Genomic DNA, 144,179 nt, shown 5'->3' with positions numbered 1-144,179 from the left:
CTCAGTTCTTGAGTTCTGGCTAAGAGAAGAATTCAGAGCCAAGATTCAAATTATGAAAGAAAGTTTATTTAGAAAGTCACAGACGTAAAAAGAAGTGAGCTGTAGAAAAAGTGGACTGGGAAAACAAGTTATAGCTAAAGAAAGGCTCTTGGAGCTTAGGGGAGAGAGACCTTGAGAGACAAAAGAGGGAGGAGAGGTAGGTGTGCTGGGGAAGGAGAGAGAGAGAGAGAGAGAGAGAGAGAGAGAGAGAGAGAATGAGAGAATATGAATGCCCTAAAGAAAGAAGGCAGTGGAGAAAGGCTTGGGTGTGTTCCATTGAGACAGCTATGATGGGGAGGATCTTAATAGAATATTTATCAGCTTTCTCAGTGTGTCTCCTCAGGGTCATGGTCTGCAATGATTGGTTGGTGCTAGGGCAGGGGCCCTGAGGCAGCCATGGCATGGCTCTGCCTGGTTTTGCTGCTTTTCTGGGCCTGGAGCTGAAACACAGCTGACACTACATGTCATCTCCAGGGGTTAATGCTTAATAGAGTGGTCGTACAAGGGTTTGTAGTTTTGCCCATTGCTAGGCACCTGGGTCTCTCTGCCCAGGAAACCATCTGCACCTGGCCAATCCTTCCTACTCTGCTCTTGCTCATCTAACTTCCTACTACAACTGGATTGGGGGTGAGGGCCAAATGAGCTTCAGGTTTTTGCCTGACTGCCTGTATCCATAGGTGCCACCAGCCAACATTTTGAGGAGAAGAGCAGATTTGAAGAGAGAAGAGATTTAAGTGTTTGAAGGGTGTTGAGGTAGAAACATCTAGAAGGCAATTGACAATGAAGGAGGTGAAAATGGCCACTGAGGGCAAAAATGAGAAAGCCCAGAAGTATGAAGTAGAGTGAGCAGAGGGCTTTGGAGAAAACCATGAAGAATGGCCATTTGAAGAAGGAAACTGAAGGAAGGGGAGCCAGCAAAGAAGAGTGAGAAGGTAGATAAATCAGAGAAATAAAGGCAAAACCAGGGGCCAGCCATGATACCACCACTATCTTAAGGAGAATTTTGCATGACTGGAAATGCAGTTCACTGTCATTTTTATTTGTAAAATTGAATTACAGTTCATGTATTATATTAAGCTAGTTTTATATATACAACATAGTGATTTGATATTTTTATACATTATAAAATTATCACCATGATGAGTCTAGTTACCACCATGTGTCACCATACAAATATTACAATTATTTTGAATTTTATCTTTCAATTACAGTTTACATTCATTTTTTTTTTTAGTTTCAGGAGTACAGCATAACACTTAGACAAAGTGATCTCCCCAATGTTTCAAGTACCCACCTGGCACTACAGTTATTAGAATATTATTGACTATATTCCCTATACTGTATTTTATATCCTGTGATATTTTGTAACTGCCAATGTGTACTTCTTAATCCCTTTAAATATTATAATATTATTGACTGTATTCCCTGTGCTGTATGTATATCATATCCCTGTGGTTATTTTATAACTGGAAGTTTGTATCTCTCCAACTGAATTTTAAAGACATGAAAACACTCAGCCTCACTCATAATGAAAGAAACTGACAATAAAATAATGAAGAGTTGCCATTAAAAAATTTACCAGATTGGCAAGAATGGAAAAGCTTAAGATTGTGTTGCAGAGGATGTGGGGAAATAGGCATTCAAAAATATTAAAGATATACATGCTTGGCCCAATGATTCCATTCCTAGGGATCTATTGGATGGTTATGCTTACACGTGTTCAGAGAGGTTTGAACCAGGATATGTACTGTAGCATTATTTGTTGTAGCCAAGTGTTGGAAATGACCTAAATATCCATTAACAGGGGACTTGCCAAATAAATAATGGCACATCCTCTGGTGAAATATAACAACTATTAAAACAAAAAGGGAGAGCAATAAGGACTGATGACTAAAGATATTTGCAGTGAAAAATGTCAGAAGCATAATAGAACAGGAGGTGCTCTCATTTATGTAAAAATGGATACAGTTGGCTTTGGAGCCAGACTGCATTGGCTTAAATCCCAGCAGTTCAGCTTTCTGGCTATGTAACTGGGAGGAAAGTGACCCGTGCCTCAGTTTCCTCAGCAGTCACCTTCAAAGGGTTACCAAGGGTGTGAAGGAGATTCACTTCCCCCTTTTACTTTTTGATTTACTATAAAGCCATGAGCATGCATTACCATATTTTTTTAAATTAAAAATTTAACAGAAGATATATGAGTAGCAAACAAGCACATGGAAAAGATGCTCCAATTCATCATCATTAGGGAAATGCACTCTAAAATCACAATGAGATACCACCTCCGGCCTATTAATAGGACTAAAATTATAAAGACTAACAGTAGAAAGTGCACCAAGCCTAAATTGTTTTGACAGCTCATTCATGTGAAGGAAAAGGAGACCTTTCTTCCCCCAGCTTTCATAGATCAAACTCACCGGGGGATTCTAATTGGCCCTGTGTGGGTCACATGTCCAGGTTTGAACCAATCACTGTGATGCTGGTGGAGATGTGGGGCAACTGAAACTCTCATTCATTCGGGTGGGAATGTAAAATGGTAGAACCACTTTGTAAAACAAGTCAGCAGTTTCTTATAAAGTGAAACATACATCCCCACAGTGTCCCAGCAATTCCATCCCTAAGAATTTACCCAAGAGAAATTAAAAAACTTAGGTTCACAGAAAGATTTGTACCTGAGTGTTTTTAACAGCTATTTTCAAAATAGCTCAAAACTGAAAACAACCCAAAATTCCATCAACCTGGGAATAGATAAACAAACTGTGGTATAGCCACATACTGGCGTAAAAATGATTGAAATATACTCACAACAACAGTGATGCAGCTTAAAAATCCTTGCATGAAGTGAAAGAATCCAGAAACAAAAACCCAAGTATTATATGATTCCATTTACATGAAATTTGAGGAAAGGCAAAACTATAGTGATAAAAAGCAGATTATTGGTTGCCAGGGAGTGGGGATGGGAAGGGATTGCCTGAAAAGAGGCACAAGGAAACTTTTTGGAGTGATGGAAATACTCTAGATTTTCGTCATGGTGATGATAGTTACATGACTGATTATGTTTGTCAAAACTTGAATTAGATACATGAAATTGTGAATTCTATTTAAAAAGCTGGATAAAAAAACAGGTGCCCTGAGTGGTGTGGCTCAATTGGCCGGTCATCCTCCCTCAAAGCAAAAGATTGCCAGTTCAATTCCTGGTCAGGGCACATGCCTGGATTGTGGGTTTGGTCCCCAGTTGGGGCATTTACAAGAGGCTACCAATTGATGTTTCTCTCTTGCACTGATGTTTCCTTCCCTCTTTTTTTCCCTCGCTTCCCCTCTCTATAAAAATAAACAACCAAATAAATCTTGAAAAAAAACAAGCTTAGTTTAATAACCACAATTTTTAAAAAAATCCTTACCCAAGGATATGTTTTATTGACTTTAGAGAGGAAAGGGAGAGAGAGAGAGAGAGACATTGATCAGTTGCTTCCCTGTATGCACTCTTACCAGGGATTGAACACATAACCTAGGTATGTGTCCTAACCAGGAATTAAACCTGCAACCTTATGGTATATGGGACAATACTCCAACCAACTGAGCAACCTGACCAGGGCCCAACCACAAAAATTTTTAAGAGAATGGCCTGATCTTTAATGTTCAGTGACAAAGGGACATTGAACAGGATGAGGATGGGAAGAGACTGTTTAGCTGCTTATGTGGCAGACTTTGCTGGAGCATCTTGTTGGGGGAGGGATGGAGTTGGGTCCCAGATTGTAAGGAGTTGAAGAGGCAATGAGGAGTCAAGAAGTAGAGGCAGTATCATCTTCTAAGAAATTCATTTGTACATAAATTATGAATAAACTTGACCCAACATTTCTGATTACAAAAGAAATGAAGATTAAAACAATACTGTTGTGGCCCATCTGATAGGTTTAGTCTGTTAGCCTGGGTGGGCTTGGGTATAGGAAAGTTGTGTATAATCTTTGTAGAAAGAAATTTGAAGTCAAAAGACTCCTCTTCCATAAAGTGTCAGCTCTTTGTCTTGGCCACTCCACTAGGAATTTTCCTAAGGAAATAGTTGAGTAACTGGGTAAAGGAAAAGGCATAAGGGTGTTAAATCAAGGTGTCATTTATAATGTAAACCAGTGGGGGAAAAACCCTAAGTATCCAGTAATAAAGGATTGAGGAAAATAATAATTTATTCATCCCAGAATATGATTGTAGCTCTTGTTAAAAAGATTTTATTTACTTTTACTAAGGGGGAAAGAAGGAAGAAAGAAAGGGAGAGCAACATTGATGAAAAAGAGAAACACCTACCAGGCTGCCTCCTGCAGGCCCTCAAATAGGGACCTAGCCTGAAACCCAGGCGCGTGCCCTGACCTGGGAGTTGAACTGGCAACCTCTTGGTTTGTGGGACAATGCTCATCTCATATAGCCATACCAGTCAGGGCCATGCTTGTAGCTTTTCATATGTTTTGATCTACTCATGTATAATAATTTGGAAGAAGGGACTGGGTGAGTGGGAAATGAAGATGGGTGATTTGGGCTAAATATTCTTTCCTACCTTTTGAATTTTAAGCCATGTGAACCTATGACCTATTAAAAATTAAAATAAAATTGTTAATAAAATAAAAATTGTGATCTAGAGTTATAATTACTAAAAATGAAAGGTTATTTATAACAAAGTAGTTGGGACAGTAGATTTAAGGGCAGGGTGAGCATATTTCTATAAAATTTAGACTTATATGGGTAAAGCATTGTAGGAGAAACAACAACCACAGCTAACAGTACAAGCATTGTTAGCTGTGGTTTTGCTGATCAAGGTTTTTTTTTTCTCTTTTTATATTTGTACTTTCTAATTTTTAAAGGAACAATTGATTAATGTAGACCTTGTATAATTAAAAACCACATTTTTAGGGCACTAGTGGAAAAAGTGGTGAAGCTAAAGTTAGCCTGTAGTTTAGTTCATAGTATTGTAGCAATGTCAGTTTCTTAGTTTTGACCAATGTGCTTCATCCCATAAAATGTTAACCTCAGGGAAAGCTGCATAAAGGGGATGTGGGAACTCTGCACCATTTTTGTGACTCACCTGTAAGTCTAAAATGATTTCAAAATAAAAAAGTTTAAAAAATAAGCTGACTTGTTTTTAAAATACCACTTTTTAAATGATGGAATTGTAGACTATAGATAGAAGTGACCAAAAAATAAATAAAAAAACATGGTGGTGAATGGAGGAGGAAGTTGGGGTATGAATCGAGAGGGATTTGGAGGCAGGAGAGTCTTGACAGGCAGAAAAGGAGCGAGGACTGTGGTAGAGGCTGAAAGCAGGCATGAAAGGAGCTATAATTGAACAAGGTGGCTGAGGGAGGTTGTGGGATGGGCCAAGGTGAGGGGGTGCCTCTTTCTCCAAGACTAGATGGGAAAGAGCAAAGACAAGAGGTGATACAATTAAAGTTTGACAGAAGAATTTACACCAACCCACCTGAGATTTCTCTGGTAGGTGAAGGTGAAAGGGATGTGGAGCTTGTGGATGACAGAGGAGACCTGGAAGCCAAATATGAGTCATACAACCTAATCACCATGAGACAGAAGTATTTCCCAATTACTCCAGGAGTTAAGTCACTCAGAATGTGTTAAAATCATGGAGGTTCTGGGCTTCTGACCCATACCTACTCAGTGAGAAATTCAAGAAAGAGACTTGATAATCCTTATACTTAACAAGTGTCACAGATAGTTCCTCTCTGGAGGGAGGCTGGAGCAACACTGAAGTGGAGGATTGCTAAAACTTGGCTGTTCAGCAGCTTTGGCCTCACCTGGTAGTTTGTTAGAACCACATACCTCACTCCAGACCTATGAAATCAGCATCTGTGTTTTGAATTTGATCCCCAAGTGACTCATGTGCACATTAAAGTCTAAGTAGTGTTACACAATGTCACTGCCATTACCATAAACGTGTACAATGGCACAAAACCATGACTGTCCCCACTGCTGAGCCCACTAGCAGGAAGAGAGAAACTCCCATATGGACTGATGAGGGTTTGAAGGTGAAAGATGATGACGGTGGTAAAAGAGTGGTTGAAATGTTTGAACATGAGGTCTAGGATGGAAAGAAAATAAGGGAAAGGGCTGATGTGTTGAGACTTTAGGGAAGACTGAGAGGGTCCTGAGATTTGGGTTGGGTCAAGAAGCAAGGATGGAGGGAGGACAGAGTAGGAAAGGTGGAGGGGTAGGAGGTGTGTCCATATCCAAAAGGTAGCCTTGGGAGTGGGTGCCTATAGAGCAATGGAGACAAAAGCTATTAGAATGGACAAATTCAAGGAATTGTCTCTTGACTGAGTAGGTCATTTGCAATTCAAGTTCAATTTGCTCAAGGTTAGAATCTCTGCTTGTTTGTTTAGCCACCATTGTCTAGAGATTCGTGTGATTTGGGCAGAACTCACTCTTATTAGGGACAAGTGTGTGACATAAACATGGCCAACTAGAGTACTCCATCCTCCAGCCACAGCGAATGGTTCAGAGTTGCACATGTGACCCAAGCAGGACCAATAAGAATCTCCAGGTGAGTTTGATCTATGAAAGCTGAGGGAAGAAGGATCTCTGGGGGAAGACCATCTTCCACTGAATAGAAGAAGTAGTATAAGCATAAAGCCAAGGAAATCAGGGAAATGGGAAGAAGGATGGATGAAACCCCAGTGATTGACTGTACACCTGGGTCCACCCATGCCTAAAGCTAAATATACCTGAACGTTCCATTTAAGTGAGTCATAATATTCTCCCTCATCCCTTTGCCAAAGCCAGAGTGAGTTGGGGTATCTGCCAAAATGGAAAAAAAGCACACATACAAGAAGAAAATAGGGCACTGGCTCTGAGGTCTTCAGGGGATGCAAATGAGGGTCTTGGATGATAGTGGGTGAGGCAGGCAAGCATGAATGGGGATGGTATGTCAGGTGCCAGGAGCTTCAAAGAAAGAGGACTATAAGAAATAACATGGAGCCCTGCCAGGTGGCTAGTCAAGACACATGCAAAAAGCAACCAGTGAGCGCACAAAGAAGTGGAACAACACATAATTGTTTCTCTTCCTCTCTCTTTCTTTCAAATAAATAAATAAATGACATGGAAATGACAGAAAAGGTCAAATGACAGAAGAATGTCAAGTCCAACTTGAGAAACAGCTGCATGCAAGGAAGCAGCCTCCACCAATAGCAAGCAGGGTTATCAGGACCAGGGCCTACTCATGGACTGGACCTGGCCCTGAACTGGATTGAACCCACTTTGCCTGCAGATGAACCCCAATCCTGACCACAGATTGACCCCTGACCCTGACTATGGGCTGGGCCCTCCTCTGGCCATATAGATTGACCCTTGATTCAGGCCCCATGCCAAGCCCTGACTCTGTTCTTTTTCTCTTTTCAGACTCAGTGCAAAGCCTCTGGAGTAAGCTGGCATGCTCAGATCAACCTCAGTGTCAACATAAAAATGTCCAAATCTGTAGAAATTTTTTTGTAGAAATTTATTTGAGCCAGAGGATATGCTGGGAAGCACTATCTTAAGAGACTGAGAAAAATGCTTCCAAGAAATGACACTTTGCAGTTTCTTTTATTCATTTGGAATTAAGGAGCGAACAGAGAGGACGATCACATGAAGGTGGGAGAAAGTAAGGTACAGGACAGCTAACATGGTTACACCCTTGCTCCCTTGAGGGGGGTTAGCCTCTGAGGGGTCTGAAAAGGAGGATGACTCTGGCCTTTCACAGGTGCCCCTGGTGCACAAGAACAATGGACAGGCCTTGATTAAGGCAAAAATAAACCTTTCACTGAAGAAGTTATAGGCCTGGGGACTGACTACCCACTATGACCTGCCCAGTTAGAAATTTATGACCAGATCACCCTAGGAGGTGACTTTCTGTAAAACCCCCTATTTCAGGAGCTACATCCATCTCTTGTTAGGGCCTGGAACATTATTCCAAGATCTTGAGCCTTTTTCAGAAATCCAGACTCACCGTTCCATCTGGAGAACTAGCCAGTAACCCCTCAAATCCTCTTCTCATTCCTGACATCTCTGCCTCCGGGGGTGGGCAGTGATGAGGAGGACCTATGGGCTCCCAAGGTTTTCTGTAAACCTGTCAGTTCCCATAAACTATCTATGAAGGATGTGAGGGGTGGGCTGGTACTTGCCTGTCTACTTCCTAGACCTGTACTAAAATGGGCTCCCCTATTGTCCAGTTTGGCTATTTCTCAGGTGCCCAGCTCCAAGCCAGGAAGTCTGATTCAGCAACAGCAGATCTCAGGACCAGACCTTGAGGACCTTAGGAGTTGCAAAGCCTGAGCTGCCTTTTTACAAAATAAAGCTACAATAGTTTCTGTTTGTTTTTTATCAGTAAGTCCTAGAGAACATTTTTTTTTGGTGGTTCTCATAGTTCTTTGTAGCTGGAATTTGCCTCAAGGTCAGCAAAGAAGGAAAAGTTGTAGTTGGCAGTGCTGGTCCAGTCTTAGCCCATTCAGTAACCTGTAGGCAGCCTGACTAATATTTGATAATAAAAAATACCTAATTTTATCAAAACAACAAAAACCTAATGCTATAAAAGTCTACCAATGATCTTTTTTGAGTCAGGCACTTAGCCAAGCCCTTGGTATCTTCTTTATCATATTTTTAAAATATTTATTTACTTTTTTAAAAAAAGATTTTATTTATTTATTTTTACAGAGAAGGGAAGGGAGGGAGAAAGAGAGGGAGAGAAACATGACATGTGAGACATACATCGACTGGTTGCCAACTGGGGACCTGGCCTGCAATCCAGGTGTGTGCCCTGACCGAATCCAGCCAACATCCTCTTAGTTTGCAGGCTAGCACTCAATTCACTGAGCCACACTAGTCAGGGCTTCCTTATCACATTTTATCCTCAAAACAAATCTTATGCAGTAGAAATTATTATTAGCTCCCCTTTACATATGAGGAAACAGAAACAGATTCATTAAGTAACTTGTCCAAAGTCATAGAGCTGAAAAGTTTTGGGACCTGAATTTAAACCAGGTTCCAGAACTAGGTAGTCTGACTTCAGAGTTTAAAGATAATTATTGGATAGGCAGGTGCTAGGATGAATAGATGGACATGTGAATGGCCACATAAATGGATTAATACATTGATGATGAATGGATGGGTGAGTGGAGGTATTGAAGGAAGCAGAAATTTATCCTGGGGCTGGTTGTAAGCTGGCGATGGACTGGCTATAGTAGGTGAGCATGGATAGCTAGACTCATTGTCTCTCCAAAACTCCCTCTTCTTTTCTTCCCTTTCTCATGTTCTTACTTGAATCACTGTTACATTCTTGGGTTGGGGGATCCTCTGAGCTTGAGTGAGTTCCCTCATCTATGAAAAGATAACCCAGCAGCTTTATCAAAAGGCTCCCTTGGTGGAATAATTGCTGTTTTTATTTTCTCTGTGCTTTCTGAAATTTTCCATAGCAGGTTTCTATGATTTGTGCTGAACCATAGTGGCCCTTTGGCAATCACTCCTTACTGCCCTCTCTTTAAAAGTAGATTTTTGCAGGCAATACCTCAAAAATATCACAGAATGCAGGCCTGGCCAAACATATTATTTCATCGCCTTCATGACTGTGATAAGTTCAAGAAAAGACTCATGGCCCAAGTATGTCTTATGCAAGCCCGTTGGATCATTTTGGTTTTTAGAACAGTTGTGAGAGAGAATCTTGCTTCCTTTTGAGGTGAGAAGAAATGGGGCACATGTCTGGGGCTCGCAATGTGAATTAGGTTTTTGGCATTTTCAGACAAGATTTCTAACACAGTATCTATTACTTTTGTATAAAAATAAATGTGTATTTTTAATAATGTTATTTAAAAAGACAAAAAACAACTGTCAGATTCCTGAGTCCATGTAGTTAGTTACATCATAGAATTTGTCAGACACCTGCAGATCTGGCCAGAGATATTATGCACAGATGTGGCTGTGAAGTTTCCTCCAGGAGGGTTCCTGAGGGAGGGTGAAAGAGGGGTTTAACAATCAGCTCTGTTTCACCTCCTCCTTCTGCTCCTTCCACCTTCCAACTGGGCACAATGAGATGCCTTCATTGTACAGCCTGCAATTAAAGCTTGAGTCTCAGGAATCCGGCTGATCCAGGTCCTTCTCCACCCTGGGCTGGTCCTGCCTCAGGAGAGAAACAGTTGGAACTGTTCCTCAGCTGGCTGGTTGAGCAGTGATGGCTGTGTGGGCCAGAGCTGGGCCTGGCCAGGGACCTTCCCAGGGCATTCATCCTGGGGGATGTCTTGCTGGTCATCTCTGGGGCAGCCTCAGTGAATGGAGGAGGGGACAGAACCATTAAGATATTTGTCTTTCAGGGGCATTCCCTGGACCACCTCATTGCTTTTAGGATGCTATTAACATCTCCACCCTTATCTTACCGACTACTCATCACTTTCTTTTCTGAGTTTTAAATTGTGCAAAACCATGCTCTTTAGAGGAGTACATAAACATATATGTGCAATTTAAAAAGATAGGAAAGCAAACCCCCATGTTTGTGCCCCCACTTAAGATGAGAACTAAACCATTGCCAGCTAGTTTTTCACCAGCCCAGGTGCCTCTGAGCACCTGTCCTCCTGCCCCCAGGGGTTTCCTGGCCTCCATTATCAGTGCAGCTTACTTGTCTTTTTAGTTTTATTTCTCATTTTTCCTCAGGTCAACTCAATCTTTTTATTCAAACAAATTTATTATTTTTTTGATTTTTTTATTGTGGTGAAATTCATATAACATAAAGTTAGCCATTTTAAAGTGTTCAGGTCAGTGGCATTTAGTATGTTCACCTCTATTTAGTGCCAACACATCTTCATTATCCCCACAGGACACCTCTTACCCATTAAGCAGCTATTCCCCCTTCTTCCTGACCCATAGCAGCTACTAATCTACTTTTTGTGTTTATGGATTTACTTATTGGGAGTTTTCATAGCAATAGAATCATTCAATATGTGGCTTCTATCACGTAGCATAATGGTTTTAAGTAGTGATGGGAGGGTCAGAGCTGGGCGACAGGGAGACCCATGAGAAGGAGGGGAGCCCTGTGGGTGCTGCTTCATCTTTTGTCCAGGCTCCTTCTTGTGCTCCAGTTGCTACTTAAGCACAGAGGTCCCAGGGTCTTCATGCTGTCTCCTCCTCTTTGACCTGCTTGTCCTCCACAGTAACCTCATCTACCTCCCTGATGGCTCCTGAATGGCTCTGTCCAGTTCAGAGCTCCCTCTTGAGTTTCAACCTAGGAAAGGTTAGCACATTCATCAGCTATCTCCCTTTGGGGTATGGGCTTGCAGGGGACATGTTGAGTTTGAGGTGTCTCTATTATCAGGAACATGTTGTGTGGGCTGTGGGGACACTTGGCTCTGGGACTCAGGGGTCTGGGAAGGGGGTGAGAGAACCAGCGAGGATGGAGGTTCAGAGAGTTTGAGAAGAACAAGGGTATGTCAAGGACAAACATAACTACAACCTAGGAAGGGAGCCATTGTTCCTTGGAGTCAGTAACTCCTGGCCATGGTGGCTGCTTGTCCAAGGTGTCTGGGAATGAAGAGGTTCTCCCCACCTCCACCTCTGTCCTGGCACAAGAGGACCCTTTGGCTGGGCAAAATGGACCTGAAGCCAAAGAGGAAAGAAGGAGACTTCTTTGGGGGCAGGTGGACTTGGCCTCTCAGGAAAATTTCCATCTGTCCTGCACAGTGGTTAAGCACACAAGTGGTGGGGCCAAGAGGAGAACTCTCTGGGCCTCAATTTCCTTATTTGCAAGAATACTTGCATCATGACAATTCCACAAGCGAATGTATGTGACATGCTTAGCAGAATTCCTGGCAACAGTAAATGCTCAATAAATATTAGCCATTATTATGATTGTTATTATTTTTGTTAGCCCCATAAACTTTTCCTAAATGCCATCACTGTACTCAGTCCTGTCCAGTCTGGGGACAAAAAGATAAGACACAATTCCTGCTCTCAAAGAGTTCACCATTTAGTGTGAGACAGACAAATGGATGAAAAATTGTATCAGGGCATGAAAGTTCCATAATGGAGGGAGCACCACCTTCTTGGGGCCCATGAAGGTATGAGTAGACTTTACAGAGGTAGTGACATTTGTACCTGTCCTGGAAGCATAAGTGAAGGAGGAGAGAGGGCACCATTTAGCACTGCAGAGGCATAAGCCCTGAGGTCAGGTGCCATGCAGGAAGGAGATGGCTGGAGCCATGGAATCTGCATGCACATGTCCTGGGGGACAAATGGGTAGCTGTTGGCTCCAGATGCTCATGGCTTCACCTTAGACAAAGTCAGCAGCAACTCATCCTTGCTGGAAACATTCCTACTGGTGACATGCTGATGCCAGGGATCTTTTGTGGGGCAGGAGGAGGACGCTCCCTTTGGGCAGTGTCCAGGTAGGCATCCACTGCAAGTTCTCTGTCTGCACTGGCTACAGCCACCCCAGCCTGGCATGGATGGCAGCCAGGATGGAACCCTATGTAACCTGAAGCTTGCCTGTATCAGGCCTGGCTTCTGAGCCCGCTCCTCAGGGAGCTCCAGACAGGCTGGGGTCATGGTAACCTCTTCTCCACCGGCTGCCATGTCTCCTTGCAGCACCCCATCCCTTAAGGTTCTATGGAACCAGCACATTGGACAGAAGTGACTGTTGCTGCCACAGGCCTGGGGCCAGTTTGGACTAGGTGCCCCAGGACCAGGCAGGGTCCCACTTCCCCTGCTCTTTCACCAACATTCTTGCCTCCATTAGCAGCCAACCCTGTTTGGAAAGCAGTCCTGAAATGCAGGCCATGGGTGGAGGAGTTCCTTTTGCCCCATAACCAGGTGTCTGGTATTCCCCTCCTCTAACTGGAACTGACTCACGCCTCACCCTTAAAAGGCACAGACACTGATTGGATGCAAAATGATGGAGTGATAACTTGCCCAGGCTCTGGAGTCAGACTGCCTGGAGTCAGTCCCAGCTCTGCAACTTCCTACCTGTGTCACCTTGAGTGAATTAACCTTTTTGTGCCTCAGATTCTTCATCCATAAAATGAGATTGTCATACTTAATGTGCTAATCCAGGGCTGGTAGATTTTTTTTTTTTGTAAAGGGCCAGAGGGTAAATATTTTAGACTTTGAGGGCCATCAGCTCTCTATTATGGCTACTTACCTATGCTTTATAGCACAGATGCAGCTGCAGACATTATGTACATGGAGAAGCATTGCTGTGTTCCAATAAAATGTTATTCATAGACACTGAAATTTGAATTTCATAGAATTGACATGAGTCACAAACGTTCTTCTGATATTTTTTAATCATTGAGAAGTGGAGGGAAAAAAAAAACCATTCTTAGGTCACAAGCCAAAACAGGATCTGGCCCGAGGGTCACAGTTTGCCATCCACAACAATTAACTCTGTAAGAGCTTAGAACAGCACCCAGTACACTGTTCTTGTGCTGACATTGAACACCTCCTCTGTGCTTAATACATTACCTATTGTCATGTTGGAGGGCATGACTATGGGACTAAATGGGCTGTCTTGTGTAGTTGGCTTGTTGGTGGAGGAGTCTGCATTAGAGGAAGAGCAGTTTGTCAGAATATATCCTTTATGCCTTGGGCTACCACTGGAGAGGTGTGTCCAGCAAAGCCCTTTAACTAGCTCCTCTCTGCTTGGGAAAAGGGCCCAAGGCACTGGCTTAGCTACTCAGAACATGGCTCCACCTCCCCTCCCAGAATGAAGGCCTCCTGTCTCATCCCTAGGCCTCCCCTGCAGCACATTTTCTCTCCTATTCACTGTGAGGACCTCAGGCCAGGTCCCAGCCTGAGGGCACAGAGGAGACATTGCCCCTGTGTCAGTGACTAAAAACAGTTCATTCATAAACCTCTCCAGTGGGGTTGGAGCTTCCTCCTATCCTAGCACCAGCCAGCACTGTCAGGCCTTCAACCTAAGGTCCCGTCCTTGGGCCCCAGCCTGACTGGAGGCTTTGGAGACTTTCCCAAGTTCTAGTCAAGAACTCTATCACTCACCACTTCTTGGGCCCCATCTCTCTCTGAGCACATTGGCTAAGGGTTTGCACCACAGGACCTGTCTCATTGGGAAGGCTCTGAGTGTTGGTGGGCAGAGCCCAGCAGGTCTCCTGCACATGCTCGGCCCCATCTTGTTGTTTAAAGCAGACTTATAGTCAATGTCTCTGAAAAGGCAGAGTGGGTACAGAGGGTCACCTCTGTGTGCAGGAGATAGTGTCCAAGTTCTCAGCCCATGGTTGGTGGTCCTGGCTAGATCTCTCTTCCTCATCCTGCCTCAGGACTCAGCTGGCACCTGGGTGTCTGTAAGCTGGTTGGAGAAGGCCCTCTCCAAGCGCAAGGTATTGTATCTGGGGGGTGGTGTGCCAGGCACCTGAACCCCTGGGGCTGGAGGCAAGCGCAAAGCGGAGGTGAAAGTGGGCAGGTCATCGTCTATATCCAGGACTGGGTTGTCCTGGCCCCGAAGGCTTGGGGGAGCCTCAGGGCAGGTGGGTGCCTGCCTATGGGCCCACCACCTCTTGGCTTTCTGCCACTGGTGGCGGGCAATGATAGAGAGAGAGTCAATGAAGAAGACCTCGATAATCTCAATGATGCAGACTACAGAGCAGCTCATCCACAGGCCCAGCTGGCCACCAAAATTGGACAGAAGCATCTCGACCTGTAAGAAAGGCCAAACCACATCATTAAGACAGACCCACCCAAGTTCAGACCCAAGTTGGCCTCATGCAGGGATCCTAATTCCCAAGAGAAAACTGGCTAGCCCTGGCCCTGAAAAGGTTTGAAGAAAGGAGTGGGCAGCCTTCCTGTCCCTCCTTCTCTGCCTGCATTGATCCAAGGCCTGGCTGGCCTATGATGCCCCTACTAGCTCAGCTGGACCCCTGTGATCTGACTCTGCTCCCTGAGGCCTGGCAGATGGGCACCCTCACAGACCCAGGACAAGTCCCAGGGGGGAGCTACTCACACTGTTGGCAGGGCTTTCCATGATGGATCTCTGGTTCAGGTCTTTGTAGAATATCAAGAGCTTGGCCAAGTCTGTCCTACAGAAATTCCAACAGGCAGAGCCAAGGTGAGCTGGGCACCTTTGCATTTTACCAGGTGACCAACTGTTCAGTATGGCTACCTCCTTCCTGCCTAGTCTGCAGCATAACCCAGGCTTTGAGCTCCACAGGAATCTCTGACCCCGGCCCACAGGGCTCCTTCTGCACCCAGAGTATATCTCCAGCCTGGGCCTGGTTGTTTAGACCATTTATTACTCAAAAACCATTTCCCAACCTCCTGACTAAGTCAGTCCACCCAGGTAGACTCTCATAGCACCCTGTTCTTCATGAAGTTTTGACATTTGTGATTATTTGATTGCAATCTCAGGAGATAGGCAGGTAATGTAGATGAGTGAGGTAGGCTGGGTATAAGGTAATAATGATAATAACCATTATAGCAGCTAATATTTATCGGGCACTTCCTGTGTTGCTAAGCACTATTCCAAGAACCTTGTGTGAATTAACTCATTTAATTCTCACAACCTTATGAAGTAGGCTGTTTTAATCATCCCCATTTTATAGATGTGGAAACTAAGACATGAATCGGTAGGCAACTTGGTAAAGATGACAAAGCTTGCCCTGACTGCTATAGCTCAGTTGGTTGGGCATCATCCAATAGAGAGAAATGTTGCCAATTGGATTCCCAGTCAGGGTACATGCCTGGGTTGTGGGTTCAGTACCTGGTCAGGGCCTGTGTGGGAGGAAACTGATAAATATTTCTTTCTCACACTGATTTTCTCTCCATCTCTTTCTTCCTCCCTTCCCTCTAAATAAATAAATAAATAAATAAATACATTTTTTAAAAAGTTAAAACAACACAGCTCATAATTGGCAGAGCCAGTGTTCAAACCTACAGAGATCTGACTTCAAAGTCCATGCTCTTAACTGCTGTACTGAATTGCCTCCTGATAGGACTGTGGCAAGCTGGAAAGTTCAAATGTATTCCAGAAGAGCAGCTATTACTAAGCTCTTTGGTGCTATGCAAGAATGGAGGTTTGCTGTTTCCAGAACTTTTGACTTTTCAAGAAAAGCTGGAAGTAATGGGTTACTTTTATGGAGCTAGATCTAGCCTCAGGAGTCATCAATTTGCAATGCTTGGCCTCAGTCTATCTTTATCACTGGAGTGTAAGCATCTTGGGGGCAGGGGTTGGTCTGTTTATAATAATTGTTCGCAGCACTCACAAAGCTCCTGGCACAAAATATTTAGTACATGTTGGAGGCCAGACTGGCTCCTGCTGGGCTAGGTCTGGTGCTGGGCACTATTGAGATGGAATGGCCCACAGAAATGTGAGTTCACATGCAAACCCCACCATCTAACCTTTGTTTCCACCTGCTGAGGTCCCTGAAAAGTCGCCTGGCTGAGTTTTGCTAAAGTCTCCTTATAAGTGAATTTCAATGTGGAAAATTCAAGTGAAATTAGAAGTGGAGTATTTTTCCAGTTAGGTCAAGATATATCAGGAAGTCATGAAATAAACTTACTGGGTCATGACCCATGCTTTTCACCAAGTGAAATGGAATAGAAAGTATCAGATTGCAACCAAAGAGATATTCAAAATTTTTAGGAACTGATATGAGCACTAATTGTTCTGAACTGTGCTCTAAGCAATTGGAATGAGCATAAGCAATTGGTTTGGCTTTACTAGTAGTCATCATCCAAAAACCTGCTCGAAAGCTGTTTCATGAGCCTTACATCTTGGATACATATTCGATAGGCCACAATGGAAAAGTATTTTCATACTGTGTATCGTGGTCAAAGCATTTGAGAGCCCCAGGCCTAGAGCAGGGCCTGACTCATGATAAAAGCTCAATAAATATCTGTTGGATAAAGGAATGAGTGAACGAAAAGGAGAAGGTCTGGCTGGCAATGACAAAGCAAGTGAGGAGGCAAGTGAGGAAGCCGAGGCAGAGGAAGCAGGGTGGAGGTCAACTTACTTATTGAGCTTTCTCTTTATTTGCTGGCCTTGGTCCCAGGTGAGGACACGCAGCAGCCACTTCTGTGACAGAGAAAGAAAGTGCAGTCTGGGGAACACCCTTACATTTGGCTGGATGCACCCCCAACCTGGGCCTCCCCTCCCTTTTGCCCCCTCCCACCATTACCCACAATGCCAGAGGATACAACCAGGTATCAGGCTCCAGGCTGAAGAGCTCGAGGGGGAAGAGAGGGGAGAAAAACTGACCTCAGAAACCACAGATGGCCACTGCGCCAGGCTGGTGGTCAGTGTCCACTCCTTGAAGCTAAGGGAGGAGGGCACAGAGTGAGTGTGGCTGGCCTAGGCCAGCCTAACCCTGCTCATTTCATTCCCCCAGAGCACTCACCTGCAGGCTTCCCGGCACACGGACTGGCAGCCCAGCTGTTCCCGGACAAAAGCCTGGTGTAGTTCATAGTAGCAGTACACTGAGCAACAAGGGAGAAGATAGCATAAGCATTAGGGCCATAGAGCCCTTCCTAGGGGTCCCCAGTGGTGCCCCCATGGTCTCCTGGTAATTTTTCCTGCTACTCTCTACATACCCTGCTTCCTGGAAACAAATGCTGCTTTGTGATGTTGCAGTGCTTAGGGACATGAGATGAGGGGGTTGGCAGCCCATGATTTGGGCTCTGTTACTCCCTAGCTGTGTGACTTTGGGCATACTGCTTAACCTTTCTGAGTCTCTATGAAAGAATACTATCTACCAATAGTTCTTGTCTCCTGGAGTTGATGGAGGTGCTCAAGCTATTAGAACAAGCTGGGCTGTAGCCTTTGGTCCCTGATTTGAAAGTATCATTCAAGCCAGACTGGATGACAGCAGTAAAACTCTGGGTAACATCTCTCTACCAATACCTCCCTCAGAAAAAAGGCCATTGAAGCAGAGGTCTGGGGGCACCTGAGCACAGACTGGCGCAAGGGCAGGGCTGACCCAGCTGATGGGCTGTGCAAGGTTAGGGTGGGTCTCACTCACTCCAGTTGGGGTGCTGTTGGTAGTTACAGTAATTGGCTGCTGGAGGTAGAGGCTGGCTGTACTGGGCACATCCACACTTTTCCACCATCTTAGTCTGGAAGCATGAGTGGAGGCAGATCTGAAAAAGACCAGTGATTCCCTTAACCCCCTTGCACACGGAGACCAGGGAGCCCCTGCCCACATGCGCCTCATCCAGAGGGCCAGCCTCCCTCTGGCCTTGGAAGACCACATAAATGTGCCCCTCAGGTCACAGTCAATTGGGCCAGGGATGCCCCCTAACTCCAAAGGGACCAAACTAGAAAATGTATTGAGAATTTAAACTAACAGAGAAGTGGAGATCAGGCTCAGCTGAAGCTGGAGCTGGGATGGGCATTTCCCATCATGTGACCACCAAGCCAAGAGATAAACGGAAAATAGGAGCAGATGCTAGGAAGCAGAGGGGAACACAGTCCCAGCTTTCCCATCCTTAGGTCCAAGCCCTGCATGCTGGGTCCTTGGAGGTCAGAAGCTACTACAACATCCATGAAATTTATAACATAAAAGTTAGTGGCAGGGGCTCTGAAGGAAGGCTACTCAAGTTCAAATGCCACCTCCTAGCTGTGTGACCTCAGGCAAGTTATTTAACCTCTCTGGTGCTTTGGCTTCATCTTTGAGTATGGAATGAATTGATACATGTAAAGTATGTGTGCATGGTAGCCTCTCATTAGATAGTATCCAGGAGTGTCTTTCAAATAAGCTGAACTTTTTTACTTTTATTTTTGGTTGTTTCTTTGTTTTTTTGGTCTTGAAATCAGTTTGAATGTATTTCTATTTCTCACAAGGCAGACATTCTCTAACAGTCTCCTTTCACTTAGTGTCTCCACCACTTCATAGCTCAGCTCTGATGTAAGCAAGAGGGCTCAGTGCAGAAAGCTGTCTGGTTCTTTTATACTGCTGGGATAATTTTTGTTGATTCTATGGGTACCCCCATGGGCAGTAAACTGCAGACTCTGAGAATGTGAGACAAAGAATAGGAGATGATCACACTCAAGGGTTGAAAACTCAAACACTGATAGGGCCTTATAATGTAGATCATATACTAGGGGCTCATGCAGACTGTGAGGAACCACAGAACTCATGCCTTATCCATACCCACTATTTATCCTGCAGGAATAGAGGCCCAATCTTGTTTTTCAGGAGAAGCTGGGAATTTTGGTTTTCTTACGAAATTCCCTAACTTTTAAACATCATCCAGACTAGAAAAACCAGGTGTGCAGCCAGGAACAGGTCTTGGGGCTGCCAATTAGCAGCCTCTGATCCAATCCAACCTCTCCTGTGGTTGTTGCAGTTGGCACAACTTGCCCAAGGCCACAAGTGAATGAGGGGCACAAGTGGGCCTGGAAGCCAAGCTCAAGACCCCTCGGCCATTGCCTCTCTCAGATTGTTGTCCCTTACTTGCCAAGACCCTTTATAGGAAGTGGGCCTGACTCAGCTGTATATTGTGTTCCCTGCAAACCTCAATGAATCAATTAAGCTCTGGTTACAGACAGATTGAAGGGAACTAGAACCAGCCGGCATCATTTGTTCTTGAGGTGTTTGGATGAATCCCAAGGATTCTCACATAGTTCCCAGTTCCAGACACACCCCAGCTTATATATAACTTTGTCTTCTGGGTCCAGCCCACAACCCAGGGCTGGGTGTCCCCTCCAGCTCATACCTGGAGGGAGTAGACAGCATTGTAGATATTCTTGATGGGCACATCACTGCCATCCTCTGTGCACTGGCTATAAGGCTCACCCAGCTTGAAGGACTCAGTCTGAAATCACAGTAGCACACATTCAGCCCTGCCTTCCACAGGATCCAGATCAGGGCAGGGGTGGGCATTGCTAACAGCCTCTGGGAACTGAAAAGGTATTCACTTAACAACTGTTTATTGAGCACCTAGTAGGCACTATGGAATCAACAATGATCTAAACAGATAAGTTCCCTGTTCTTATGGAGCTTACATTCTAGTGGGGTAGGCAGATGGTCAAAAAATCAAGTAAATAAGATAATTTTGGATAGTGATCCATGAGGCTGAGTAGAGAGACTTGAGGGATTGGAGTGATTAGGGAAGATGTCTCCAAAAAAGGGACACTGGGCCTGACTAGTGTGGCTCAGTTGGTTGGGCGTCTTCCACAAAGCTAAAGGTCGCTGGTTCAGTTCCTGGGTTGTAGGCTTGATCTGTTTGGGGGTGTGCAAGAGGTGATCCACCAATGTTTCTCTTTCATATCAATGTTTCTCTCCCTCTCTTTCTCCCTCTCTCTTCCTCTTTCTAAAAATAAATAAATAAAAATCTAAAAAAAGGGGGGAACACATGGCTCCATGTGGAATGGAAGAAAGGGCTGGGCATGCCAAGAAATGGAGGAAGAGGATTAGGCAGAGGGAGTAGCAAGGGATAGAGACTGCCAGGGTGGCTGGAACATGATAAAATGGAGAGAAGTTGCTAGAGATGAAGGCAGAGAGGGAGGCCAAGGCCAAATCATGCTGTCTCCCGTGCCATGCTGAGAAACATGGATTGGTTTCAGAATGGTAGTGATCCACTGGGGAATCTTTTGGGAGGATCAAGAGTGGTTAGAAAAACGAGCAGTGACTGCGGGCTGCATGGGGCGTCCCCCAGTAAAAGAACCATTTCCTATCCCCTTGTCTTCTGGCCCCAGAAACTGACTTGGAAAAATTAACTTTCCCAGACAGGGCCAAGGAATGCCCAACAGAGTGGAATGATACCCTGATCAGAGGAGGTTAGAACGTTGTTAGAGTTCCAAAGCCCTATTAAATTATATTTTATTGTGGTTTACTAAATTTGGCTGTAGCTTAATATTTGTCACTGCAAATAAACAATCCAGACAGGCCAACTAAGGGGAAAAAAAGAATAATGTCTCCCAAGGGGGAACAATAGTGTACTATAAATTGTGACCTGCTTATAGCTAGGTTCCAGGGTGTGTGTGCATACAGGTTATTTTTTTTTCTAAGAGTGGGGAGTGGGGGTAAAGAGAAAATGGGTAACAGATTTGTGGGAGGGAAGAAAATCCTTTTTTGTTTGAAGAGTGCCTGTATACAGAGAAAGATAATTGGAGGGGAAAAGGAACCAAGAATTTTGAGGTTAGAATCTCTTTCTGTTTGTACTGTAATTCATCTGCTAGCCCAACCCAGTAGTCTCCCTCAAGTAATAGCACGTACCTCAGGAGCAACCTACAGTGTTCATTTTAAAACATTTTGACAGCAGAAGCAAACCAGGGGCAAAGTAGTCATCTGGCCTCCTCTCTCCCCCAGGGAACCTACTCCAACAGATCAGATCTTGACCTCAGACAGACAGACAGGCAGGCAGGCAGGCAGGCAGGCAGACATTCCCTTTGCCCTGCAGTCTCCCCTTCTCATTAACAATAAAGGGTGAGCGTCTTTCCGGGTCAGTACAGAACAAACACACTTACTTCATTCCTCTAATAGCTGGGGAGCAAACAGTTTCAGGGCCTCTAGTACATGCCAGGGCTGGGCTGGGCACTGGGAACAGAGGTGCCCAGCAGCGAGGGCATCTCAATTCAGTGCCACCTTCCAAGCTTCTCCAAGCATCAGCCTCCTTGGGCAGATGTCCTTGGAGCCTCCAAGGCCTATGGAACCGTGTTAGCTGTCCTGAGAGTCTAGATTGACAGTTATGAGCTCTACCCGCCTGGGGGGCATTGAGGTGATAGGGTCTGTCCACTCAGGTAAGCCATATGCAGCCAGCAAAGGTGGCTGGGGCTCTTTCTACTTGGAGAACCAACTCAGGGACCACTTCTAGGAAACTGATTGCAGTGAGATGCTATCTTTCTATCTTTATGCTTTTTGAGTGTTCGATGTTCCTTTACTCTGTAATGATGTTTATTAAATTCAGAGTGCCTGGGTTATTCAGGTTGCTTCTGAAGCAACAAGGGCAAATGAACTCTTCAGAGTGGCATAGAGGTCTTTAGCGTCTCAAAGCCTCAAGTGGATGAATTTGGACTGAGATTACTTTCCCTCTCACCTTCCCTCCTTCCCTTTCACTTTCCCCCTTCCCCACACCCCACTGTCAGCTGTCTAGAACTGCTGCCCTGTGGTTGGGGGGTAGGGGTACATTGTGGCTTGTGTCTAGGGAGAGACACAGAAATGAGACTGGGTGTGTATGTGTGAAAGTGTGCAAGTTATGTATACATATAGGTGAGTATGCATGAATGTCTGTGCATACTTGTGTATGTGTGTGAGCATGTGTGTAGGTGCACACATGAGTATGTGTAGGTGTTGCTGAATGTGTGCGTGCACATGTGTGTATGTGGGTGTACGTGTGGGAAACAGGGCCTATCTTTATCATATTAGGTCCTATTGCTTCCTCCTGGGAATGCTGGGGGAGGGGGCAGCTACACAGGGGTCCTCAGCTCAGGTCTTTAAAGCTATGGGCTGTGCCGGGGAAAAGCCAGGTGGCAGCAGGATGCCCAAGATGGCATTATGGGTGGTTTGACCCTTTTTTCTTTTGTTCTGTTTTTATATTGCAATAAATTATAAAAGTTATTTGTGTATGATAAAGCTTACACTTTTAATCAATGGAGAAGAAAAGAATTAATATATGAAGTGAGGACTCTTAACTATTTGAAGGAAGTAAATTCTATCACCATTTCACCTCCTGAAGAAAAAAATTCTAGTGGGTCCAAGTAGGAAATGAAATAATAAAATAACTGGAAGGAAATTCAGCTCAGTGTCTGATCTCAAGGAGGGAAAATCCTTCATAACCATGAATATTAATGTAAATGTTTGAATATGTAAACGTTTGATGTTTCTGTATGTGAAAAAGTAGCCTAGAGAAAACTAAAGGGAAAGCACAACTTGGAGAGATATTTGCATCACAAATGGAAAATAATTAGTGCTCTTTCTACATATGAAAAATATCATGTCTCACTCATAAAGGAGGGAGGATCTCAAAGGACAAGCAAAAACTTCCCCAGCCCCTTTTTTTCTCCACATCTCTTTTCTTTACAAAAATGTACAATAATAGTCAATATTTAAGGAGCACATGCCAAGCAATATTCTAAGTACTTCACACAAATCAACTCACTGAATTCTCACCAGCCTATGAAGTAACATTTCCTTCCTATTTTACAGATAAAGTAACTGAGACACAGAGATTTAACAACCAAAGTGCAAAGCTGGTGTTTGAACGTCAGCTCTCTAGCTCTGGACTCTCAGCTCTTAATTCATATTGCACAAGCGCTTGTGAAAAGTGTACACTGGGGTTTACAATGACAGTGAAATATCCCCCCTCCAGGTCTGGCCCCACACCCTCAGGAGAGTTGTCCACCTTTGCCTGCTTCCTCATCTCCTATTCATGATTCAACCCATTGTACTTGGGTTTCTGTTCCACTCCTTCCATGAAAATTTCTCTGGCAAAGGACACTGGTGACTTCTTGGTTGCCAAACCTAAAGAACAATACCTTTTGCCCTTTATCTTGCTTGACCTCTCAACTGCACTTGGCCGTTTGGTTCACACCTTCTTTGAAACTTTGTTTCTATATTTATCTGATGCCAACTCTCGCAGTTTCTAATCCTACTTCTCTGTCCCTATTTTACCATTTTATTTCTACTCATACCTTATACAGTTGCATTCTGTCTCAGGTCCTGAGTTCAAGTATAGAATGATGCTACCTTACCCACCTTCTTTGGCCCCCACTGATTTTCTCCTGAGCTCTAGGTTCATAGTATCTACTTACTGGACATTTAGGAAGTGGTCGTCTTCTCCCCCAAAACTTACCTCTCCTCCTGTATTCCCTAATTCTGAGCCTGGCACCACCATCCACCCCACTGTCCAAGCCAGAACATGACATTCAATCTAACTTTCCCTGACCCTTCCTTGTTGACCTTGGCTGTCAAATTCTGTTGCTTCCATGCTGTAATCTCTCCCAAATCCATTTACTTCAGCTCATCCTCACAGCCATTCCTTCAACTATGTATCATTTCCTTCTAGAATTACTGCAAATGTTCTGCCTCCAATATCTCCTGATTACAGTCAGCCAAGGTGATTTTTCAAAAGGTTTCACCACACAGCTTAAAATCCCTTCTGTGACCACTTTGCAATGGCCATTCCCTTTGTCTGGACTATCCTTCTTTGACAGTGTTTATCTGACACTTGTCCTTCAAGAATCCATCATCTAGAAAGCCTTCACCATCAGCTTCTGTCTGGGCTTCCAGCCATCTATCCATCTAACAGTATTTACTGAGGATCTACTATCTTCTAAGAACTGTGCCTGGGAAGAAGACAGAGAAGGTTTCTGTTCCCACAGAGCAAAGAACTGCATTGTAAGGGTGTATTGTATATCTTTGAAGGTAGATGTTCTTCTGATGTATTCATCTCTGAATAACCAATGCTCTGGGCAAACAGGCCTTCAATGAATGAAGGAAATTTTGTTAACTCACTGCTTAACCAACTACTGAGTCTACCAGCTTAACATTCCCATCAGACAAACAAATAAATGAAACATCAATAAGAAAGGAAGGAAGTCTAGTTTGTTTGGACTTATTCTTAGTGACTGCCTACTGACCTCCTAGTAATCTTTTTTTTGTTATTGTAAATGCTCATAAATCAGAACTAGAGCTGACTGACCCTGCTCTGTAGCTTTGATTTTATATATCTCAAATTAGGCATAGCAGAAAACCCACCCATGTCCTTGTTTACCCACAACTGGTAAAGAGAGTATCTGCTTAACAATATGTTGGGTATTTCTAAGCTCAGAGCAGAAAACCAGAGAGAAGAATTCCTTGGTTCTTGGATTTTTCTAAGCTCTTGTAACTGACCCCATCCCCCAAAGTCTGCAGATTCTGTGAGAGGCAGAAAGCAAGTAGAGGGTGAAAGGATAAGCTAAGAAAATGCTGCAAGTCCAAGGCCCTTCTTCAGCATGCAAATAAAACTGCATGGGAAGGGTTGACTTGAGATGTTCAGTGTTCTGATCTGGGAGTTTGGTGGTTTGCTGGTGAACAGAAGAATCAATGAGTGGTACCACACAAAGTCTTTTCGAGCCACAGTTTGAGCAGGTCAAGACAATCAGCATTCATGCAGCTAAGATGGTATACAATACTTCTCATGTTAGAATAAACTTCCCACATTGGAACACAGCCCCTAAACAACATGCTTCCTTAGAGAAGCTGGGTTCCCAGAACACCATCCTGATGGCATTTCTTGTCCAGGGTTGCCCTTTAATGGGACACCATGAGGCACTTGATACCACGAATTTTCTCTGGAATACCACCATTTCAGTTCATCATCTCTGCTGTCTCAACTTCAATGTCACTTCCTCAGGAAAGCATTTCTGGAACTCCTCAAGCCCTGCCCCGCCCCCCGCCCCCCCCCTTAAAACAAGCCCATGGTCAGGTATCCCCATGGCATGTTCCCATGCATCCTGCCTTTTTCCTTCTTAGCACTTATGATGATAATAATTTACCATCTGTATAATTGTTTGTTGGTTATTGGTTCTCTCTGATGGACCCTACATTCCAACAGGACAGCACAGTGTCTTTGCACTGATGTGATTCCAATGTCTAGCACATAGGAGGGCTCAGAAAATGCTGGTTGAGTGGATAAATAATGGATGGATATATTAGCCCCAATGTCCACCATATCACTTTCTAACCTAGTACGAAGCCATCAGGTATGGCTATGCAAAGGCTTTTGTGTCATTCTAGCTTTACTTTTGTTTTGGGAAATACACTTTCCTTCTCCTCTCATGTGGAACCACTCAAGTTTCTAAAGCTGAGGTTCTTGGGTTGGCTATCTCGGAATAACCACTGGAGTTTGGTAAAAACATGAGTCCTTAGGCTCATCTCTCACAGATTCTGACTCAGCGGATCTGAGGCTGATGATCAACCAGGTTTGGAAATCACTGCTCTGGAGGACAGATTTGTGAGGGGTAAAAGCTAAGAAGTTTAATTGGAACATTTGGTTGGTTATAAACAAAGATATAAACAGACAGTCCACAAGGAGAATTTTCCTCCTACAAAAAGGTAAAAACTAATGCCACTATGGACTGTCAATTAAAATTACAATAGATACCTTTTTTTTTTTTTACACAGATTAGCAAAGATTAAAAGTTGGTTAATACCCATGTTGGTGAGAGTGTGGAAAAACAACTACTTTGATACATTGCTGGGGAGGGTATAGACTGCTTCATAGGCACATACTGTTTGACAAACTTCTAGGAAGCAACCAGATGAAAACACATCATATCACATCACACTATTACTTTCAGTTGTCCCTGCAAAGGACCTAATATCTATCAAGAGGGAATTGCTTAATAACTTATTCACACAATGGAATATTTGGGTCTTTAAGAAGAATGAAGCAGCCCTAACTGGTCTGGCTCAGTGGGTTGAGCATTGTCCCACAAAGCAAAAGGTCACCAGTTTGATTCCCAGTCAGAGCACATGCTGGGGTTGTGGGTTCAGTCCCTGTTTGGGGCAAGTACAAGAGGCAACCAATCAATGTTTCTCTCTCACATCAATGTTTCTTTCCCCCTCTTTCTTCCTCCCTTCTCTTCTTTCTAGAAATAAATAATAATTTTTTTTTAAAACATGAGGCAAGTCTATGTGTATTGATAAGGAACAATTGCCAAGCTATAGTCAAGTGAAAAATGGGGCATGACAGTATTTTTATTTACATAAAAGGAGAAATGCTTATACCTGCACACACATACTATTACATCTTTGCCAAGACACAGAAGCAACAGTGAGAAAAGGAGGGGACCAGAGGTCAGGAATGGAAGGAAGATACATCTGCATAGTGCATTCCTTGCTATGCTTTGGGTTTTATACTTTGTGAATATACTCCCTTTAAATAAATTCTTAAGAGTCAGTCTATATTATCTGACCATTGTGCTATATACTTAAAACTAATATAAAATAATATCGAACATAAACAGTAATAAAAAAGTGAAAAAAAAAGAGTCATTCTATTAGAAAGACCAAGAAAGAGAAAGAATCAGAGTGAGTGAGAGAGTGGGGTACACTAGCATAAAAGACCCAGGCCTGCAAGCAAGAAGGGCACTTCCCATATTGCTGTTCTGCTCCGATTGGGCACAGCTGACTCAGGGATTGGAGTCTGCAGCCTAGATGTGCTTCTGTTGACAAGTATGAGTGTTCTAAGCACCTGTTGAGGTCAGAGAAGGTCAAAGACTTCAGGGAGAAGGGGTTCTTGGTAAATGAGGTGAAATTGATGGAAGTGTGATGGGCTAAATAGACGTTTGATTGTCCAGTGACTTTCCACTAGCCTTTAAATAGTGGCTTACATGCCTCATATGCCTCTACATGGCCCAGAAAGAAAGGTGTTAACCTACTCTGTTTATATTATTGACAGTTATATAGTTAGTGTCTGATGCCTCACATCCAGCAGAGGTTCTATAAATGCTGGTGTCTGTCTTTAGAACAAGGGAGATTCCTTCAATTCTTTCCCTAGATGGCATCCTGTTCTTGTTTATCCAGACACAAGATACAAAGCCAACCTTTAGTGTAAATACTGGAACAACCAGCAGGGTAACTGGAAAATATAAGACCACGCTGCCTTTTAAAATCAATACTCTTTTCCATAAGCTGCACCTCATTGGTTGTCCTTGAAAAAAATCTGTTCTTCTCGCCAAGTCTACAGAAATCAGAATATTGTCTTACCAGGTGCATCCCTATGGAGGTGGCCATCGCTGTCTCAATCTCTGTGCCCACATCCTCAATGAAGGGGTATTCATCCTGTCGATGGACAATCACCTTAGCTCCGGTGGAGGACACCAAGAAGGGGTTATATTCCTCTTCATTTATGTACAAGATGACCTGCAGCCCTGGGAGGATAAAGTGGTTCATTATGGTCAAAAGCTGGGAGAACATACCCTGGGACAGCTTACCTCTCTCACTGCTTTGGGAGCCTCACAACCAAGGCCCAGGCATTCCCACAAGTGAAAGGTAGACCAGGCTAGACTAGAAGCTCCACAAAGGGAGGACTTGTGCCTGACTTACTCAAAATAGAGCCTCAAAAATAGTGTCAGTCCCACAGTTCTGCTGAGAGTAAGGGAACTGCTACTCTGTCCAAGATATGCATCTCCATGTGGTCCTGTGAGGTGGAGAGCTCTGCAGAGCACCCTCCAGTGTTGTGGCTGCTGGAACTTGCAGTGAAGACGTGAAGCACTGATGGTGTATCTGATCACTGGACTAACTCCTTGCCCCTCCTTTGAAAACAGAAGCCCAATCAGGTCACTTCCTTGCCTAAAACTCTCAGTGGCATCCCACTAGGTGAAATGCCATGGAATAAAATCCATTAGCCCCCATTAGCCCAACTGGCTGTCAAGGCTTTGATGTCACCACTTCCCCATCTCTCCTTACTTGGCCCACTCTCCCCTGCCCTCCAGAAGCTCCAAGCACACTGTTCTTTTTGTTTTAAGAACATATCAGGGTCTTATACTTGTTAGTGCCTAGAATAGTCTCCTGTGGACCTTAACATGGATCTTCTCATCCTTAGACAATCCACTTTTCTGCACTTCCTTATCTGAAACCAAACTCTCATCCTGAGTGCCTCTCTCTTCAGCATTGCTGCTTTGTTTCCATCATAGCACTCATCAGGATTTATAATTGAAAAATGTCTAAGTGCTTGTTCACTCATTTGTTATCTGTCTCTCTTTACTAAAATGCAACTTTCCTGAAAGCAGACATGGTATCTCTCTGGTTCACTGCTGCCTTCCTGGCACCTGGAAGAGGGCCTGGCATACAGTGATACTAGATCAATGTTTGGTAAATGAATGAGTGAATGAACAGGGCCTCTGGGGTGAAAGAAGAAAACTTTGAGAGTTATTATGACTTTCTCAATTTGTAGATAAAGGAGCTGAAGCCCAGAGTGGGAAAGTGATGTGTTCAATGTCACACAGCCCACATGGAGCAGACCAGGGCTGTGCAAGTCTTCACTCCCAGTTCCCAGACTACTTCTTCCCACTGAGGTATGTGCCCTGAATTATGGTTTCCTGCAGACCTGGTAAGAACCCAGACTACATAGTAACAAAGGCTAGGGATCTTGTATATCAGTCATATTCAGTTTGCTTAGGACCTGTCAAGAATTACTCTTTGTTGATAAGTCTGGCCAATCTGCTGAGTTCTTGCCTTCCCTACAGACCTAGCTGTGGAGCAGTGGACATAGCAGCATGGGAGGCAGTAATGATACTATTGGTGGTGGTGACAGCATTGGCAGTGGTAGAGAGCTGCCAAACAGTAATGACAGCAACAACTAGCATTTACTGCATCCCTTATGTGTGCTACAAACTGAATTGAGTCTCCTTCTCCCCAAATTTATGTGCTGAAACCCTAACCCCCAATATGACTGTATGTGGAGCTAGGGCCTTTAGGAAGGTAATTAAGGTTAAATGAAATCATGAGGGTAGGCCCTAATCCTGTAGCACTTTGTCCTTATAAGAAGAAGAGACATCAGAGTAAGCTCTCTCTCTGCATCCTACAGAGGAAAGACCATGTGAGGACACAGTGAGAAGGTGGCTGACTTGCAAGCCAGGAAGAGAGGTGTGACATTTTGTCATGGCAGACCTAGAAGACTAAGTCAGTGTGTATCAGGTCTTATTCTAAGTGCCTGACACATTTTCAGTCTTCTCAATGACCTCCTTCAGAGCTATTATTATTGTCCCCATATCTGTAGATGAGGTCAGTAATGTGTATAGGGTCACACTGCAGACTTGGTAAGAACCCAGTGAGTGGCAGAGCTAGGTTTTGGCTCTAGAATCTGTCATCTTAGCCAAGCTCAAGGTACAGTGTTTGCTTCCCTAATCTCTTATTCAGCATATCTGGGTTTAAATCCATCTGGAAGCTGCCAGCCCAGCATTACTCACTCCAGCTACAAGCTTAAACTAGAGTGGATTCCCAGGAGAGGAAATCCCAGTCATGTCGCTACTGCTGTCTCAAAGGTAGAGAGGAGACATCAAGAAGGGGAAAGATACCAATAAAGAAGGAACCAACAGAGATGCTGATGGAAACAATGCAAAAGGGCACATTCTGTCCCCAGTTTCTGGCTAAGTGTAGAGATCCTGCATTTCTGTAAGACTCGAGCCCCCCCCCCCGAATTGTCTTGCTGCCCAGGACCTCCTCAGGGCAGATTTCCTTACCATATTCACTGCCCCCCATGGAGGTGCTGTGGATAGTCTCATTTTCTTTATTGTTGAACGTGTAGCAATTCCCATACATTGGATGGTGGAAAAGTGTGAAGTTCCTGTGGAGGAAGAATATGGGTCAGAAGGGGCTGTACTGCACCTGCCCCCCCCCCCACCGCCCCACTTGTGCTTTGGAGCAGAAGTCAGAATGGGCAGTGCTGACTGCACCAACTCTCTTTTGTGAACACTGGATGATAGAGAGGACTTTCCCAAACTTTTCTCGCATGAATGACAAACAAGGCCTCTCATCCAGGTTGACACATTGATGTAAAACTACTCTATGCTTTCTGTTCTCCCTCTTAATCCGCTCACCTCTTTTTCTCTGTCCTGACTTGGTATTTCTTGTACCATATGTCTGCCCCAGATTCCTGTACTCTTGAAGTTCTCAGCCAACACTTGACATTTTTCCATTCCAATTCTCAGTCCCAGGATATGATCCTCAGAGAAAGAATCACATCTTAGACATTTCTCCCTCCCTTCCTCCCTCCATGCTAGATCAGTGGTTCTCAATCATTGGTACGCATGATGGCAATATACCAGGTTTTATGTACACCATCTACTACTCTGTGTTTATGAGTAATTTAATGGGATCAATGATATTTTGACTCTACACCATCTCTATCCCCTTCACTGACTCTAGAGCTTAGCTCCTCTGTAAACTGTTTTCGAAAGGGCAGGGCTCCTGGGAAGAGCACCATTCCTTTGCAAGACCTACAGCTGAGCTGCAGGTACATGGAAGGGGCCTGGTACTCAAAGCCACTAGTCCTTGGAGCTAAGAGAGCAGCCTTTCTCTCCTGACCTGGCATCACAGGACACCCCATCAAAGAAGCAGGTAACCAGAAGCTCCTCAGCAGAGTAGCTCATGTTGATTTTCTTCTCCAGAGGCACCTGTGCCATGATGTTCATGTAGTGCAGCTTATACCACTCTTGGATAGCATTGACTCCTGAGCTGAAGGTATAGACAGCACAGCTGGACGTGTCATTTGGACACTGCAAATAAGTGGAGACATGAGGCTGAAGCCATTAGCCCTATCAGTGGGCTTCAAAAGGGTTGCAAGGATGAAGAACTGAGACCCAGACCAGATACTCAGAGGAACAGGAGGGGTCCCTGGGCAAGGATGGGCTTCTTCTCATGTCTGGGGGCTGAGGGACATTATCCTTAAGCCTTAAGGACCAAGAAGGAGGTCAGTGAAGGAGTGACTCCCTATCAGGCAAAAAGCAAAATCAACTTCTTCAGGCTTCCCACACATCTGGGCTTCAGCTAATTATTGCTACTGAGTTTTTATAGGACCCTCACCATTTCCTACTGGATCCACAGTTAAATACTCTGAATTGTAGCTCAGACTCTGACACTGCTTCTCTGTGGGAACTCGGGTGAGGCACTGTATATCCATTACTTCACCAGCAAAATGTTGATGAAAATTTCACCCTTTCCCACCTCACACAGTAGTTGGCAAGGGCAGCATTTAAATTATATCATAATGAAGGAGTTCCAGCCAAGATGGAGGCATAGGTAGAAACCCTTTGCTTCCTTGCACAACCAAAAGAAGGATAACAACAAATCTAAAATCAATAAACAATCAGAAGTGCCAGAAAATCAAACTACATGGAACTCCAACAACCAAGGAATTAAAGAAACAGTCAACGAGAACAACCAGACCAATAAGAACCCACGTGGACTGCAAGGGCAGGGCCAGCTGAGAGAAACCACGCAAGGCAGTGGACCTTGAGGGCAGTGGCAGGGCAGCAGACCTTGTGGGCGGGGCTGGCTGAATGGGAAACTGAGACTCAGAGTTGACTGTGGACTATGGCGGTTGCCCCAGTGGGAGAAACCCCTAGTTTCACACCAGAGTTTCTTGGAAAATGGGCTAGAACTGAGCAGGAAAGCTGCATTGTTCCTTCTCTGGCCCCTCTCCAACAGGCAGCTCTACAGCACAGCAAGGAGGGTTGCCCTGCCCTGATGAACACCTAAGGCCCCACCCCCTTACAACTTAACGGGTGTGCCAAGACAAAGAAATATGGCCCAAATGAAAGAACAGAACAAAACTTCAGAAAGAGAGCTAAGTGATGAGGAGATAGCCAACCTATCTGATACAGAATTTAAAGCCCTGGTAATGAAAATGCTCACAGAACTGATTGAGCTTGGACAAAAAAATGAAGAAACAAATGAAAGATACCCAAAATGAAATAAAGCAAAATATTCAGGGAACCAAGTGACAGGAAGGAAATCAGGGCCCAAAGCAATGATTTGGAAAAAAAGGAAGAAATAAACATCCAACTAGAACAGAATGAAGAAATAAGAATTCAAAAAAAAAATGAAGAGAGACTTAGGAACATCTGGGACAATCTGAAACATTCCAATGTCCAAATTATAGGGGTGCCAGAAGGAGAGGGCAGCAACAAGAAATTGAAAATTTATTTGAACAAATAATGAAGGAAAACTTTCCCAATCTGGCAAAGGAAATAGATTTCCAGGAAGTCCAGGAAGCCCAGAGAGTCCCAAAGAAGTTGGACCCAAAGAGGAACACACCAAGGCACATCATCATTAAGTTACCCAAGATTAAAGATAGAGAATCCTAAAAGCAGCAAGAGATAAGGAGACAGTTACCTACAAAGGAGTTCCCATAAGGCTAAGAACTAATTTCTCAAAACAAACCTTACAGGCAAGAAGGGGCTGGAAAGAAGTATTCTAAGTCATGAAAGGCAAGGACCTACATCCAAGATTGCTCTATCCTGCAAAGCTATTGTTTAGAATGGAAGGGCAGATAAAGTGCTTCCCAGATAAGGTCAAATTAAAGGAGTTCATCATCACCAAGCCCATATTATATGAAATGTTAAAGGCACTTATCTAAGAAAAAGAAGATAAAAAATATGAACAGTAAAATCACAAGAAACTCACAACTATCAACAAATGAATGTAGAAGAAAAGAAAAACAACAGAAACAAAAACTAAGCAAACAATTAGAACAGGAACAGAATCAGAGAAATGGACATCACATGGAGGGAGTTCAGTGGGGAGGGGGAAGGGAGGAATGGGGGGAGGTACAGGGAAGCTGAAGCATAATTGGCAGGCATAAAATAGATGGGGAGAGATAAAAAAAACGGTATAGGAAACAGAGGACTCAAAGAACTTATATGTACAACCCATGGACATGAACTAAAGTGGGGAATGCTAGAGGATTGGGGGTGCAGGGTAGAGGGGGTATAAAGGGGAAAATTGGGAAAACTGTAATAGCATAATTGGTAAAATATACTTTAAAATAAATTATATCATAATGAGAGCTTTATGGGGAACTTGTGGTACATCCCAGATGCTCTCATCATGCAGGGCTTAAAAACTCCCATGTGACAGACATCAAAGGGTTGATTTTGGTATCAAGGAGAACCTTATGTATATCTTATGAAAGGACCCAGGAAGAATTTGAAAAGTCTCAGTTATTAAGAGACAGGGCCATTCTTTTCAGGATCTGGGACTGGAGTCATGAGGTCTCATAATCAGCATTCAAGGCTAGACTGTAGAGATGTAGTTCTTCTGCAGTGGTGGCTGGGGCATGGAGAAAAGGATGGTCATTGAGTTTGTCAAGGAAGGTAATGGAACTCATTTTTTGGTGAATGGCTGTTTCTTCTGAATCCCTCAAACTGGACTAAGAAGGAGAGGTGAGAAGTTGGGTGAGAGCCCTTCATTAAGGCAAGCAATGCTGGGAACATTGGGTGTTTTTGCTGATTATTTATTTTCTTCCTTCTGGTGTCTGTTCCCCAATTTTGCTTTGATGGAATTTTATTTTCCTCTGTGGATACAGTCTATTGAGGCTGTCCATTAAGGCCCTCACCCTCTGTGAGCCAACAGGTGACCCAGGCTTGGCCAATAAGCTGTCCCAAGAGGGGATGTAAAACCATCTTTATGGAAGAGTTAACAAGAAGACTAAAATTAATTGAAGCTTATTTAATCCAGCAGCAGTATCTGAAATGAAGTTCCATAATTTCTTGTTACCAAGTTCCTGGATTTTCCCTAACTTTTGTCCTTTGAGAGAGCTCCATGAGCTACCTAACCTTCTAAGACATCTGCTTTCTGCTTATGATGGCCTGCATCCACTTCAGTTGCCTGTATCCCATTCACCCTAACTGGGTGAGTTTTCTCCAATATGGCTAAGGGGCTAAAGGTAAAGGAGAAACCTCCCTGGACCCACTATCTCCAACCTACCCCATGCCCCAAGCCATAAGCATGTTTACTTACCAGCTGGAATCCCACCACCTCCTTCGACTCTTGGACATGCATGACATCTGATGTTTTATGAATGATGTTCCCACTGACTCTACGTTTTTGTCCTGTGAGGAAGTCTGTGGCCTTGCTGGTCTCACCCTCACTGAAGGCCATCAGTGGGATCAGGTTGAGGAATTTTGGTTGGGTGCCCTCCCACGCTGAACTCCAGGGCTCAGCATCTCGGCGTTTCCTATGAGACTCAATCTCTGAGAAACCATACAGGGTCTTCAAGGCTGCTCTGGTCTCCTGTTCCAAGTCAGCTAGAAGGGGTCTAACAGCACTGTACCTGCCAAGGTGGAGAACAGGAGTCAGGGAGAGAGGGAACCCCTCTGGCACAATGCTGGTACTTCTCCATGCTGTTTCCATCCACATGTGTCAGCCCTGAACCCACTGCTCCTGTCCCCTTGGCCAGGGACAACAAGCCTGTTACAATTTGCCCCACCCCATGTGACTGCTAGCTCAAGTGAACAGGGACAGCTCCTGTGTACTCTTGGGTGACTTCTTGTGGCTTTACCTCTGCCACCACTGTCTGCTTGCTCTCGGGATGTGTTGATGAGTTTGCCCCAACTAGCATTTCTGGAGTGGTGACTGTAGGTCCCTCCCATAATGCAGCCACTGCTAAATGGGAGTCTACCCACAGAGCAGGCTCTAACTCCACCCAGCACACTTGCCCTTGCCCTCGCCCTCTGATTCTCCTTGAGTCAGTGCTGGGAGGGAAGAGGTGTGACTTAACCTTGAAAACCCTAAGAACAGAAGAATGATATAGGAGTTGACTGACTGAAGCATAATGACACCATCTTTCACAATACCAAATGATCCTTGCCTTCCTTTTAACTCTCCCCTCTCTCTCTCTCTTCCTTGCTCTGTGCACAGTGACAGAGCTAGTCTACTTGGGTTCTAGTTCCCCATCCTGATTCCATATGTATCATCTTGAACAAGGCATTTAGCCTTTCTATGTGTCATTTCCCCATCTGTAAAGTGGAATAATTGGGAAGAGTCAATGAATTTATGTCTACCTATTTAATTAAATGGTTACTATTATTAATTTTATTAGTGTTCATTGTATTACTATTTCACTCTTCTAGCACAACATCAGATCCATTAGGACAAAGACTGTATTTGGATTCTTCAGTTTTATGCCACAGATCCTAGCACAGTGTATAACAATTTGTAGATGATTAGAGAAGAAATAATGGACAGAAGGGAGAGGGAGGTAGAAAAAAGGAAGAAAGGGGTGGAGTAAGAAAAAAGAAAGACTTTGAGGTGGAGGATGAGTCTTAGACCTCATTTGGATTTTGAGCTTTGCTGTCAACTCATTGATGACTCTGGTCCAGCTAGTTCCCTTTGATAGTCTTCCTCCCTTGTTCTTCCCTTCTCTCCGCCCTACACCTGCTCTGACAAACTCTGCCAGATTCTGATCTGCCTCACAGACCAGTTTTCAATAATTCTGAGAAGGATACCAGTAACCCATTCAAAACAAGTCCTGTGGCAGATGATAGGGCAGTATCAAGGGCTGATTCTGCCCAGAGCCCAATGATTTCAATTAGTGGGGTTGGGTTCACCCAGGTGAGGATTTGGGGCAGTCAAGACATTTCTGGAAGTAACCTGGGTGCCACTTTTGAGTCATCCTTGAGCTTACATCTCAGAAGCATGAAAGTTTGAGCTTGAAGAATTCAGGAGAAATGGCTAAGCTAGGCTGTGTGCATGCATGTACACGTGTGCATGTGTGTGTGTCCAGAGTGGGGGTTGGGGGTGATAGCTAATGGTTTAGCCTCCAATCAAAACTGGTCCTTGCATCTCCCTTCTGCCTTCCCTGAGCTAGTCCATCCTCAGAAGACAGTGATAGACTGAAAACTTGGTACAGATTTAGAAGCCGGAAGAGGGAAATTTACTAATGTTGGCAATGAATTCAAGTTTCTAAAAAGCATGTCTGCAGGCTAGAGTGTGTCACTTTCAAGGAGGACCTTTGGCATCCAGAGAGGGCATGGCCCCACACCAGGCCCCTGCTCCTGCCTCTTACTTGTAAGGGTTGATGTTGCAGATGGTTACTGCAGGAAAATCCAGCTTCTGGAAATGGATTTTGATGGAGACAGAGACAGTGTAGAAGGAGAGAACGAGGAGAGCACATTGCCAGAAAATCAGGGCCACAGCAGTCAACGTGAACAGGATCCAGAGCAGGCGCCGGAGGCGGCCACGGGACACCACAATGCGACGACAGCCGTGGGTGTTGGTGTTAAGACAGTACCACCTCATCAGCTCCTTAATAGTAGGTGCCTGAGGCCCTGTCACAGGCAGATTCTTCTTGATTTTGGCTTTGATCTTCTCTCCAGGAGCCATGGTGAAGATGGCACTTGGAAGGGCAGGCAGGCTGGAGGGGCAGAGAAGAACAACACGTGAGCTCACATACCCCAGGCCTGCTGGCATGCCTCTGCAGGTCCAGTGCCCATGTACCCTCAGAGGCTGCCTTGCTTTTTTCCTTTGTAGGCTGGACAGTCTGTGTTCTGAGGCCTTGGCCCCTTCTCCAGGATATTTGTTTTTTGGCCAAAAAACAGCTGCCAAAGAGCTGCCTCCTCCACTTTTGGCCCCCAGGCCCTGTGTGTGGAGGCTGGAGGTTTAACCTGTGAATCACAGGACAGGTTTGAAGAACCTTTCACCAGGTGCTTCATGCAGGAGCCCTCTGGTCCACTGGGCCAGCCCCTGTACCTTATATCATGTTTTATAGTGATTCTAGTATTATCCCCTGTGCCTTGTCACCTCCAGGAGGGCAGCAGTCCTAGCTCGTCCTGCCCCCTGGTGCCCAGCTTAGGGTCTGGCACAGTGCAAGCATCTTGCAAATTGATTCTGACAGATTAAGTCTGCCAAGAGAATTTCCCAACAGCCACCTTAGATCATGTTCAGTCCCTTCCCACCTTAATTTCCCAGCCCTTCAGCTGTTTTACTGAAAGTGGAGAGTTTCTGTTTCATTTATGCTTCATTTCTTCTCTTTACAGTCAAGCTCTTAGCATTTCTAGGGCATGTAATATAACAACAGCCTACACCTATTGGTCACTTAATATTTGCCAGGGGCTGTGCCATAGTTCCTTGATTCTAAGACAGAATACAGTTTGATTTAATAAGAGCTTTGTTTGGGAGAAAGTGTTGGAAAACAAATTACCACATTCATCAATGTACATGATGCATCTCAATTATGGAAAATTTACAACATGAAGTGACATTCTTTTTAGAAATGAATTTATATATGTGTATGTATCTAGGGTCATCTCATGATTATAATACACATGGTCTCATAAATACACACAGTCTTTCTATATATACATACATAATCTCTATATATTTTATTTCAAGTTTTAACAATCCAACAAGGTAGATTCAGGGATACTATTATTATCTCTGTCATGTACAAGGAAAATGAGCTCAGAGAAGTGGAATAACTTGCATAAGATCATACAGCTTGTTAAGTGAAGGAGCTGGATTAGAACAATGATATATGCCTGTGAGAGCTGAGATTGTGCTGGGTGCTGTGCCCACCCAAGGCAGTGAATTAACAGCTCCTGGGACTAAAGTGGTAAGGAAAGAGAAGAGATTTTGAGCTATTTGATTTCCAAAAGCTGGACAGATAGTGTGATCACTTTCTACTGGTATGAAGGAGGAGGATATATGGAAATTCTGTCCCCTATGCGTGCATTGGTGACGGAAGCAAATGAAGACATACTCTAGGATATACAGGGGGTCCCCATGCTACCCAAGGGCCCACATCTTGGACAAGGACCTTAATTTTCTCCATTAAGTTCTTCAGGGAGGATTCTGGACTTTAGTTATTTTTTCTTCCCCATAAACCCAAGGAATATTGTCCAAAAATGGAAGCTAGGGCAAAGTTGGGAGGCTTTCACACTTATGATGCTAGTGGGTTTCAGGTTTATGATGTAAAGGAATTAGAGTGCCCAGGGTGAAGGTGAAAGGTCCAGAGCAGCTGACCACTCCGAAAATGCCACACATGTACATGATCTTGCTGACAGGAAGAAAACAATCTCTGATCCTCAAAATTATGCTATTAGCCTCTTGGCAAGAGGAATATAATTTATTTTGTCATTTAAAATATTGCCCATCTCCACCTCCTCTCTCATTATAATCCAAAGGCAAAAAAGTTAGTAAGAGTTCATTTTAAAAACCTAGTTACAGGCTCAATGTCCGGCCACATAAAAGGTTTCTCTTCTATGAATGTTCAACAGAAACTGTGATTCTGAAAGCTGTTTCCAACACTCCTTCTTCTCACTGAAGACAACTCCTGGGGTCCCTTCATTAGCCCCCTCTCCAGAACTGACCTTGGGTCCAATGGATTACCTGCCAATATCAGTGAAACCACACAGGAAAGAAGGAAACCCACCTTGTCCATCAAAGAACAGATAGATGTTTGCATAAATAATATCTCAACTTCAAAGCAAAGCAAGTTTGTAGTTACTATTAAGTTGTACTGCTTGATTAAATAGGATGCTTTTGTGGGAGAATTTGTACCTGACACAGCACTCACTCTTCTAAGCATGTTACAGGTATTAACACATTTAATTTCCACAACAGTCTTCTGAGGTAGGTAACATGATTACCCCCATTATACAAATAAAACCAACACTGACAGGTTAAGTAGCTTGCCCAAGGTCACCCTAGAGAGTGGCTGAGCTGGGATTTGAACCCCAGAGGCACTACGATGCCTCTACTAATACTACTACGATGATGACTACTACTACTATTGGAAGCAATAATAGCATTGATCCCTGACTCTTCCTCCAGGTATCCCACTCAGCTTTTTTTACACATTACATTCTTGAATCCTCACTATAATTATATAAGGTACTACTACTATCCCCATTTCACAGAAGAAACTGAGGTGCAGAGAGGTTAGGTAACTTGTCCAAGGTCACATGGGTAGAAAGGATCCTTTAAAATTCCAGGGTCCTGGCTGAGAATGGTGACTCTCGCCCACCCCTTACCTCGACTATCCGCTATACCAGTGAGGGAATTCGACCCTCAGGGGACCCCAGCTCCTCCGGGGGAACTGTGCAACCCCTGCCCAACCACAGAGCCCTCAGGTGTTGTTCTGAGGCCAATGGACAGCCCGGGTTGAAGCGACTGGAGAGAATCCTAACAACCAGCGTCAAGTGTTTGCTTCTTTCTGCAACTACAGTCACCCCAGAGAAAACACTCCAGAGGGTAAAAGGAGCAAACGCGGTCAAGTGCGCACCTCTAACCCGAGCTAGGAAGGGGTTTGCGCAGGTACTGGGCAGGGAGGCAGGTGCAATGCCGGATCCTGGACCCAGTTTCTGAGCAGCTCAGAAACCTCTCTCGCCACCCGTGTTCCTCTGGCCATAGCATGGGCAGAAGCCAGGGAACTGGAACCGAAATGACCTGTGACGGTGCCTCAGCATCCCGGCTACTTGGAGGTATCCCTGAACTGATGCGCTCACAGCTACCCAGTGGCGCAGATGGCGTCCGGGAAGCCGTGGGACCCCGTGGCCGTGACCGCTCTTGCGCTTGAATACCCCGAGCTGGTGCGGCCTGACCCTGCTGGACTCACCGAAGTTGTTTCCGAAGGCTCAGAGGCTAGACGGTGCTCGATCACGTTCTGCTCCGTTCTGCTACGAGCACAGCACGAGCATCTCTGGGCGCCGCTGCCACCGCAGGCTCCTAAGGAGGCTTGCCTGGCCCCGCCCCCAGGCCCCCCCCACCTCCAGCCCCCGGGCCTGCCCCCACCTGCCCAGGTGTATTTCCCAGGCCGCGGAAGCTGTTCTGCTGCCCGGAGCGCAGCATTTCCTGCCACCTTGTGGCCACTCTGCGCCCTTGCTTGTCCTGCGTGCGTCTTTTGGTGGCAAAGTGCAGTGCCTGCTGCCTCCCGGAGGCCACCCTGCACCCTACATTCCTCTGGGTCTGTATGGCACCGTCTTCAAGTTTCTCGCAGTGCCTCCTGCCGCCCTGTTACTTTCCAGAGCAGGTCACTCTGTCCAAATGACTGCCCAGCCTCCCTAGGACCAGGAGAAACCCCAAGCAGTCTGGACCAGGGCTTCCTCCTGACCTGCAGCGAGGCTTCCCCAGTGCTACCTGAGTCCAGCTGCTGGCTGTAGGGGTTGTTCAGCCAGATGGCTTGTACTTTGATCTCGTCAGCTACCTTTTTATAGGTATTCAGCAGATACCTAAGAGAAATGCTTTTAGAAAATTACAACTGTAAGGGACCATAGCGACACTTCTGTCTCAGTCCCTTTGAGTAGACAGAAAACAGGCATGGAGAGAGGAAGGAGTCTGTTCTGTCTCAGAACTTCTCAGACTAACCTGTGCATACCATCAACTGCTGATGATGTTAAAATGCAGATTCTAATTCAGTGGGTATGGGGCTTGGAAATCTGCATTTCTGATTTCCCAGGTGATGCATCTCTTGCTGGTTGAAGGACCACACTTTGAGTAACAAGAGCTACTTGCCCAAGTGAGTGGAAACTATTTCACACTTTTCGAGGGCAATTTTAAAAAAGCCCATAAAAAATCTCAATTGTTTATTTTAGCAATATACTCACATGGTAAATAGCTCAGATAATAAAGAGAAAGTGGTAATTTTTTTTATTACTGCTTCAGTTTTGCTAGTTGCTGTCAGTCTATTCTGGTTTTCTGCTTCTTCCTCATTCAGTTTTGGAAGATTGCATATTTCTAGAATTTACCCATTTCACCCAAGTGCCCAATTTCTTGGCCTATAGCTGTTTATAATAATTTCTTACAATCTTTTGTATTTCTGTGATATCAGTTGTTACTTCTCTTTCATTTCTGATTTTATTTATTGGGCTCTCTTTTTGATGAGTCTGATTAACAGTTTGTCAATTTTATTGATCTTTTCAAAGAACCAGTTCCTGGACTCATTCATCCTTTGAAATGGTTTATTTTTTTTTGGGGGGGGCAGTTCTCTATGCCATTTCATTCTGCTCTGATCTTGATTATTTTCTTCTGCTTGCTTTGGACTTTGTTTGTTGTTGTTCTTCTGGTTCTTGTAGATGTAGGGTTAGGCTGTTTATTTGAGATTTTCTATCTTCTTTAGGCAGGCCTATATCACTACTAACTTTCCTTTCAGGACTGCCTTTGCTATGTCCCATATAGGTTTTGGGTTGTTGTGTGGTCATTTGCATTTGTTTCCAGATACTTTTGATTTTTCCCTTGATCTCATAGTTAACCCATTGATTATTTAATAACATGGTTTTCAGCCTCCATGTATTTGTGTGCTTTTGAGTTTTTTTCATGAGCTTGTTTTCTAGTTTTAAGCCATTGTGATCCAGGAAGATGCTTGATATGATTTCAGTTTTCTTGAATTTGTTAAGGCTTGTTTTGTGTCCTAACATGTGGTCTATCTTTGAGAATGATCCATGAGCATTTGAGAAGAATGCATATTTTGCTTCTTTTGAGTGAAATGTTCTATAAATAGCAGTTAAGTCCATTTGAGAAAGTGGAAGTCTTTCTATAATCTGGTTAACAGTTTTCTTATTATTTTATATATTTATATGTGCAATGGGATTATGAAATATACCCCGTTCTTTAAGTTTGTTTTAGTGACAGTACACTACACAGTTACATTATTTTTTATTGTTATTCAAGTATAATTGTTTCCATTTTCACCCTATATTCTTATTGTAAGTAAATGAAGCCAGCTTTTTTATTCCTTGATATATTATGAGTAACTTTTTCCTAAGCATTCCATTCACACAATTTATTTAATCAATCCATTGATATATTTTAATGTTGCCTCTAATTTTGCATTAATATGGAAGTATTTTTCTAATACTTCCTAACCCTATAATTCCTCCAATGTTGTCTTTCTATATATCAACTCCAATCAAGGTAGGCAGAATGGCTTAACCAACCTCCCAGTGGCACCAATCATGCAACATTGCTGTAGCAATTGATAACTGATACAACTTCACTCAAATAGAAGCCTTGAAAGACCCAAGAATTTCAGGACTATTGGGATCAATGACAGACTCAACAGCAAGCCATGGACAGAAGAATCAGAGCCTAGGAAATGCAAACAGCAAGGGCCACATTCTGAGAACACTAAAGTCACTTACATTTAACATCAACTTCTCCTTTCTCAATGTTACTGGAATCCTGGGACTGGAATTAGTCTTGGTAAAGTCATTTGGCTTCAAATAACAGAATCAGACTCAAGTTAGTATAAGTTAAACCAAGAAATGATTAAGTGGACACAAGCAGAAGTCTTTTACAGAATCCAGAGAAACACAAACAAGGCCTCTGGAGAATGGGAACCAGGAAAGTTCTGGATCCTTTAGGGGAGGATTTTTGGGGCTTTCTTGAGTTTCCAATGCCCCTCTTAGTCTCAGAGGGTCTTTAGATAGAATTTGATTTGCCAGTGGCCTCCCAGTGAGCTGGGTTCATTGGGTCAGTTGTCCTCATCCTTGGTCTGATTGGCTAGCACCATCAGGATAGAAACACAGAATAAAGATGGCATAAGGTCCACCACTATGGATGAATGGAAAACTCTCAGAGAAAGTGGCTATAAACAAAGAAAGAACCTTAAAAGGAAGTGAACCAATAGCTCCCTTTGTTGTCAGTACTGTGGCTTCTAGTACACTTAGGAAAAGGCAATATTAGATAAGACTTATGCTATCCCCTAAATACACAGACTTCATAAATTTGCTTGCTAAAAGCAATGGTGAAGTGGTCATATGTTTTCTTTTTTCTGCCAACATCCATTTCCTTTTATTCTGGAGACATCTATGAATTTCCTTTGGAGAACCATTCATCTCTCTTTCTCAGTCCTTGAACAGCAGTTCAAGTTGGGTTGATTCTGCCTCTGCCTCTAGGTCTAGCCAATCAGCATATCTTATCAGCATAGGGCTTTTTTCAGGAGTGGGCATGGGCTCCAATTCTATTCAATGAGAGTCATGTACATCTAGAACATTTTCTGGAAGATTACAAAGGAGAACTTTTCTTTCTGTTTGGACTGCTAGAAGAAAGGACTGTTTTATTCAAAATCTGGAGGGGAGAGGAGTTATCACACGGGGTTTGAGAGTGAAGTCAACACCAAGAAAAGCAAAGCTGAGAGATGGAGAGAGTTCCAGCTCTGATTATAAAATGCATGTCTTTACACTCAGTACTACCTGAGTCTACCTCCTGGATTTTTTAGTCACACAAGCCAATAAATTTACTATAGTGCTTAAGTTGTGTTGAATTCAGTTTATTTTACTAACCAGAAACCAAAAGAGTTCCAACTAGTAGAAAGAGGACAAAAACACTATCTTCCCACATGGACTGGTGGTGCCATTTTATGTTTCTTGAAGTAAGTGTATTCCATATCCAGTTGCAGATGAAGTATCTACACATTTTCTGAGGAACGTTTTTATTTTTTCTATGCCAGATGACACCAATAAGGACCCTGCACTACTAAAAGGGAAAAGTGGAATTTGAACTATGACAAGAGAATAGACTCTTTGTAATCTGGGACCTATTTAGCTATCTCAGTACAGCCCAAAATTTATCAAATTATCTCTACAGGACCTGTAGTTTGTTGTAAACCTTGGTGTGGGCTCAATGGGGTGCAAATTTCCAGGCTCATATTGATGTTATGTAACAAGATAGTAAGATTCCAAAAGTTATCAACAAGGTCTTTAATCAGACCCAATGACCTGGGTACTATTTCTGTGTATAGTCTTGCCTAATTGCTATTTGGGGCAAATAGCATCAAATTTGGTAACATTATGGAAATGTAAATTTGGTTACATCTATTTTCCAGGACACTTTATGCAATAAAGCACACATAATTCTGACAAAAGTAGCATCATTTTCCTAATGTAAGAAGCATTTTTTAAGACTTTATTTATTTATTTATTTTTAGAGAGGGAAGGGAGGGAGAAAGAGAGAGAGAGAGAGAAACATCAATGTGTGGTTCCTGGGGGCCGTGGCCTGCAACCCAGGCATGTGCCCTGACTGGGAATCGAACCTGGGACACTTTGGTTCCCAGCCCGCGCTCAATCCACTGAGCTACGCCAGCCAGGGCGAAATATTTTTTAATTAATCAGATTATTTAAGGATCAAGAGACATGCACAGATTACCTATGATGATGGGGGTTTATTGAACCCCCACCATTACGACTATCACAAGAGGGTTCCTGATGGAATCTGTTCCTCTTGCCTGCATGAAATCCATTCTCCTTCCTACTGGCAATAGAGTCTATGTTTTCCTTTGAAAGATCATCTTCTCCTACCTTTTGTCCATGTGGTTCTGATAGGAACCCCATTCTTAGCCCCAGTCCTAACATTTCTTTCCAAGGTCATAGTTAATTCCAGAAAGGGCATGCTTCTGAAGCCAGCCAATAAAAAAAAAACCTTCCCCTGGATTGAGTATAACCAGCATTTTTGCTAATAGATTCAAAGTCTTACCAACTTTCCAGCAGTTTCAGAAGGTTTCCACTGCCCTATATGCCACCTACTTGGCCCTTGCCAATTGTACATCTTAGCTTGCATCATTTGAAACACTCCACTTCTAGTACTTATTTATAACTCAGGCAGGACTGTGTATGCTTCAAGTATTAGAAACAAACAACCTGGAACTAGCTTAGGTTTAAGAATGAAAGAAATGCTCTGGCTGGCATAGCTCAGTGGATTGAGTACGGGCTGTGAACCAAAGCATCCCAGGTTCGATTCCCAGTCAGGGCACATGCCTGGGTTGCAGGCCACAGCCCCCAGCAACTGCACATTGATGTTTCTCTCTCTCTCTTTCTCTCTCCCTTCTCTCTCTAAAAATAAATAAATAAAACCTAAAAAAAAAATAAATAAAAAATAAAAAATAGCACAATATTAAAAAAAAAAGAATGAAAGAAATTATTTCCTGTACTGGGAAGTTTGGCCTTAGGCCCATCTTAACCCTTGATTCAAAAGATGTCATTGTCTTTACATCTTGGCTCTACTTCTCAGTGTTCATGCCACTCTTTGTCCAGTGTAGTTATAGGATGACTGCATTAGCTCCAGCCCTCATGTGTACATAACTAAGTCCAGCAGGACTGATAGCTGAAGCATAGATTGGATTGTAGGATTAGCTATGAATCCTGATTGGGCCTTATTACTTTGCCTGAGGTATGTTTCAACTCCTAATAGAACACCATTAGAATAATGGAATGCACTAATTGGCTTTGGTTGGATTACATGCTCTGCCTTTGAGTAGAATCAGCTTCACTCAAAATACATGGGCTGAGAGTAAGGCAGGGGTGGTTCCCCAAAGCAAAGTCAGGGTCAATTTTGGTTTGGAAAACATCTAGTCTATTGTAACTTCTTTCCTTTTGCCTTCTTTGGCACTGGCAATTAATAATTGTTTAGGTGAAACACTCTCTTTTTTGGTTTCTCTGATATATCACTTTTTCTAAAATTTATTTATACTCCTTGGGACTTTGTGTCATTCCTCTGTAGAGTCTCTCAGTTTTAGAGATCAATGTCAGGGTTCATGGACTCAGGAACCCAGTCATATGGTACAGCAGGAAATCTTAAATCTTCTGGAGAGTTGGAGGAGATATCAAGCGGTTTAGCAGACTTAGTTAAACTGATATAAGGACTTATGACTCAGTAGCATGGAATTAACAAAGTGTGGAAACCCAGTGAGTAAGCTTGCTCACAAGTTTGGTTCTTTCCAGGATTCCTGTGGCTTTGGAATGATGTGCTGATGATCCAAGATGATGGTGGAGTAGGTGGGAGTGACACTAACCTCCTTCCAGTACCAAACTGGAATTACAATTAAATTGTAGAACAATCATCCTGAATAACCAACTGAACCACTAGCTGGAGAGAAGCCTTATAACCAAGGACTTAAAGAAGGGGCTATATTGTAATTGGTAGCAACTGCAGAGGAGTGAGAGGGCTGGCTAGGCTCCCACAGGCAGCAGCTAAAGTTTCAGAGGAATACCTCAACTTCATGGACTTCCCCCTGACAAGTGTGGGGGTCTAAACCCCAAGCTGGGCTCCCCAGCCTAGAGCATTAGAACTGGGAAAGGTGCCCACATAACATCTGGCTGTGAAAAACATTGGGGCTCTTGTCCATCAGGGAGAGATGGTTAGAGGCACAGAATTTTGCTCACAGCCACTCAACTGGGCTCCAGCGGGTGGAGGGCAGATTGGACTAGAGCCATATGAGGAGCCCTTGGGAGGGAGCTAAAGTGTCAGCACCAGGATCCCTGTGCTGAGTCATCACCCATACTGCAGAAATCATCTTTCTCAGGCACAGAAGTCCCCTCCAAGTAGCATCAACCTTGGGGGAAGCAATAACCTTACCCACTGAAATCCCTCTCATCCTACCCTGTGGATGTTATGCCCTGTTGAGGAGTATAGCTGGGAGTTCTTTTAGTGACTAAGCCTAACAGGCAGCCTGCAGGCAGAGAAAGATCTCTGGGAGCTTTGAGACTTTAGCTGCCTCCCACATGAGTCTGGTGCTAGTAAAAGACATCCTTCGTATTCAGCTTGTTTCTTTCCACACACACCCAGACCCAGCAGAGGCAGCCACAAACTGTGGATTACTGATAGCTCCAAAAAGGTTGCCCAGGGCCAGTCACAGACAATGTTTGACATATATCTGAACCAGAGGCCCTTCAAAGAGATCCAGAAACAATACACCCAATGGCCAGCTTCAGACAAACAGAGCAGGATCCAATAAGCTGCACAAGCAGCATATACACAGGTAGATCTTGGCAGGTACTTGACCCCACTGAGGCAAATTCCACTTTGTGTGATCAGCACCTGCACAGCAGCTTGTACACTGTGTTGTGGGGCGGGGGGGGGGCGATAAGCCTCACAGTCAGTTGCCTGAGGGTTAATTCCATGTATGAGTGGGCCAATAGCAATCAAGAGTCAATTACAACAGGAGGGCCCATGTAACTGTGCACAAGGGACATTCCTAGAGCACCCAGCTCAGGTAATCAGGGAGAGTGTGCTACTGGGTCCCACAGGACACTTACTGCATAAGGCTACTGTATTAAGACTGGGAGTCATAGAAGATGGATCTAATATATAGAAATGATCATAAAGAGGCAGCCAAAATGGGGAGACAAAGAAATAATGATGTCTTTCCTTTCTCGTGAATGCTACCTTAACCCACGAGCATGAGATCAAGGTTCTCTCTTTGTGCATGCTCATTAATTCAGTCTTAAAAAAAACCCTACTATGCTTGATCACTGGGAACTAGGGGACAGGACTCTTAGATTCATTTACTTGCATATGAGTTTCATGATGATTTTCCTGATGCTTCTTTTACAGGAAGCTAGCTTTCAATGATCAGCACTGTGGACAGCGTCTATAGATGTGTTTGTGAGTTCTTCCTTTATGCAGGAAGTCTCTAATGGGATGCTCCTCTCCTGAAAAATGCCACTTGCAGCTTGGAGATGGATATTCAAAAAGGATAAAGTAGTGAAAGTGACCTCCAACAGCTGAGTTATTCATTTGACACAGAAAAGAGATGTCACAGATTGCCTTTATAACTAGAAATGTACAGCTGATGCTTGACATTTGTGCTTGTTTACATTCTATAAAGTCACTATAAACACTGAGTTAGCAAATACTGAATCATTGCTTCAAGGTGAAATACAGACTTAGGTTTCTGAGAAGCTCTGATCACAACATATTCATCAATTGATCAATGCATAACTTTTAAAAATGTGTTTCTGATTAAAGACACACTAACATATATTATTGATTCATTCATATTGAACTCACAGCCAACAATACCGTAATCAACCTAGACAAAGCTTATCTAACACACATACTTTCTCTGGAAGGCTCATCACTACCTTTCATGATGACCTTATTTAAAATTGTAACGACAAGAGAAATTTTCTGTTTCCCTTTACTGGTTTACTTTTTTCCATAGCACCAATTTTCAACACTGCATATATTATTTCTATCTAATTTTTATTTCCCATTAAAATATAAGTTTCTTGAGAGCAGGCATTTTTACCTACTTAGTTCATTGCTTTATCTGCAGGGTGGATAGAACAGTGCTTATACACAAAGGGGCTCAATGCATATTTTATGAATATATGAATGAGTACAATAACAGAGCCCAGTCCCATTTGGGGTCATGGCTGGCTCCTCTGGCTCTAAAAGGCTATATGCCTGTGCAGAAGCAGGTTTTGTCACAAATGCCCAGATAAATTTCAGTTTGGAGAGTTGAACAAGCTGCAAAGAGACAGTTATATCGGACTTCTGGCAAGATGGAGGCACAGGTGGACGCACTGTACCTCCACACACAACCAAGATTAGAACAACAACAATTTAGAGGCAGAATAACACCCAGAACTGATAGAGAATTTATCTGAATGGAAGTCAGACGGCCAAGAAGTTGAAGTAGACCCATTCATCCAGACCAGTAGGAGTGGTGGAGAGAAGCAGCCAGGAGCGGGTCACAGTGTACAGAGAACAGGGAGAACTGGGCGCCTAAGGCAACTGGGAGTGTGTAAGGTATCTGGGGCACACTAGATCACAGCGGGTGGACCCTGAGTACGCAAGAGGCAGCTGGCAGGCACAGTGAGGCAGCGATTGTGGACCAGGGCAGAGCGCACAATCCAGGATCCCAGGGAGGGGACTGGGGTCCCAGGAGAATGGAGCTACCGCCATTGTTCCCTCCTGCCCCCACCCCCGCTCCCACATACAATGTCACAATCTAGCGACTGGGGTGCCCAGCCCTGGGGAACACCTAAGGCTCCGCCTATCACCATAACAGGAATGACCAGACCAAAAAAAAAAAAAAAAAAAAGAGAGAGAGAGAGAGAGACATGTCTCAAACAGAAGAACAGATCAATGCCCCAGGACTCATCATTTTAAGCCACTGAGAGATAGCCAATCTATCAGAAGCACAGTTCAAAACACTGGTGATCAGGAAGCTCACAGAACTGGTTGATTTTGGGTGTAAATTAGATGAAAAATACAGGTTACCATAAAAGAGATGAAGGAAAATGCATGGAGAACCAATAGTGATGGGAGGGAAACTGGGACTCAAAACAATAGAGTGGACCAGAAGGAAGAAAAAAAAACAACCAAACAGGAAAGAATGGAGAAATAAGAATTCAAAAAAATGAGGAAAAGCTTAGGAATCTCCAGGACATCTTTAAATGTTCCAACATCTGAATTATAGGGGTACCAGAAGGGGAAGAGGAAAAGCAACAGATTGAACACATATTTGAACAAATAATAAAGGAGAACTTCCCCATTCTGGCAAAGCAAATAGACTTCCAGGAAGTCCAGGAAGCTCAGAGAGTCCCAAAGAAGTTGGACCCAAGAAGAAACACACTAAGGCACATCATCATTACATTAGCCAAGGTAAAAATGAAGGAGAGAATCCTAGAAGCAGCAAGAGATAAGGAGACAGTTACCTACAAAGGAGTTCTCATCAGACTGTCAGCTGATTTCTCAAAAGAGACCTTACAGGCAAGGAGAGGCTGGAAAGAAGTATTCCAAGTCAAGAAAGACAAGGACCTATATCCCAGATTACTCTATCCAGCAAAGCTTTCATTTAGAATGGAAGGGCAGATAAAGTGACCTTAGATAAGGTCAAGTTAAAGGAGTTCATAATCACCAAGCCCTTATTTTATGAAATGTTAAAGGGGCTTATCTAAGAAAAGAAGATAAAGAAAAAACATGTATAGTAAAAGGACAGCAAACTCACAATTATTAACAACCTCACCTAAAGCAAAACCAAAAGAAACTAGAACAGGAACAGAACCACAGAAATGGAGATCACATGGAGGGTTATCAACAGGGGAATGGGAGGAGGAGAGGGGGAAAAGGTACAGAAAATAAGTAGCATATATGGTAGGTTGAAAATAGGAGGAGGGTAAGAATAGTATGGGAAATGTAGAAGCTAAAGAACTTATAAGTATGACACATGGACATGACTAAGGGGGGGATGTGGGTGGGAGAGGGTGTACAGGGTGGAGGGGAATGAAGGGGGAAATGGGACAACTGTAATAGCATAATCAATAAAATATATTAAAAAAAGAGAGACAGTTATATCACAACTTTTGTATTTCAAAAGGGTAGAACTTGCTTATAAATGATATACAGAGGGCCAGCTTCTTGGATATGTGACTTGTGTAGCTGCATTAGGCTGTACATTTAGAAGGGTCTTGTGCTATGTTTAATGCTCTTCTGTCATCATCTTTGAAAATTTTAATAATTTATGTACACAGGGCTCTGCATTTTCATTTTCACTGGGTCCCACAAATTAAGTAACTAGCAGAACTAGTTACATAGTCTCCTTGGATTTATGAACATTGTGAGTGATAAAAGTTGGGAATTACTATAGCTAACAATAACAAAATCCAGCTGGACTTGGAGCTTTCCTAGTAGGAGAGGAGTCAGTCTGAATAGGGACCAGAAGTTCAGGTTCTGGAGGGGAAATAAAAGTAAACTAATATTCACTAAACCTTAAGCTCTATGAGGGTAGGAATTTGATTTGTATTGGAGAAAAAAATTGATGTTGAATGTATTAGTTTTTCAGTTTTTCTCTATGTTTCAAAAATTTCATGATAAAAAATTTAGGAAGTAAGCAAATCATTAGCAATATTTATCCATTGAGATAAAGTGCATTTCTGAGTATTTTATTTATTACTAATGAAGCAGATGATCTTGCTTTATGACTGGATCAATAGCTTACTTGACAATAATTGATCTCCACAATGTTTTCAAGCATCTCTTAGGAAATAATTAATTTAGATGATAAAGAGGAAGTTGCTATTTTAATAGCTATTAATGTCTTCTTGGTATCCCTTTTTTTTAAAAAAAAAAAAGTACTCAAGTTGTGTTTGATAAGATTAATCATTATAAAAATGTTAAGCATTACAGAAAAAAATGAATATCTTGCTTAATAACCATTTACCTCAGACACAAATCCCACCTCCTTATTAATAATTTCATGTATTCTTTCAGATGTAAGAATTGTTATGCAAATATAGAAAACTATATTACCTACATGGGCTTATAGCTTTTTCTGCAATCTTCTTTTTTCCACTTAATTACAACTTATGGTCGTCTTTCCATGTATATCCATAAAGGGTTATCTTATTCTTTTTAATGACTGCATAGTATTTGCTATACCTTTTGATCTACAGATATTTTTCTTTTTTAAAAATTTCATTTTAATAGTTGTTCAAGTACAGTTTTCTGTCCTTTACTCCCATCCCAGCCCACCCACCCATTCCTCCCCTCCTTCCTCCCATTTCCACCCCCCTAGTTTTTGTCCATGTGTCCTTTATATTTGTTCCTGTAAACCCTTCCCATTCTCCCCTGAAATTCCCCTGAAATTCCCTCCCCTCTCCCCTCTGGTCACTGTCAGCCTGTTCTCTATTTCAGTGTCTTTGGCTTATTTTGCTTGTGTGTTTATTTTGTTGTTTAGGTTCCTGTTAAAAGTGAGATCATATGGTATTTGTCTTTCACTGCCTGGCTTATTTTGCTTAGCATAATGCTTTCCCGTTCCATCCATGCTGTTGCAAAGGGTAGGAGCTCCTTCTTTCATTCTGCTCCATAGAATTCCATTATGTAAATGTACCATAGTTTTCTGATTCATTCATTTGTTGATGGGCACCTTGGTTGCTTCCAACACTTGGCTATTGTAAATTGTGCTGCTATGAACATTGGGGTGCATAGGTTCTTCTGGATTGGTGTTTCAGGGTTCTTAGAATATAATCCTAGCAGTGGAATTGCTGGGTCAAAAGGCAGATCCATTCTTAGTTTTCTGAGGAAATTCCATGCTGTTTTCCATAGTGGTTGTACCAGTCTGCAGTCCCACCAACAGTACAGTAGGGTTCCCTTTTCTCCACAACCTCTCCAACACTTGTTGCTTGTTGCTTTGTTTATGATGACCATTCTGACTGGTGTGAAGTGGTATCTCATTGTGGTTTTAATTTGCATCTCTCTGATAGCTAGTAATATTGAGCATCTTTTTATGTGTCTCTGGATCCTCTGTGTGTCCTCCTTAGAGAAGTGTCTGTTCAAGTCCTTTGCCCATTTTTTAATTGGGTTGCTTGTCTTCTTAGCGTGGAGTCATGTAAGTTCTTTATATATTTTGGAGATTAAACCCTTGTCTGAGGTATCATTGGCAAATATGTTTTCCCATACAGTTGATTCTCTTTTTATTTTAATACTTCTTTCTTTAGCTGTGCAAAAGCTTTTTTATTTTGATAAGAATCCATTTGTTTATTCTTTCCTTTATGTCCCTTGCTTTAGGGAACATATCCATAAAAATATTGCTGCATGAAATATCTGAGATTTTTCCTGCCTATTTTCTCCTCTAGGACTTTAATTGTGTCACAGTTTATATTTAAATCTTTTATCCACCTTGAATTTATTTTTGTGTAAGATGTAAGTTGGTGCTCGAGTTTCATTTTTTTTGCACGTAGCTGTCCCGTTCCCCCAACACCATTTGTTGAAGAGGCTATTTTAACTCCATTTTATGTTGCTGCCCCCTTTGTCAAATATTAATTGACCATAGAGACTTGGGTTTATTTCTGGGCTCTCTGTTCTGTTCCATTGGTCCCTGTGCCTGTTTTTATGCCAGTATCAGGCTGTTTTTTATTATAGTGGCCTTGTAATACAGTTTAGTATCAGGTATTGTGATCCCTCCCACTTTACTCTTCATTCTCAAGACTGCAGTGGCTATTTGAGGTCATTTACGGTTTCATATAAATTTTTGAAGTGTTTGTTCTATGTCTGTGAAATATGCCATTGTACTTTAATAGGTATTGCATTGAAGCTGTAAATTGCTTTGGGTAGTATGGATGTTACCCAATGTTACATGATTAATGAACCATGTTACATGGTTAATACATGATTAACATCATGTTTTGATGATGCTACTTCTTTCGATCCATGAACAAGTATATGTTTCCATTTGTTTGTGTCTTCCTTGATTTCTTTCTTCAGTGTGTGGTTTTCTGAATACAGGTCTTTTGCTTCCTTGGTTAGGTTTATTCCTAGGTATTTTATTTTTCTTTTTGCTATATCAAATGGGATTTTTTCTTGATTTCTGCTTCTGCTGTTTCATTGTTGGTATACAAAAATGCCTTTGATTTCTGGATATTGACTTTGTATCCCACCATTTTGCCAAATTCATTTATTAAGTCGAGCAGTTTTTTGGTGGAGTCTATAGGATTTTCTATGTACAGTATCATGTCATGTGCAAACAGTGACAGTTTTGTTTCCTCCTTTCTGATTTGGATGCCTTTTATTTCCTTTTCTTGTCTGATTGCTGTGGCTAAAACTTCCAATATTATGTTGAATAGAAGTGGTGAAAGTGGACAACCTTGTCTTGTTCCTGATCTTAGTGGAAAAGAGTTTAGTTTTTTCCCATTGAGTATGATGTAGGTATCTCATATGTGGCCTCTATTATGTTGAGGAATGCTCCCTCTATTCCCACTTTGCTGAGTGTTTTTTATCATAAATGAGTGCCGTACCTTATCGATTGCTTTTTCCAGATCTATTGATATGATCATGTGATTTTTGTCTTTGCTTTGTTTATTACATTTACTGATTTGTGAATATTGTACCATCCTTGCATCCCTGGGATGAATGAATCCCACTTGGTCATGGCATATGATCTTTTTAATGTGTTGTTGGATGTGGTTTGCCAATATTTTGTTGAGGATTTTAGCGTCTATGTTCATCAGCGATATTGGCCTGAAGTTTTCTTTCTTTGTTGTGTCTTTATCTGGTTTTGGGATTAGGATGATGCTGGCCTCATAGAAAGAGTTTGGGAGTCTTTCATCATTTGGGATTTTTTGGAATAGTCTGTGAAGGATAGGGGTTAGCTCTTCCTTAAATGTTTTGTAGAATTCTCCTGTGAAACCATCTGGTCCAGGGCTTTTGTGTGTTGGGAGTTTTTTGTTTACTGCTTCAATTTCATCTGCTGTTATTGGTCTGTTCAGGCTTTCTGCTTCTTTTTTACTGAATTTTGGAAGATTATATTTTTCTAGAAATTTGTCCATTTCACCTAGGTTTTTAAATTTCTTGGCATACAGTTGTTCATAGTAATTTCTTACAATGCTTTGTATTTCTGTGGTGTCAGGTGTAATCTCTCCTCTTTCATTTTTGATTGTGTTTATTTGGGTCTTCTCTCTTTTTTTCTTGATGAGCCTGCTTAAAGGCTTGTCAATTTTGCTTGTCTTTCCAAAGAACCAGCTCCTGGATTCATTGATCCTTAGTATTGTGCTTTTAGTCTCTATGTCATTTAATTCTGCTCTGATCTGGTTATTTTCTTCCTTCTACCTGCTCTGGGCTGTCTTTATTGTTGGTCCTCTAGTTCTTGTAGGTGTAGGGATAGGTTGTTTGTTTGAAATGTTTCTATCTTTTTTAGGTAGGCCTGTATCACTTTGAATTTCCATCTCAGGGCTGCATTTGCTGAGTCCCATAAGTTTTGGGTTGTTGTGAGTTCATTTTCATTTCTTTCCAGAAACCTTTTGATTTCTTCCCTGATTTCATTCTTGACCCATTCATTGTTTAATAGCATGCTATTTAATCTCCATGATTTTGAGTGTTTTGGGTTTTTTTCCCCTTAGGGTTGGTTTCTAGTTTCAGTCCCTTGTGATCCGAGACAATGCTTGGTATGATTTCAGTTTTCTTGAAATTGTTGAGGCTTGTTTTGTGTCCTGTCATGTGGTCTATCTTTGAAAGTGTTGCATGTGCATTTGAAAAGAATGTGTATTTAGCTTCTTTGGGATGGAGGGTTCTGTATATATCAGTTAAATCCATTTCATCTAGAGTATTGTTCAATGCCACAATATTTTTGTTGATATTTTGTTTGGAAGATCTGTCCATTTTTGACAGTGGGATGTTAAAATCCCCCACTATAATTGTGTTGCTGTCAATATCTTTCTTGAAGTCCTCTAAGATTTTCTTGATGTATTTGGGTGCTCCTATGTTGGGTGCATATATATTTACAATATTTATGTCTTCTTGGTGAATTATTCCCTTGAGTATTATGAAATGACCTTCTCGGTTTCTCTTTATGGCACTTTTTTGGAAGTTTATTTTTTCTGATATGAGTATTGCTACCCCGGCTTTTTTTTCCCCTGTTCATTTGCTTGGAAAATTTGTTTCCAGCCTTTCACTTTTAGCCTCTGTAGGTCTTTTGTCCTGAGGTAGGTCTCTTGTAGGCAGCATATGTGTGGGTCATGCTTTCATATCCATTCAGCTATTCTATGTCTTTTCATTGGAGCATTTAATCCATTTAAGTTTAAAGTTATTATTTAAAGGTACTTGTTCATTGCCATTTACATACCTGTGTTCCTCTCTCCCTCTCTCTCTCTCTCTCTCTCTCTCTCTCTCTCTCTCTCTCTTTTCCTTCCTTTCCTTAAAGTAGTCCCTTTAGCATCTCTTGCAGAGCTGGTTTGGTGGAGGTGTATTCTTTTAGACTTCTTTGTCTGGGAAGCTTCTTATTTGGCCTTCTATCTTGATGGAGAGCCTTGCTGGATAAAGTAGCCTTGGCTGCAGACCTCTGGTTCTCATTACTTGGAATATTTCTTGCCATTCTCTTCTGTCTTGGAGTGTTTCCATTGAGAAGTCAGCTGCCAGCCTTATGGGGGCTCCCTTGTATGTTACTTCCTGTTTCTCCCTTGCTGCCTTTAAGATTCTTTCTTTGTCTTGAAATTTTGCCATTTTAATTATGATGTGTCTTGAGGTGGGCCTCTTTGGGTTCCTCTTGATTGGGACTCTGTGTTTCCTGGATTTGTGTGACTTTTTCTCTCATCAAATTAGGGAAGTTTTCCATCATTACTTTTTCAAATAGGTTTTCTACCCCTTGCTCTTCTTCTTCTCCTTCTGGTATCCCTATTATATGGATATTATTACATTTCATATTGTCTTCCATTTCTCTTAATCCCTCTTCATTCTTTCTGAGCCTCTTTTCCTTTTCTTGCTCTTTCTGGGTGGTTTTTTTTTTTCTACTTTGGCCTGCAATTCGTGATCCGATCTTCTACTTCATCGATCCTGCTTTTGATTCTATCTACTCTGTTCTTCAGTTCAGAAATTGTATTCTTCATTTCCTCCTGTCCCTTGCTCATACTTTCTATTTCCTTTTTCGTGTTGATATAGTTTGCAGTGAGTTCATTGTAGTTTCCCTGTAGTTTCTGGTAGCTCATTGTGAGCTCGTTGAGCTTCCTGGTAATCATTGCTTTGAACTCAGTATCTGATAGTTGAGTTGCCTCTATTTCATTTATCATTTTTTCTGAGGCTTCTTCCTTTCCCTTCATTTGGGGATTGTTTCTTTGTCTTCCCATTGTTTGTGAGACTCTTCTTGTTAGCCTCTGTTTCTTAAATTGATCAGTTCTGACTCCCTGAGTTTATGGTGTGAACTTCTGTGGTAGAATACCTGTGAGATTCAGTGGTGCAGTCTCCTTGGGTTGTCCTGGTGTTCACAGCTTCTACCTACTCTTTTTTTGTGATCAGTTGGAGGGATAAGGCAAAATGGTTTAAGACAGCAAGAGAGTATTCTATGATTTTACTGTATCAGCCAGTGGAGAAGAGATAGGAGATCCTTTGGCTATGTATAGTGTTAACTGTGATCTTCCACCCAACTAGCCACTTTTTAGAAAGAATGGAAAGAAGATAAGACTCTTGTTGGGGAGGGAAGGATTATGAGTTAGATCTAGAAAGCAGTGAAGTTGTGGGAGGTCAGATTCTGATGTAAGGTGAGAGTAAAGATTAGTAAATAGGTGTAGTGTGTGAGAGAATAGAGTTAACCACTACAGTAATACAGTTCAGGAAACAGTGAAGTGGGCTAAGATCTGGAAGGGGTGTGTGTACTATTTACAATTGTATGGAATAGCTATTATTTGCAGTAATATTAGAGCAACAATCATATGCCAGACTCTATGAGATCTAGATAACAAGAATAGGGAGTATAGGACTTTGACTAGTGTACTAATGGAACACAAATGAAGTGAAGTAAATTAGCAATACACTATGAATGAGGTAACAGGGGAAACCTGTCAAATGATACAATATAACCAGCCAAGCATAGAAAACTATATAGAAAGAAGAGGAATACCAAAATACTATTAAAATAAAAAATGTAAGAATAATGATAAAATGATAATACAAATATGCTATAACTTGCGGGTTCAAAAAAAAAAAAGAAAAAAAGGAAGAAAAAAGAAGAAAAACAGAAGATGGAAGGAAGAAGAGATAAAATTGGAAAGAAAGGAAAAAGGAATAACACTAGAAAGAAGAAAAGAGAAGCAAAAGGAATTGAGAGATATAAAAAAAAAGAATTTAAAAATAAAAAGTTAGTTAAAAAAAACAAAATCAAACAATCAAACCAAAAAAACCTCTTGTTGGTTTCAAACTGGCCAAACTGGTTTTTCTGGTCTTGCAGAAAAACCTCAGCAGGCTGAGGGTTGATTGGTATCGCTTTTCTCCCTTTCCATTCAGCACTCAGTCAGCCTCAAGAATACTCTCCCCAGGGCTCCCTGATCACTCTCTCCAGAGCCAGTCTGGTGTCTGTACGCAGGGCTCTGGGTGTGGGATCCTGGCCCTCCTAAGCACGCTCTCCTGGGTTCATGGCTGTGGGCTCCAGGTCTTCCACAAAACACACTCTCCCCAGGTTGCAGGCTTGGGCACGCAGCCAGGCCACCCTTTGTCGCACAGGCTCCCATGCACACTCTTCCCAAGGCTATGGGTGGGTGCTCACAGCCCCTGTGTGATTGCCACTTGGTCCTCACTCCCCTCTCTGTGCTTCAAGGAACCAGGCCTCCACCGGTGTTGCTCAATCCCTGTTTGGCCAGGGAGGGAGTGGTTGACCCAGCTTTCTCCTGAGTGCCCTGAGGCAGACCCGGGAGTGTGGGGCCTAGGGCTGCAACCTCCCTAGTCCCCACACTAATCCCTGGGTCCTCATTATACTGAAGCACTCTCCTTACCATCTGGTTTTTCAATGTCCGCTATAATTTTTGATCTCCTATTTTCATATAATGCTGTGGTACTGTTGGCTGTTTGCTCTGTTCCTCTGTAGATCAGCTAGGTTTTTCTCCCATGTGTAGGGGAATGTGGAATCTGTTCCCTCCTAGCACACCACCATCTTCTCTGTCTAGATATTTTTGTTTATCTAATTCAGCTAGTAAGTGTTCATTAAAATGCAATGCAAGTAAACAAAAGCGTAAAAACATGTTGTTGGCCTTAGTGGGTATCTTTCTCAAATATATTGTGCTGTGCAGTTTTAATCTAGATGCTGTGTACTCACCAGCTTGCAGTGAACACAGAACGCTGCAGATGGCTCGTCAAAACACGAGAAAAACATACACAGAGACAACCAGGTCCTGTGGGGAAGTAGGGACAGAAGGGCCACTCTGTTTAGTGGAGAGCACCCTGTTTCCATTCCCAAGCAGGTTTTTATTAAGAATACAGACTTAGTTTGTGGATTCACAGTCTGGCAGAAAAGATCAAAAGAAATAGATGACTTTCAAAGATGCTGACAGAACTCCCGCTGGGATTCTGGGCAGAGTTTGGAGTTTTATCATTTCAAAGGACTACAGAGCCCAAAGGGCTGTTTTTGGTTTCCTGTCTGTGCCTTTAAATTCTAATTCAATAACATCCTCCAGCAAACAGATCTCACAGGATCTTGCATATTTTATGTCCCAGGCCTTATTACCCCGGGGGTCCGCCATCTCTGGTCTGGGCTGTACCCCTCTGCTATTTCCGCAGACTTGAGTGGGGCAGAGGTGACAAAGGGAGCCAGGAGACTTGAATTTCTCACATCTAAGAACAAGGACTCAGGCTTTGACAAAGCTGAGGGGGCAGGGGTTGATGTTGATCACCCCTTCATTTCCACAGTCCCTGAGTCTCTTCCCAGAGGCCTTCTGTTGATCATGCCTCTCTTAGGCGATTTCCTCCTTGGGAAATCTTACCCATCATTGGCTAACTGATCAGGCCTAGGAGGCCAGGCACAGAACAGGCAGCATTCATGCCAGGGGAATAAGTTTTGTCTCCTTAGTGGCTCCTGGTTCGGAGGTCTCTCACTCAGCCTAAGTCACGGGGGTTACAGCTTCCTGAGACCAGGTAGGGCAGTCCCCAACACCTAGACAATCACGTTTTCTAGCCCACACACTTTCTTCTATTATTGTCCTGGTTGAAATTATTGTTCTCTTTGTAGAACTCCTGTAAATTGATTATTGAACTTTGATAAATTAATTCTCTAATTTCATTATCTTTTTTTCCTTTTTCCTGACTTCTTTTCAATTCTACTTCCTAGGAGATTTCTAAAACTTTATCTTTTAGTGCTTTTGTTTAATTTTAAATTTCTTCTATTGAAATTTTATTTTCCAAAAGCTACTTATATTATTTCTAAAAATCATGTTACTATTCTATAAATGTAATATGCTTTATTTTCTCTTTGAGCATAAGTACAATTATTTATTTATTTATGTATTTATTTATTTAAGGAATTGGCTCACATGATTACAGAGGTTGGCAAGTACTTAATCTCTAGAGTGGGCCAACAGGCTGGAGACCCAGGAAGGAATAGACACTGAAGTTCAAGTCTGAAGGCCATCTGCTGCATAATTCCCTCTTGCTAGAAGGTTAATCTTTTTTTAAAATACATTTTATTGATTATGCTATTACAGTTGTCCCATTTCCCCCCTTCACTCTCCTCCACCCTGCACACCCTCTCCCATTCACATTCCCCCCTCTTTAGTTCATGTCCATGGGTCATTACATATAAGTTCTTTGGCTTCTAAATTTCCTATATTATTCTTATCCTCCCCCTTTCTATTTTCTACCTACCATCTATGCTATTTATTCCCTGTACCTTTTCCCCTTCTCTCCTCCTCCCACTCCCCTACTCATATCCCTCCATGTGATCTCCATTTCTGTGGTTCTGTTCCTGTTCTAGTTGTTTGCTTAATTTGTTTTTGTTTTAGGTATGCTTGTTAATAATTGTGAGTTTGCTGTCATTTTACTGTTTATGTTTTTTATCTTCTTTTTCTTAGATAAATCCCTTTAACATTTCATATAGTAAGGGCTTGGTGATGATGAACTCTTTTAACTTGACCTTATCTGAGAAGCACTTTATCTGCCCTTCCATTCTAAATGAAAGCTTTGCTGGATAGAGCAACCTTAGATGTAGGTCCTTGCCTTTCTGACTTGGAATACTTCTTTCCAGCCCCTTCTTGACTGTAAGGTCTCTTTTGAGAAATCAGCTGACAGTCTGATGGGAACTCCTTTGTAGGTTACTGTCTCCTTATCTCTTGCTGCTTCTAGGATTCTCTCCTTCATTTTAATCTTGGCTAATGTAATGATGATGTGCCTTGGTGTGTTCTTCTTTGGGTCCAACTTGAGTCCTTTGGGACTCTCTGAGTTTCCTGGACTTCCTGGAACTCTATTTTTTTTTGCCAGAATGGGGAAGTTCTCCTTTATTATTTGTTCAAATAAGTTTTCCACTTGTTGCTCTTCCTTTTCTCCTTCTGGTACCCCTATAATTCAGATGTTAGAACATTTAAAGATGTCCTGGAGGTTCCTAAGCTTCTCCTTATTCTTCTGAATTCTTGTTTCTTCATTCTTTTCTGTTTGGTTGTTTCTTTCTTCCTTCTGGTCCACTCCATTGCTTTGAGTCCCAGTTTCCTTCCCATCACTTTTGGTTCCCTGTACATTTTCCTTTATTTCACTTAGCATAGCCTTCATTTTTTTCATCTAATTTGTGACCAAATTCAACCAATTCTGTGAGCATCCTGATCACCAGTGCTTTGAATTGTGCATCTGATAGGTTGGCTATCTCTTCATGGCTCAGTCGTATTTGCTCTGGAGCTTTGATCTGTTCTTTTGTTTGGGCCATTTTTTTTTTATCTTGATGCACCTGCTATGTAGTAAGGGGTGTAGCCTTAGGTGTTTACCAGGGTGGGGCAACCCGGGTCATTGGGCTGTGATGTTGTATGTGGGGGAGGGGTCTGATAGGGCACAATGGCACTTGCTCCACTTACTGCCAGATTTCAGTGACTTCCGTCACTTCCCCCAAGCAAACTGGGCCCTTCTGGTGCTGATTCCTGTGTGGGTGGGTTTGTGTACATTCTAGGACCCTGTGGGTGTCTCCAACAAACTGTCCTGTGAGGCTGGGAGTTTCCCCCTGCACCTCAACCCCTATAGGTGTTTTCGATCAGTAGTTTCGAGGCTTTATTTCCCTGCGCTGGAACCCTGGGTTGCACAGTCTGTCTTGCTCCCCAGTTTCACCTGGTTTATTCTCACATGAATATGGGACCACTCGGTCTACCTGATACCTTGCACACTGCTGCTCTGTTTACAATCCACTGCCTTGCTTGTCAGTCTGCTGCTGCCTTGCATGCCCAGGGTCCACCAGCCACCGCTTTTTGCTTTTTTTTTTTTGCGGTGACCCCTCTCGGTCTGGCTGCCTGACTCTGCCCCTCCTACCAGTTTGGATGAACGTGTCTACTTTAACTCCTTGGTAGTCAGACTTCCATACAGTTTAATTTTCTGTCAATACTCGTTGTTTTTTTGCTTCTAAAATTTTGTTGTCCTTATTTTGGTTGTGTGTGGAGGCACAGTGTGATAAGTACAATTTTTAACGGTCTTCTTCAGCTCTCTGCTTTTTCTCAATTTCCTTCAAGGTTCTCTCTCTCTGTGTCTCTCTCTCTCTCTCTTTTTCTGATTGCTTGATTGCCTCTCTTTCAAAGTTGGGAGATTTCCTCAAATATCTGATGACCTTAACCTTACTATTCATCTTTAGCAGTGAGGTATTCCAGAGTTGTGGGTGTGAGGTATGGCCTTTTAACTCATAGGGTTTTAATGTAAGATGTTTAGAAGGAATCCAGTCATTTGTATCAGTCGCATGAATGTCACTGTGTGCAGACCTCTATGAGAGCTTTGTCTCTTTCTCTAGAAAATAAGGTCAATTTCCTGCCAACTATCATCTACATCAGTCTGGGACCAAATAACAATGTGGGTTGGGTCAGGGATGGTGTCTCAGTCTTTAGGTGGTAATCTTTCACTTGGTTCCTAAGTTTTCGGAATAGTTCCTCTTCCCTGGCCTTTACTAGGTCTTGTTTCTCTGAATTTGGAGCCTCTCTAATTTAATGTTTTCATAGAATATACTTCATGCTAGAGGTGAGGGCTAGAAGTATACTTGGATGTGTGTGATAGGTACCTAAGGGTCTACATATATAGGCTTCCAACTAGGCTTCAACTAGGCTTCCTATTTTAAGCCATATGCCTTGCCCTATCTTTTGCTACATCTGATGCCTACAATCTTAACTATATTAGTCTTCTAGGACTGTCATAACAAATGGTCACAGACTGGGTTTGGGGAGCTTGAACAACAAAAATTTATTGTCTCACAGTTCTGGAGGTTATAGTCTGAGATCAAGGTGTTGGCAGGGGTGGTTTCTTCTGAGCCCTCTCTCTATGGCTTATAGATGGCCTGTGACTTCATGAGGTCTTCCTCTGTGCATGTCTGGGTCCTAACCTCTTCTTCTTATAACTACATCAACCATGTGGGATTAGAGCTCACACCAATGACATTATTTTAACTTAATTATGTTTTTAAAATATATTTTATTGATTGTGCTATTACAGTTGTCCCATTTCCCCCCTTTATTCCCCTCTGTCCTGCATACCCCCTCCCACTCCATCCCCCCACCCTTTAGTTCATATCCATGGGTCATATATATAAGCTCTTTGGCTTCTAAATTTCCTATACTATTCTTAACCTCCCCCTGTTCTATTTTCTACCTACCATCTATGCTACTTATCCTCTGTACCTTTTCTCCTTCTCTCCTCCTCCCACTCCCCTACTCATATCCCTCCATGTGATCTCCATTTCTGTGATTCTCTTCCTGTTCTAGTTGTTGGCTTAGTTTGTTTTTGTTTTTGTTTTAGGTTTGGTTGTTAATAATTGTGAGTTTGTTGTCATTTTACTGTTTATGTTTTTTGTCTTCTTTTTCTTAGCTAAGTCCCTTTGACATTTCATATAATAAGGGCTTTGTGATGATGAACTCCTTTAACTTGACCTTATCTGAGAAGCATTTTATCTGTCCTTCCATTCTAAATGATAGCTTTGCTGGATAGAGTAATCTTGGATGTAGTTGCTTGCCTTTCATGACTTCAAATATTTCTTTCCAGCCCCTTCTTGACTGTAAGGTCTCTTTTGAGAAATCAGCTGACAGTCTTATGGGCACTCCTTTGTAGTTAACTGTCTCCTTATCTCCTGCTGCTTTTCAGATTCTCTCCTTATCTTTAATCTTGGGTAATGTAATTATGATGTGCCTTGGTATGTGCTTCCTTGGGTCCAACTTCTTTGGGACTCTCTGAGCTTCCTGGACCTCCTGGAAGTCTATTTCCTTTGCCAGATTATGGAGGTTTTCATTCATTATGTTTTCAAATAAGTTTTGAATTTCTTGCTCTTCCTCTTTTCCTTCTGGCACCCCTATGATTTGGATGTTAGAGCATTTAAAGTTGTCCCAGAAGTTCCTAAGCCTCTCTTTATTTTTTTGAATTCTTGTTTCTTCATTCTATTGTGGTTGAATGTTTATTTCTTCCTTTTGCTCTAAACCATTGATCAAAGTCCTGGTTTCCTTCCCATCCCTGTTGGTTCCCTGTACATTTTTCTTTATTTCACTTTTCATAGCCTTCACTTCTTCCTCCATTTTGCAACCATACTCAGCCATTTCTGTGAGCATCCTTATTACCAGTGTTTTCAACTCTGCATGTGATAGGTTGGATATTTCTTCATTGCTTAGTTGTATTTTTCCTGGAGCTTTGACCTTTTTCTTTCATTTGGGCCCTTTTTTTTTGTCTTGGTACACCCATTATGTACTAAGGGGCAGAGCCTTAGGTATTTGACAGGGCGGGGCAAACCAGGTAGCTGCACAGTGGCACTGTATGTGGGGGAGAGGTCCAAGAAGGAACAGTGCTGCTTGCTCAGCTCTTGGCTAGCCTTCAGTCACTTTTCCAGTACCCACAAGTGAATTGGGACCTTCTGGTGCTGATTCCTGGGTGGGTGGGTTTGTGTACATTCTAGGACCCCATGGGTCTCTCCAATGAACTCTCCTGTGAGGCTGGGAGTTTCTCCTGCTGCCACAAACCCCACAGATTTTTTCAGTCAGAGGTTTTGAGGCTTTATTTCCCCACCCTGGAAACCTGGGTTGCTTGGTCTGTCTTGCTCCCCAGTGTTTCCTCCTGGTTTGTCCATATGCAAATGTAGGACAGCCCACTACATCATCCTCCATCTCAGCCACCCAGGTCCTCCAGCCACTGCCTTGCCATGAGTCCTCTCCGCCCAGCTGCCTGACTCTGTCCCTCCTGCCAGTCTGGATGAATGTTTCTTCTTTAATTCCTTGGACATCGGACTTCCATACAGTTTGATTTTCTGGCAGTTCTGGTTGTTTTGTATTTTTAAATTTGTTGTCCTTCTTTTGGTTGTGTGAAGAGGCAAGGTGTATCTACCTATGCCCCCATCTTGGTCAGAAGTTGATCCCTCAGGAGAGAATCTTAAAAACAACAAGAGAAAAGGAGACAGTTACTTACAAAGAAGTTCTCATCAGACGATCAGCTGATTTCTCAAAAGCAACCTTACAGGCAACAAGGGACTGGAAAGAAGTATTCCAAGTCACGAAAGGCAAGGACCTACATCCAAGATTGCTCTGTCCATCAAAGCTATCATTTAGAATGGAAGGGCAGATCAAGTGCTTCCCAGATAAGGTCAAGTTGAAGGAGTTCGTCATCACCAAGCCCTTATTATATGAAATGTTAAAGGGACCTATCTAAGAAAAAGAAGGTAAAAAAATATGAACAGTAAAATGACAAGAAACTCACAATTTTCAACAACCGAACCTAAAAGAAAAAAAAAACCCCAAAACGAACTAAGCAAACAACAGGAACAGAATCACAGAAATGGAGGTCACATGGAAGGTTAACAGGTGGAGGGGAGAATGGGGGAAAAGGTACAGGGAATAAGAAACACACATGACAGGTACAAAATATACAGTGAGAGGTTAAGAATACTATAAGAATGGCCAGGCTTGTGTGGCTCAGTGGATTGAATGCGTAGCCAGTGAACCAAAGGGTTGCCTGTTTAATTCCTGGTCAGGGCACAAACCCGGGTTGCGGGCCACGTCCCCAATGGGGGACACATGAGAGGCAACCACACACTAATGTTTCCCTCCTTTTCCTTCTCTGTTACAATAGATAAGTAAAATGTTTAAAATTTTGTTTCATAAAAAAAGAATAGTATAGGAAATGGAGAAGCCAAAGAACTTATATGTATGACCCATGGACATGAACTAAGGTGGAGGAATGTGGATGGGATGGTGGGTGCAGGGCAGAGAGAAATAAAGAGGGGGAAATGGACAACTGTAACAGTGTAATCAATGAAATATAGTTCTGAAAAATAAATAAAAATAAAGATAAAAGAAAAAAGACTATTTCTAAAAAATAGTTCCATTCTGAGGGACTAGGTTTAGGACTTCCACATATGAATTTAGGAATGACGCAGTTCAGCTCCTAATACTAACCTTTAGAAGTTCTACAACTAGGTTTACTTGTCATTTTCTTCTTCTCTGCAAGTATTTGATATTCATATTTCTGAGTTCTGCTAATATCTTTACTTGATTTTCAGGTTTTGAAACTTCTTAACATATCTGTTGGCTTATTTGTTATTCACTTTACAGCATCATCTCTCCCTGTTTGGCAGATAAAAGAGATATTTTCCTGGCAGCGGTTGTGGGCAGAAGACAGCAGACCTGAAGGTCTCATTATCTTTCAGGCTATGACAAATCAGTCCTGTTAGGGCTGCAGGTAGCTGAGATTGTGGTGGGTCCTCCCAGAGCCCTTGAGCAGGACTGGGATTAGGATGAGGTGAATGCAACTGCTGGGTCAAATTGCTTTCATTGAAAATGTTGACATTTGTTCATCATGTATTTCTTTTGCATTGTTTGTTTTTATTATAAATATTGCATTAAAATATTCTTTATTTTGATAAGTGAATTGTGACTTATTTTATATGTCAACTTGGCTGGGTGAAGGGATGCTTAGATAGCAGGTAAAACATTATTTCTTGGTATGTCTTTGAGGGTATTTTTGGAAGAGATGAGCATCTTATTCAGCAGACTGAGTAAAGAAGATATGCCTCACCAGTGTGAGTGGGCATCATCACACCTGTTGAGGGTTTGAATGGGGAAAAAAAGGTGAAGAAAGGGTCAATTTAATTTTTTTTTCCTGTAGCTGAGACATCCACCTTCTCTTGTCCTCAGACATGGGTGTCTCTGGTTCTCAGGCCTTTGGACTCTGACTGAGGCTTACATCACCAGCTTTCCTGGTTTTCTAGCTTGCAGACCACATACAGCAGGACTTCCCAGATTCTATAACTGTGTGAACCAATTCCTACAATAAATCTCCCCACATATACATATCTTGTGTTGACTCTGTTTCTCTGGAGAATACTCATACATGAGGTTTTTGTGCCCTCCTAAAATTTGTGTCTAAGGCAAGTGCCTCACTAGTTTCACTTTATACCTGGCCCTGCCCTTGGGTTGCAACAGAGCTTCTGGGTTGCTCCTAATTTACTCACTTTGGTGCTACAGGCTGAGGTTGGTGAAAGTGGCTTGCCTGCCCCTCCTTCTCTGGGCTTCCAAGGGTGGGATAAGCCTCAATTTCCCACATTGAAGCCTTTCCTACTTGAAATATGGAGCAGCTTCTGTTTTCCTGTTATAACCTTTTCTTATACAATCTCTGTGATCTCTTTTTTATGGATTTATATTATTTTATTCTTTTACTTTTATCTTAGTAATGTTTCAGTATGAAGCAGAGGAAAAGTTATGTGTTTAATCTGTACATTTTTAAAAGAAATCCCCCTATCTTCACATTTCCAAAGTATTGATTCATTTGGACAATCACACATGACCCATTGCATCACATCCGAGTGATAACTAATAGCATCTTCTGCATTTTTGTGCAAAATTTTCTCTTCAGTGCTCTTTACCACAGCCACAAGCTCCTACATTGTCTGACTTCTGTCCATCTCCTCAACTTTATCTCTGGCCAATTTCTGCTTTGCTTACTTCACTGAGGCCACCTGACTTTCATGTTCTTCTGTGGACACAGCAAACTTGTTGCCAGCTCCAGATTTTGGCAATGCCTCTCCGTCTGTACGGGATGTGTTCTCCAGATTTTCCATAGCTGGTCGTCCCCTTATTTCATTCAGTTTGCTGTGCGAATTGCTTTCTTCAAATCAACTATTGGTAGCTGAAGTAATATTATACACTGTTTATTTGCTTATTTTCTGTCATTTCTATCTCAAATTGCAGACACTTTGTATTCTCACTGCTGAGAATTCTCATCCCCAGAAACTTGAACAGATCCAGGCACACAGAGCACTCCAGTATTTATTGAATTGTTTAACACTGGAATGAATCTCAAATTTTCTTATTTTGGCAAAAAAAGTTAGAGGTTTTATCTTTCTCTTTTTATTGAGTTCTAACATCATTCAAGTGTCTGCACTTCCCCTGGGTTTTTGGAAGACTTCTTGAGCAGGACCAAGGTCTCTCTGTTCTATTGTCCCTAACTCCTATCTGAGATGGTCTCATGGTTCCCAGGAGGACTCTGCCCTCTGCCCTTTGTCATGTGTGTAAGAGTCACCAGATCACCCCTCCATTCTGGCTTGCCCGATCTCAGACACTTAGGAGCTGAGACTCCCAATGTGTGCTGCTTGAATCAGTTTCTGCTCACGGGGCCCAGCTGTGAACTATCACTATAAGAAGTCATTATTTTCTCAGTCACTCTGAAGCCATTCTTACAAAATTTGACTTAATGATTACTCAGTATTATTTTAAAAATCCACCCCTCTTTTTAATTTAAATGCATTTTAAGTAAACTTTTTAATATTGAAATAATTTTAGATTTACAGAAAAGTTGTAAAGATAGTACAAGAATTCCTGTATAACCTTTACCCAGATTCCCCCAATGTTAACATCTCTCACAGCTGTGGTACATTTCTTAAAACTAAGAAACTAACATTGGTGTAATACTATTAATGTCCTGGTTTTATTTGTGTTTTATCAGCATTTCTACTAATATCCTTTTGTGTGCCAGGATCCAATCTTGGATGCCACATTGTATTTAGCCATTTTGTCTTCTTAGTCTCCTCTGTTATGTGATAGTTTCTCAGTCTTTCTTTGACTTTCTGACCATGTAGTTTTGAAGAGTACTGACCAGTCACTTTGCAGAATGTTTTTATATTTGGGCTTAAATGATGTTTTTCTAATGACTGGGGTTATGGATTTTGCAAAGAATACCATAGATGTAAATTGTCCTCTTCATCATATTGCATTAAGGCTTGATGTTAAATTTTATGTATTAACATGACAGGATCACAGGGAGCCTGGGTCAACCATTATTCTGGATTTTTTTTGAAGACCTAATTGGCTTAATTTAATAATTCTTGAATTGGGCAGCATCCCACATAGAAGGAAAAAAGCTCTGAAGAGCTTTATATTTTATATTACATTTTATACTTTATTTTTTATTGATTTTTAGAGAGCGAGAAGAAAGGAGAGAGAGAGAAAAACCCCCTTAATTTGTTGTTCCAGATATTTATGCATTCATTGGTTGATTCTTGTGTGTGCTCTGACTGCAGTTCAAACGTCCAACCTTGGTGGATCAGGACAACACTCTAACCCAGGGGTCCCCAACCCCTGGACCATGGACTGGTACCTGTCTGTGGCCTGTTAGGAACCTGGCTACAGAGCGGGAGGTGAGTGGTAGGCAAGCAAGCGAAACTTCATCTGTACTTACAGCTGCTCCCCATCACTTGCATTACTGCCTGAGTTCCACCTCCTGTCAGATCAGCAGAGGCATTAGATTCTCATAGGAGCGCAAACCTTACTGTGAACTGTGCATGCGAGAGATCTAGGCTGCACACTCCTTATGAGAATCTTATGCCTGATGACCTAAGGTGGAGCTGAGACGGTGATGCTAGCACTGGGGAGAGGCTGCAACTACAGATAATCATTAGCAGAGAGGTTTGACTGCACAGAGACCATAATAAATTAATTGCTTGCAAATTCATATCAAAACCCTATCAGTGAGTGGCAAGTGACAATTAAGATGCATCCAGTCACAGGCTATAAAGCTATCCTGCCTCCCACCCCCAGTCTGTGGAAAAATTGTTTTCCACAAAACTGGTTCCTGGTACCAAAAAGGTTAGGGACCACTGCTTTAACCAAATAAGCTACCTGGCCAGGGCTTATGTTTTTTTTTTTTTAATTGAAAGATTTTTATTTATTTCTTTTTAGAGAGAGGGAGAAACATCGATGTGTGAGAGAAACATCAATCAGTTGCCTCTTGCACGACCCCACCTGGGGACCTGGCCCACAACTCAGGCATGTGCCCTGACTGGGAATCGAACCAGCAACCTTTCAGTTTGCAGGCTGGTGCTCAATCCACTGAGTCACACCAGCCAGAGCCAGGGCTTATGTTTTATATTTTAAAAGCAAATTAATACTCTTGGAAGAGCATAAAATATTTTCATGCTTCTAATGCTTGAATGATAGAGGTAAAATTGTTTCATGAAACCAGAATGAATTTTCTATTGTTCAGAGGAGGTTGGCTAGAATAAATATGGGAAAGATGCCTTTATATACCTCTGTCTGGCTGAAGGAAGAATTGTGCCTGTGGAACTCTGACTTTCTTCTCTGTTTCTGCCTTTGAGTCTTTGCCTCAACCCTTTCCTTCCTTTTTCTTTACTTAAAATCATTTTTTAATTACAGTTGACATACAATATTATATTAGTTTCTTACCCATCTGATACCATATGTAGTTATTACAAATTACTGACTGTATTCCCTATGCTGTACTTTACATCCCTGTGACTGACTATTCTGTAACTGTCAATTTGTACTTATTAATCCCTTCACTTTTTCCACCCATCCCCCTAACATCCGTCTATCTGGCAACTGTTAAAACATTCTCTGTACCTATGAGTTTGTTTCTATTCTGCCTGTTCATTTTTGTTTTTTTTATATATTCAATTGTTGATAGATATGTATTTCTCTATCAATAATTAGATAGATATGACTTTTATTATTCTTATTTCTCTCCTCCTCCTCCCTCCTTCTCCTCCTCTTCCTTCTTCTTCTTTTCCCATGGTGCATGATTTACTTCTTTAGGACTCTGGGGTATGCTGAGTCCTCCCCTGGAGTGTGTAACTTGTGAAGGTGATTGGGTGGTGTTCAGTATGGTCTGAAGCTGTCCACCAGGTTTGTTGGCTCTGGAGCCCCCCAGGAGGTGGAGGCCAAGGTCAGCTGCTGCCTGTGGTCTGCCCAGGGCCACCTAGCGTGAACTACAGAGTGATCTGAAGATAGCTGCTACTTGTGCTGGGCTTGGAGGTGCCCTGGACAGGCCAAGCTGTGAACCAAACACACTGGGCCTGGACCCTTAGAAAGGGGTATGGGGCACCACAAGGCCAATGCTGCTTGTTTGAGAGATTTTTTAGGAAAGACTGAAGCATGAACCAAGGGAGGTATTTTGTATTGAAAAGCCACCAGGAGTGGCTTGGGTGGGCCTGAAAATTGGGTGGGGCAGGGCCTCAGAGAATCACCAGGGCATGGCAAACATTGATAGCCAGGTTGATGAAGTCTCAGATATGGTGCTCACTAAGTGGAAGGTATGCTGCCTCTTCTGATCTGGCTTCAGCAGTCTAATGATATCACTTCTGCTGAATTATATTATTCGAGGCAGTCCTAAAACTAACCAAATTTGAAAAGAGAGGGGCGTAGATTTGACCTCTTGATGGGGTGTGAGTGGCAAGATTCTCGAAGAGCACGTGGAATGTGAACCACAAACCACCCCAATAATGTTCCTGCTGAAGGCTCTGAGTTGGAGGCCTGCTCCTCTGTGCTTAAAGAGAAAGAAAGATACGACAGATGGTGGAAAAGTTTACAAAACCTACTAGACTTTTTGAAAGGAAATGAACAAAAAGGATATATTCTTCTTACCTTGTATTTCTGAATTTTAGGAGCTACCTTGAACTTGAGCTTCCTGAAGATATCATGGCTTTTCATATTGTTGTCATTACACATCATTTTCTCTTCCTAAGTTTCCCTCACTCCTTTCTCAGTCTAGAAAATTCATTTTCAGTCTTCCAGACCCAGTTCCATACTCCAAGAACAGCATATTGTTTATTCTGGCCCTTATTTTCCCATGTGCTGTCATTTCTCTGAAACCTGTTTGGCTGTCCAAGTTCACTTACCATGGTTTGAATTCCTTAAGCACAGGAACCACATCATTTATAATTACAATTTTCCCCCCTTTTATCTCTGCACATTGTAACACCCACCTCCACACTATATTTCCTATCTGACCAGCTCCTATTCATCCTTAAAAACCCAGACTGGCTAACACTTTCAAAGTGAAGTGCTTGCTGTCGTCTCCTGATGAGTTATTAACTTCAAACTCTCACAGGATCTCTCTATGACTTTGCCCATGTATTAAGGTATAATTCATTACATGTTTTACTAGCCTCTAAGGGCAAGGACTAAGTTAAATCATCTTTGACTTAGACCAGTTCTCCAGACCTAGACCCTGAGATGAGAATTCATGTGTAAATAATTTATTAAGGAAGAGCTCTTAGAAGAAACTCTTAAGGGGTGAAGAAAGCAGGCCACAGGAAGGGAAGAAGTTGTGCAAAGATGGAATTTGGGGCAAGGTCCTAGAAAGAGTGCCTTTAGCCTAATCCTGCAGAGAGCTCTGGAATGTAAGTTAGGTCTTAGAATTTGCCGTGGCTGGAGGCAGAGAAGCTGTGTTTCACACTTCTGTGGCCAACAGTCACTGTTCATAAGGCCCCAGGCCCAGGAGACATAAACCCCAGGCACTTTCAGCTGTCTCTGTGTGCAGATGAGGTGGTGCCAGTGTTCAAAGAGAGTCACCAGAATTCAGTCACAGGCTCCGGGTGGGGTACTAACAGTGTGATCCAATATTCTTGAGTTTAGTGAAAGTCCTTGAAAAGAAGAAATGGCTGGTGGAAAGGGGAAATCAATGCCATTCACCAACAATACAAGAGTCATAAATTAAAAAATATATTTAATTTATTTCCATGGCCCTGGGCTCAAAAAGAAAATTGAATATTAAGATAATTTTTGGTAATATTTTGCTAGTGAACTGGAAAACATGGATGATTTTCTAGCAAAATAAAATTACTAAAATTAATTCAAGAAGAGAAAGGAAATTTAAACACACCAATATTAATGAGTGAAAGTTATAAAACACTTCAAAGAATGGCCTACTCTACTGGGTCCAGAGAGTACATTGTGTGAATTCTTAGATCCTTTGAAAACACATTTAAATTGTTTCAGAGTCTAAAGACAACAGGGACCCTTTGGGTTATTTTTATTTTTTAATTTTTTTCTTTTTTTAAAATATATTTTATTGATTATGCTATTACAGGTGTCCCATTTTTCCCCTCCACTCCCCTCCACCACACACACCCTCCCACCTGCATTCCCTCCTTTAGTTCATGTCCATGGGTCATATATATACGTTCTTTGGCTTCTAAATTTCCTATACTATTCTTAACCTCCCCCTGTCTATCTTCTACCTACCATCTATGCTACTTATCCTCTGTACCTTTTCCCCTTCTCTCCTCCTCCCACTCCCCTACTCATATCCCTCCATGTGATCTCCATTTCTGTGATTCTCTTCCTGTTCTAGTTGTTGGCTTAGTTTGTTTTTGTTTTAGGTTTGGTTGTTAATAATTGTGAGTTTGTTGTTATTTTACTGTTCATATTTTTTGTCTTCCTTTTCTTAGATAAGTCCCTTTAACATTTCATATAATAAGGGCTTGGTGATGATGAACTCCTTTAACTTGACCTTATCTGGGAAGCACTTTATCTGCCCTTCCATTCTAAGTGATAGCTTTGATGGATAGAGCAATCTTGGATGTAGTTGCTTGCCTTTCATGATTTCAAATACTTCTTTCCAGCCCCTTCTTGACTGTAAGGTCTCTTTTGAGAAATCAGCTGACAGTCTTATGAGAACTTCTTTGTAAGTAACTGTCTCCTTATCTCCTGCTGCTTTTCAGATTCTCTCCTTATCTTTAATCTTGGGTAATGTAATTATGATGTGCCTTGGTATGTGCTTCCTTGGGTCCAACTTCTTTGGGACTCTCTGAGCTTCCTGGACTTCCTGGAAGTCTATTTCCTTTGCCAGATTATGGAGGTTCCCTTTCATTATGTTTTCAAATAAGTTTTGAATTTCTTGCTCTTCCTCTTCTCTGATATCCCCATGATTTGGATGTTGGAACATTTAAAGATGTCCTGGAGGTTCCTAAGCTTCTCCTCATTTTTCTGAATTCTTGTTTCTTCATTCTGTTCTGGTTGAATGTTTCTTTCTTCCTTCTGGTCCACACCGTTGACTTGAGTCCTGGTTTTTTTCTTGTCACTTGTTCCCTGTACATTTTCCTTTATTTCACTTAGCATAGCCTTCATTTCTTCATCGAATTTGCAACCATATTCAACCAATTCTTTGAGCATCCTGATTACCAGTGTTTTGAACCATGCATCTCGTAGGTTGGCTATCTCTTCATCACTCACTTGTACTTTTTCTAGAGCTTTGATCTGTTCTTTCATTTGGGTCATTCTTTCTCTTTCAGCACCCCTCTTACACAGTAAGAGGCTGAGCCTTAGGTATTCACCAGGGTGGGGCAACCCACATCGTTGTGTTGTGACACTGTCAGTGGGGGATGGGCCTGTGAGGGAACAATCGTGCTTGCCCCTCTGCCAGTTTTCAGTCACTTCTCCCACTATCCACAATTAAATTGGGTCCTTCTGGTGCTGATACCCAGATGGGTGGGTATGTGTACATTCTTGGACCCTGTGTGTCTCTCCAATAAACTCTCCTGTGAGGCTGGGAGTTTCACCCTGCTGCCTCAACCCCTACAGGAGTTTTCAATCAGAGGTTTAAGGCTTTATTTCCCCACACTGGAACCCTGGGTTGTGTGGTCTGTCTCACACCCCAGTTGTTCCTCCCAGTTTACCTGCACTTGAATGTAGGACCACCCAGTCTCTAATCCACTGCTTTGCTGGGTCTGTCAGCTGCAGCCTTGCCTGCCACAGTCCTCCAGCCTCTGCCTTGCAGCGAGTCCTCTTTGTCCGGCTGCCCATCTCCACTCCTCCTACCAGTCTGGATGAATATTGCTTCTTTAACTTCTAGGTTGTTGGACTTCCATACAGTTTTATTTTCTGTAATTTCTCATTGTTTTTCTTTTGTTTTAAAATTTGTTGTTTGTCCTTCTTTTGGTTGTGTGAGGAGGCACAGTGTGTCTATCTATGCCTTCACCTTGGCCCGAAGTTCCCCAGTTATTTTTAAAAAGCTGGCAAAACTGAAAGCTGACAAGAACAGTGAGTGCACACACAGACTGCAACCTGGATATCTTATAAAAATAGGTATAAATTTTGATATGATATGTTAGCAAGTAGATAGAGCAATACATTTAATACTATCAATATGACACATACCACATGAATAGGTTTCAGTGGATATTTGTCATATTTTGACTCCCCAGAATTAAATATTGTCTTTTTTTAAGGTAATCGCAAGATAGATGGGAGGCACTCTGTCGTCACTATGGAAACAATAGGAGATATGGTCTTTTCCTTTCTTCCAAGCAGCCAGTGACTAGACCAAGGATCTAGCCCAACCGAATAAATGCTTCCACTTTGGGCTTAGAATTTGGAAGGTGTGGTAGCAAGAGTTCAGGAAAATCAGAAATTATTCAAGATTATTCATGGTGGCTATAGCAGAACCAAGAGTCCAACAGTGTGGCTGCCACTGTCCAACGGTGTTGCCAGTCTTGGTGGCAGCAGCAAATGCCCAGCTTCACTGATGCTGCCAACAATGACCTCTTATGTACCTTTTCTGGAGGTCTATGCTCCAATCCTAAAATTTTACTGAGAGTTCTGTGAGCTGCTTGATATCCATAGTTCCAATAAATTCATTTTCTGTTTCAGCTAGTTAAAAGGAGTTCATGCTTTTAACTACAAAGAACCTATAATGGGCATACAGGTCAAGGAAAAAAAGTATGTGCTCATTTCTGTTGATGCCCGTTTGATACAATTCAAGATCCATTTCTGATAATAACTCTTTCTGAAGTAGGAATAAATGGATGCCACTTTAATGTAATAAATAATATATACATCAAAGCAAAAGCAGGCATGATACTTAATGGTGAAGCCCTGGAAGCACTGCTGTTAATGTCAGGAACAATGCAAGCTTTCCCACTGTCATTACCATTACTTCACTGGGTTCTGGAAGGACAATTAGATGAGAGAGAGAGAGAGAGAGACAGAGAGGAAAAAGAAGGAGGAGGAGGAGAAATATTATAAAGGAAGAGGCCAGGTTATTATCTTATGCATTGATATGAATTCCTGAAAGAACTCAAGAGAACCAAATGGAAATTAGGAGAAAGAACTAAAGTACATCAGGTGGCAGGTTACAAAATAATTTTGTCCTACAGATAAACAAAAGAAAATATAATGGCATAAAAATATCCCATTCATAGCAGCAACCAATAGGAATCAATTTATTAATCTTACATAAATCTATAGAAGGAAACTATAGTACTCTGAAGGATGTAAAAAACTTGTACAATTTTAAAAAGACACACTTTATTTTCAGGGAAGATAAACATGATGATGTTAATTTCTCCTAAATTAATCTATACAAATTAATCCCCCCAAAGGAGTAGATTCTTTTGAGAGAATTACCAGATAGTTAATAAAATACCTGCCAAACATTTCAATATATGCAAATCTGTATTACTGTGGAGTATAGACACACAGCAATGAGATAGAACAGTATTTTTTAGAACCCTAAATATATGTAGAGTTGAATGTATGATTCAAAAAGTGGCGTTTTAAAGCAGAGGGAAAAGGTCAGAATATTTTTAAAAATTCATACCAAGACAACTGGCTAGCCCTGTAGGGTGGGGAAAAGCCAAGATCCTTATCTCATTTCTTATACAAAAATAAATTCCAGATGGACCCAACCTAAAAGAAAAATAAAAAAAATAGAAATCATAACAACATTAAATGAAAACATATATGAGTAACCTTATTTTGGAGTGGGGGAAGGTTGTTCATCTAATCATGTAAAAACAAAACCAGAAACCAAAATCAGAAAACTTTATGAATAAATGGATCCATCTGAGTGTAAAATAATTAACATTATCTATTTGATATGAAAGCACTGTAAATATGGTAAAAGGTAAATAATCAAATGGAAAGGCACAGACCAAGGAATAACAATTTATATACAAAGAACTTTTATGCCAATATTTATAATAGGAATGTGCCAAAAGAAAAATGGACAAATGACGTATGCAAGTAAGTCACCCCAGTGAAAAATACAAATTGTTAATAAAGAGATTACTAGTCATTTTCTTGATTGCCAACAACAGAAACTGACACTGATGAGTTTCAGCAATAAAGGGATTTATAGGAAGCCTGTCTGGTTAGTTCACTGAATAAACAGAGCTAGAGAAGTAAGAGTGGGCAGTAACCCAGGGAGGCAGACACCAGTAAGAACTTGCTGCTAGTGCAGCCAACTGGATACTCACTGCCACATTCCTGGCACTGCCACCACTGTAACCTCACTGCTACAATGCCAAGTATAGAACTGCTAGATTCACTAATTACTGCATTATCTCCCACAAACCTTGTATCAATACTTCCAGAGCCAAGGTCCAGGTGGGAACATTTGAGTTGTCTTTCCTAGGTTATCTTCCTTGGCTCCAGCTTTCAGAAGTGGGAAAGGGAATGCCTGTTCTCCACACCCTGCCCAGTTTTCATAATGGAGGGTTGGGTTGTTTTGCCTAATTTGGTATCCCTTTCAAACAGGAAGTCTGTTTAGATGTTGAATAGCTGAAGCCTAGCTCATGATGTTGTTTAGCTTCACTCCTACAAATAGAAGCACATCAATATGCCATTTTGTATTCATCAAATTTGCCAATATGAAAAAGAGTGAAAAACTCAGCATCATCTTGGGTTTGGGAAATGTATGTTTCCCATTATTTATTGTTGGCAGGATCAAACCTTTCTGGAGGTCAGCTTGACAACTGGTGTCACAGTATGAAATGTGCATACCCTTTAATTCAAGGTGTCAGCTCAAACATAGTTGCTGGGATGATATATTAACTGCAATGCTATTTCTAACTTGTGCTTCCTTAACTCGGGGATAAGAGGTAAGTAAAGAGAAGGATAGTGGGAGATTTCCTGCAGACTATTTGGGTGGGTCTTAAAGATGGCCATTTGAGAATTCCAACCAAGGATTCTTTTCCAAGCCTGTTCTGGCCAAGCTGGGATAGGACAACTCTGGGGCCCCATGGGATGAATAAACCTGAGGTGGCAGACTGGGAAGGGGGTTTGCATGTCCCACTAAGGAAATCAGATGTTTAGCTACACTGCTGCCAAATAATCAATATGCTATATGAAGGCTACCTTACTAGGCATACAATAATGAATAAAAGGAGCCTTTGCCACTGTGTTGAAGCCTATACTTTAGGACAGGTGACAGACTGTAAGCTGATTCCAATATGGTAATGTTCCAATATGGTAATGTCTTAGAAAAGCTTTTGCTATGCTCAGTTTCCTTTTAAAGTAGTTTATTCATTCAACCAAACATTTATTAGAACCATGGTCAGTGCTAGGCATCTAAGGTCAGCAAAACAGACCTAGTCTCTGCTTGTTTGCAAATTTTGAGCAAGTGTGATGGGTGCTATGAACATCTGAGTCCAAAATCAAGTGTTATGACTGAGAGGTGCTCAAGAGAGCTGGCGGAGGGGATGTGTTACAGAGCTAGATGAGACCTTAAGGTTGAGGAGAGGTTAGCTTAGCTAAGCTAAGCTAAGTGAAGAGGCTCAGGATAGGTGTTGGGGACAGAGGAAACACCTATGCTAACAGTTTGAGCAAAGCCCCCTTTTTCTAGATCAAATTGCCTGAGAGTTTGGAGGGAAGAACAAGACATATCATAATGCTGGGTTGTAAGTGGGTACTAGAGGGCAACTCTGACATGAGGAAAATTGGAAAGAATCATATTTTACTAGACTCTGGTGACAGAAGAAAACACCCTCCAGATTTTTGCTAAAGTATACTAATTACATTTTGGATTTCTGCTACATGCTGGTGGGAAAAGGTGGACATGGACACTAGGTAGTACTAGGCTAGGGGAAAGGGTAGTGTTAAAAGGGGTGTGATGAACCCTAGCTTGCCCCTGTCTGGTCATTATAAATTACAGGAGTCAGATAGGCCCAACTCTAATTTCTTTGAAGCACATGACAATGGTGGGATTCCAAGTGGCTTGCTTGGATTGGAGAGGAAGGCCCAGGCAATGGGGTCATATTCAGGCCATGGCTTCAGTATGAAGAAGAGAAGCAGGGTGGTAAACTTCCCCTGGGCTTTGACTCCCAGTTTAATAAATTTAAAAAGAGCACATTTGTTAGCACCTACTGTTAGCATACATATGTGAAGCATATATGCCAGGAAAAGAAGGATGTTCTGAAAGGCAGCAGCAGGACAGTCACTGGACAAAGCCTGTTGGAGGAGGCTGAGGATTGCTCACAGCAGTTCAGAGAAAACCCCATCTCAACCAATTCCAGATCTGTCTGGGGCTTGAATTCTCCAGCCCTAATTAAAATTGCTCAATACCTGAGTTTGGGTTCTCCTTAAATCACAGCCTGAAACAAAGATAAACAGCAGGTGTTGAAGAGGGGGCGGGGGCTATCACAATGCAATGGCTTACACAGTTTATAGTTGTGGCTGAAATTAGGGATCATCTCCCAGCATTAGACATGGGGAATGAAAAGCTTTTGCTATGCTCAGTTTCCTTTTAAAGTAGTTTATTCATTCAACCAAACATTTATTAGAACCATGGTCAGTGCTAGGCATCTAAGGTCAGCAAAACAGACCTAGTCTCTGCTTGTTTGCAAATTTTGAGCAAGTGTGATGGGTGCTATGAACATCTGAGTCCAAAATCAAGATGTGCTAAAAAAAAAGGCAGTGTAGACAGGCTAACCTTGGGGGCTAACTTCCAAGTGCGCTTGACACCTAGGGTGACCCCAAGGCCCTTCCCACCTCTGAAAAACAAGCAAACTTTGTTAACACAATGTCTGGATATTGTGATAAAATATTATCACACTGCTTGAAATGCCACCAAAAGCTGTTCCTTTTGCCTGATGTCCAGATGAATGAGTTCAACATGCAGCGAGGAATGGATATTTTGATTAGATGGTAAGAATGGAGGTGATTTGAAGGCTAGTGCTGAACACCCTGTGGGTGTTACAATACGAGTCTTGGTTACCATGGGATGGGAAGCCAGAAGCAAAAGCCAATTACTTTGAAATATGGTGTAAGGTGGGATTTATGTTTTAAAAGGGGGAAGAGAGAAACTTTCCCTGACTTCTCCCCTCTGTAGTAATCAAGACTCAGGCTAAGTGTTAGCCAAGAGGAGAATCTATACAGAAGAGGTCACAAACCAGTAGATTTGGGGCTGCAGGCAGTTCAAAGATGTAGTTTTTTTCCTGCTCTAGTTTTTAATTTTTAATTGAACCAACATTTAAAAATAGGATTTACACCTTCTTTTTTAAAAAACCAGATGATCTGAGCTCTCATTTCTATGTAGGAACAGCTGGGTGGAGCTGAGTGGCAGCCACCTGCTTTAGAAAGATGTTCACTTTCAGTTTGCCATAGTCCCCACCATTCCTGATATTCTCCCCAACCCTGAAAGCCCAGTCACTTGAAGTATTAATAGGTCAATATGATGACTGAAACACCAGGATTCTTCACTCACTGATAGGCTTATTTTGGTCCCTGTGATAATTGTGGGTTTGTGACCTTTCGTTTAGAGGTCAAGTCTAGGGACTTTGAAACAAACTTGGGTTTGAATGGATAAGCTGAATCAATTTGAAAGGCACTGAATTGAAGATTAAAGGTGGCTACATGCTTAGCACAATGCTTGAGACTTAGCAGCTATTATAAGCATACTCTAGGAGCGTAAGCTGCAGAAAGGCAGGCAGAAATGGGGTCGGCCTCCTACTTTGCCGCATTTCCAGCGCCCAGCACAGTGCCTGGCACATAGTAACTATTTGCTTAATGAATCAATGATGGTTGGCTTCAGCAGGATTTTAAAGGCTGATCTGAAAAGTAAGGTAATTCTGATGATACGGTTTCACTGTGATCCCAAAGTGTCGCCTAAAAGAGCTCGGCTCCGTGGTGGCGTTTAGGGGTTCTTAACAAGAAGCGCGGAGCTAGCTTGCCTAGGACAGGTCAGGGTCCTGTCCATCACTTCTTCCAGGGTCTGATTAGGAGCGATACCCCGATTCCTGCCTTATCTCAGGCCTCCGCCGTCTGATCTGCGCAGACGAAGTTGCTGCTCTGGGAGTCCACCACCCGGCGCCCGCCCGGCGGTTCTCTACGCGCCGAGACCGCGCCCACACTAGACATGGCCTCTCAGGCTTCACGCAGTAGGACCGCTTCGGGAGCTTTTAGTTAACACCGCGGCTGGCGGGGAAGCGACTTCGTTCCCACAGTCAGCATGGCGGCCTCAGAGGCTTCAGCGCGGGGAGGGCGGGGGCCAGATCGAGTCACGTGAGCTGCCCAGCTGGGCAGACCGCGCGCGCGCCGCTGACTGGCTCGCAGGCTCGCTCGGCGGCGCTCTGAGGTGTACAGGGCGTCGAGCACCGGACTCGGTGGGATGCGGTGGAGGCCGTGGCGGGGCTGCGGGCCGGGAGGGCGGGAGCGGGGATGAGTGTGGGCGGCCGCCGCCATGTCCAAGGTAACGGGGCCCGGGCCAGTGGCGGCGGCGGGCGGGAAGGAGAAGCGCTCCTTCAGCAAGCGGCTGTTCCGGAGCGGCCGCCCGGGCGGCGGCGGCGCCGGGGGCCCAGGAGCGTCCGGGCCGGCCGCGCCCTCGTCGCCGTCGTCGGCGCGTTCGGTGGGCAGCTTCATGAGTCGCGTCCTCAAGACGCTGTCCACGCTCTCGCACCTGAGCTCCGAGGGCGGCAGCCCTGACCGCGGGGGCCTCCGCGGCTGCTTCCCGTCCGGGCCGCCCGCGCCTCCGCCCTGCCCGCCGCCCGCCGAGCCCGCGCCCGCGCCGGCGCCCACGTCGCCCGCCTCTGAGCCGGTCCCGGGGGTGGCGGGACTCCGGAACCACGGGAACACGTGCTTCATGAATGCCACGCTGCAGTGCCTCAGCAACACCGAGCTCTTCGCCGAGTACCTGGCGCTCGGCCAGTACCGCGCCGGCCGGCCGGACCCTGAGCCAGAGTCGCCCGCGGGCCGCACCTCTGGAGAGGTCACGGAGCAGCTGGCGCATCTGGTGCGCGCCCTCTGGACGCTGGAGTATACACCGCAGCACAGCCGCGACTTCAAGGTGGGCGCCCCCCACCTCTTACCCGGAGGGCCCTTGCACCCGAGTCCCCAGGCGCCTCCTGCCTACGTCCTACTCCCTCCGTTCCACCACGGTGCTGCTAGTTAGGTGTGGGTGGGCGCGGAGGCTGGGACAGGCACCACCGATTGCAAGGGAGATCTGTCGATTGACTGATAGACTGACTCATTCATTCATTTTGTATTTATTGAGAGCTTACCACGTACCAGGCGCTGTGATGGGACGCGACAGTGAACACGACCGGCTGCCTTCGTGGAACTTGCATTCTTAGTGGGGGAACTGTTGAACCCGGTTCAGATCTTGGTTTTGTCACTTGGTAGTAGTATGACCGCGGTAAAGTTACACAATCGCTCTTTGCCACAGTTTCCTCTGGTACCGACCTCATAAAGTGGTTGTGAGCTGCAAACAAGTCTATTTGTTCGATCCAACGCTTTGGTACTATTAATTTTGACCCTTTTTAACTTAGAGACTGTCATTATTAGAAGGTTCAACCTCATATGGAAAAAGCTTCAGTTGTGCACAGCACCATGTGTTTTGCTGCTCTGATTATTTTTATTGTTAAAGACTTTTATAAGTTAATGGGTAATATCAGTGGTTTGGAGAAAGTAAAACCTGATGATGCCACTGGTGTGCTGCTAGACCACTTCAAATGGGGAGGGGGTAATTAGGGTGACTACTTGGAGGAGGTGACATGGGAACTGAGACTGGAGTAATTAGAGAACCTGCCTTGGAAGGGGTCAGGGAGGTTCTTCCCAGGTGTAAGGAGGCTGTGCACTTGGGGAACAGTAGAGTTCTGGAACCCAGAGACTGTAAAGGGCTGTGGAGTAAATATTTTGGGCTTTGCTGGTTAAGATGTGAAATTCAGGGTATTACCTAAGTACCTATATAACAAGAAAAAACACATGTCCACAAATTTTTTATTGACTAAAATAATACAATGATAGTTGAGTATACTGCTTCGTAATACACATAAAACTTCTGGAAAGGATAATAACATTTAGTTTAATTGCAGTTCAAAATTAGTGTTGCCTATCATCAGATTTATTACAAATATTCATTTCTACAAATCATTCTTAGCCCACGGGCCATACAAATACAGACAGTAGGCTGGATATAGCCCTTGGGTCTTTGTAGTGAGTGGGTTGGAGCTGAGGGCTGAGCCCTATGATGTGGGACCATTTAGGCTGCACTGTGGAAATGGGCTTTTAGTCTCAGCAAAAGGGAAGATGGTTTGAGATTGAATGAAGATTACTGTTAGATGGAAATAGATACTATAAATAGAATTAAATTAAGTAGAATGAAACTACACAGTGAGAAAGTTAATTCCTTTTTCCTTCTCTTTCTGTCCTGATCATGTGCAAGAGAAAGTCTCAGCTTGGTGGTAGCCTGACTTTAACACCTCTTTCTCACTCCTCACTTTTTTTTTTTTTAACAAAGAACAAATCTCAAGATTACAGGCTTTAGTAGACAACAGTAGCTGGAATTGAATAAGGTTATGTTTTCACTGGGCTTCTTTTTACATTTGTACTTACGGCAAGTGAGACTGACTTTTCATCGGTGCTGTGAAGTTTCTTTAAAAAAATCCATTTAAGTAAAAGTAAATGATTAAAATATAAAATGGTAATCCATCCAAGGAGTCAGCACTTGGTTGAGGACTTCTTTTTAAAAAAAAATTTTTAAGTATATTTTATTGACTATGCTATTACAGTTGTCCCATTAACCCCCTTCACTCCCCTCCACCCTGCACACCCTCTCCCACCCACATTCCCCCCTTTAGTTCATGTCCTTGTGTCATAAGTTCTTGAGCTTCTACATTTCCCGTACTATTCTTACCCTCCCCTTATCTATTTTCTACCTACCATCTATGCTGCTTATTTCCCCCTCCTCCTCCTCCCACTCCCCTGTTGCTAACCCTCCATGTGATCTCCATTTCTGTGGTTCTGTTCTTTTTCTAGTTGTTTGCTTAGTTTTTGTTTTTGTTTTAGGTGAGGTTGTTAATAATTGTGAGTTTGCTGTCATTTTACTGTACATGTTTTTCATCTTCTTTTTCTTAGATAAATCCCTTTAACATTTCATATAGTAAGGACTTGGTGATGATGAACTCCTTTAACTTGACCTTATCTGGGAAACACTTTATCTGCCCTTCCATTCTAAATGAAAGCTTTGCTGGATAGAGCAATTTTGGATGTAGGTCCTTGGCTTTCAAGACTTGGAATACTTCTTTCCAGTCCCTTCTTGACTCTTTTGAGGTCTCTTTTGAGAAATCAGCTGACATTCTGATGGGAACTCCTTTGTAGGTTACTGTCTCCTTATCTCTTGCTGCTTCTAGGATTCTCTCCTTCATTTTAATCTTGGCTAATGTAATGATGATGTGCCTTGGTGTGTTCCTCCTTGGGTTCAACTTCTTTGGGACTCTCTGAGCTTCCTGGACTTCCTGGAAGTCCATTTTCTTTGCCAGATTGGGGAAGTTCTCCTTTATTATTTGTTCAAATAAGTTTTCAACTTGTTGCTCTTCCTCTTCCCCTTCTGGTACCCCTATAATTCGCATGTTGTAACCTTTAAAGATGTCCTGGAGGTTCCTAAGCCTCTCTTCATTTTTTTGAATTCTTGTTTCTTCATTCTTTTCTGTTTGGTTGTTTCTTTCTTCCTTCTGGTCCACTCCATTTATTTGAGTCCCAGTTTCCTTCCCATCACTATTGGTTCCCTGTGCATTTTCCTTCATTTCACTTAGCGTAGCTTTCAGTTGTTCATCTAATTTGTGACCAAATTCATCCAATTCTGTGAACATCCTGATCACTAGTGCTTTGAACTATGCATTTGATAGGTTGGGTATCTCTTCATGGCTCAGTTGTATTTGCTCTGGAGCTTTGATCTGTTCTTCCATTTGGGCCTTTGTTTTGTGCCTGTTATGTGTGAGGGGTGTGGCCTTAGGTGTTCACCAGGGAGGGGCCACCCAAGTTGCTGTATTGTGGTGCTGTACGTGGGGGTGGGGTCTGAGAGGGAACAGTGGTGCCTGCTCTGCTCTCTGTTGGATATTGGTCCCTTCCGCCACTTCCCCCAAGCAAACTGGTTCTTTCTGGTGCTGATTCTCATGTGGGTGGGCTTGTGTACATTCTAGGACCCTGTGGGTGTCTCCAACGAACTCTCCAGCGAATCTGGGAGTCTCTACCTGCATCTCAATCTCCACAGGTGTCCCCAATTGATGTATTGAGGCTTTATTTCCTTGCGCTGGGACCCTGGGTTGCACAGTCTGTTTTGCTCCCCAACCTCGCCTGGTTTATGTGTGTGCAAATGTGGGACTCCTGGGTCAGCCAGCCAGCCACCTTGCGCAGTGCCTTGCTTCACAATTGCTGCCTCACTGGGTCTGCCTGTTGCCACCCTGCGCCTGGGGTCTGCCAGCTGCCGCCTGTATGCCCAAGGTCCACCTGTTTCCATCTTGTGTGCCCAGTGCCACCGTTTTTTGTGCCATGACCCCTCTCCACCCCACATACCAGTCTGGATCAATGTGTCTATTTTAACTCCTTGGTTGTCAGACTTCCATACAGTTCAATTTTCTGTTAGTTCTGGTTGTTATTTTGTTTTTAAATTGTTGTTGTTCTTATTTTGGTTGTGCCAGGAGGCACAGTGTGTCTACCTATGCCTCCATCTTGGCCGGAAGTCCAGGATTTAACTACTTGCTGAGGAACAGCACTGCCAGGGTGCATCCCTCACCTTTTAATACTTTAATTTATATCGTTCTGTCCTGTTTTTCTCAAAGAGAATAAATGGTTGTTGTTTGATCTTGGAAACTTAACTGGTAATAGAAATACCTAACTGGTAAAGGGATTGGAAAAAATGAGGTCCTTGTCAGAGGACCTCAAAGATGGAAATCTCAAAACAATGAAGTTGGGGAGGATGGCAACCAATCAGTGACTTTTTCTTTTTTCCTTTTAGTTGCCTATAAGTAGCCACAGCAATTCAAAACTTTTCAAGGTCAGAGCCCAGTGTTTTAAATTTCATTTTCTCCTCTCTTCCAAATGTGAAAATCAATTTCTACAGCATTTTGGTATGAGAACATTTCCATTGCTTTTTAAGAGATTGTTTTTATTCTTCTGTCCATTAAAAAGTAGTGAATAGAAATGGGTCAATAATTCTAGAAATACAGAGACTGATTTATAGCTATGCTTTAGTAAAGTTGAATATTCTTAGAGGCACTATTTTCTAAAACTTTAATCTTCTGAACCTTTAGTAGATTTCACTTTGTATTCATTCATCCACCTTCCATTTATTGAAGGTTTACCCAACCAGTTAGGAATGTGTTCAGTAGAAGAAGGAGGAAGCTGTAATAATAGTGCCTTGAAATGTAGGTGGCTCTCAGGTGACAGTGTCTTGATGGGCCCAGTAAGCACCCGAACCATTTCTGGTTTCCATTCTTGTCCTTAATGTTCGTCACCTCATGGCATTCTACCCAGTCAGGACAGAAGTCATTAGGGAAATAAAAGTTTCCCCAGAAACTTCCTACTGAAGCCCTCAGTAGGCTTCTCATTGACTCTACCCAAGTCATTTGCACCCCTGGCTGCTGGGGAGGACATTTGGGCTTTTCTGTTTTTCTAGAAGAGATGAGTACAGGGGCTTGCCTCAGGCAGCCTACCAAGCACTTGCCTACCATATGCCAGGCACTTTCATTTGGGGAAGACACTGTTCCTGCTGGTAGAACCTGGTTAATCCCCCCAGACACTGTATCCATACTTTAATGTACCTATGATTCACCTGGGCCTCTGTTACAAAGCAGATTTGGATCTGATAAAAGCTGGGTGGGGTCTGAGATGCTGCATTTCTAACCAGTTCACAGGTGATGCTGTTGGCTAGTTACACCATGGAGAGTGAGAGGATGCAGAAAGTCTGGGAGAAGTGTGTTGTAAACAGATTGTAAAGGGCTTTGTAGGGTACGCTAGTTGGAGTGTTATCCTCTGGAAGTTGAGAATCCAGTGCTGACTTTGGAGCAGGAGAGGGATAGGATCAGATTTCTTTTTTTTCTTTTGTTTCCTCCCACCCCTATTTTGTTAAGTTTGGTGGATTACCAGAGCAGAGGTACTTTATTTTTTCCAAAGTGTTTTACTTCAGCCACATTTGATGGCTGTGATTTTGAGCATGAAGAAAGTTGAACACCAAAAGAGGTGGCTGTGAGGTATACTTGTCACCATGCCCTGCTGACCTTTTTGTGGTAGACACCAATATCTGATGCACATCCTCTCCTCTTGAGATCACATTAAGCTTCAGTTCAGGGCTCCAGGCAGCCACTGCCAGTTGATTGGGTTTGGCAAAGGAGTTAAAACCAATTTGCTACCATGAGATAGTTTGTCTTGGGGTCTTAAAAAGCACTTAGTATATCGTTGAATGAGGTTTTATTATCTTCAAACTTCCTTAAGTTACTAATGATTTTCTTTGTAAGTTTTTCAATTAGAATTCTTTCTTGCTTTCTAACCATATTGATTGGAGCTTTAGAAGCTTGCCAGGTAATTGGATTTTTGATTTTGGAAGACCAAGGTGCTGGTTAAGACTGGATTTTCATTTTCCAGAATGAAATGCGTTTACGGGCCCAACCTGGGTGTGCCTTAAGAAACTTCTCTAGCTGCCACTCAGCCCCCTTTCTCTATTTACATAGACATTGATTTCCTGCTCTTAAAGCTGTGGTTCTTAGCCAGGGTGCTTTTGCCTGCTCCCACCCCCTTACTCCTGGGAACATTTGGTGATGTCCGGAAACATACTTTGGTTGTCCCAGCTTTAGTAGGATGCTGGTATGAATGCTGCAGGTTCTAGTTCTTAGTGCCCCTTTGCAGTAAGAGGAAAATGGATGGACGTCTTTCAAGTAAAAAAGACAAGTTTTGTAGCAGAGTTCTCAAACCATGCTCCCAAAGAACAACTAGAACATAGTGATCTGATAAAAGAACTGTGGGAACTCCATCCAAATTTGCAGTAAAACAAAAAGTAATTGATGAAAAGAACTTTCTCTCTCATGGTGGTTTCCTTGAACTTTGGTGCCTGATGGTGCTTATTTAATAGTGAGAGTTCTCAGGTTATAGAATGAGTATTGACAGACAAGTTAGCAATCAGGGGCTGACACCGGTGCAGTGTTATATCTTGGTTTTTCATGGACTCATGCTGCAGGCCTTTGATAGACACTTTCCTGGTTTGCATGAAGCTGTTTAGTGCATTGATATTTCTCAGTGGTTCCCAAGAAATACTCTGAATTCAGAGTGTCCCTTGAATTCATTTGAAAAATAGAAAAAAATGAAATTATGACAGAGTGTAAATAGAAAGTGTCTCTTCCTGGTCAGTTCCCTTGTCTGTCAAATGCTGTCACTTTAGTCTTAATGAAGCTCCAGGTCTCTGAAGGAGAAAGGAGGTGATAGAATCATCACATTTTCAACTTGGAAAAAGACTTGGGTGGATGTGAGCTGTCCCTGGCTTTTTTGGATGAGGGAACTGAGGTTTAGTTCACCTCTTGGGTAGAGGCTGAGGGAGCAGAACCAGAGTTTTGATTTCCAGTTTGTCATCCTGTGTTGCTGATGCTCATACTGAGTCTTGTGTCTGTGGTTGCCTTATTAGTACAACCACTAAAAGGACAGGTCTCAACATAAAATGTTAATGGGCAGGTGGACATGCTGAAACGTGTAGCATTTTTCTCTTTAAGGTCGTGGTGCTTAATTGTAGTGAACGTAGGTCAGCCACAGCTGCTTCATGAATGTGCTGTGGCTGCTTCTACCTAGACACTCTGGAAGTCTTACTGTAAAACCATTCTTTCTGACCAGTTAAATGTGTATATGGACATGTATGTGCGTATAGGACAGGCTCATATTTCACAGCCTCCCAGCTCTGTATATGTATTCTCTATCTAGTGACTTGCTTTCCTGTGTTCCCTCTCTTGGTACATTTGGGAGGAGAGGAGGAAAGATGAGGCTGGGAAGGGATGGGCAGGTGAGCAGAGGCTGGGTCATACAGAGCCTTGCAGGGGCAGGTAAGAGGTTTAGAGTCTGTTCAGAAGAAAGTGGGGAGCAGCTGCAGGACTTAGAGTTCTGTCCTGATCTTGTTAAAATGTGGAGTGATCACTCAGAGAACTGAACAGTGAATAGAACAGAAGCAGACAGACCAGGTAGGAAGCTTCTGTGATAGATTAGGTAAAAGTGGAGGTGGATAGAGATGGAGCAGTGGGTGGATTTGATATATATATTTGCAGGTAGACTCCATAGGGCTTGCTAGTGGATTAATTTTGGGAGTGGAAGACCACTGAGGCAGAGAGGTACATCCAGAATAATTCCTAGGTGTTGTCTTGAGCAACTGAGTGGTTATTGGTGCTCACTTGAGGAGCAGCAGTTTTGGGGGATCAGGAGTTCATTTTCAGATGTGTTAAATAGGATATTCATGAAATGTGTAGTAGGCAGCTGGGTAATGGAGTCCGAAGTTCAGAAGATTGAGACCAGCTAGAGAGAAAGATTTGGCACTCATCAGCCTCTAAATGGTGTTTAAAGCCTTGGGATATGGTTTAGAATGGGATTTGATGATAAATAGTTCTTGGATAGTAAAGGAGAAGAGGGATGTCATCTCAGGTTGGTAGGGGAAACATTCTGAGCAAAGGCATAGAGATGGCACATGGTCACGGAATTAAGTAACTGGGCTGTCTGCCATGGAGGCTTGATTTGAAGTAATTGTTCCAGCCTTGGCACTATTGACAAATCTGGTGTTATTGACCGGCTAATCCCTTGTTGTAAGGGGCTGTCCTGGCATTATATGGTGTTTAGCAGTGTCCCTGTCCTCTATGGACTAGATTCTGGTAGTAGTCCCTTCTCTATATCCCACTCATGGCAATCAAAAATGTCTCTTCCACATGTCTCCTGTGGGGCAAAATCGCCCCTGGTTGAGAACCATTGATTTGGAGTGAAATGTCCAGGAGACATTTTTCTGAGGAGATGAGAAGAGGCATATTATGGGTGGCCTTGAGAAGAGTCTGTTACAACAATTTAACCTTGAGGCATCTATCTATAGTGATTCAGTTGAGTCTTTTGAACTTCTGTAGTCATTGATTGGATGAAAAAGATATTAGAAAAATGGGACTGATAGTGAGCAAAAAATCAATCAGGTGGAGGAGAAAGTAAATGCAGGAACAGGGCAATCACAGGTATGATGTGAGGAAAAGCAAGAGGAAAAGGTGAATCCAGGAGACATTTGGAGAACATTATGACATTATTAATGAGAATCCCAAAGATGGAGTGGTAAGGAAACACTGAGGTATCAAACCTGGGTGATGGGGGAAATAATGGGAATCTCGGGTAGAAATGGAATGGTTGGAAGGGGCATGGTTTGTGGAACACAGAAGATCTTGCATTTAATCTGAGCATGTGGAATTGGTGCTGTGGGATATCTAAGGTCTTAATAGACTGTTGGATATATGGTATGGGTTAGGACTAGCCATATAGACTGGAATTCAGCTGCATAGAGGTGATAAAGTTCAGATGCCCAAGGCCAGGCCCTTGGGGGAAACTAAAAATAAGAGGACAGGAGAGGGAGTGGATCTGTTGAAAGAGCAATCTGAGAGGTTGGGGAAAACCAGGAAGGCAGAGTCCTGAAACCTGATTTATGTTGTAGTGTGACTACCTGCTCTTATCCCTGAATACAGTATAGAGCAGCAGAAATATTAAATTCAGGTTATTTTGTAGACATGATAATGGATTTATTAAGTGCACAGATTTATTGAGCACATTTATTGATTCCTGTGTAGGTCTTGTATTAGAAAGCTCTGGGAATATGAAGATGGGTGAGATCATTTCATGCCCTTAAGGAATTTATGATCTAGAAGGGAAGACTGATGGGAAAAGAAATAGTTGTATAGGGGAGGGTGCTGTGACAAATTGTGTAAAAAGCACTGTGCAAACCCTGGGGGATGGGCACTTGAAGAAAGAATGGTAGGATTGTGAGGGAACTGAAGAGGTGATACCTGGACATAACTTGAAGGATTTGGGAGGTTGTTTCTGCTTTTTGGTTATTGGGAAGAATGGTGATATGAACATAGGTATGCAAGTATCTGAGTCTCTTTTGGATGTTGTGCTACTTCTGTGTTTAACTTTTTGAGAAACTGTCATTGTTTTCCACAGTGGCTGTACCATTTTATATCCCTACCAAGAATGCATTGAAAAGGCTCCAATTTTTCCAAATCCTTCCCAATGCTTGTTACCTTCTGTTTGTTTGTTTGATAGTAGCCATTTTAGTGTATGAAGTGAAACCTCATTGTGATTTTGATTTGAAGGAGAAGATGAAAGTAAATGAGGTTTTGAAACAGGGTTTCTTGCAGTGGTGCTCTTCAAGACTGGAAGCACATAAAGGACAACAGTTCTGGAGGTGGGTGGGTAAGTTCAGTTTTAGACAGATCACATAGTATTTGAACATAAGAGCCCTAGGAAAACTTCCTTTACATTTGTTGACTGTCATGTATCAGGATCCGTGCAAAGTGCACCATTTAAGTTTTTGGTGACTGATGTGGAAAGGAGCTGATGTGGCCTAAACACAGAAATAATCTCTTCAGATACAGAGATGTAATACAGATTATTGCCCAGACTTAGTTGTTTTACATCTTCCTTTATGTGGCTTAAACTTTTAGTTTGATTCTGCCACTTCTGCTTTGTTATTGGTGTGTGGTTTGATGGATTTTTTCTGTCCCTATCTATTCACTTGTCACAGTGAGGGGCTACAAAATAGGGCACTGTTCTCTGTTTGTGTTATCCTCCACAGCTGTTTCCTGTAGTAAAGACTCTGGAAAACAATGACCTCATGGTTTCCACAAGTAAACCTTTTATATACAGTAGTGGAAAAAAATCATTCAAAACTAAGTAATTTCAAATTGTGTCCTCTGTAGCTTTTTCCTTCAAAAATATTCTTGTTTGCTGTACTAATTAATTGTTCACTGGCTGTTCCTCAAATGACCTTTTATGTTTAACAAACAACATCTTTGCAGTTGCAGTGTAGCACATTGGCTGTTTTGTCTTTCATTTGACTATGATCTTTCTGTATTTGGAAATCATTGTTTTATGCCTTGGACTGTGGTAGCTCCAAGAGGGACTGGCCAGTCACTGAACATCTGTTGCTTCTTCCCCTCAGTTTTTGAGCTTGGAAGGCAGCAAACAGTGTGCCCACAAACCAATAGTTCATGCTTTAGGAAATTGCACAGGACTGGTCAGGAACCTTTGGAAACTCATTACTAGCTCCGTAAATTCTTTGATTTTTTTACTCTTGGTTTTGTAGTCTTTAAGAGCAAGGCTGAGCTATTTGATTCTCAGGAGAGATTTAAGAAACAATAGCAATCATAATCATGAAAATACCATTGTGTGGAGCCAGATCACTTAAAATGTGCATTTCATATGCAGTTTTTCATTTAGTCTTCATAACAGCCCTGTGAAAGAGGCATTGTTATTCCACGTTTAAAACTAAGATGTTGAGGTTCAGTTCTAGTATCAGGTACTAGGTACTAGATAGTATCTAGTATCTCTTGCCCTTAGAACTCCAACCTTGCCTGGTTTTTATGAAGATTAAATGAAAAGCTAGAAGTAAGAGTTTAGTATAAAAACCCATCCGTAATAAGTATTCAAGAAATGGTAGGTGGTGATAATGAAGCTGCTCATCCTAAGTCTGTGGCCATCAAGTATCCTTCCCCATTTCCAAACTCTGTTTCTTCCTGTTGATAGGTTTTATTGTTGCCAGATAATTTTACAGTTTACCTGTAATTACATTGCTTGCCTTCTCAAAAAAATGCCTTTACTTTTTCTTTTGTATACAAAGTGGTATAAATTTCCTAGCTTGGCATTTCAGTTTTTCCAGAAAAATGAAAAAAGTCATATATAAACCAGCCCTATTAAAAAAAACTTTTAGACTTAATGAGACATAAAATTATTGTTCATTTGCTCTAAATGTTTCTAAATACTTATTCTCAATTTCTGAACTTATCTCGTCATGGACTGGTGACAAAGTTCACAGATAGGTGCCTTGTCTGTGGATCATGCTTCAAAGAGTTCTGTTGTGGAACTTCCCATAGTCTGATTTCGCCTGTTGTACTACTATAATTTCAGTCAAACTATTCTTCTGTCCCTGTGTTCCCTGTAAACTGGTAGGTAGATAGAGAGGTTTAATAAGGTTTAGGGTTGAGGGATGTGTGTGTGTGTGTGTGTGTGTGTGTGTATGTTTCTATGTGTTTGTTTTAACCTCCTCCTTTTTTTGCTAAAACTAATTTGTGAGTAGTGTTATAAACCTCCATCAGAAAGCCTATACTGTCTGGTTGTGTCTCCTGGAATGTTAATAATACTGATTATTCCTAAATCATTAAGGGTCAAAAATGGTATAACTTTAATATTCCTTTTTCACTTAGCACCTAGAATGCTTCTAGAGAGACTTTTGCCCTCAGCTAGTATTTGGTTAACTCAAAGTAAATATGGAGAAGAAAGGTAAGATAAATGTTTGATTTTCCCGTTTCTTTTCTTTTTTCTTTTCTTTTCTCTTTTCCTTTCTTTCTTTCTTTCTTTCTTTCCTTTTTTCCTTCCTTCCTTCCTTCCTTCCTTCCTTCCTTCCTTCCTTCCTTCCTTCCTTTCTTTCTTTCTTTCTTTTTTTTTTAAGATTTTATTTATTTTTAGGCAGAGGGAGAGAAACATCAATGTGTGGTTACCTTTCGAGTGCCCCATACCCGGGAACCTGGCCTGCAACCCAGGCATGTGCCCTAACTGGGAATCAAACCAGTTCGAAGGCTGGTGCTCAATCCACTGAGCCACACCAGCCAGGGCTCCCCACTTTATTTTCTATTTTTTAAAAACAATTACTTGGGTTCCAAATGTGATTGGTGAGTTTTTGTTGTAACTGTGTAAACTCATGGGTTTAAATGCATGTTTGATGTTTTTCAGTCTTTACAGTAGGCTGAAACCTACAGTAACCTTTCTGTTGCTCAAATCGTCCCATTTTAGACTAGTGTAACAAGTTGGCTCCCAAGTAAATTTGACATAATAATAGTAGTCTGTGATGTCAAACCAGAAAAAATGTTTCAGGCACATCTTACATGTTTCCTGCCCCAGATCTGGGACCAGTCTTTCTTTAAAGAGCCCTGGTTCCTTTTGGTGGCAAATGGTACTGAGAGGCCGCATGCTGAGCACTAGGGATGCATATGGTTCCTATTTTTTCTAAGTAGATAGAATTGGGAAATGTGTCATTTCTTTTAAGGATACACTAAATCATGAATTCATATTGATAATTCCAATTCAGGACTTCAGATTTTTAATTTAACCTCATTGATCTTACATCTGTTTTTCCTTTCTTCCATGCTGAAAATCCTGTTAAAACCAGTGTAAATTCTCATTTGTGTTATCCCACAATGCACTCATAAGTCTCAGAGTCATAATTCTAATACTACCACCAATAGTATGAGTCTTTGAAAAGATTTAAGATTTATTTTTGGTATGTATGTATGTATTTATTTATATATTGCCTAATTACTATGTCTTAAAGTCACTTGCATTAATTCTAAGTGTGGCTTTGTCACCAACTGGATATATAGTTAAATTTATTTCTTTTGCTTTTGATTTTGAGGAATTGCTTTTTAAAATTTAATTCTGTTGCATAATTATGTTAAAAAAATAAATATGCGGCCTGGAGTTAAATTTAGAAAGCAAGATCTGTTCATAGAAGTCTAGATTCTGTCTCTGATCCCATACCCTCTTCTCTTTCTTCCTAAATTTTATGATTTATTCTTTCATTTGTTTTAATATAAATAAATATGTGTGTATATATGTGTTGGTTGTGTACTTTGTGTATATTCATATTTCCCTCCTATTTAGATAAATGCTAGCACACTATATGTAATTTTTTCCATCTTGCTTTTTTCATCTAGCTAACATGAGTGCTTACCATATGCTCTGCACAGTGGATTATTGTGCTTACTCCTGATAACAGTGTAAGGTAGACACATTATTTTTGTTTTGCAGATGAAGACACAGATGTTTCTATAGAACTTTAATTCTGTAGCTCTCTTTATTTCCCATAGTAACTGGGCTTTACTTTGAGCAATGACAGGGGCAGAGAAAGGATGTTTATAAACTGTAGGGAACGAGATCCAACCTTTTTTTTTTTTTTTGAGGTCCATAGCTCTCCTTAGCTGGAGAAGACTAATAGTAAGATCCCCTTTCCTGAACAGAGGTGCTCCAAGTACGTACAAAGATAGATATATATATATATATATATATATATATTTCATTTTTTAAAGATTTTATTTATTTATTTTTAGAGCGGGCAAGGGAGGGCAAGAGGGAGAAAAACATCAGTGTACAGTTGCTTCTCACATGCCCCCTACTGGGGACCAGGCCTGCAACCCACGCATGTGCCCTGACTGGGAATCAAACCGGTGACCTGGTTGGTTTTCAGACCAGCACTCAATCCACTAAGCCACACCAGCCAGGGCTAATTACAAAGATATATTAGCGTAATGTTTTTAATATTATCCTAACATCACAGCCCCTTTCCCAGTGAGTGACAGCTTGGTGACTATTACTTATTTTAGAGCCTTGATTCTATGGACGTTATCATGAAAAGATAATGCCTTTAAAAGCAGCAGAGCATGGGAAGTAGCTACTAGTTGATGATGTCAGGACTTTAATAGTGACAGGAAGGGAAGGAAGAGAGGACTAGCCTTGTTTCCCTGATGGCAGGGGAGAAAGAACACTGGCAGCTTGTAATGTTATACACAATGGGAAGAAGGGTTAGTTAGGTTGGGGACGGATTGTTCTTCCCCTATAGGCTCTGCTGTGATGGTATGCAGTGTTAGACTATTGTAACTGCTCCCCATCCCTTCCTGGTGATACTACTGATACTCTCTCAAGCTTCAGACTGTTAGCATCTGAGGAGGGTGAGGGCAGCCAGCATCCAGGTCTACCCCTTTCCTTTTGAAAATTTGTGAACCCATGAATTTGGAATTTAGTCAGAATCCTGGTGCAGCTAAGATCTTGAGTTAGTTACTGAGTCTTGGTTTCCTTTTCCCCCTTTTCATTGCCATATAACATCGGCCTCACAGATTGTGGTGTTCAACAACCATTGGTTTCTTTACACCTGAGTGATGGGAGCATTTTAGTAGGAAAATCCGATGAGCCAGCCCACTCACCAACCCCACTCACCCAGGCTGTAAGAGCAAGCCTGGAACACAGGAGAGGGTGGACCGCTGGAACATAGGTCACTGTAGTTACATGGGGAAGAGAAATGTGCTCCACCTTAAAATTTTCTCTGGGTCTGGCCTTGCAACTCTGTTTTGTAGCTCACTTTTGATGCATATGTGCTCTTGGTTTTGACTCCTTGAATTGTAGATTATTTTCGAAGGGGTGACATTTAAATCCCCAGTGTTAACTGTGCTAGATGGCTCCCTGGGGACTTCTCAGTATGATATATTCTGTGCTATTGTGCAGTCATTGTGTGATCTTTTTGAGTTACAATAACCCATTCATCTTGTCTTTGGGGAATGTAAGTTACTTCCCATGTAATTATTTATTTGAACATCAGGTCTTTAAAATTTGAACTTCTTTTGGATTGATGGCTTGATAACATATTTTACATACTCACTTTCCCAGGAGAGGATCCTAGACACACTACTACTGTTTTCTTGGTGATTTAGAGTATCTTGAGCATCATCCAGTATGTTTTTGATCTATAAATTGGTGGGTTCTTTGGGGGCAAGTGGGGCTATATAGGACTTGATGAATAGTTCTGGATTGCTATATTTTTGAATTCTTGTTTCTGTTCTTTATAATGTTGCCTCTTGTTTCCCACCATTTTCCTTCATGGTCCTTCCTTCATTTTTCTCATGTTTCATCCTGGAAGCCTATACCTTCTACTTCCTCATTCCTATGTTTTGCAGTTTCTAATTGTTTTTTAGTTAAGTAACCAGGTAAATAGAATCAGCTGTAAGAAAGACTAAGTAAACTGAGTTAGGGCCTGAGACTCTGGCTAAGTTAAGAAACTTTAGTGTGTTTCCTTTTTTAAGTCAACTAATTTTTAAAAGCTTCTGAAGGAAGTATGGATACACACAGAAAAATGCATAGTCAGTGTGAACTTGATGAATTGTCCTAAAGTGACAGTGCATCACCTGGTCAGGAAATGGAACATTGCTAGCCTTGAGAAGCTTCCTCTTTTGCTCCCTCCCAAATTCCACCTGCCCTTTCCCCCAAAAGGTAACCACTCTTCTGGCTTCTAACACCATTGATTCATTTCACCTGTTTGTAAATTTTACTATGAATAAAATAATAGAGTGTACATTCTTTTTAAAAGCAGCTTTATTGAGGAATAGCTTACATACCATGTAATGCTCCCATTTAAAGTATACAATTCAATGGTTTTGTAGTATACTTAGAGTTAGCAACCATCAGTTTTAGAGCATTTTTATTATCCCCAAAGAAACCCATACCCATTTGCGGTCACTCCTCATTCCTTCCAAACCTCCCAGCCCTAGGTGTCCTTTAATCTACTTTCTGTTTCTGTTGATTGGCCTGTTTTGACATTTCATATAAATAGAATCATGCAACATGTGGCCTTTTGCATCTGGTGGCTTCTACTTAGCTTGTTTTCACTTTTAGGCTATTATGAATACTGCTGTAAACCTTCATGGACAGATTTTTTGTGTGGCCATGTGTTTTCATTTCTCTTGAGTATATGTGCCTGGGAGTAGAATTGCTGGGTCATATGGTAACTCCATGTTTAACTTTCAGAGCAACTGCTAACCATTTTTTAATAGTGCCTGCATCATTTTACATTCCCACAAGCAGTGGATAAGGGTTTCCTAGTGTCTCTACATTCATGCCAACACTTTTTACTGTCTATCTTTATTATAGCTGCCGTAGTGGGTATGAAGTGGTATCTCATTGTGATTTTGATTTGTATTAAGTATATATAGTGTCTGATTTTGTGTCTTATTTCTTTTGCTAAAGTTCACTATAACATCTATTTTGATAAGAATACTATCTAAATTATTGTAGAAAACTTGGAAAATATGTAAAAGAAAGGAAAATGGAAAATGTATAAAAGTTGTTTGGCATATTACTTTCTTGCCTTTTCCCCCTTCTCTGTGTGTTTTAACATACTTGGGATCAAACTGTATGTACAGTTTTATGTGATATCATTTCATATAGTATTATGAGTAATTTTTGTCACAAAAACTTTTCAGATCATTGTATAATGGCACAATAACCTGTTTTTGATGATTTCTGGTTGCGATGAATGTATTTTTTACATAAATCTTTCATTTTTTTATGAGCAGAAAATGGTCACAACTCATAACAGGTGAGTTATTAAAGTCAGTAAGAAAACTATAATTACTTCTGATATTTTTGGGGATCTACAGAAGTGAAATTTCTGAGTCAGTGGTTATCTATTTAAAAGGTTCTTCAGTCTTATGTTCTCCCAACAGAGCTATTTTGGCCATGCAATATTCTGAAGGTTCTTAAGTCATAATTGTTATAATATTTTACAGAAGGATTGTGCTATGCACAGTGTGTAAGAATGTCTATCATACCCTCTGTTGCAGAATAGAAATCTTTAAGCTGATAAGTGGAAAATAGCATTTTAAATTGCATTTTCTTGTTGATAGTGAGGTAGGACAGCTTTATCTGTTCTTTAAGGTGGAAATGCATCTATACAATGGTAACAGTTCAGTAATTTCACACAATTCTCTTCGTTTGCTCTCTATATATTCACCTACTCTTCCATTTAGTCTTTTACAGGCAGATGACCAAGTCTTAAACCAGCTAGGATTGGTCAAGTTTGGGGCAGGCCTGACCAGGCCAAGGCAGGAAGGTTCTAATCATCCTTTACTAGGAAAAGCTGGAAGCCATGATGAGCTGGAGGCTTGCACCTGTTTTTATGCAATCTGATTCTTGCGAGGGTTGGAAAAACCAGAGGTGGCCAGGGTTGATTTGGAGACTGCCCAGTGTGTGACTTAGGAGTCAGCCTGGCTTAACTTTCAGGCATGCATGGCGTTGGGTATGGAGAAGAGTGATATGACAGGCCTGGGATTTGTAGGCATCTCTAGCCAGTTAAACTTTATTGGGAGTACTGTGGATTTATGGTGCTATGAACTCATAATTTATATATGCTTTAAAGCAAGATTATTTCCAGAATATTTTGGATCCTTTTATATAAATTAGCTGTTTGACCAAAACCATTTTAGATTTGTTTATCATCAATTACCAATATATTCAAAATCACATGCATATGCAGCACACTGATTATAGAAGAAATATTTGCATGTTTGGCCTTGAGATAGTTCAAGCCCTGAACTCATGCCTTCTCCATGCCTTGTCTTCCTCACCCTATTCTGCCTCCAAGGATGTGTAGATCACTTACTTCACTTCACCTCAAAGAAGAGTGCCACTCAATCAAGAACTTGGCAGGGCCATGTGCTGAGTTCTTAAGCCAAGCCCATGTTCCCCCTCTCCTCCCCTCTGCTTGATCAGGAAGCTGACTCTGATTCTTTTCTTTTCCTAGGGCTAAGCTTTCACTTGCTATCTAGCAAGGCAGGGTGGCCTGAAAAAGCCCCTGATGGGTGTCTAAAGGCATCAACTCTCCTTTTTTCCTTTTTCTTTCCCTCATTTTTCTTTGATGCTGGCTGCTGTCACATTTTTGCTTCAGGGATAAGACCCAAAGTTTGTTTTTGGCTTTGGGTTTAGGATTAAAATTTTATGTAAGGCTCTCTAGGTCTGTCTAGCAGAGAAGAAAAAATTATCAGTGTAGCACAGCTAATTTCACTGAGATTTGGGACAAATGCTTCAGCTAGAAATAAAGTATATTTCTTTTTCCAGCTCCATATTCTGTGCATAAGATTTGGGTTCCCTGGGTATGGGTAATACCAGGGTATGCTCTCTTAAGATCATTCTTAACTACCACCTAGTTATTGTTATCAACTAATTCATTTCAGGAGATGTGGAAAATACAGAAACATGTAAAGAAGAAAGATAAATCACCTAAAACTTCCCACTCTAAGATAATGACAGTTGATATTTTGGTGTATATTTAGAAGGACAAAAGACAAAAAGGTCTTATTTAAAGTGTATTTTTAATAAAATTGTAGTTTCAAATCATGTTCATATGTGGTTTTGTATCTTCTTTTCACCTGTATTATGTACTCATTTTTCCATGTTTTCTAAATTAATTCTCACATATCTCCTACATTCCATAGTAGGAATATATAATAATTTCTTAGATATTTAAGTGGCTTTTCCAGTTTTTCTGGTTTTACTTAAAACTGTTGAAGATCATTACATTTAACATGTGACAACCTTTTAGTTACATCAGGACTAGGTGTTTGCTTTTTGGATTGGGTTGATTGGTAGCCAAAAAATTTCCACTTCCTCCTTAAAAAACATGATTTTACTGTATTGGGAAGAATCTTGGATTGTGTTGGAAATAACGAATCCCCAAAGAAGACACTCTTGGATTACTTGAGTTACTTGATTGGCTATGTAATCACATTGTGGTGGTGACTCAATCAGACTTTAAGTTTGGAGTCAGCTAGGTTTAGCCTCCGGGAGTGTGCTAGGAAGGGTGGGCAGAACAGACTTCATCCCCACCAACAGAGTGGTGTGAGTGCCAGAAGGTGAAGAACACTTCCCTTGACATTAGCTAATGAGAGACAGATGGAGTTCTTCAAAGTCTTGTCTCTCTCTAGTCTGCTCTCTGTCACAACTGGGGACACTTATGCAAGATAGCATTCTTTGCAAGCTGCAACTTGATCTTCTGGCATGGTTGGAATTCCTCCTTATTCCTCAGATAACATCTCAATTAGATAAACTGCACTTTTGTTTCTGGACCATATTTCAGCCATAGGAAAAAATGCAAATTACAACAAAACAAACATTGATTAATAAGGATTTATTTAAAAGCAAATAAACTCCCAGGATCCTCAGGCTTTGTGCAACTGTAGTTCAGTCTCCTACACGTTTTATGTCTGCATCAGGAATTGACACTCAGAATGAAGAACCTCAAGTCCTGTGTGATCCTGAGTTGTATAAAGGAGGGGAATCATTTGTTGAAGAGGGATTATTGACAATATGGTTTTAGGCTGTTTCAGTAAGATGAGGTTGAAGAATTAGGGTAACTTTGGACAAATCACTTCTCTGAGCCTAGTTTTTCATCTGTAAATAGTAGTAATGATGATACAGCATAGGGAATTTTTGAGGGTTTGGTTTTATAGGAAATAACAACTATAAACAATTAGTATGATGCCTGATATATCACTGGCATTCAAATATTAACTTTTATTGTTGCTCTTTGTGTCAAGTATTATGTTTGCCAGGTACAGGGTGGTGGATAATATTGAATAAAATATTCCTGATCACTGTCTGGTGGAGGTGGATATGAGATAATACTTGCTGATGATATGAATAAAATACATTGTAATAACTGATGGTAATTCAGTGAGGACAAAAGAGCTTCCCACAAGTTTTAGTGCTTTTGGAAGTGAAACGAGAACTTTTCCAGTGGGACCATGTTTTTTCCTCAGACTTGGCTTCACGTTAGGATTAGAATTTTTAAAGAGAAGAATCACACTTGAGAAAAGATTAGCAAGGATCAGATCCCACATAGACCTGGCTCTGCTGCCAGGACATGGTTTTTATTTTAAAACAATTTTCCAGGTAATTTTAATGTGTATCCAAGGGTCAGGAGACAAAACCTCAGATATTTTTTCCTTTTCTTTCTCTTTGGTCTTTTCCAGGATTATATATAGTACCACAGGGTAATTTGAAAGTTACTTAACAGCAGCTGTATAGAATTTTAGAATGTATGTAATGCTTTTATGATATCTTTGAAGCCCCACAATAATCTTTTTAGGAAATATTATCATCACCATATTACAGAAAAGATAGCCTAGGCTCAGAGAAATACAAAGTAAAAGGTGATGGAAAGAAGACTTGAACTCAGTTGTTCAGAATTCAGTCTCTGTTTCTGTTGCATTTCTAGTGGAAACATCCAATTACTGTTGCATACTTGGAGGCCTTCCCTTGTTGCTCTGTTTTCTGCCTTAAAGCTTTATGGTCTGTTGGGAAGTCTTTGCTCATTGTTTGTCTTGCTGAACCACTTGTCATAGATTCCTTTTTATATTTCATCCTTTTATCCTGGCTTTAATGCTCTTGACCATACTATCACCCTTAGTTATAATTTCTTGAAATGCAGTAACCCTTTTATGACAGCATTTTCTTTTAGACAAAATATATGCCCTTTCCTAGTCTATATTTCAAGCAATAAATTTCTATTCCCAAGTCTTATAGCAAGTCTATTAGCAAGTCTTTGTGTCTAAAGTTAGTTTTACAACATTGCATATAGCCCTTGCTGTGTACCTATGCTTTGTTCTTGAGTCTTGCTAATGAGAACTTAGATATAAGGAGTATCTCTGATTTACCCTGTGTTAGGCCCTTGTGTCTGTAAGGGTCAAGAAGCTCTGTACCAGAAATAACTCACTTTTCCCTGTGGTTTTGTGACTCCCACTACTTTTCTTTTTCCTGTAACACATAGTTAGGATGGTTATTAGATTATCCTATGATTTGTTTTGTCAGGGGCTGAAGGAAAATCAGTAGTCCCCTGGGTATCTGCAGCAGGAAGATGTTACCATTGTCAAGGGCCAGAAAGAGGAGCTTTTGTATTTGTCTGTGTTCAGTGAGGTCTACTGTAAATTTTCCTTCAGTTTGTGAGGTAGTGATTTAGGGCAAAGCTGATCCAGAGCTGTTTTTGCCCCAGTTGTATAGGGTTGTGGAAGTCTCTGTGGCCTGTTGGGTCCAGCAAAAATCTTGTTGAGTAGTTTGAGCCGCTCACTAAGAGCCTGGAACATAGCGATTGGTGGATAAATGCTGGATGAGTTGAAATAACAGTGTCAGGAACCATAAATGAATTTGAATGCAAACCTGATAAAGAACTTAATATTCCACCCTGTCTCTACCCTGAAATCTGATGGACACTGTCCATAAAATATTTACTTTGACCCATAATGAAGCATTTGATTTCAGCTAATTTGTTTCTTAAAATGCAGATGCTGAGAACTCCTCCACTGGAAGTAAATGAGAGAGGGTCCTGAACAGAAGCTTGTTGTGCTTCTGGCAACTTGTGTACCCAGCTGTATGCCGCGGTATTTGTGTTTCCCTTGCTGTACTTAAGACTTCCTCTCAGCACTTGTCCTATGCTTCCTCCACAGAACAAACAATACCAAACAAACTGACTAAAACAATTTCCCTGCCTTCATGTCTGTAACTTCTCTGAACCCATTACTATCCTTTCCTCCTCTTCTTTCTCTCCCACCTCCTTTTTATAGCAGTTAGTTCCTGTACTTCTGAATCCCTCCTCCTCCCTTTACTAAGAATCATATTTCTTCAGGTATCTCCTTTCTGTTAGCTTCTTCTCTCACCATGTAAGTCCCTCTCCTGTGGAAGTCCCCCTCTGGGTAGTCGTAGCATCTTTTATCCTTCCTTTTGTAACAGAGTTTCTTGGATATGAAGAGTGGTCATCTTGCAAGCATTTAGTCTCTTTACCTTTTCTTCTCTTTCATCCTCTTTGATCTGTTACTGAAATTGCACTGGCAGTTGCCCTCTTCATTTACCATTCCAGAGGGCCTTCTCATGCCTGTCTGACTGACTTTTCTGCAGAGCTGACATTGTTGCTCCCATCAATGAGAGCAACAATGTCAGTCCCATCACCTCAGAGGTTCCGCCTCCTTCTCCTTGTGTTTCTACTCTCTCCTGGCTGCTTCCTTTTACCTTTTTGAGCTTCTTTGCTGTGACCTGTCCCTTCTCTGCTAGCGCTAAGATTCTGTCTTGGCTGCCTCCTTTCCTTATTAGATGTCCCCTGGGTTACTTCCTCTTGCTCACATGATAGGTATATGCTGCTCTGATTGGATTTCCCAGCCATATGGCTTTCCTGAGCATCAGACTTAACCTCACTTGGGATCCTATAGGTACCTCAAACTCAACATGTTCAACACTCTGCAGTCTTCTGTTCCTTACTTCATTACCCACCTATGCCAGACACTAAAAACCTGCTGTCATCCCTGAGTGTTACCCGTTGCTTGTTTCTCTTCCATCCTGAGTCAGCCATGTCATCAGCAGTGCTACTGGTGCTGATGTTTTTTCCTGATCCATTTTTCCGTACTAGGAAATCTTCCCTTTTGTAGCTCACACTCTTCCATTGTCCATACCAATGGCTCTGGTTTTGATCCTCCTAAATGAGAATGTAAAGCCATAAACCAAACCATTTTAAGATGAAGGAAGTTATCGAATATAGACTTTACAGGGAGATTGAGGAAGGTGAAAGCTGAGAAAGAAGAGACTGGATTTGGGATTTGGGTGGCATCTGACCTCTGGAGGAAGTTCTGTTGTATGGTGAAGACTTTCTCTTACAGCTACCTGTCCTTTTGTGTGCCTCCTTCTGAGATGGACCCAGGGAGCATCCTTGTTTGTCATCAGGGTCCTTCCTCTCCCTTGCTCACTTCATTCAGTTAATAAGTTTTGCCAGTGACACCTCAATTCTCTCTTATCTTTGTCCCTTTGATTTTTCTCCCTAAATTTGAATCTTGGTAAACATCTTTATGTTTCATTGACATTTAATTGCCTGAACATCAAGTTATGATGGTTCTTTTTCATAATGGAAATAAAAATCTTTCCCCTCTTTTCATCTCTGTTATCATTATTTTAATTGGAAAATTACAGTGGACAATTTTAATTTCTTTGGCTGACTTTATTATTCTTCAACTTTTAACAGTATTGATCATTTTCTGCATAACTCTCTTCACTGGACTCTAGGGAAAATCATTCTCCTGATTTTCTTGCCACATTTTTGATGGCCTTTTCTTAGTCTCTTGAGGTTTTATATTGAGCACCTGTTTTTGCATTGCTGTTTGCAAAGTCCTCTAACACCTTTGAGAGCTTTCATTCCTCTTTGGGATTATGAACAGTTTATCATAAAGCCAGGGCTTACAACTGATTAATGCTGATTTATTTTCCTATCTAGAGTATTGTGTCAAAGAATGCACTGCAATACCGTGGAAATGCCCAGCATGATGCCCAAGAATTTCTGTTGTGGCTTTTGGACCGAGTTCACGAAGATCTCAATCATGCTGTGAAGCAGAGTAGCCAGCCTCCTGTGAAGGTGAGAGTACCCCACCTAGCAATCAAGGAGCAGGGGGCCCAGGGCCCATTCTCCCAAAGCTCTGAGGAGCTGTGCAGTTTGCACTTAGTTAATGTAGTGATACTGAGTAAGCTCTAGGTGAGTAAAAAGTTCATGGATGCTTAGAGGATTTCTCCACATTTACTACTGTGTTGACAGTGTGAGATACCAGAGGCCCTGTCTCCCAGGAGCTTACAGTCTAATGAGAGGGGACACATTTGCCTGTATGACTATCTTTAGACTAAAATTAAGTGGTTCCATCTCACAAAACTGTTTTTAAAGCAAAAATTTGCTTTCCAGTCCATGGGACCCACAGCCTGTAGATCACTGGAATGAATACATAGTCAAAAAGTAAATGCATGGATATCTCGTTCTTAGGATTGCATTTGAGTGTAGGAACTGAACACCCAGAATATTCTTACTGAGAAAGAGTGATTTATTCTCATTTTTGTGCATATAGCCTTACTACAGCGGGTAAAATGATTTTTGTAATGGGGATAATTAAGATAAAGAGTTACAACTGCTTTTCTTTTGCAGCTTTTAAAGTTTTTGGTAATTCTGCTCTGTACCTCAAATTTTAAATTTCTAGTTTTGATAAGTTGTTAAATTTTTGATTCAAGGTCCTTTTGTGCTTGAACACTCTGTACTGTCATATGGCTCTATGTTTGTGACTGACTGTCTCTACCACCAGATTGAGATGAACTAAGATCAGGAACTGTGTCTTATTTTTGTACCCTAAAGCTCTCCTCAGTGCTCTCTGCACATAGTAGCGGGTGCTCAGTAACTAATTGTTAGGTGGAAGGACATGAAAAAGTTAAGTGAAATATGAAGTAGAGTGATTAGGCACCAAAATCAGCAGCTAATAGGCACTAGAAAATTTAGGCATGGTAGGGACCAGTGGTTGGGATTATTTCCTGCAAGAGGTTAGAGTGGGACTTTGAGAGTTGGAGGGAGATTGGAGTGTCCTGGAGAAAAACTGCCTGGGTAGGGTGGAGAGATGGGGATGTGTGAGAGAGCCTGTGAGGAGACGAGTTCTGTGACCCACGTCCTGGCCACTGTGTTCTGGTTCCTTTCACTGAAACATCTCAACCTGAAGCATAGCTTGTATAAGAAGTCAAAGACGTTTGTGACACTTTCAGGGTTATCTTTAATCAACAATTGGTATTTCTAGTCTGTAAAATTGTGCTTTCTTCTTTTAAGCCACCGTCAGAGACTGATATGATGCCTGAGGGACCATCTTTTCCTGTCTGTAGCACTTTTGTACAGGAACTTTTTCAAGCCCAGTACCGGTATGAGCAAATTGAATTTCCCCTTATGTTGTCTGTTTACATGGTTGTAAGTGATCTTAATATGCATTTCTTACATTTTTGTTTTTGAAGATCTTCTTTGACATGTCCTCATTGTCAGAAGCAGAGCAACACTTTTGACCCTTTCCTCTGTATTTCTTTGCCAATTCCTCTACCCCACACAAGGTAAGAACAAATTTAATAAAATTAAGGTGGTGCATTCCTATGTGTTCCTTTTTTCTGTGTGGGCTCCTAATAGGTTTTCTTAACTTATTTAGACAAGTAATAAGGTTAGTGATAAATTGAATACAGGCATTGTTAAAACCTTACAGAAATTTATGAATGCCTGAGTTTGCAGGGTGCATGGGACAGGTATGGCAGGGAGGAGAAATGTTGTTGAGTGCCTTCTAGATTCTCTAGAGTCCTCACATTATACTTTAATTAATTGTGTTATTTGAACATTTTCTCAAAATTTGCAGGAGTTACACTGTTTTAAGGAAAATACAAAGTAGATGTGTTATCTTTTTGGTTTTTGGAGCTAAACTTTTCCAGAGGTCTCTTGATTATTGTTTGATAGTTTACGTAGGTCCAAATGAAGTTTTGTATTTGGCTTCCAAGTAATGTTGTAGGTTAGCTTCAGTTTTACATTGATTTCCAGTCAGGTTTGTCTTGCTTCTGTATTTAAGTTGAAATAAGCAACTAATGAGAAGATCTGACTTTGGTCTGTACAGGCCTCTCTATGTCACCGTAGTATATCAAGGGAAGTGTTCTCACTGCATGAGGATTGGTGTAGCTGTGCCTCTGTCTGGGACTGTCGCCAGACTTCGGGAAGCAGTATCTATGGAAACAAAGATCCCCACTGATCAGGTAATATGTCTGCTAATGCCGATTTTGCTAGGAACCACAAAAGTGGCTTTCTGTTCCTCCTGGAATTTTTTAACAGTTCTCTGCCAGATATGGTTAGATAGAAATGTCATATCAGTTGCTTGTGTGTTGAGGAAAAGGGGATATTAAGACCTAGGGGAGAATAAGGTACACAAAAGTTTGTGTTTCATTTAGTTGTGTGTACATTTTTAAAAGGAAAGCTTTGACTTTACCCTAAGAGTTTCCTTTTTTTCTTTTAGCTTTGTTTGTAAAGTACAATTACTTAATTCCCTTCAGTTATACTTATGGAGGCTTATGTAGGAAGAGCATCCCTATGGTGTTTGAAAGTCGGAGAAGCTTACAGAACCTGAGCCATGGCTCTTAAAACACCTTCCCGTCATGGTGATGAGCACAGGCATCTGGCTAGTTCTTGCACATAGATACTCAGTTCTGTTTCTTTTCTAATGAAAGCTGGATCTGTCTCTTACTTTGTTTAGATAAGAGAAAGGAAGTTGTGTGCCCACCCTCCCCTTTCTTGTTTGGGTAAATTTTTGATATTTAAATCGGCCCAAAATACATTTGGCCTGTTTATGACTTGACATTTTTGCATACATTTTTTTTTACTCAGTTCACTTTTACGATTTTATTTGGAAAAACATTCTGTACTTAGGTTTTACTAAGGAAAGATGATTTAGTGGCTGAGTACTTTCTCCTTAGATTCCTTCTGGAAGCTGTCCAACTTACATAGTGAAGGTGTTATGTGCTTTGGCTGAAGATGTCCTCATTTAGGAAGTTACCACGATAAAACAAATACCACCAGCAGTGTTGCCCTTAGAAGCAAACATCGTACATTTTCATAGGCCCAGTACTGGCACATTCATAAAATGTGCATGTTCTTCCTTACTCTTAAGAGCTCATTAATTCACTTTTTTCCTTCAGGATGAGGGCAAAGACATATAGGAAGGGAGGCCTTGGTATGTGTCCAAGGCAAATCTGGTTGTCTCTTTAAAGCTTTTGGTACTGTCTGTCTCTTTCCCCATGCAGTTTAAATGAGTGATATAACTACAAGTTTGTTTTGACCTCAACTTGCTGGAGAAAGTGGATTATATCTGCATGCTCACCTGCAGAAAAACAATGTGGGCATTAAAATCATTAGGTAGAAAGTATGCCAGGAATATTTTCCTTGGAGTATTTGTGGTCTGTGCCACCCAGCCCCCTTTCACCTCATAGACTCATAGTATGTTTGTGTTAGTAAAGGGAACCTTAGAGGCCCAGTCCAAACCCCTCATTTGAAGGAGGCCCAGAGAAACCATGTGACTTCTTCAAGGTCACAGGGCTGGTTTGTGGCAGGCTGGGACTGGAGCCTCCTTATGACCAATTCAGTGCTTTTTTGCTAAACGGTGCTGCTGAGCATGTAATGAAGTTTCTAAGTGTCTCTATTGTTTTTAACCCATCTTTTGTTTTTATGTTTTACTTTGGAATGTTCAACCATTTCAGGAACAAAACTTAGCAAGTATCTCATTAAATATCTTAGAACTAGGGGATACTAATTTAGTAGTAGGCTGTAAATTCATTCTTACTTTTTCCTGTGCATATATTTCATTTACTATTTTATAAAAGTGAACTTGTTTTTCACGTTGCTTCTTTTTACTTAGGAGATTTTTCCATTTTAGTGCAACTATTAGTAGTTCATTCTTTGTTATAGCTTTATAATTCCAGTAGGCCTATATTATATTTAACTAGTTTCTGTTGTTGGACCTATTGTTGGACATTTGAGTTGATTGCAGTTTTTTCCTAATACAAATATTGATGGTTATTTGATATTTTTTTAACCTGGAAAGAAGAAAATTTATGATGTAGGAGAAAGTCTGAGTCAGATGTGGACTCTCTCCTCACCATGAGCCTGAATAGTTGGTTGTATAACCTCAGCAGCTCACTTGACCTCTTTAGTTTGTTCCTTTGTGAATCAAGGGGATAAACTCTGTGATCTCCTAGCTCTCTTTTTCACCAGAACTTAGAGGAACTCTGGGTTTAGTGCCATAACATTCTAAGGACAGAGTATGTTCTATAATTACAATGTATGTTGTGTTTCCAAGATTCTGTGTTAAAGGCAAATAATGTGGGCCTGTGACATGTATTAGAGTCCTCAGAGAATCAGGTCCTGATGTCCTGGGGAAGTTCATGCAGAATTGGGAGAGTCATTCATATCGACTTACTGCTTATCCAACTATTTACATTTTTACTATTTTTAGATTGTGTTAACGGAAATGTACTATGATGGGTTTCATCGTTCCTTTTGTGACACAGACGACCTGGAAACAGTCCATGAAAGTGATTGCATTTTTGCCTTTGAGACTCCAGAAATATTCAGGCCTGAAGGAATTCTCAGTCAGAGAGGTAAATGAGCATCTGTTTCCATAATGCCACAGAATAGATTTGTGGGTCAATAACTCTCTACCCCTTTAGATGTCTAATATATGATGGTATAAATTGTGGTAAAAATACTCATAATACATTTTTTATAATGGTATAAATTTTATGGTAACATATTTTCCTGGAAGAAGGCAATTCTTACTGCTTTAGGCAAAGGTATTTCCTTAATTTCTAATGTTTCTGGAACTACCTATGTCCTCCCTTAAGTGGCCTCTTGGGCATTTTATGACAACACTTGATTGATGTAAAAATTTTCTTTTTCAGTATTTTGCTTACCAGCTCTGATGCTCAATTTCTAAACTCTAAAATCTTTAATGTAGAAACATTTTCTTGATACTTACTTTTAAGAAATTTGCCACAAACATGTTGCATGCTTTTAATGTTCCCTAGTTTGCTGCGAATTTATTTCCCCATCTCCTGTCTCATTAGCTCCCCTTTTGTCTCCTCAAGAAGCCCTTTGCCCTGTCCCCTCTCACACCCTCTCTCTGTCCCTGGCCTAGTCTTAAGCAATCACTTTCTGTCTACAGATTTCCCTCATCTAGACATGAATGGAGTCATATATCATGTGACTTTTGTGATGGGCTTCTTTCCCTTAGCATGTTTCAAGGCTTATCTATGTTGGAGTGTATATCAGTCCTTCATTATTTTTTATGGCTGAATATTATTCCATTATATATGTATATACCACATTTTGTTTATCCATTTATGCATTGATAGACATTTGGGTTGTTTCTACCTTTTTGCTATTATGAAGTAGTGCTGCTGTGACCATTCATGTGCAAATATTTGTTTGAATAACCTGTTTTCATTTCTTTGGAGTATATACCTAGGAAGGGAAATGCTGGGTCATCTGGTAATTCTCTGTTTAACTTCCTGAGGAACTGCCACACTTTTCTGCAGTAGTTGCATTATTTTTCATTTCTATTAAGAATATTTGAGGGTTATAATTTCTCCTCATTCTTGCCAACATTTTTTATTTTCTATCTTTTTATTATAGTCATCTAGTGGATGTGAAGTGGTACCTCACTGTGATTTTTATTTAATGATGTATGATGCTGATCATCTTTTCATGTGGTGGTTGGCCATTTATAGATCCTCTTTAGAGAAATGTCTATTCAAATAGTTTCTCTATTTTAATTTTATTTTTTAAGTATATTTTATTGATTATGCTATTACAGTTGTCCCATTTTTTTCTCCTGTTTATCCCTTTCTGCCTGGTACCCCCATTCCCTTCAGCATTCCCGCCCCCTTAGTTCATGTCCATGGGTCATACATATAAGTTCTTTGGCTTCTCCATTTCCCATACTATTCTTAACTTCCCCCTGTCTATTTTGTACTTACCATTTATGCTTCTTAATCCCTGTACCTTTTCCCCCATTCTCCCCACTCCACCTCCCCACTGATAACCCTCCTTGTGATCTCTATTTCTCTGGTTCTGTTCCTTTTACAGTTGTTTTGCTTTTTTTTTTTTTTTTTAGGTTTAGCTGTTGATAGTTGTCAGTTTGTTGTCATTTTACTGTTCATAGTTTTTATCTTCTTTTTCTTAGATATGTCCCTTTAACATTTCATATAATAAGGGCTTGGTGATGATGAACTCCTTTAACTTGACCTTATCTAGGAAACACTTTATCTGCCCTTCTACTCTAAATGATAGCTTTGCAGGGTAGAATAATCTTGGATGTAGGTCCTTGCCTTTCATGACTTTGAATACTTCTTTCCAGCCTCTTCTTGCCTTCAGGGTTTCTTTGAGAAATCAGCTGACAGTCTTATGGGCACTCCTTTGTAGTTAGCTATCTCCTTTTCTTTGACTGCTTTTAAGATTCTCTCCTTATCTTTAATCTTGAGTAACTTAATTATGACTTGTCTTGGTCTATTCCTTCTTGGGTCCAACTGTTTTGGGACTCTGTGAGCTTCCTGGACTTACATGTCTATTTCCTTTGCCAGATTAGGGAAGTTTTCCTTCATTATTTTTTCAAATAAGTTTTCAATTTCTTGCTCTTCCGCTTTTCCTTCTGAAATCCCTATGATTTGGATGTTGGAATGTTTAAAGTTGTCCTGGAGGTTCCTAAGCCTCTCCTCATTTTTTTGAATTCTTGTTTCTTCATTCTGTTCTGGTGGAATGTTTATTTCTTCCTTCTGCTCCAAACCATTGATTTGAGTCCGGGTTTCCTTCCCTTCACTGTTGGCTCCCTGTATATTTTCCTTTATTTCTTTCACTTTGTATAGCTTTCATTTCACTAGCTCAACCATTTCTGTGAGCATCCTGATTACCAGTGTTTTGAACTCTGCATCTGATAGGTTGTCTATCTCCTCATTGCTTAGTTCTTTTTCTGGAGTTTTGATCTCTTCTTTCATTTGGGCCACATTTCCTTGTCTCAGAGTACCTGTTATGTTTTAAGGAGCAGGTATTTGCCTTAGGTATTTGCCAAGGTAGGGCACTTTGCTACATTGTGGCACTGTATGTGGGAGAGGGGTCAGAGAGGTAACAGTGCTAGTTCTTGGCTCTCACTTTGCTTTCAGTTACTTTTCCCACTTCCCACAAGCAAATTGTGCCCTTTCAGGTGCTGTCCTGGTGCTGATTCCTGGGTGTGTGGGCTTGTGTATGTTCTAGGACCCTATGACCCTTTCCAACGGACTCTTCTGTGAGACTGGCAGTTTCTCTCACTACTGTAACCCCTACAGGATTTTACAGCCAGAGGATTTAAGGCTTTCTTTTCCTGTGTTGGAACCCTGGGTTGCGTGGTATGTCTCATTCCCCAGTTGTTCCTTCTTGTTTATCCACATGCAAATGTGGGACTGCCTGGTCTGCCAGCTGCTGCCTTGCCTCATGTTCTCTCCACCCTACCTGCCTGTCTCTGCTCCTCCTCCCAGCCTGGATGAATGTTTTTTCTTTAACTCCTTGTTGTTGGACTTCCATACAGTTTGATTTTCTGGCAATTCTGGTTGTTTTTTGTTTTTAAATTGGTTGTTATCCTTCTTTTGGTTGTCTGAGGAAGTGAAGCATATCTACCTATGCCTCCATCATGGCTGGAACCCTTTCTCTATTTTTAAATTGGGTTGTTTGCCTTTCTGTTGTTGAGTTGTAAGAGTTCTTTATATATCCTGGCTATACCCTTACCAGATAAGTGATTACAAATATTTTCTCCCATTTCGTGGGTTATATTTTTACTTTCTTTATAGTATCTTTTCTTTTTTTAATTTTTAATTTTTAAATTACAGTTGATGTACAATATTATATTAGTTTCACCATGATTAGAATTAAAGCACTATGTATAAAACACTGTAGGTAGACATTCATGTAACTTACAAAGTGATCACTTTGATAAATCTAGTACCCATCGGGTACCATATATAGTTATTACAGTATTATTGACTGTATTCCTCTATGCTATAATTTACTTCCCCTTGACTATTCTGTATCTACCAATTTTCACCTTTTCCACCTATCCCCCACCAACCCCTTTCTCATTTGGCAACCGTCAAAATGTTCTCTGTATCTATGAGCCTTTTCGTATTCTGCTTGTTTGTTTTGTTTTGTAAATTTCACAGAAAAATGAAATCATCTGGCATTTGTCTTTCTCTGTTTGACTGATTTTGCTCAGCACAATACCCTCTGAGTCCATCTATGTTTGTTGCAGATAACAAGATTTCATTCTTTTTTTTATGGCAGTGTCATATACTATTGTATATATCTATCACCTCTTATTTATGCATTCATCTCTTTATGGATACTTAGGCTGCTTCCATATCTTGTCTAGTATAAATAATGCTGCAATAAGCTTATGGATGTGTATGTCTTTTTGACTTGTTTTGGGTTTCTTTGGATAGCTACCTAGAAGTGGAGTTGCTGAATCCTTCTTTGTCTCTTGTTATAGCCTTTGTTTTAAAATCTATTTTGTCTGGTATAAGTATGGTTAACCCCGCTTTATGTTTTGTTTTATTTCCATTTTTATGAACTATATTTTTCCATTCCTTTACTTTCAGTTTGTGTGTGTCTTTTCAACCTGAAGTGAGTCTCTTGTAGATAGCATATGTAAGGGTCTTGTTTTGTTATTCATTCAGTCATCATATAGCTTTTGATTGGAACATTTAATCCATTTGCATTTAAAATAATTGTTTTTTTAACAGATTTTATTTATTTTTAGAGAGGGGAGTGGAGGGAGAAGGAGAGGGAGAGAAACATCAATATGTGAGAGAAACATCAACGGGCTGCCTCTCACACACCCCCAACCAGAGACCTGGCCTACAACCCAGGCATATGCCCTGACTGGGAATTGAACCAGTGACCTTTTAGTTTGCAGACTGACACTCAATTCACTGAGCCACACCAGCCATGTACATTTAAAGTGATTGTTGATAGATACATGTTTATTGCCATTTTATTATTCATATTTTATGTTCATTTTTTTTCCTTTTTAAGGAAGACCCTTTAACATTTCTTTTAATACTGGTTTGGTTGTGTTAAGCTTCTTTAGCTTTTTCTTGTCTGGGAAGCTCTTTATCTGTCCTCTGATTCTAAATGATAGCTTTGCTGTGTAGAGTAATCTTGGTTATAGGTCCTTGCTTTCCGTCACTGAATACTTCTTGCCAGTCCCTTCTGGCCTGCAAAGTTTCTGTTGAGAAATCAGCTGACAGTCTTGTGGAGCTCCCTTGTAGGTAACTAATTGCTTTTCTCTTGCTGCTTTTAAGAATCTCTTTGTCTTTAACATTATGAATTTTCATTATGATGTGTCTTGGTGTGTGCCTCTTTGGGTTCATCTTGTTTGGGACTCTCTGTACTTTCTGGACTTGTATAACTATTGCTTTCACTGGGTTAGGGAAAATTTTTTGTCACTATTTTTTCAAGTATATTTTTAATTCCTTGCACTCTCTCCTCCTTCCAGCACTCCCATGATGCAAATGTTGATACACTTGAAGTTGTCCCAGAGGCTCCTTACTCTATCCTCTTTTTTTGGATTTTTTTTTCCTGCTGTTCTGACTGGGTGTTTTGCTTCCTTATATTCTAAATTGGTGATATGATTCTCTGCTTCATCTATTCTACTGTTGATTCCCTGTAACTTATCCTTTATTTCAGTTATTGTAGCCTTCATTTCTGACTTGTGCTTTTTTAAGGTTTCCATGTCCTTTTTTATGCTGTTGAAGTTCTTACTAAGTTCCTTGAATCATTCCATAGCTGTTGTTTTGAACTCTCTATCTGGTAGTTTGCTTACTTCCATTTCATGTAGTTTTTTTTTCCTGGAGATTTCTGCTCTTCTTTCATTGGGCCATGTTTCTTTGCCTCCTCATTTTGGCTGCTTCCCTGTGGTTTGTTTTTATGTATCAGGTAAAGCTGTTATGTCTCTTGGACTTGGTAGAGAGACTTTATGTAGTAGGTGTCTTGTAGGGCCCAGTGGTGCAGCCTTCCTGGTCACTGGAGGTGGGTATTCCACTTGTACCCCCTGTGTGGGCTCCTGTAGTAGTTAAGCCTTGATTGCTCTTGGCACATCACTGGAAGGGATTGACCCCCAGGTTAATCAGGTGTGAGGACTAGCTGTGACTACGCTGAGTAGCTGCTGTGCAGGGGCTGACCCCATGGAGTAGGACTGCTTCAGTGGGACTTTGGTGCTTACTGAGTTCCTCCCTTGAGTGTGTTGCTCATGGAGGTGGTTGGGTTGTGATCTGGAGTAGTCTGAAGGTGACCACTGGGTACACTGTCTCTGGGGCCTCCTGAGAGTTACAAAGTCAGCCTCTGCCTGTGCAGTGCCTGGGACCACCTGGCATAGGTTAGAATGATCTGCAGATAGCTGCTACTTGTGCTGGGCTTCAAGGTGCCCAGAAAAGGCCAAGCTATGAACCAAGGCCAGCTGTTACTAGAGCTAGGCCTGGGGTCACTTAAGAAGAGGTATGGGGTATGCAGGGTCCAGATGCTGTTTATTTGAGAGTTTTTAGGAAAGTCTGAAGCATGAATCAAGAAAGGTTGATTGTATGGAAAAGCCACTGGAAGCAGCTTGGGTGGGCTGGCAAGTTGGGTGGGACAGGGTCTCAGGGAACCACAAGGGTAGGGCTAACAGTGTGAGCCAGGCTGATGGAGACTCAAACATGGTGTCCTGTGGGGGAAGGCTCAGAATAGGAATAACAGCCTCTGTTAACACTTCTATCTGCGAGAAAGCTGTCCTGCTAGCCCTCACCCTGAAGCCCTTGCCCTGAAGCTAGCCAATTCCATTCCTCCCCTTGTGTCCCTGATGTTTTCAAGCTGCTGCCCCAACTTGAGCTCAGAGTGAATGAGTCTTAAGTCTGTGCAGGGACCCTTTCAGAGGAATGTTCAGGACTCCAGAAGCCCTCCATCTTACTCAGCCACATCTGGTTTTTATAGCCAGAAGTTATGGGGACTTATCTTCCTGGCAGTGGAGCCCTGGGCTGAGGGTCTTGATATGGGGCTGGGAACCCTCCCTCCTTAGGGATCCACAGCCAAGATATTCTTCCCATGGGTGTGGGACCAGCCCATTCTGTGTCTCTGCCTATCCTACCAGTCTACCTGTCTCCATATGTTCCCTTAGTTGCTTCTGTTCATGGTGACTTCAGGCATTCTGAATAGATAGTGTCTTTTGATGCATAAAAGTTCTTAATTTTGGTGAAGTATGATTTATCATGTTATTGTTGTTGCTTATGCTTTAAGTGTCATGTATGTAAGAATCCATTGCCAAATCCAAATCCGTGAGGATTTACCAGTTTTCTTCTAGAATTTTTATAGTTTTAGCTTACATTTATGTCTTTGATCTAGTTTGAGTTAATTTTTGTGTGTAGTGTGGAGATGATCTCTTTTCTCCTTTATCTGTTTCACCACACTGAATTCTCTGCAGTTGGGACTACATTTTGTTTCATCTTTCTGTACTGAGCAGTTCAGTATAGTTCCTAATACATAGCAAGAGCCCAATTAATGTATGTGTAAAGGTCTTATAATTGGTTCAGTGCATATGAGACTCCTATTTTCCCCAGTTTACAAATGAGGGAGGAGACTTAAAGGGTTGTACAGCTGGTGATAACTGGGCAGGCCTGTACTCTGAATGCAAGGCTAACCTCTCTGCAGGTGCTGGGTCTCCCCTTATCTCTTGAGGAATCCTGAGCACTTTTAGCAGAACAGGGCTTTCCAGCCTTAATCTGCAGAGAACCTGGGAAATGAGGCCATTTGCTGTCTCAGATTCAGGCTTCTATTATTTTTTCCTCACACCAAAGTTTTAAATAGTTAGGAACTGAAATCTGCTGCTCTTTTGTGATTTCTTCGTGGTGTTCAAGTTTGAAAAGTTTTCTTCCCACTAATAGCTTGATGAAAACTCAATGTTTCCTTAGTTCTAGTTTCTGTGTTCTTTTATTAAAATGCTAATTTATCTGGAATTTATTTTGGAATGAACTGTGTATTCATCATTTTACATTGCATAATGCTGATGTACTTCAGTAGGTTCAGCAAGTCTCATATTGCTGGATATTTAGGTTACTGCCAGATTTCTGCTGTGACTACTTTGGTTTAGACACTTTATTTTATTCTCCTGCTGCTGCTGTTATTATTATATTTTGGCTGGTGATGGTGGTGGGTAGTGGAGGGCTTCATTTTTTCTCTTCTCCAGTTGAAGTATCATTTCCTTAGGCTGTGCTTTCAAAGGATTAAGGAAATTAACAATTATTTACTCAAGCATTTATTGAGTTCCTGCTGAGTATGGGGTCTGTTGTTCCATGCTGCATTTCTTAGTGCCTCTGATTGAAAGATAGCTCTGCTTTGGGGCAGTTCTGAAGACCTTGCTTTCAGCAGCCAGTACAGTGGCAGTCGGATACATATTTTTGTTTACTTTAATGTCAGTTGGTATAGTTTAGGTGATTGTATTAAACTTCTTTAATGACTGCAAATCTAGTTAAATGTAGTTTTTTATAAGCCTGGCTTGTAAATCAGAAGAAATGACACTGGAATATTGAAGATCATTCCACTTATGCTAGCCTTTATTTTTAATTTTTAAAACAATTTACTTGGTTACTGGTTATATGACCACACTAAATTTGTTGCGGTAAATCATGTCTGCAGACTTGCCCTTCTAACACTGTATCTAATATTCACTGAAGAGTTTTAATTTTCAGTTTTTTAGCAGGTAAGTCTAGTTTAAATAATGGATGCTATAGAAATTATCTGAGTGACTATATGAGTCGTCTCAAATAGTTCATTTGTTCCTTTTTTTCTATTGGAATTTAAATTGTATGATGACAACTTAATTTCTCTATTGGGTAAATTTGTCATAAATGACTCAAGACTTTTAAAGAGATGAAGTAAATTGGTTTTAATTCTATTTCAGGAATCCACTTAAACAGCAATCTAAACCATGTAAAATTTGGCTTGGATCATCATAGACTGTCTTCTCCTACACAAGCAGCAGCAAAGCAAGGGCAAGTGGACTTACCCATGACAAGAGCAGGGACCGACAAGATTGTTCTATTAGTGTGTAACCGAGCCTGCACAGGGCAACAAGGGAAAAGGTAAAACCAACTTATTTTCCAGTAACTGCTGAGGCTTTTAAAAGTCTTAATGTTTTCAACTATTTTTTATAAGAGCAATAAAAACATTCTTACACTTATTAGTATATAGTTAATTTTTGATTCTGATATTTAGAAAGAGTATGTGTATAAGTTGACCTGATTTGAGGGCTTGGGAGGGGGAGAATATAAAATTAGGATGAATCTGAGTGAGAAAGGCTCTTCAATCCCATGTAGTTTTCTTTCTTTCTTTCTCTCTCTCTTTTTTTTTTTTAACTGTTGACACTATTACAGATGTCCCTATTTCCCTCCTCCCGTTTGCCCGCCTCCACCCAGCCTCTATCCTTCCACCCTTTCCCTCTGGCTATCACTACACTGTTGCCTGTGTCTGTGGGTTATGCATATTTTCATCTTTGGCTAATCCCTTTACCTTGTTCCATCCAGTTCTCCACCCCATCCCCCCTGGTAGCTGTCAGTCTGTTCCATGTTTCCATGCCTCTATTTCTATTTTATTCAGCCATTTATTTTGTTCATCAGATTCCACATATAAAAGGGATAATATGGTATTTGTCTTTCTCCGATTGGCTTATTTCACTTAGCATAATAACCTCCAGGTCCAACCATGCTGTCACAAAAGGTAAGATTTTTCTTCTTTTTTAAGACTCCATTTTGTAATTGTATAATACCACAGCCTTTTTATTCGCTCATCTACTGATGGGCACTTAGACTGTTTCCAGATATTGCCCTTCTAGCCCATGTAGTTTTTTAAAGGCTCCTTTCATATCTGTATATTCAGCTCAAGCTCCTTTTGGGGCCCCAGACTTACACACCAAATCCAGCTTTCTTAACACCTTTTTTAAAAAAATTCTTAACAAATTTAGATGGTATGTACACCTCAATCTGATGTTCCAAACTGAGCTCATGCTTTTTCTCTGTACACCTGACCTTCCTGTTTCCCGTCTCAGCAGTGGTACCACTCTTAATTCAGCATAAGCCAGAAAGTTGGGCATTGGAGATCTCTCAAATTTTTTCCCTCTGTAAGAACTTGTGGGCGTTTTAGACTGTCTTTTAATTAGCCTTATCACAATAGTAATATAATCTGAGTAATAACAAGCAAGATGTGGATCTACTTTAGGGAAAAAGGACTTTGTGTTCTAATATTTGTTAGGGTAGCATTTATATTAGCCTTTTAAAATGTTTCTTTGATAAGTTCCTTTTTAAAAGATGGTAAATAACAAATGCAAAATGTGTTGATATGTATATTTATGATGTTCATTAACAAATGCTTGAGTGTTTACAGTATGTTGGGCACTGCTGTAAACACTGGGGCTACACCAGCAAACAGACAGGATCTGCATTCTCATGGAACTTCTGTCCTAATTAGGACAGACTGGTTATAAACAAGCAACCCATTTAACTTCAGTTACTCCACTTTGAAGATTTTAAAAATGGGTGGGATGATAGAGTGTGCTGGGGCTTGAGGATGCTACATGAAACTGCGTCATGAGGGAGGGCTTTCTTGAGGAGATAGCAGCTGAGCCCAAGTGAGGCTTGGGGGTGAGCTGTGTGAGTTTCTGGGGAACAGAAGCCCATAAAGAGGAGACACCGAGTACAAAGACACTGAGACTAGAAGGAGCTGAGCATGTTTAAGGGACAGAAGAGAAGGGATGTTAGTTTCTTAGGAGTGAAGATATAGTTTATACGTGCTTGGAACTTATTTTACATCACTGTTGAGTGGCACTCTGAGTAAACTTTTTTTTTTAATTGGACTTAGGTTTCTTGGTGATTTTAGCATCTCTACTTGGGCCTAAGTCAGGGTTTATTTGATTCCTCATTTGTTCATTCACTTACTAACACATACTATTTTCTAGGCATTGCTGTTTGGGCTACTAAGATATGTAGATCACAGTTCCTGCTCTCAGTAACTCACAGTGCACTGATGGAGGCAGAAGAATAATCAGGTAGTGTTAGTGCTATGGTGCAGAGCACAGGGAACAAACCAGCAGGGTGCTTCCTGCAGAAGGATATCTCCGCTGGGTCGTGACATGGGTGAGTAGGACCTAGCATAGCAGGATGCTGGGAAGGCTGCTCCAGGCTGAAGGAATTGGCTGAACAAAGACCTGGGTTTGTGAGTAGGACACATCCAGGGCACATAGCAAGTAGGTCTAAATGGCTAGGGTTTGGGGGAGTGAGGCCATGCCAGTGCTCCTCCTTCTTGGCTGCATTTTAGAACCATCTAGGGAGCTTCTAAAGAAATCTCACTATTTGAGCCACCCAGCAGAATGACTACAGCAGGATCTTTAGGGGGCTACACTTGGGCATCCTTGTTTAAAACTCCCTTGGTGATGTCAGCCTGCAGCCATACTGAGAACCACGGCACTGTCTTTAGTTCTCCAACACTGTCAGCCCAGCACTGGAAGGGGCCACGTGGCTTCTTCCTGAGGCTAGTAGATGACTTTCAGTGTCACTTGCTTGCCAATGCCTTCCTTCTTGTCAGATTATCAGAATGTGGCCGCCTGCCTGCTGGACCTTCTAATCCTGTCTGCTCCTCTGGCATTAACCCCTTGTATGTTTTACCTTTGCTGTTTGCTCCCTTCTTCTTTCCTTACCATCTGCACTGACCCTGTCCTCTTGCTGCTTAATATCCTAGCATCACGCTTTCCCAGAAGCCATTTTGGTGTATGAGCTGCTAAATTTCACTTAGAAATCTCAGCTTCTCTTCTGACTTTTTCATCCACTGATAAGAGTAGCTATTAAATTTCCTGTTTGCTTTATTTTGAGAACAGTCCCAAAAACAATTATATAGTGATTCCATGCAGGAAGGTCATGTATAAGGAACTCCATTGTTAAAGGAATGCTGTAATTTAAGGTGATTGAGGTGTGTTTGTGTGTGTTAGGTTTGGGCTGCCATTTGTGCTGCACTTGGAGAAGACAGTAGCCTGGGACCTGTTGCAAAAGGAGATCTTGGAGAAGATGAAGTATTTCCTGAAGCCCACAGTGTGCATTCAGGTGTGTATACACTCTGATGCTCCAGCCCAGCATGTGTGTGTACCTAGTAAAGAAATAGCCCTTGCAGGTAAGTTTGAAGTCAGACCTCTGCAATAGGGAAGGTGGACACTGAGCTGGAATGTTCAGAAGCCCTGGGGCAAAAGAATCAGCTGTGTTCAGATTTTCAAGAGTGAGGACTTAACCCTCAACTTATGAAGCAAGCTGGACACTGCAAGGTTTCCCTTTCCAAGATTTGTCTAATAACATTTAGAACATGATCAGCTTGTAGAGACTTCACAGAACATCTTTTTGTATATTTTCAAAATTGGGATTACAGTGTTAAAGTGTCCAAGGGAAACTTAAGTTAATGCTCCACTGAAGCCACATATTACTTGTCTTATATAATGTATTTGATATGTAAATTGCATTTGGGTAAATCATATTTATGGTGTATTAGAGTGGCTTAGTAACCTAGCAGAACATTATGGAGGAGCATTCTGTAGAACAGTTTGCTCTCTCTTTAACCTGTTTTGGAAACCACTGTGAAACAGTTGCCTTTGAAGAGAAATCCAGCCTAATTCTCCTTTCCATTTGATGCAGGTGTGTCCATTCAGTTTGCGTGTGGTCAGTGTGGTGGGAATCACATACTTGCTGCCCCAGGAGGAGCAGCCACTGTGCCACCCAACAGTAGAAAGGTAAAAAAAATCACCTTCTAGAACTTTACATGTGCTCATGTGTAAATTTCTAGTGATGTCTGATAAAATTTCCACACTTATGTGGTGGGTTCTTTAGATTCATTTAGAAATTAGGTACTTATTTTACTTTTGATTCATATTAGGGTATGATACGTTTTAGGATCCCTTTTGAAATCAGAAAAGCCTAGAGTACTCATGATATGAAGCAAATACCGTATATAGTAGGGCTGCAGATAAATGACACTTTCACATTCACCAAGATCGATGTTTCCCAAAGTAGAATTCTAAGCCTACCACTTTCTTCCTTGAAATCCTTGCATGGTAAACTGTGTTGTAAAAGACAACGCCCAGGCTCCACAGTGCATGACATGTTTCAATTTGGACCCTGAGTACTTCCCTCTGTCAGGCCTCGCTCTTTTCCCCACCACCCTAAGCCTTCAGCAGTGTCAAAGTACTGAGGAGTGTTTGGATGCACTATTTCATGTGTCTTTGCTTATGCCGATACTATCTTTCTTCTGAGCCTTTCTTTAAATCATCCGTCCTTCCCCCATGGTTGAATTATTTACTGCACTATCCTTCCTCAGCTTTCTACATACTTACAATGACAACACTCTACTGTATTAAAATAAGAGAGATGCATATATGTGTACTACACATATATGATATATAAATAGAAAAACTCTCATGACTGTTTTTATTATTATGATTTTTCAACAAATGTTGTAGTGCCTGCATTTCCGAATTCCAAAAAGTATAATATGGTACTGTTTGAAAGCAGGTCACTGTTTGGTTTTAAAGGTGAGAGTTAATAGACAATGCTTCAAAATATTGCAAAACATAAGAAATACTAGATGAATGATACTATTAATACTGAGCTCCTTGGGAGGTGGAATGAGCCAACGAACTTCAGGGGGCCTTTATCAAGGAAGGAGGTGGAATCTAAGTAGTACCTTGCAGAAGTTGAGATTGACATGGACAGAATCTAAGGACCAGGCATGGTTTATGGGGCAATGGCAGGGATGCAGGAGCAGACTTTCTCCTTGGAGAGACTGTTGTCTTTATTTGGGTTGGTGAGACATTGGACAGAAAATTGGAAAGGTCTGAGAGTGACTGTGGACAGCCTTATAACAGGGCTCTAAATTTCTTCCACTCTCTTTATTTTCATACTGGACATTTTAATTTAAGGATTTTTTTTCAGTCCAATTGTAATCTACTTATTAAATATGAGGTTATTTTAATGGTCTCTAGAAACTTTCTGATAGGGAATGATGATGAGGATTTTCAGAAATTATATGATTTCAGATTAGATGATCATATTTAAGTAAATTTATTTACTTTATTTATTTACTCGTTTATTTAGAAAATAAACTCTGCTCCCCTTCCCCCTTCCCTCTTCCCTGACTCATAGGGCATTAAAGTCTTGTGGACCAGGTGGCACTGCTCATGTGAAATTAGTGGTAGAATGGGACAAGGAGACAAAAGATTTGTGAGTATTTTTTACTTAGTGTTTGTAGAGTCTTTGTTCTAAAAGCATACCTTTGGTCATTCAAATTAGCTGATACCCAAATCTCTCTTCTCTTTAGCTTTTGGTGCCCAGATGTATTGCTAATCCTTTATTTAAGTAGTTTATTATTTCTCTCCTATACATTGTCATTTGCTGCTGAGATACAAGCATGTATTCATATATATTCATAAATATATTCATTGTAGGTCAAATTATTTTGATTTGTATTACAGGTGCATTAATTCTAATAAGTTATGCAAAATACGTGCCCTTACTTACAAAGGGCAAGGATATATGAATTAACATGTGGCCAGTCCCAGAAATATCTATAAAGTTATTTCTTAAAAATTGATTTATTTCTTAAAAATAACTTTATAGAGAATTTTTCAAGAATTTTCCATGTTCCATGTTTGGAACATGGAAAATTGCTTTCTTACACATTGATCTTCCTGGTTATGAATTTATATCTACACTCTAAAGCTGTAATTGTATTTTATGTCAGTTTTATAAGATATTCTCTGATAAATGCTTTTTCTCCCCAATGACAGTTTGTTTGTAAATACTGAAGATGAATATATCCCTGATGCAGAAAGTGTCCGTCTGCAAAGGGAGCGTCATCATCAGCCTCAAACTTGCACTTTATCCCAGTGTTTCCAACTCTACACCAAAGAGGAGCGGGTAAGAGTTGGGAGCATTTCTTGGGTGGTGTGGTGGTAGGGGTGGAGTCATGACAAGGTGAAAATGGAGAAAGAAATTATGTCCCAGAAAACTCCCCAGGAGTTGTGCTTTTATGTAGGTTCTGCACACATAATGGGTATCTTAGTGTTTTTGGGTATTTTTTAGGGCTTTCACAAAAAATTATTTAAAGTTTTAGAAAAACTTAATTGAGATGCTCTAGAAATGAACTTTTGTAATTTTGTTCCTTTTAATAGTTAATGATAAGTTTTTGTTTCAATGTACAAATTTTAAATCATTTTCCTTAGTAACTAGAACAATGATTCTCAACTTTTTGGTATTAAGAACATAGATGCCAGTACCTACTTAAATTAATTATAATGAAATAAATTTAGAAGTTCAGTTTCTTAGTTGCATTAGCCATATTTCAAGTGCTCAGTAGGCACGTGTTTCTCTCATATTGGGCAGTGTAGACATAGACAGAAAGTTCTACTGGGCAGTGCACTTTGGGCCACTTAGCACAGTGCTTTGCAGATAGTAGGGACTCAGTAAATATTTATATGTAAGGATGGACAGATAGATAGATAAATAAGTCTCTGTGGACGTGGCTCAGGCCTGTGTATTTTTGAAGCCTCTCCAGGATTATGCACCTTGAGAAACCTTGCCTAGAATACTTGGAGTTCATCTGGAGTTGATGTTTAGGATCATAATTTTGATTACTGATTGTTACTGTTCACTCTAAGTACATAGTGAATTATTCAATTTCAGGGCTGGAGAGGACTTGAAAGATCCTTTTTTCTAATGGTTGGGTTCTGCTTCATTTCAGATAGGTGATTGTTCAGCCACTACTATGAGGCATTTGCTTACTTAGGAGACTCATCATTTCCTCTTTGGATATCTCTGATGGAGGTTGAAGTCAGTCTGACATATGTCCTCAGGTTACTACAACCCCCAGGTGTTCTCACTCTTGAGGTCATTAAGAACAGTTGAGGACAAATATTTGTCCTTTAAATATTTGAAATGTTTTTCTTCTTCTCACTGAGTCTTTTCTCCCCCAAGTTCATAGCTAGTTCTTTTAATAATTTTCATAGGACATATTTCTTCAGCCTGTGGCTTATATAAAGTAGTTGGCTTTGAAACCTCTTGATTGCTTGCTCTGTGCAGCACCTTATCCTATTGAGTTTTTTTTTGTTTTTGTTTTGAGTTGATTTGGGAGATGTTTGAGAATGACATACAGCTTAGAGGTAAGCAGACCTCCTAGATGGGAACACTGGTATTCTACAGAACATCTCACTGATTTAGAGGGATGAGTTCAAGCTGGCAAGATACATTTTAATAGGGCCCTGGGTGGTATGGCTCAGTGGATTGAATGGCAGCCTGCGAACCGAAGCGTTCCTGGTTTGATTCCCAGTTGGGGCACATACCTGTTGCAGGCCAGGTCCCTGGTAGGGAGCGCTCAAGAAGCAACCACACAGTAATGTTTCTCTTCCTCTCTTTCTCCCTTCCCTCTCTAAAAATAACATATTTTTTTAAAAAGACACAATTTAATAGGAATTCATTTATTCAGTAAATATATTTACTGAGTATATACTGTGTGCTAGGTACTGCACTAAATCCTGTGGATTTGGCAGGGACCAAGACAGACTGTTTCTGCCCTCAGTCTTTTTACAGTCTACTGGGGATAAGCAAGGACATAAAGGAAGCAAAGGTCATGGGGTAAGAAGGAATGTGGCATGGTTGAGAAACAGAAATGAAGCTCGTTTGACTGGAGCACAGTGGGTAAAGGAAAGAGATACCTGTCTTGGTCTGGAAATAAGCTTAAGTATTTACCATGGTGCCTGGCACATAGAAGGCATTCAGTAAGTATATACTGGAATGCATGAATGAATGAATGAATGAATGAGTGAGTGAGTGAGTGAGTGTTACTTGGGAAGTTCAGTCATTGGGTCCAAAAACAACAGTACAAATACTGGAGAGGAGAAGGTGCGACTTGGCTGGCAGTAAGCTGTGTGACAATAGCTTTGGGGTTAGTTGTCTGCAAGTTCAGTATTGATCAGTAAATAGTGTCATGTGGGCATCAGCTCCTGTCACCTGTCTAAGAAATTGTCCAGAATGCAGAATGTGATGACACTGCTCTTTTCATTACCTTAAATGTTCTCTGTTAAGACACTGGCAAACTGGGCACAACCAGAGAGAATGGCTAGGAATGGTGCATCTGCAAATCATGATACGGCTGAAGCTATTTTAACAAAGGAGCCTGAAGGACTCAGGCACTTCCAGGACCATTCTGTGGAGGAAGGGTTGGACTTAATTTTATCTGAAAAGCGGAACTTGAAGATTGGAAATTACGGGGAAAATGATCCTCACTTTTAACTGAATTGTCTGAAAATGGAACAGCTTCCTTCTGAGCTAGCCCTGCTTCATGTGGTAGTCAGTTAGCTAGACCAGCGATGCTCAGTCCTGTGTGCAGGTCGGGGAGCTCTCTGTAGCAGTTTACAACTATGACTATAGGAGGAAGACAGGTGTTTCAGAGACTGTCGTAGTTACTAGACATTATGCCATTCTTAATTTATCTTGCAGAAGTATTGTTTGTTAATGTATCAGGTACTAAAAAAACAACAACCTGTACCTTTACTGCAAGCACTAGGCTGGACGGTTGTGCCTGTAGACTGTTAATGTCACACAGATGTGAATTTACCAGAGGACAGTTTAGGTACCTTCCAGTCTAACTTTCTGATTCACTTTCACTCACCCAAACTTTTTTCCTCCTGCAAACATGATTGGGTCTCCTGTCTTGAAAAAAACTCCTTAGTTCTGCTTCCTTTCAAATCTCATGCCAGTCTTTCTCCTTCTTCCTCCTCTCTTCTGCCTTACTTCACCATTATTGTTTCCGTGCTTTTCTGTTGTCTGCCTGACTCTCACTCCTCACTCTGAAGTTCTCAGTCTACACTTGACCTCTCTGTAGGGTTGGTACTGACAGCCTTCTGTCCTTACTGGTCTTTTCCCCCAGTTTCCCTGGTGTTCTGACTCTGCATCCTCAGGCTCTGGTGGTTTCTGAACTTTTTCTGTTTGTCTTAAAATAGGTATTCCCACAATTTCCTCTTGGTTTCTTTCTCTTCCATCTCAGTGGACATGGCCTTCCATTCCCATGGCCTCCCTTACTTCACTGTGATGTGGTCCCAGATCTGGTGCAGCTTCTGATTTCCAGAGCAGATTTAAAAATCTCTCACCTATTGACACCTGTAACCTAACATGTCCCCATCCTGAATCCTTGGTCTGCAGAGATGACATGTGTAGATGTGAGGCCCAGAGTGACATTTATAAAGATTGTCTTGATAGCAGGAGGGTAGTATTGTTTGGAGTAATTCAGTGCTAGGGAGAGAGAACAGTTAGGAGATTAGAGAAGTCCAGGTAAAAGAGGGAGTGAGGACTTTGAATTCAGGTGGTACTAATTGGGGTAGAGAGGAGGTGACAGGGATGAGAGATGGCAGAGAGAGAATAAGTTTGGGTGGATGTGGAACAGGAGTAAGAGGGAAGGGTTTGCAGGTTTGGGATGACCCCCATGACCTGCCTTTGGTGGGTGGTTGTGGTGTTTGCTGAGATAGGACAGGAGGAGTAAGGGGACTGTATGATGGAAAGGTGATGAGTTTGGGAGCATGCTGGGCTTGAGGTACTTCAGAGTCATATCCTTATACAGTGTTTACCTAATAATATCGTTCCTTTTAGAGAGATAATCTATGCAGCAAATGTTTGGGTGCCACTTTTGGTGGTGGTTTTCCACTGAGTTTCATCATACGTAGTTTTCATAGATTCTGAGTTGTACCAACCAGGCCCTGGCCAAGAAGTGAGTCCAGCTACCATCTGTCAGAAAGCCTTGCTTACCTAAGGAGCTTAATGTGGTTGCGGTTCTTGTTTTCAGCTGGCCCCCGATGATGCCTGGCGCTGCCCACACTGCAAGCAGCTGCAGCAGGGGAGCATTACGCTGAGCCTCTGGACCCTGCCTGATGTGCTCATCATACACCTGAAGAGGTTTCGACAGGTAAGGACAGAGGCCATGACCCCCTGGTGGGCTTGGTGGGGGTTCTCTGGTGTTCCTGTTTGATCCCATGTACCTTCTCTGTGTGTTACAGACATAGTCTGCCCCTTTTGGGGGTCTCCCTTTGTTCTTTCCAAGCAGAATTGGTGTGTTCTATGGCCCTTTAAATCCTACACATTTTAGTTCATACTGTGGATATTTTACTTTGTTCTTGAGCGTTTGCTTTAAATTTGTAAATAGTGTGCTTAAATTTTGGTAAGTGTACTTTGGCTTAAGAAAAAAAGGAGTAGGGCTTCTTTTTGGTGATGGGTAGAATTATTTCCCCCTAAATAATAATGGGTGTCATCTTGTTCTTAAAAAGTCATTGTACAGTTGGGGAAATGAGTCAGAAGTATGTACAAAGAAAATCTGCTTTGAGTTATATTGCTCTGTGAGTCCGTTTTTTTCAAAATGGCTATCAGTTCCCTGAGGTTAGGATGTTCCAGGACTCCCCATGGTAAGAAGGCTAACTGGGAGGTAAATGGTAGGGGGGAATCTCTGAGGCCTGGCTTTAGGAAGTTTTATATCTGAGATTGGGGTAGGTACTTAGTGGGAGCAGCTGTGTAAAACCCTGCTGCCCAAGGGAGTATGGCTTCTGCACGAGGCTGGCAGCAGCCAGTGTGGCTGGAGCACCAGAGTGTGGGGAGAAAGGTGTGAGCTGAGGTGGGTAAGGTGGTCAGGGACTGGTCACTGTACAGACGTTGCAGGCAGAGTGGAAGTCTGATAATGGCTTAAGCTGAGAAGCAATATCAATACATGTGTGTTTTGAAGAGAGCATTCTGGCTTCAGTGTAAAGAATTAGAAGCCACAAGAATGAAGACAGGAGATCTGAAGGCAGTCATTGCAGTCATCCAGGGTGGGGGAAGGATGATAATGGCTTGGACCAAGGTTGTGGCAGAGGAGATGGAGAGACCTGAATACATTTAAGAGGTGCTTAAGACTTGCTGATGAAGCAGAGGTGTCAGGGGTCATACACATGGTTCCAGGGCTGAGGCATTCACTGCATGTCCCAACTGCAAACTCCATTTGGGGTCTGCAGGTGGGTAGGTGATTGAGGGCTGGGATCCCAGCCTTCTCTTCTCCTTCCACACACACAGACTGTTTCTTTTGAAAGTATATCATCACCCTTCCAACACCCCAGGCTAAAAACTGCAGGGTCATCTTTGACTCTTCTTTCTTGTCCCTCTCTAGGCAGTCACCTCTTCTGCTTGGTTGTGCCTCTCCATTGTCTTCTGTACATGTCCCCTTCTCTCCGTTCTTGCTGTTGCCCTGCCAGTTCAGACTTTTGATACTTTCCAGCTGGTTGCAATTGCTGTGTCTTTTAACTGATTTCTTAACCAAGATGACTTTTTCTGTTATGTTTTATGTACTACTTACACAGTTCTTCACCCACAACTCTGATGACATCACCTCCTTAAAGCCTCAGTCTTCTCCCTTGACTAAGAACAAAGTCTAGGTTCTTTAGCTTGAGCTTCCTGACCATCTAGGACCCATCCTCCTTTTCTCTTATGAAAAAATTTCTTCCCTAATGGATCCATGTCTCCTTGGGGTAGCCATTATTTATTTCCCATTAATTTTTTAAAGCTCCTATAGACACAGGAAACTTTCAGTAAATATTCAACTGATGGTTTGATTTCACAGGATTTTCCTATGGACCTAGGGAAAATACAGTTTACCCAAGATTGTCAACTAAATGAATATATTAAGCTAAATCAGTGTTAACTTTTCATGTCATTGCTAGAGGGGGTGGGCAAGAAAGGGGCACTGCTCACTGACTGGCTGTTCTGTGCCAGGCACTGTGCTTTGTCTTCCTTGTATGTTATTACTACATTACTTTCATGCCTCTGTGACAGAGGTATCAGGACAAACCCGCTGAAATTGTCAGTTTGTAAGTCAAAAAAACTTAAGATCCTTTATCAGGTAAAGAAATGGAGACTCAGGGAGGCTCATTACCTCTTATATGTAGGTCATTGCTGGTTGTACTTTCAGTGATCTTAAAACCTGTTCCTCTAATTGTTCAAACAATTAGTCAGTTTCCCTTGTTTTGTATGTAACTTGGGAAACATCAGACAGGTAACTAAAGCCTCTTCAGCTGCTAGAGCCTACATTCCATGCTAAACCTATTCATCATCTGTTTGCATGAAAATATCACCAGCACTTGTTTTTCTTCTTGCAACAGGAAGGAGACAGGCGCATGAAACTTCAGAACATGGTCAAGTTCCCCTTGACTGGCCTGGACATGACGCCTCATGTGGTTAAGAGAAGCCAGAGCAGCTGGAGTTTGCCATCCCATTGGTCTCCATGGCGACGACCTTATGGACTCGGGAGGGACCCTGAGGACTACATCTATGACCTGTATGCTGTGTGCAATCATCATGGCACCATGCAAGGGGGGCACTACACAGGTCTGCAGTGCGAGAGACCGGTGTCTGTGTGGACGATTCCTTCAGGCGTGTTTGCTTGTGACAGGGTCACTTTGCCTTAGAGCCTCACTGTCCTTTTATGGTAGGCAGTGTGCCAACTGTGAGGGCAGTTTTCATCCTTTGGATCTTTGTCCAAGAGCAAACAAGCGGAACTTCTTCCTTCTTTTTCTGAGCTGGATCATCAGTGGTGGTCTGGCTGATTGGGAAGTGGTGTGTGCAGATAGTACTGTCTGCTTTCCCGAGGACTCACTGTATTCACCTCACCTGCACTACTCATTTATGGTTTCAGTCTACTTCCTTGAGCTTCTAGCTTCTGGTTTTGGAGTGATTGTGAAGTACTTTTATAGTGTCTAACGTGGTTTGGAAGGATTTCTTTCTTTGTTTTAGTATTAAGGTTACATTTACTTTTCTTTATCTTAGAAACTAGAGAGAGGGAGAGCAGTATCATCATCCATAGGCTTAGCACTCAAAAATAACCACTAGTTACAGTTTTAAATTGTGATAAAGTGCACATAACAAAATGTACCATTTAACCCTTCTTAGTGGATGGATGGTTCAGTGTCATTAAGTACAATCACATCTTTATGCAATTGTCACCATCGTCCATGTCCAGAGCTCTTTTATCTTAGGAGGAGCTTGGATGTTTCTACATCCTTTCCCCTTTCCCATGCTGAGGCCATACCACTGCTTGTCTGGTATATAAAATGATTAAAGTCTTAGATTAGAGAATACTTTTAATGCCTCAACATTGTTGAATTACAGACACCTTGTATGTAAGTTTTCATTTGGAATGTTTATTGTGATTTCTTTATTTTGCTATAATTATATGTTATGTGTATGACATACTTGTGTAAGGATTCCAAAACAGTGCTTCTCAAATTTTCTGTGTTGAAGAACCCAGTCTTTCTTTTAAAAAATTTCCAATCCTTCACAAACCAATACTTTTGCAAAAATACAATTAAAATTATGGCAGTATATCAGATTGCTATAAAAGTTTTCAAATGTTGTTCTTAATTGTAAACCACAATTTGAATAGCACTGGTATGGACAACACCTCAGTACTGGTGCTAGAAAGAAAAGCAAATAGAGTTATTTTTTAAGTGCATTGTTTACATATTAATGAGTTACCATGCTCCTTCTTTTCCACACTGTGACCGGGGACAGACCATCTGAAAGGAGACCCATGGAAGCTAGCGCAAGGTTTCTCTGGCACCTTCTTCTGGGTGTGTCCCCTTACAGCCCTACTTCCACTCCAGGATAGCAGCCACTGACCAAACTACTGCCATCTCACTGGCCCCATTTGCTGCTAGCAGCAAATTCTCTCCCCTCCGGTTCCAGTGAGTCAAAGCTGCACATGACTTCTTCCCTATATTCACAGATTCTTACTCCACTCTTCTTTTCTGGACCTGTCTGGCAGAGCATTTCCTTGCATTGGTTCTCTTTATCCTTTAGGCATCTATGCTTGCAAAAGCGGTTATGGCCTCTTGAGGAAGTCACTCCTGGTACCTCCTCTCAGAGCCTTGTGTGCCCTGCCCTAGGGGCCATACTGAGTCTTTTCCAGCAGTCATCTAAATATTCTAGCACTCCTTTCCTTTATTCTCATTCCAGTAAATGGGTATTTTTAGACAGTGTGATAAGAATGTACTTTTCTGGATCAAGCATATCACACCCCTTGATATATCCTTATAGGATGACATGGCTTCATGAACACTAAGTTTTCCATTCTTGCTGGTGCTTGAATGCTCTTTATTTTCTATCTTGGGCTTAGAATTAGAATTGGAGAGGAGACTGCATGTATTCATGAGCTCAAATGTTCTCCATTTGCCAGGAGACTTCCAGGGGCCATTGTTCATTGTCGGTGCTAGCTCTGAGGGAAGCAGGTTCGGGTAGGACTAGATAATTCTGTTATGAGCCGGGCCCTGCCCTTCACCAACAGCATGATCTTGGACAAACTGGTTAATCATTTTGAGCCTCTGTAAAATGGTAATCATCACAGAACAGATCTCACACGATTAAGTGCCCAGTTTGGTACATAATAAGGGCTAAACAAATGTTAGCTGCTGTTGTTATTAATCTCATTATTTCTAGTTCTATTATATTCTATCTCTGATAAAGAGTAACAGTTACAGTGTGCTTAAATCAGGGCTTCTCCACCGTGGCAGTATGGACAGCTTGGCAGGATGATCCTGTGCTGTGAAAGCCTGTCCTGGGCACTGCAGGGTATTTGGCAGCACCACTGGCCTCTGCTTGTTAGATGCCAGTAGCATCCATACCCCCAGATTGTGACGATCAAAATTTCTCCAGACTTTTTCAGATGTCCCCTGGAGGTAGAATTGTCCCTGGTTGTGACCCAGTGGTTTAAATAAATAAATATACTGTGTTTCCTAGCATTAAAAATAATTTTATCTGTTTGAAATTTCTTGAAGCATTTTACCTGAGTATGATACGGGATTTGGATTTTTCGCTGCTTACTGTGTTACTACATGCAGCTAAAGAGGTCTTGAATTAATTATATGAGCCAAAGAAATGGTCTCTGTGTGTAGAGTGGACCAGCTGGTGTAGCCATCCCCAATGCTGACAGTGACTCTTTTTGGCAGCCTACTGTAAGAACTCCGTGGATGGTCTCTGGTATTGCTTTGATGACAGTGATGTGCAGCAGTTGTCAGAAGATGAGGTTTGCACACAGACGGCCTACATCCTTTTCTACCAGAGGCGGACGGCAATACCATCATGGTCGGCCAACAGCTCAGTGGCAGGTAAGGCTGACCCATTTTTTTCTCAGAACAGAATGTTGTCATTAATGGTCCAGAGAAATTCTCCAAAAGGTCTCATGCCTCTGTCAGTTTGATCAGATTAATCCACACATTTGCATTTAATCTGGAAACCAAAATGATTGCAGTTAAGGAAATGGGCATGGTGTGTGCAAGCAGCTGTGAACCAGATGAGTTTACAGGGAGGTGGAGTAGCATCTGGGTGGTTCTTTTGTGGGGTAAAGGAGCTAAAAAGCAGCATGGCACTCTATTCTAAAAGTAGAGGAAATGGGTGTGGAAATAGAATGGAGACTTGGCTTTGGCACATTTTGGTTGGGTTACCTTGGGGCACGTTCCATCTAAGGCACATATTTATCATCTGTAATGCTGATGTAATAACACTGCCTGCCACCTGGGCTTGTTGGATGCATCAGATTAGGCAAATGTGCCTTAAGGCCTTTTGTGAAAGGTAAATTACAATTAGAAATAGGTCCTCCCCCATCCCCTGTAAGATTGGCCTATTCTGTTAGGGGAAGAGTTGAAAACTATGATAATATTATATAACTTGGGTTTGGCTTGATGGGGTCTAGTCTGTTGTTTTGATAAATTCAGGAATCAATGCCCACACTCAGTGTGGGTGCAGCCACACATAATCTAAACAAGGGGTGCATACTTCTTAGTGCAGGGTTTGAGTTTAAAAGAGTATGACTGGACTGGGATGTGGGAATGTGGTCAGGTTGGGAAATATTGACCCTTGCTTGCTTCCCTTGAGGCTTGCGAGAGCTAAGTTAGAAACTGCTAAAAAAGGAGGCCTTTCTGGAGTAGAGTGGCCCCTGTTGGAGTCAGAATCCCTCCAAGTGTACCCATCTGTTTGCTGCTCACTTTGTTAACAGAAAGTAGGAACACCTGTGCTCTAAGGCCTGTCCTCAGTGCTTCCCAGAGCCTGGGATATGCTCAGAAATGACATCTCTTGAGGGCTACCTGAGACAGTCATGCTGCTCATGTTCTCAATTTCAAGATCAGTTGCTATTGCTCTAACAGCAACTGATGTGTTTAAGGGCATCCCTGAGATAGAACAGATTGATGTAAAGACCTATGTTTGTGTGTTTGTATATTAATTTTGTGAAAATGATTTTAAAATTTAACAAACAGGCTAAGAAAATTACAGGGTACTGCTTTCTTTCCTGTGTTTCAAACATATTGTGATACATATAATACTTAGAACAGTGCCTGGTGTGTAGTGCTTAATAAGTATTTGTAGAAGGAATGAATATGAGCGATTGACTATATTCTGTTCTCTTGTCAGCCCTAGTATTGGATTTTGCATTCTAAAGTATCTATCCCTATACTTGCATTTTATTACTACAGATGTGTGTGGGAGTCTGCCCTCCTTCCTTTTCGTCTTAGTAGGGGCTGTTTGAGCAGGCACTCTGGGATCTGGGAATTTGTGCTGACCTGGCATTGGGGACATCAGCTGCCTCCATCTCAGGCAGCAGCACCTTTGTGAAGGTGTGCCCTGTAGGGCAGCCCAGGGTCCCAGCCTGACCTGGGCACCCCTTCACTTCTCTGCAGGCTCCACAAGTTCTTCCCTGTGCGAGCACTGGGTGAGCCGGCTCCCGGGGAGCAAGCCAGCCAGTGCGACTTCTGCAGCTTCCTCCAGGCGCACCTCCCTGGCCTCACTGTCTGAGTCTGTGGAGATGACTGGAGAAAGGAGTGAAGATGATGGTGAGTGTGGGTTTTGATGACACACTTCCAAGATGGCAACTCACAGACACAACACAGGGTCCCTCATGTTTAGGAGCCAAGTCCTAAGAACATTGTGGGGCAGGACTGCATGGTGTTAAGATAATCAGTGACGTTTGATATAAACAGGGCATTTGCTTTTCCTCTCTGACCTAGGATATTTTTCTTCTCTTTTATCATTTTCAACTTGGAAGGAGTGGAGGCTGGAGCCTTACTTAACTCTGTCCAATAATGAATACATTTTTTTCAAAGAGTTTTTTAAAATCTTCAAAGTAGCAATAAGGGGCCTCAGTGCAGTTGTGATTTCCCCAAGGCCACCTGACGATGAGTCACCACGAAGGCCTGGCAGGGACCTCCCTGACCTGCTCAGCTTCTCACCTTCCCACCATGCTGTTTCCCTGAGAGGAACCTGTGGCATGTTCTTTTTTTAGTTCAGAAACATCTAGAACAAAAACTGTTTCCTCTTCACAGAGGTAGTTTTGGGGAATTCTGAAGACAGGCACAATATAAAAACTTTGTAAATCTGATAAAAATTGAACTCTTTTATTTTATCTTCCCCTGCTGCTTGAGTAGTGGCAATATGGCCCTTAGTTCCAACAGGGCCCCTGTTGGTGTGGCAGCAGTCAGGCTGCCAGCTCTCCAAGAGCTGGAAGAGAAGAGAATGAGCTCAGCTTCTGTAATGAGAACAGTGCCTCACCTTCCAACAAGCCTCGTTCTGTAGCCAGTGTTTCAATAGCTGTAATCTACTTCTAGTGGTGATGGATAATTCTGATAATATAAAATGGAGAAAAAAGTCAGGAGGCTGGGAGAAGCATGACAGTCTAAGAGATCTGCCTCACAGCGTCAGCTCTGCTGATTCTGGCTTGTTCCTTCTCTGTTTGTAAAATAAGAGTGTTGGTTATAACTAAGCTCCTTTCTAGCTCCTAACATTATATGAAAAACTGACCAGTGAATCTTCACTTGCTTAAGCAGATATTATTTCCGACGCAGCCTCTAAACTTCGAATTCACTGTCATTTTAACAGTAAGCATAGATGTGGTTTCTCCTGATCTGTTTTTTAACCAGTGTGATTGGAGAATCAATACCCTCTTAGGTGTCACTATCTTCCAGTAGTACTGGTGGTGCCCACAGGACGGGGCATGTCTCCTAGGATCTTCTCCAGACAAACTTTTACAGATTCTGCAGCTACAGTAGCAAATGTGTGTGGAATTTAATTTAGAATATTTTCTTTGGAAGTTTTAAGTCACTCAGCATTGGCATCATATTGTTCTAATTATGACTATTTTTATAAGTTTTAAGTCACTCAGGATAGGAGTATATTGTCTCTTTAGTCCTTCACATGGATCTGTTTTTGTAGTCAACAGTTACAGGTCAACCTGCATGTGGTATTGGGCATGGGACTAGCGGCTGTGGCTCTGGTGTTAGCTCTGTCTCTTAATCATTTGTGTCATTTTGGGCAAAGACTTCTTTTCTAAGAGCCCCAGATGTCCTTAGTAAGTTGAAGAAGCTTGACCAGTAGCTCACATTTATCGAGCATCTGTGGAGTGCCAGGTGCCTTGTTTGAGCACAGGACTTTTTAAGATTTTATTTAAACCCCATTGTAGACCTGTCAGTTTCAACAGGGGTCAGCAAACTGCAGCCCACAGGACAAATATAGTCCCTGCCTTTATTTTAATGAAGATTTTGTTGATACAGAACCATGGCTATTTGTTTATGTGTCACCATTGGCTGCTTTCATATGACAGTGACTCACAAAGCCTAAAATATTTACTATTTGGGCCTGTACAGGAAAAGTATGCTGACCCCTGGTTCAGAGCAGGAAGGTAAAGAGAGTTTGCTGATCCCCAAGTTAGAATGTCCGTATTTTATAGGTAAGAGAACTGGGCTCAGAAAAGTTGAAATCATAAAGCTACTCCTTGACCCCAGACATAGTGGCTCTGAGGATCATGTTTCTTTCATCCCATAAGACTTGCCTTCTTTCATCTTTGATGTTACTAGGACTTTTTTCCTTGTAGCTTAATGATACTCTCTTTGTTGCATTCAGGAGGTTTCTCAACTCGACCATTCGTGAGGAGTGTCCAGCGTCAGAGCTTGTCATCTAGGTCTTCTGTCACCAGCCCCTTGGCCGTCAATGAAAATTGCATTAGACCTTCTTGGTCCCTGTCGGCTAAGCTGCAGATGCGCTCCAACTCTCCTTCCCGGTTCTCAGGGGACTCTCCGATTCACAACTCCGCCTCCACCTTAGAGAAGATCGGGGAGGCAGTGGATGACAAGGTCTCCATCTCTTGCTTTGGTAGCTTGAGGAACCTTTCTAGCAGTTACCAGGAACCAAGCAATGGTCCCAGTCAATGGGAGCACAAAGCTGTGGGCCGGGCCCCTCTTGCTGTAATGGAAGGTGTGTTCAAAGATGAGTCAGATGCCTGCAAATTGAACTCTGGTGTTGTAGATGCGCAGAGCAAAAACTTAGCACAAGGGACTCGCTTGGCCCCCATATCTGATCCATTTGATAACAATAACCAGATAGCTTATGTGGATCAGAGCGATTCTGTAGACAGCTCTCCTGTCAAAGAGATGAAACCCCCAAGCCACCCAGGCTCCCTCACAAAGAAACCAGAGAGCACAACCAAGAGCTCCCCCAGCTCCAAAGGTGCTTCTGAGCCAGATAAAATCTTACGGAAGGGGAGATCAGCTTTGACAAGCCAGGAATCATCTCTGTCAAGTACATCCCCATCTTCTCCTGTTCCTACAAAAGATCCTGTAAAGCCCTCACGCTCCCGAAGCAAAGCAGATTCTTCCAGGGCCAGTGGACGGCATTCCTCCCCAGCCCCTGCCCATGCCAGAAAGGAGTCCTCCCCCAGAGCTCAGGACTCAGTGGCCTCTCATTCGCCCCAGAAGCCGAAGCCAGCTTCTTCCCTCACTTACACTTCTTCTTCCATACCTGCCAAAAAGGCCTCGGGCCCTGCCACCAAGGGCCCCTTCCCACCTGGGAAGTGCAGGACTTCAGATAGAAGCTTAAGTAGGGAGGGCTCCAGACAAAGCCTGGTTTCTGATCGAGCCAGTGTCACCTGCAGCTCCAAACCCAGCTCTCCTCGGGTGAGCCAGGCCAGGGCAGGGGAGGGCCGGGGGGACGGGAAGCATGTCAGGAGCTCCTCTATGGCCAGCCTGCGCTCCCCCAGCACAACTACGAAGGCTGCTCTGAAGAGGGATAGCAAGTCGGATGAAAAGGGGCTGTCCTTCTTCAAGTCAGCCTTGAGACAGAAGGAAACCCGGCGCTCCACTGACCTTGGCAAGACGACCTTGCTTTCTAAGAAGGCAGGTGGTAGCTCTGTCAAGTCAGTCTGTAAGAATGCTGGGGATGACAAGGCAGAGAAAGGGCACCAGCCTCCAGGTTCCCAGCAGCCAAATGCCAGTTCAGTTGGAAAACAACAGCTTGTCTCCAAGGACCCTGCTTCTGCTAGACATTCCCTGTTATCCAGTCGCAAATCGAAGTCTTCCCAGCTAGACTCTGGAGCACCCTCGTCTCCTGGTGGCAGGCAGCCCGCTGAGAAATCCTCCCAAAAGTTATCTTCGAGCATGCCAGCCTCTGCACGGCCTTCTCAGAAACCTCAGTGATACTGCTGCATTCTCTGTGTTTTCCCTGTAAAGACGTTTATTTATTTAGAACCCCTTCCCTCCCACCAAAGCCCTCTATGCTTTTGTTTTGTATTTTTTGGGTCAGGTGCCTGATGTGCGTGCTTGCGTGTGTATGAGTGTGTGTGTGTGTGCGCGCGTGTGAGTGTGTGTAGAATTCAATTGCAAATTGTTAAAACGTGTCGCCTTATTCTGCCATTGAACCAAATAACAGCCATAGGCAAAGTATCAATAGCGAGCTAACTGGAAATATAGATGATACCCTGGATGGTCCCTTTACCAATTGTACATACTTCTTTCTAGAGAACTCTGATGACTTATTGGACACTAGGGTTTTCGAACTTGTGAACCAGTTAAACTGTTGTTACTGTGCTCTGTCAAAGGATGAATTATTTGACTTGGGTTTCAACTGAGCAGGATTTGTCCTTACTGTGGATTGTCTGTCATGTGGCACCAGGAGTTCTAAAAACTGTGACACTAACAGTGAAACAAACCAAGAGAAAACTTGTTTTCTGCACTTTGGCCCCATTTACCAGTCTTTGTAAAGGGCAATATTTTAACACTAATGTTTCTCAGGTATATACTCAGCTGGACTAGGATGGATGTGTATCAGTAAAAGCATTAAAGAGGAAGGTGGCCTGTCCATGACTGTCATTTCTCCTACTGCCACACATGGAAGTTTTTAGAGGTAGAAGTGGTCTTTCACTACTTTCATGTCTACAAAGATGTGTGTACCATAGGCAGTCTTGACTAGGGATATGTCCCAAGAAGATGGCAAATTGGATATCCAGAAAGCCAGTCACTCATAGTTACATTTTTACCTTCTAAATTTGCCAGTGAGTCGTTCAGATTTTGAAATGTAGAGCAGTTAACACTTTTGAAAGGGGGTGGGAGGAATGGATTTTTAATTGCATGAAGTTGTATAAGCTATACCATCTTCCTCCTCTGTTGTTGCTTTTTTTCTGTTAGAAGTTGGAAGCTCCATGCCCGCCCTGTGCTCCTGTGCTCATTTTCACGTTTCCACAGTCTTATAGAGAGGAAAGAAGTTGCAGAAGGCCCAAAGTCAGTGATGGTTTAAGTGATGTATAACAAAGTATTACATACACACTCCTGATCCTGCCTGTCGAACTCAGTATGACTGTTTTTCAGTAATTCATTTATTTCTTCTCTGTTTAATATTTAATCTCTTACCCTGAACTTGGCAGGATTGGAGCATGTTCTAAGTAGTACTATCCCTGCAAATTGCATTTCTTGGTTAGAAAAAAGAACCTCACAAAAATGTCACAGATAAGTGAGACACATGGTTTTCTGAGCTTTCTGGGGGCATCTTAGCAATTTTAGTTTTTTTCCTCTTTTTTTTTTAATGTTGAGAGAGTCATGGTTCTGATTTTGTTTTAATAGCAGTTGTCACTTTACCATGAAGTACAGCAGGCTTTGTTTATATGCTCTTAAATATTAACTTTTTAAAAAAATAATAGACTCTTCAAGTTCTTCCTCAACTTCTGGTACACGGACCCATTTATAAACTCCCCTTTTCAGTACTGCTGTGCATGAGGTAACTAGACACATATACATGCACAGCTGTAAATTCTGCACTGCCTTCCCCACCCTCCCCCCATGAATACCTCTTGGGAAATGTTTCCAGTAGGTCACTTAAGTTTATTTTGCTGCTAATTTGAGCATTAGGTAACTTGCAAGTTCAGAGGCTATTTATGTTGAGGGTAGCTGGAATTTTAGACTCTTGTGATAGTTAAGAATCACCTTTTAAGCTTTGTGAAAGTTACCATAGTGCTCCATGAAATTTACTGAACATGAGCCTGCCTCTTGTACTCAGTCCTGTCACTGTCTTACTGTCCAGGTGTCTATGGCTCTCCAAAGCGGCACTGCTGTCCTTTGTGGTCGTGTGACCTTCAGTATCCGGCTGCCTGTGGTGTTACTGTTGCTTCCTATGGCACATTGGCAGCCCGTCAGTATGTAGCCACTGCTGGTTTCCCTGTATCACTTTTTTTTTAATTAGAAAAAAAATTATTTTAATCCTTACTTAAGGATATGTTTATTGATTTGAGAAAGAGAGAAAGAGGCAGAGACATCAATCAGCTGCCTCCCATACTTGCCCTGACTGGGGCTCAAACCTGCAACCTTTCAGTGTACAGGACGATGCTTCAACCAACTGAGCAACACCGCCAGGGATGTATCACTTTTATTTCCTGGAAAAGATGCACCAAATATGGGGTCATCAGTATTAGGAATTCAATATTTCTCTAATTTGAACCTATCATCTTTCACAGGCAAATCACATTTGAAATCTATCTGCACCTCTGCAAAGTCTTAGAATTATAATTTGGCTACATAAATGGTTTTATTAACTTTTGGGGGGGCTATAATCAGTTAGGCATTAATAGAAAGTAGTTTAATTTTTACAGTGATAAATATATTTATTCTTGAGTGCTTCAAGAATGGATTTTCCATTTGGTTTAGTGTCTTAAAACAACTACAAACTCCTTTGATTTTTTTTCGAGATCTAGAAATAAAATATCAATATCTATAAATTGTATGTCTATGGAGTTGAGTCCTTGTTTCAGATTTCAGTGGAAAAAATCAGGAGGTATTGTGTCATTGTCTAGGCATGTTTATGCTATTACATTTCTGTGCTTAGGAGGTGAAAATCTTTATCCCTAACTACCAGGTACAACCTTCTGTAAGCCACTGAGGATATTTGCCAAGAAGTTTGGAGGTGCTCTTTGAGGTATAAAATATGGGAAATTTTTACTTGGTTCAGTTCAGTTCTTTGATAGGTTAGGGACTTGGTGTTTTTTTTTTTTTTTTTTATTTTCCCAATGATGTTTTGGTGCAATAGGTGAACATGTGTTTGGGGTTAAAAATCACCTGCTGAGGATGGTGGGCCTGGGTTTCTGATTGACAGCCAGGTGGGCTGATTGAGCATTCATTCTCTGGTCAGCATAAAATAATCACCAACCATAGAGCTGCATCTGTAAAGTTTGCCTGTTTTTTAAAAAAATTTTATTCTTGATTTCTTTTCTGGTAAACATCCAGTGCACTGAGGCTATATCATTCCTTAAGACAGCCCTATGCCTTGCCTTTGTAATCCTTTATATAATGTGGAAGCACAAGGGAACTGTTAACCTCGCTTTATGTCAAGACCATCTCCCACCCCTTTTGTATTTTCTCTCCCTAAAAGCAGCCTAACTGGACAAGTAGTATGGTTGGGGTAAAGTATTGTAACTATCTGTGTAATCATTCTTTCATTATTCGTTTGTTCATTCTGCAAACATTCATGGAGGGCCTGCTGTGCTTGTGAAGGCTAGCTGCAAGCTTCAGAATTGCCTTGGCTGAGGACCCCTGGGAGCACAGCTGGTGGACTGGGGTACTGGTGATGTCCTTTATGGAGTCCTCTTGAACAAAAGAGCAAGCGGATTCTGGTGAATCGGCCAAGGCTGCTGGTCCTCCTAAACAAGTGTGTTCTGGAAACCAAAAGTGCCCTTCTTTATCTCTGGAGACATTTTCTTCCACATCCACTTTCAGACTGAGCTGTTTCTATTACTTAGGGGTAGAAAATCCTTGATGAAGTCACTTCTCATTAGAATTTTCTCATCCATGTTGATATGAGATTGATTTTTTTTGTAGGGGTGGGGTTGAAAGAAAAATTGCCATCCCTCTAAAATAATTATCATGAAAATCATAGAAACAGCATGTAAATGACAGTGGTGTCAGCCTTTAGGAAAATGGAGCAGAGAAGAGCTGTGAACAAAGCTCATTTATTTCAAATAAACATGTTTTTAAAATATATTGACATCTGATGTCACATTCCATTCTGACAATTACTTAACAGCTGAAGTTACTGTTTTCTATGGAGGTTACAATTATTGGATGCAAAGATAATTAGTGTTTCTGGTTGGGATTTTGAGATAGCTAGCAAATCATTAGTATAATTTCAGTAAAACATATGTTGTGAGGTAGATTGAACTTTATTTGCTAACTAACCAGTGCTGATGTTCTAACATAAACACAAAAGTTAGCTGTGCTTGTGCAGGCTCTCTTTAAAGAGTGTATTATTGCTAAACCTGATGAGTATTTTGGGGGAAATCCTAGTGGGTCGTCAATTTGGTCGCGTCCCAGAGTGTGTGTTTTACAGCTGCCTTTGAGCATGACCTGTCATTTCTTCCCCAAGTAATGAGGGCAATTGCATGGTCTCCATCTAACCCAGAAAGCATGCTCTTACTTCCTATGCAAAGCAGCTAATAAACAATATCCACTACACTAAGTAATACGTTTATTTAGAGGCAACTTAGATTATGGAACTCCATTTTTGAATTTATAATTTATTAAATGTGGTTTAATAATTAGTATAGAGGAGCATGAATGTGGTTTCTTATTTTGCTTTGCACATGTTTCTCTTGGCTGATTTTTTTAATTGGTGAGTCTAAAATAAGTAACTTGCAGGAATGGAACTAGGTATGTTGAACACGCTGGTTTATATACTGTATAGAAATGTCCTAAAAATAACCTGCCATTTTCTATAGATTTTAATTTTTTTTATATCTTCTAAGGTCCTATCATAGTCGTAAGGAGAGAACATGGCTTCTAATAGTACTAACAATTTTTAAATGCTTTTGTAGAGACATGGAGCTATTTTGGAAAGTTTTGAGCTCCCCAGCCACTGGTCACATGAAGACTAAGCTTGTGGGATTTATGGTGACATCATAGGATGGATTAGTTTCTAGATTTATCTCACATTCATTTTAATCCAGCGTTGCCCAATTTTAGGGAGAAATTAGATCCATAATGGACTTGGGAGGCTTTTTCAAATCTCAACAGACTGTCCCCAAGATTCTGTGAAGCTGCTTCTGAATGACTTGACCGAGATTCTGATATCCAACATTTAAGAGTCTTGTCTAGGAAACTTTTTGTTTAAAGATGTTTATTTATTTATTTTTTAGAGGGGGAAGGGAGGGAAGGGGAGAGAGAGAGAGAGAGAGAGAGAGAGAGAGAGAGAGAGAGAGAGAGAGAGAGAGAGAGCGAGACATCAATGTGTGGTTGCTGGGGGCCATGGCCTGCAACCCAGGCATGTACCCAGACTGGGAATTGAACCTGCAACACTTTGGTTCTCAGCCCACGCTCTATCCACTGAGCTACGCCAGCCAGGGCTTGTCTAGGAAACTTTTAAAAATACCTAGGTCCCTCCCACTCACAGGCTTTTCATGTAATTAGCGTAGGGCTGGGTCCCAGGAAAGACCACGTGTGTTAAAGCTTCTTGTGATTCTGATGTGCCGTCAGAATTGAGCACTGCTGAGAACTAGGATGAGAATCTCTCAGGAGTGACAGATTCTTCTGTGTGTGATGGAAAGAAAAAAACATTGCAAACTGATATCAACCTCTTGTTTGAAGTGTGGGGGATTTTCTGATTGGAAGCCCAGTTTGGGAGTTTGGAGCATTTGGTGAGTGTCCCAGCACTTGCCAGTCTGGTGGGAATTGGTGCTCTAGTCTGTGGGAGGGCAAGCAAAGTATTCCTG

At 41.8% G+C, this 144,179-nt stretch overlaps 2 protein-coding genes across 2 annotated transcripts; one reads left to right on the top strand and one right to left on the bottom strand.

The window, feature by feature from the left end:
• Window positions 1-13,312: 13,312 nt before the first annotated feature.
• SCNN1G (sodium channel epithelial 1 subunit gamma) lies at window positions 13,313-40,171 on the bottom strand. The gene is made up of 13 exons (XM_045849274.1): window positions 40,039-40,171; window positions 36,490-36,837; window positions 34,443-34,755; window positions 31,008-31,198; window positions 30,164-30,267; window positions 27,687-27,850; window positions 19,711-19,809; window positions 18,015-18,132; window positions 17,394-17,472; window positions 17,255-17,312; window positions 17,010-17,071; window positions 15,002-15,077; window positions 13,313-14,698 (listed from the first exon to the last, which is right to left on the bottom strand). The coding sequence occupies exons 2-13, from the start codon at window positions 36,804-36,806 to the stop codon at window positions 14,318-14,320; spliced, it is 1,962 nt and encodes a 653-aa protein (XP_045705230.1). The 5' UTR covers window positions 36,807-36,837; window positions 40,039-40,171; the 3' UTR covers window positions 13,313-14,317.
• Window positions 40,172-81,174: 41,003 nt separating this feature from the next.
• On the top strand, window positions 81,175-141,202 carry USP31 (ubiquitin specific peptidase 31). Its single transcript, XM_045848850.1, has 16 exons — window positions 81,175-81,887; window positions 104,934-105,071; window positions 106,290-106,378; window positions 106,469-106,561; window positions 107,107-107,242; window positions 109,492-109,636; window positions 117,988-118,168; window positions 121,063-121,174; window positions 121,754-121,848; window positions 123,257-123,334; window positions 123,901-124,030; window positions 127,947-128,066; window positions 130,282-130,507; window positions 133,123-133,281; window positions 134,848-135,000; window positions 137,063-141,202. Exons 1-16 carry the CDS (start codon window positions 81,285-81,287, stop codon window positions 138,628-138,630), a joined length of 4,026 nt encoding a protein of 1,341 aa, XP_045704806.1. The 5' UTR covers window positions 81,175-81,284; the 3' UTR covers window positions 138,631-141,202.
• The last annotated feature ends 2,977 nt before the right edge of the window (window positions 141,203-144,179 follow it).

This window comes from Phyllostomus hastatus, unplaced genomic scaffold, assembly GCF_019186645.2.
Source record: "Phyllostomus hastatus isolate PE091 unplaced genomic scaffold, TTU_PhHast_1.1 phas_contig_64, whole genome shotgun sequence".
Lineage (NCBI taxonomy): Eukaryota > Metazoa > Chordata > Mammalia > Chiroptera > Phyllostomidae > Phyllostomus > Phyllostomus hastatus.
This window is presented reverse-complemented; position numbering and strand designations above follow the sequence as displayed.

Bases quoted from the DNA above. Each gene is read 5' to 3' on its own strand.
- SCNN1G (XM_045849274.1), bottom strand. From the start codon at position 36,806: ATGGCTCCTGGAGAGAAGATCAAAGCCAAAATCAAGAAGAATCTGCCT. The intron at 19,810-27,686 runs GTAAGACAATAT...CTGTGATTTCAG, and splicing joins CCTCCATAGGGATGCACCTG to ACTGAGTCCTTCAAGCTGGG. The intron at 17,072-17,254 runs GTCAGTTTTTCT...TCTCTGTCACAG, and splicing joins GGCCATCTGTGGTTTCTGAG to AAGTGGCTGCTGCGTGTCCT.
- USP31 (XM_045848850.1), top strand. From the start codon at position 81,285: ATGTCCAAGGTAACGGGGCCCGGGCCAGTGGCGGCGGCGGGCGGGAAG. The intron at 107,243-109,491 runs GTAATATGTCTG...TACTATTTTTAG, and splicing joins CAAAGATCCCCACTGATCAG to ATTGTGTTAACGGAAATGTA. The intron at 121,849-123,256 runs GTAAAAAAAATC...CCTGACTCATAG, and splicing joins TGCCACCCAACAGTAGAAAG to GGCATTAAAGTCTTGTGGAC.